Source organism: Cynocephalus volans, chromosome 14 (genome assembly GCF_027409185.1).
Source record: "Cynocephalus volans isolate mCynVol1 chromosome 14, mCynVol1.pri, whole genome shotgun sequence".
Classification (NCBI taxonomy): Eukaryota; Metazoa; Chordata; class Mammalia; order Dermoptera; family Cynocephalidae; genus Cynocephalus; species Cynocephalus volans.
The window spans coordinates 97,961,526-98,103,270 of NC_084473.1; the positions used below are offsets into that span (position 1 = coordinate 97,961,526).

Genomic DNA, 141,745 nt, shown 5'->3' on the forward strand with positions numbered 1-141,745 from the left:
CCTCAAGACCCAGTGTCATTGCATTTCTCGCTCTCTTTCCCTGGGATCCAGAACCTCCGCCCTCCTTTTAGGCGCACTGGCTGGGGAGAGGCTGTGGCGGGAGCGGGAGCAAGCGGGCAGCGGCTCCAGCCGGGCAGAGGCTGCAGCGGGATCGGGAGCGCGCAGGCAGCGGCTGGAGCAGGGCAGAGGCTGCAGCCAGATCGGGAGAGCGGGGGCAGCGGCTGAGCGGTGCAGAGGCTGCAGCGCGATCGGGAGTGCGCAGGCAGTGGCTGGAGCGGGACAGAGGCTGGAGCGGGAGCAGGAGGGCGCGGGCAACAGCTGGAGCTGGGCAAAGGCGGAGGCGGGAGCGGGAGCGTGAGCCTGGGGGCAGCGGCGGGAGAGGGACAGAGGCTCGAGAGGGGCAGAGGCTGCAGCGGGATCGGGAGCGCCAGGGCAGCGGCTCGAACAGGGCAGAGGCTGCAGCTAGATCTGGAGTGGGCGGGCAGCGGCTCTAGCGGGGCAGAGGCTGCAGCGGGAGCGGGAGGGCGTGGGCAACAGCTGGAGCTGGGCAAAGGCTGCGGTGGGGCGGGAGCAGGAGGGGGTGGGAAACATCTCGAGCTGGGCAAAGACTGCTGTGGGAGCTGGAGCGCTAACGTGCGGGCAGAAGCTGGAGCGGGGCAGAGGCTGAGGCGCGAACGGAACGCGCAGGCAGCGCCTCAAGCGGTGCAGAGCCTGCAGCGCGATCGGGAGCGCGCAGGCAGCGGCTCTAGCGGGGCAGAGGCTGCAGCGGGATCAGGAGCTGGTGGGCAGTGGCTCCAGCCGGGCAGAGCCTGCAGGGGGAGCGGGAACGCACGGGCAGCGGCTCCAGCCGGGCAGAGTCTGCAGCGGGATCGGGAGCGCGCAGGCAGCGGCTCGAGCACGGCAGAGGCTAAAGCGAGATCGGGAGCGCGCGGGCAGCGGATCCAGCCGGGCAGAGGCTGGAGCGAGATCGGGAGCGTGCAGGCAGCGGCTCGAGCAGGGCAGAGGCAGCTGCCAGATCGGGAGAGCGGGGGCAGCGGCTGAGCGGTGCAGAGGCTGCAGAGCGATCGGGAGTGCGCAGGCAGCTGCTCAAGCGGGACAGAGGCTGGAGCGGGAGCAGGAGGGCGCGCGCAACAGCTGGAGCTGGGCAAAGGCGGATGCGGGAGCGTGAGCGTGGGGGCAGAGGCAGGAGAGGGGCAGAGGCTCAAGAGGGGCAGAGGCTGCAGCGGGATCAGGAGCGGGTGGGCAGCGGCTCGAGCCGGGCAGAGTCTGCGGGGGGAGCGGGAGCGCGCAGCTAGCGGCTCGAGCGGGGCAGAGGCTGCAGCGGGATCAGGAGCGGGTGGGCAGCGGCTCCAGCCGGGCAGAGGCTGCAGCGGGATCGGGAGCGCGCAGGCAGCGGCTCCAGCCAGGCAGAGGCTGACCAGCGACGGGAGTGCACAGGCAGCTGCTCGAGCGGGACAGAGGCTGGAGCGGGAGCAGGAGGGCGCCGGCAACAGCTGGCGCTGGGCAAAGGCGGAGGCGGGAGAGGGAGCGTGAGCGTGGGGGCAGCGGCGGGAGAGGGGCAGAGGCTCAAGAGGGGCAGAGGCTGCAGCGGGATCGGGAACGCGCAGGCAGCACCTCCAGCGGTGCAGAGCCTGCAGCTCGATCCGGAGCGCGTAGGCAGCGGCTCGAGCCGGGCAGAGCCTTCAGGGGGAGCGGGAGCGCACCGGCAGCGGCTCCAGCCGGGCAGAGGCTGCAGCGGGATCGGGAGCGCGCAGGCAGCGGCTCGAGCAGGGCAGAGGCTGCTGCGAGATCGGGAGCGCGCGGGCAGCGGCTCGAACAGGGCAGAGGCTGCAGCGAGATCGGGAGCGTGCGGGCAGCTGCTCGAGCGGGGCAGAGGCTGCAGCGGGATCGGGACCGCGCGGGCAGTGGCTCCAGCTGGGCCGAGGCTGCTGCTTGTGCGGGAGCGCGCGGGCAGCCGCTCGAGAGAGGCAGAGCCTGCAGCGCGATCCGGAGCGCGTAGGCAGCGGCTCGAGCCGGGCAGAGCCTGCAGGGGGAGCGGGAGCGCACCGGCAGCGGCTCCAGCCGGGCAGAGGCTGCAGCGTGATCGGGAGCGCGCAGGCAGCGGCTCGAACAGGGCAGAGGCTGCTGCGAGATCGGGAGCGCGCGGGCAGCGGCTCGAACAGGGCAGAGGCTGCAGCGAGATCGGGAGCGTGCGGGCAGCGGCTCCAGCAGGGCAAAAGCTGCAGTGGGATCGGAAGCAAGCGGGCAGCAGCCCTAGCGGAGCAGAGACTGGAGCAGGAGCAGGAGGGCGCGGGCAATAGCTGGAGCTGGGCCAAGGCGGAGGCGGGAGCGGGAGAGTGAGCCCACGTGGGGGAAGCTGCTCGAGAGGGCCAGAGGCCCGAGAGGGGCACAGGCTGCAGCGGGATCGGAAGGGCGCGGGCAGCGGCTCAAACAGGGCAGAGGCTGCAGCGGGATCGGGAGTGCCAGGGCAGCGGCTCGAGCCAGGCAGAGGCTGCAGCGCGATCGGGAGCGCAGGGCAGCAGCTCGAACGGGGCAGCGGCTGCAGCGGGGCAGCGGCTGGAAAGGGGCAGAGGCTGGCAAGGGGCAGCGGCTGCATAGGGAGCGGGAGCTGGCGGCAGCAGCTCCAATGGGCCGACGCTGCAGTGGGATCGGGAGCACGCGGGCAGCGGCTCTAGCGGGGCAGTGGCTGCAGCAGAGCGGGAGCGCTGGAGCGCTGAGGAGGCCGCTGCAGCGCTGACGCTCCTCAGGAGCAGCTGGACTCTCCTACCTGCTGCTGCAGGAATCTGTGGCAACACGTTGCTTTGGTGGAAGAACGTGAAGCAAGTTGAGCTTCACAGGGACACTAACTGCAGAAGAAGTGCTTCAGCAGCCACTTCAGATGACTGTGGAGGGTCTTTGATGCTGCACCAAAACTCAACGACAAATACTAGGTTTTTAAAGGCCAAGAAGCTTTAGAGAAGAAAATTTCCAGAAAAATGGCTTTGGTTTGAGGAGAACATCCGTGAACAAAGAAAAACGGAAGCACTCCCCTCAGGACAACCTCGGGATACGTCACTTCACAGACTCGGCTGGAGGTTTTTACCCACATGGGCCCGGGCCTCTTCTTCTGTCTGTCTCTGAATCTGCCTGAGAAAAGATCTGCAGATGGTTATGGCCACTGCCTCATTTCCAGTTTCCAATATTGTGCAAGTTTCTTTATTGGCCAATTCTAATCTGGAAGAAGAGACGGAAGGGAACTGTGGAAAATGTAATTAATTCCCAGCTTAGCTGCACTGACAGAGTACAAAGCACCAGAGTGTAATGCCACATACTGTCTTTTTTCTAAGGCATAAATATGAGACTTACCAAATTATTTTCTAGATGAGAAATATCAAAGAATTTTCTAGAGAATTTCCCCTATTTTACAAAAAAAAATTTTTTTTTGCAAAAAATGAGAAGAAAATCTCATTTATTTTGTTAATGCATACCACCCATATAGGCGCTATACAGTTGAATGATTTTTTTTTTCCCCAAGGATTAAAGTTCTTAACGTTGCGGTCACATGGAAATCATCCTTAATTTTAACCTAAAGATTGACTGGTGCATATCCTTCAGATATTTCAAGCAAAAATTAGCAGTAATGTATTATTTTTATCATCAGAAAAACGTTAACTGTCAATTACACACACACATGCATAAATATATAATACACACATCTCCATGTACGGCGGCACTTCAAAAAGCTCAGGGAAGATTCATATTATCTTTCAATTCTATTTTTCCACAAACATTTTGAAGTTCTCAGATACCCATACATGCAGGATGTTATGTGGCTTTTTACCTGTATACAGTGCTCACTGTTTTCTATTCATAAAAAATTTAAATTAGAACCATAGAAGCATCATTATACCCTCCTTACAGGTTTCTTTCTAGATAGTCAAGGTCTATGAAACACATAAACACTGGTTAATAATATGCTTCATCTTCTTATCATATCTTCTCACCACAGACTTTTTCATTGCAGTATGGACAGAGGCTTAGAGTTCATGTTTTAAGAGCATAAAAATATCCATCGACAGCAAGGTTTTATAAATAGAGGGTCTTGAAGGGTCTTAGATCCACAATTTCTTCTGGTAATTTTAAAAGATTATTATTATTTTTAATGGACACCTAATAACTGTACATATTTATGGGGTACATTGTGATTTTTTTAATTAAAAACCTAGCTGATTTTATTATTATTATCAATACCAAACAAGTCTTGAAATCAATGAAAATTTAATTAAGCATAAAGTTACTTTCACATGTGTCTACCACCGTAGTAAATACAGTTCTTGGCATAAAGACACAGCCCTTGGAGTTTAAAACATCCCCAACTGCAAGATTACCTAAATAAATTTCCCATTATTGTTTATGTAATAGTGGGTTAGTTAATCAAATTAAAATAATTATACAATCTAGGATAAAATAAAATGGAAATAATTTACTCATGAAATTCATATTTAAATCATCTTTATTTACAAAATAGTATCCTGAGAATTATAATTCCATTAAGCTTCAATTTGAGCAAAAAATGTAGTTACTTAAACTGAAAATGAAAGATAAGTCAAAACGATTTATGAAGAGAGACCAAAAATATCATCAGGTTTCTTGCTGTGCTTCTGGATTTCAGGAGCAGGCTCATTTGAGCACGGAATCGACCCTGAAGGGAACTCACCCCTACTTTCAGAATGTGGGGGTGGAGGTGAAAATCCAGCTCCTAGAGGAACATAAGGAGGAAATCCCCTCAGTGAATAGACATTTCTCATTGCAAATGGAGGTGGTGGCTGCACAGAGAAATCCCTTGGTAGAAAATAATTTTGAGGAGCTCCATACATGCTTCCTGGAGGAGGTGGAGGAAAAGGAGGTTCTCTTCTCATGAATGGACCCCTCCTATCCACTGGAAACAATGGACCTCTGATTGCAGGAAAAGGTGGAGGAGCAAAGCCAGGGCCACTTGCTTCCCTTTCAGCAGGCACAGATGAATGAGGCACATTGACATTACCAAGGTCATCTTTGGTATCATTTCTACTGGATTCCGTTTGTGAGGGCTTTGGCCCATCCACTTTATCCAAAGAAGGCAGATTGAAACTTCTGAGTTCTGCTGGGCCAGACGGTCCACCAGGATCAGCATCAAATCCGTCTTGCCTTCGTGGAAGAAGAGCTGGATCAGAACATGGGTGGCCTGGTGGAGGAATCATCATCCTTCGGTGTTGTTCCCACGGAGGTGACAGGAACCCAGATGGAGGTGGTGGCTGCACAGGGAAATCCCTTGGTAGATAATAATTTTGAGGAGCTCCATACATGCTTCCTGGAGGAGGTGGAGGAAAAGGAGGTTCTCTTCTCATGAATGGACCCCTCCTATCCACTGGAAACAATGGACCTCTGATTGCAGGAAAAGGTGGAGGAGCAAAGCCAGGGCCACTTGCTTCCCTTTCAGCAGGCACAGATGAATGAGGCACATTGACATTACCAAGGTCGTCTTTGGTATCATTTCTGCTGGATTCCATTTGTGAAGGCTTTGGCCCATCCACTTTATCCAAAGAAGGCAGATTGAAACTTTTGAGTTCTGCTGGGCCAGACGGTCCACCAGGATCAGGATCAAATCCGTCTTGCCTTCGTGGAAGAAGAGCTGGATCAGAACATGGGTGGCCTGGTGGAGGGATCCTCATCCTCCGGTGCTGTTCCCACGGAGGTGACAGGAACCCAGAAGGTGCTCCATGAGAATCGGTTAACCTATCACAGCCCAATTCTCCTCTTTCATTGGTCATCTGGTGATCCAGAGTATTCTCTGGGCCTCTTGAGCCTCTTCCTCCTCCTCGCCCTGGAGTCAAAGGTGCGAGTCTGAGTGGAGAGAGAAAAGCTCTCGTTTCGGATGAAGGTCGACCCACTGGTGAGGCACCACATGGGGAATGCTCTCCGCCAAATGCTGTCTTTGGAACATCAACTACATAAGGATCTTTTTTGAAAAGTTCAAATTTAAACTCTTTTTCAGCTAATTTTTGTCTCTTGGAAACATTTACTTTCCTTAAATACCTGAGGTGTCTTTCAGCAGTCTCAGCTGCCACCCAGCTGCCACGCGCTTCTTTCTCATAGGAAGTCATCTGCCCTTGATAAGAACGAACGCTTCTCTCCAATTCTTCTTCCGCATCTCTGGCTCTCCTTCTGTAGGTCTCCAGTTCCTCAGCTGCATGGCTCACCTTCTCTTCTACTTTGGAAAGTTTCTCCTCCTTCTCTAACCGGTCCTTTTCCTCTGCTATTAACTTCCTGTGGAGATTCATTCCATTTTCTTGATACAGTTCAGTCATTACTTTAAGTTTCTGCTGAAGCTTCTGATTTTCACTTTCCAACTGTGTGTTTTCTGACTGTAAAGATGCTTGTTCAGTCTGGAGATTTGTAATATGCTCTATAAGCTCTTCCTTTGTTTTATCTACTTCAGACAACTCAGTGTAAATTTGGTTTCTTTCTCCTTCTAGGGTTTTGAAAGAAGCATTTAACTTAGCAGCGTGAATCAGTTTCTTCAAAGCTCCTTTTGGCAGATCATCTAAGCGAGCACCCTTTTGTGATTCACTCTTCATCTCCAATTCCAAGTCATCAGCCATCATGTCTTCTCCAAGCACAGCAGCCCAGTCTGTCATCTTGAGCAAGCGTTCAGCCAGAGACTGGATGTGATTTTCTTTATCACTCAGAACTCGTTCTGCCTGGACTTTGGAGTTTTCAAATAGTATTTTCTGTTTATTAAGTTCACTCACTTGTTCTTTCAATACTTCCGCTTCTTGTAAAAGCTGTTTCTGGCTTTCCTGAAGTTGGGAATTTTCATTCAAGGCGTCTTTTATTGCCACCTTCAGACGTTCTTCATTCATTTGAAATATTTTGCAGATTAGTTTGGCTTCAGCTACTTGTGACTGGATGGATTTCGATTCATCTTCTAGGGACTGTATCCTCTTTGAAATGTCCGCCATCAATTCATCTTGCTCACAATGTTTAGATTTCTGTTCCTTTAATTCTTTGGCTAGAAAGACTATTTCATCCTCAAGTTTAGATTTGGAGCTGCTCAGCTTTTCATAGGTTGCCTCCAAGCTTTGTGCTTCTGTTGACCCCTTCTCAAAGCTGGCATCCTTCACAGCTGACTCCAAGCCTTCATACTCCTCTTGAACAACGCAAAGTTTGTCAAGTAGTTTACATTTTTCTTCAATTAGTCCAGAAAGCTTTTCAGCAAGCTTTTTCTCTCTTCTTACATAAAGCCGGCTTCTCACCGATCGAACACTTCTCCACAAAAACAAGAGAATCAACAATCCAGTAAGAGCCGCACATGTCACCAGTTCCCACGGAAAAGCAGGGCCCGGTCTCAGGTCTTCAGGCAATGCTGCCACAGTCCTGCACAGCTTTCCCAGGACCAGCCCCAAGTACGGCTGAGGGGCAGCCCCGGGCACCTCCATGGCGCCGAGGCTGCTCCGGCTGTGGCCACAGTAGCCACGGCCTGGCCGGGCCACCACCAGCAGCTGAGACAGCTCTGCGTTCTGTCGGGAACGCGAACCGGCCCCGGCGACAGCAGCAGACACAGTGCAGCGCAGCCGGCCTTGAGGGGAGCCGGGGAGCACTGGCGCCCACCGGCCTCAGGCGTCCCCCGCGCACCATGGTAACCAGGCCCCTTTGTGACGTCACTTCCGCCACGCGGTTCCGGAGCCTGCCCCGCGCTAGCCTGTGACACACGCTGTCCTAGCCACCCCCACCTCGGCTTGGTTTTGGCCGGGCCACCGCTGGATTTGAATCCATGTTTATAATGATGAAATCTGGGTAATCAGCATACTCATCACTCAAATATTTGTCATTTCTTTGTGCTGGGAAAATTCAAAATCCTCTCTTTTAGCTATTTGAAATTATCTAATAAATGTGTGCTGACTCTAGCCACCTTACAAAGCTGTAGATCAGTACAAAGAGTTCCTCCTGTCCAGCTGCAACTTTGTATCTGTAACCTCTGCCTTTCCCCTCCTCGCCCTACCCTTCCCAGCCTCTAGTGACCACTAGTCTGCTACTTCTAGGAGATCAACTTTTCCTTTGGCAATTTTTTAAAGGAAATTTTGCGATTTTAATTTCTTTCAGAGGAGCATCCTTCCTTAGATATCTGCCAAGGAACAAAAGTGTTTTCTTTGGACTAACTTTGCCAAAATAGCCGTAGAATGTGGCAACGGGAAGAGGCCTGAGACACTCTGGGCTTCAGCTGGCCCAACGCTTTCTTTATAGGTAATGAAGCAAAGGTCTACAGTAAGTGCACTACTTGTCCAGGGCTGTTTAGCTATTTAGTGGCAGAAGTGTGCTGTATTTCGGGATCTGCTGGATGTCAGTGAAATGCTCTTTGTTTAAAAAACACTTTATTGAGGAATATTTTAGATACCTTGTAATCCACCCATTTCAGGTATGCAATTCAATGAGTTCTAGTAAGTTCATCAAGTTGTGCAGCCATCACCACAAATCAGTTTTAGAACATTTTCACCACACCAATAAGATCTCCTGTACCCATTTATTCTTTTTTCCCCCCAATTTTATTGGTTATGAATATTCACGGGATGCAAGGCTGATTGTCACCGTTCATGCCCAAGCTGTGATGGCCAGATTCATACTGGCCACATGACCGTTACATTTATTGTATCACCTTTATTGACTTTCATATGTTGAACCATCCTTGTATCCCTGGCATGAATCCCACTTCAGGTGCCTGAAACCTCTGCCAAGTTTCTCTTTTTGGTGCCCATAGGAGCCAGCCTGTGCCGCTGGTTCCCATGGAAACAGATCCCTGAGACACACCCTGCCTTGCAGCACGCACAAAGCACTTGCTCGCCCTTTGCCTTTTTTTTTTTTTTTTTTTAGCCAGCCAGTTAGTTCCAACTTTCAGGACCCCAGGGGAATAAAATTAGGACTGTTCCAGAGGGGAGGCAGCTGCCCAGGTGTCTGGCCCAAGCTCCCAGCCCACCCTGCCCCCTGGGGAACGGTGGGGCAAGCCTCAGGTCAGGGCACAGCTCCCCAGGAGCCCCTCGGCCTTTCAAGGCCAGGACAGCCCTGCTCCTTTGGCTCCCAGCACACTTCCAGGAGCAGGGACGCGCTGAGCGTTTTGAGTCTTCACGGTGGACTTGGGAGGAAGGTGTCTTTATCTCACTCTATGGATGATGACAGTGAGACCCAGAAAAGTAAAAGGGTTTGCCCAAGTCACAGGCTAGAAAGTGACAAAGCCGGGACATAAAGCCTGTTCCTTTCATCCCAAAGCGAGCATGGCGGTCAAGATGCACCCCAACCGATGACACACCCATGTTTCATACGTCAGCTTGGAGACTTGCTGATCACGCTGCCCAGGACAGGCCTGGCCTTCCTTACTGTGTGAACTGAAAAGGTAGGACCAGAGAAGTCCACCCCCAAACCAGTGCTGCCCTCTGGAGAGTCACCCTCCCACTGCTCAGAGGTGCTTTCTTCGAAGTTAACAAGCTGTGCAACCAAACAGGTCAGGACGACTGCCCTGCCCACTGGGCCCCCCAGGCCCCGGGGCCTTGGGAACCTCCCACTGCAGCAGCCAACCTGGGGGGTTCCCCTCATGCAACACAGATGTGAACGTTCCTGCCCCCTGCCATGACCACCCCCCTGCCACTGGGTCCTTTCCCAGGCAGGAGGGAATGGGGATCGAGGACGCCTGAGTAGGCTCCTTGCATGGGCCTCAGCGGTGGCCGTGCTGTGGGCACGTGGCCATTAGCAAACTCCCCGAGAGAGTCAGTTTTGCAAGAGTCTCTGGCAGCTATCAGACCCAGAAAAGGGGAGGAAGGTTGCAGGAGTGCCTGCCCTGTTAGCTACGAGCTTGAGCCTGATGGGTTGGAACTGTGCTTTTCATCCCACGGTGGCAGGAGCCCGAGGGCAGGGCAGTTTGGAAGTGGAAAGGGAAGGAATCGTTTCAAGTCTGGATGAAGGCTGCGTTTCCTTATGTTGCAATTACTGAGCACTTCACACTGGAGGCGGCGGTGATGAGACGCGTTAGCTGACCAGGGTCTTATACTCTCATCCCAGGCAGGGGAGGGGCTTGGCAAGCCCCACCCACAAGTCTTGGGGTCTCCTGGACCTTCCTCATGACCCCCTCCACTCCAGGCCCAAGTTCAATCCCTCCTCCCCAGGACCCCAAGCCGGCAGGTGGAGCTCTTCCGTACCTTTCCCTCAGGCCCTTTCTACCTTTGGGCCTGGCTGAGGGGCAGAGACAGAGAAATTCCCCCTCGGGGTTTGGGCCCTGCCCCACCAAGAGCCCCTGCCTGAGACCAAGGCCCCTCTGGGAGGGGGGTGCGTCTCACCATGCATGTGGTGCCCGCTCTTTAAAGAAGGTCAATAAACACCTGTTGCCCCCCCAAAGCCCTCCTCTGGATGCCACAGAACTCAGGGATGTCACCAGGACACTGAGCCAGCACAGCTGTGGAACTGGAAACCACTTAAAGCAGCTTTATTTGTGTCCACCTCTGGCCCTTGAAACCTCTTCTGCTGGCCAGTCCTCCCACGGCCAGATGGAAACCTGACAGGCCCAGGCTGCTTCTTGGTAGGGAAATACCCGTGGTCTCCACCACTTCACGTCACACAGCACCGCTCGGCTCACGTCCAGGCCCAACAATAAAAAGGGCCTGACGTCATCGTCAAGTCCCCTGCTTTGAAGTGGAGGCCGCTCCTGCTGCCCCGGCCTGGTGGGGTGGGAAGCCTCGGCCGGGCAGCAGGCGTGGTCAGCCCCCAGCTGAACTGTGCTCTGGGCTTGGCGGAGGTTGAAAGCTACACCTCTTTCTCTCATCGGCATCTCCAAGGGTCTTCAGAGCCCGGACATGGACCCCACTGTCCCCCTGACTAGAATATTTTGTGTGGGCCTCAGAGAACCAAGGAGCCCCTGACGGATAGCGGCAGCCCCACCTTCTCTTGGCCTGCGTCTGTTCACTGCCCAGGCTGCCTCCTGGGATTGGGCCTGTGAGATTCCACGCCGACTCTCTCACACGAGGCCCTCACCTGGGCCGTCGGCCCTCTCCTCAGCTCCGCCATCAAAGCAGCCAGCCTGTCTCTTGCCCTCTAGACTTTGGGGTGGGGGTGGGAGTGAGGCATCAGTCCACTGGATTTCTCCACCTGCAGAGGACACCTCAAAGCCTAAAGCTCTCTTTAAAGCCCTCTTCCTCTGGCTTGATGTGAACGAGGGCATCTCACCTCACCCTCTGGTCTCAGCTCACCTCCCTGATATCCCCACCTCTAACCTCAACACTTGACTCCTTGGTACCCTCGGTGTGGGTGAGGAGTCAGGCCATCTCTTCTCTAAATGCGGCATCAATGTGGGCAGAGGTCAGGGGCTGGGCGGGGTCATCTCACTGCACACACCGGCCTCCCTCCCCACATGGGGCTGTGATCATCAGTGTTTGTACGAGGGTTGGAAGCTAACTGCTCCATGCTTGTCCAGAAAGTGCAAGGAAGGATTTGGGACCATGGAGGAGGGGCCCATGGTGTGGACCAGGCTGGCTGCCAGCTTCCTGGTTTGGTCCCTGGCATTTAGGCTCAGAGAGACAGGGTGCTAGGAGGTAAGATGGGAGGCCCAGAGGGTGGGGAGGGACACTGGCCACCACCACCCAGAGCAGGGCCTCAGGCTGACTCCAGAGAACTCAGTTATGTCCTGAAATGCCACCATCATACATTGACTCCTTTGGGTAAGTGTTGCCTTTGCTCAGCAGCCCACATCCAGTCTCTGCATCCTAGTTTCTCAGCCCTCAGGTAGATAAGCAACAAGTCCTGTCTCTTGGTTGATCCTTGTAAAGCGTTTAACATGCTTCCCCCTTGATACTCATAGCTCGATAAATAAATGTTAACTCACACTGCTTGCCCCTTCGGGTAGCATGGGCAGGCTCTCGCCCACCAGGCGACCCTCTCTTAGCACAACTCGGACAACTGGAGCTGCCCTGGCCAGTCACCTGAGACCTTGGATGCCTTGGCCCATCTGGCATTTGTTTGGCAGAATCTTCCATGGGGCCTTTTGCTGGGTGGCAAGCCTGGAGCGTCTGGCACAACAATTCGAGTTTGCAAATACAAAAGCCACATCTTAAACATCACAAATTAGAACTGTGGTTTGGCAAAATATTTTTGTGCTCCTTTGAGGACCTGAAACTCCAAGAATAGTAGAAAACAGAATGTCTGGGATATTTATATACAGGTTAAGAGTCTCTAATCCAAAAATCCAAACTCCTAAACTTTTTGAGTTCTAACATGACACTCAAAGGAAATGCTCATTGGAGCATTCTGCAAATGTATTCTCCAAATATTCCCAAATCTGAAAACATCCTAAATCCAAAATACTTTCCAAGCATTTTGGATAAGGGGTACTCAACCTGTATTTTCATGGGGAGAAGAGAATGACAAAGTTGACTGTGGGACCGCAGGCCGCCAGAGTCATCAGACAGCCATGTTACACATGGTGTAGACAGCTGGAAGCCAGGAGTCATCTCATGCACGCACCTGTCTCCAGAGGCCTGACGCAATACCTCAGACAATCAAGAGACGAACACTAGAATTTTGATTAGACTCAACACATCCACAGTTCAACTCAATTTAAAATTGCCTCACATACACTTGGTAGCAATAAAACTACAGCCTTTGGAAGATAATCTGCTCCTATCTTTCAGTATTTTCCATGTGGATATTCTTTGTCCCATCAGTGTCACCTCTAGGCCCAAACCCAGAGAAATCTCTGAAGGACACCAGGATGCTCACTGCAGCATTGTGTAGGACAGCACAACCTGGACACAACCTGAGTGTCCACCCGTGGGGCACGGGGTAAATACATGATGGTAAAATCATAATTGATGCCGCTTTAAAAAAGAATGAGACAGTCCTCTCTACCCTGACATGGAAATAGAGGTCTGCAGGTTTCTGGATATCAGAGCAGATTTAAACACAGGTGTTCGGACAGCGTGACGGGACCTGAGCTGAGGGACAGGAAAGTGCAGCCTCAAGACCCAGTGTCATTGCATTTCTCGCTCTCTTTCCCTGGGATCCAGAACCTCCGCCCTCCTTTTAGGCGCACTGGCTGGGGAGAGGCTGTGGCGGGAGCGGGAGCAAGCGGGCAGCGGCTCCAGCCGGGCAGAGGCTGCAGCGGGATCGGGAGCGCGCAGGCAGCGGCTGGAGCAGGGCAGAGGCTGCAGCCAGATCGGGAGAGCGGGGGCAGCGGCTGAGCGGTGCAGAGGCTGCAGCGCGATCGGGAGTGCGCAGGCAGTGGCTGGAGCGGGACAGAGGCTGGAGCGGGAGCAGGAGGGCGCGGGCAACAGCTGGAGCTGGGCAAAGGCGGAGGCGGGAGCGGGAGCGTGAGCCTGGGGGCAGCGGCGGGAGAGGGACAGAGGCTCGAGAGGGGCAGAGGCTGCAGCGGGATCGGGAGCGCCAGGGCAGCGGCTCGAACAGGGCAGAGGCTGCAGCTAGATCTGGAGTGGGCGGGCAGCGGCTCTAGCGGGGCAGAGGCTGCAGCGGGAGCGGGAGGGCGTGGGCAACAGCTGGAGCTGGGCAAAGGCTGCGGTGGGGCGGGAGCAGGAGGGGGTGGGAAACATCTCGAGCTGGGCAAAGACTGCTGTGGGAGCTGGAGCGCTAACGTGCGGGCAGAAGCTGGAGCGGGGCAGAGGCTGAGGCGCGAACGGAACGCGCAGGCAGCGCCTCAAGCGGTGCAGAGCCTGCAGCGCGATCGGGAGCGCGCAGGCAGCGGCTCTAGCGGGGCAGAGGCTGCAGCGGGATCAGGAGCTGGTGGGCAGTGGCTCCAGCCGGGCAGAGCCTGCAGGGGGAGCGGGAACGCACGGGCAGCGGCTCCAGCCGGGCAGAGTCTGCAGCGTGATCGGGAGCGCGCAGGCAGCGGCTCGAGCACGGCAGAGGCTACAGCGAGATCGGGAGCGCGCGGGCAGCGGATCCAGCCGGGCAGAGGCTGGAGCGAGATCGGGAGCGTGCAGGCAGCGGCTCGAGCAGGGCAGAGGCAGCTGCCAGATCGGGAGAGCGGGGGCAGCGGCTGAGCGGTGCAGAGGCTGCAGAGCGATCGGGAGTGCGCAGGCAGCTGCTCAAGCGGGACAGAGGCTGGAGCGGGAGCAGGAGGGCGCGCGCAACAGCTGGAGCTGGGCAAAGGCGGATGCGGGAGCGTGAGCGTGGGGGCAGAGGCAGGAGAGGGGCAGAGGCTCAAGAGGGGCAGAGGCTGCAGCGGGATCAGGAGCGGGTGGGCAGCGGCTCGAGCCGGGCAGAGTCTGCGGGGGGAGCGGGAGCGCGCAGCTAGCGGCTCGAGCGGGGCAGAGGCTGCAGCGGGATCAGGAGCGGGTGGGCAGCGGCTCGAGCCAGGCAGAGCTTCCGGGGGGAGCGGGAGCGCGCAGCCAGCGGCTCGAGCGGGGCAGAGGCTGCAGCGGGATCAGGAGCGGGTGGGCAGCGGCTCCAGCCGGGCAGAGGCTGCAGCGGGATCGGGAGCGCGCAGGCAGCGGCTCCAGCCAGGCAGAGGCTGACCAGCGACGGGAGTGCACAGGCAGCTGCTCGAGCGGGACAGAGGCTGGAGCGGGAGCAGGAGGGCGCCGGCAACAGCTGGCGCTGGGCAAAGGCGGAGGCGGGAGAGGGAGCGTGAGCGTGGGGGCAGCGGCGGGAGAGGGGCAGAGGCTCAAGAGGGGCAGAGGCTGCAGCGGGATCGGGAACGCGCAGGCAGCACCTCCAGCGGTGCAGAGCCTGCAGCTCGATCCGGAGCGCGTAGGCAGCGGCTCGAGCCGGGCAGAGCCTTCAGGGGGAGCGGGAGCGCACCGGCAGCGGCTCCAGCCGGGTAGAGGCTGCAGCGGGATCGGGAGCGCGCAGGCAGCGGCTCGAGCAGGGCAGAGGCTGCTGCGAGATCGGGAGCGCGCGGGCAGCGGCTCGAACAGGGCAGAGGCTGCAGCGAGATCGGGAGCGTGCGGGCAGCTGCTCGAGCGGGGCAGAGGCTGCAGCGGGATCGGGACCGCGCGGGCAGTGGCTCCAGCTGGGCCGAGGCTGCTGCTTGTGCGGGAGCGCGCGGGCAGCCGCTCGAGAGAGGCAGAGCCTGCAGCGCGATCCGGAGCGCGTAGGCAGCGGCTCGAGCCGGGCAGAGCCTGCAGGGGGAGCGGGAGCGCACCGGCAGCGGCTCCAGCCGGGCAGAGGCTGCAGCGTGATCGGGAGCGCGCAGGCAGCGGCTCGAACAGGGCAGAAGCTGCTGCGAGATCGGGAGCGCGCGGGCAGCGGCTCGAACAGGGCAGAGGCTGCAGCGAGATCGGGAGCGTGCGGGCAGCAGCTCCAGCAGGGCAAAAGCTGCAGTGGGATCGGAAGCAAGCGGGCAGCAGCCCTAGCGGAGCAGAGACTGGAGCAGGAGCAGGAGGGCGCGGGCAATAGCTGGAGCTGGGCCAAGGCGGAGGCGGGAGCGGGAGAGTGAGCCCACGTGGGGGAAGCTGCTCGAGAGGGGCAGAGGCCCGAGAGGGGCACAGGCTGCAGCGGGATCGGAAGGGCGCGGGCAGCGGCTCAAACAGGGCAGAGGCTGCAGCGGGATCGGGAGCGCCAGGGCAGCGGCTCGAGCCAGGCAGAGGCTGCAGCGCGATCGGGAGCGCAGGGCAGCAGCTCGAACGGGGCAGCGGCTGCAGCGGGGCAGCGGCTGGAAAGGGGCAGAGGCTGGCAAGGGGCAGCGGCTGCCTAGGGAGCGGGAGCTGGCGGCAGCAGCTCCAATGGGCCGACGCTGCAGTGGGATCGGGAGCACGCGGGCAGCGGCTCTAGCGGGGCAGTGGCTGCAGCGGAGCGGGAGCGCTGGAGCGCTGAGGAGGCCGCTGCAGCGCTGACGCTCCTCAGGAGCAGCTGGACTCTCCTACCTGCTGCTGCAGGAATCTGTGGCAACACGTTGCTTTGGTGGAAGAACGTGAAGCAAGTTGAGCTTCACAGGGACACTAACTGCAGAAGAAGTGCTTCAGCAGCCACTTCAGATGACTGTGGAGGGTCTTTGATGCTGCACCAAAACTCAACGACAAATACTAGGTTTTTAAAGGCCAAGAAGCTTTAGAGAAGAAAATTTCCAGAAAAATGGCTTTGGTTTGAGGAGAACATCCGTGAACAAAGAAAAACGGAAGCACTCCCCTCAGGACAACCTCGGGATACGTCACTTCACAGACTCGGCTGGAGGTTTTTACCCACATGGGCCCGGGCCTCTTCTTCTGTCTGTCTCTGAATCTGCCTGAGAAAAGATCTGCAGATGGTTATGGCCACTGCCTCATTTCCAGTTTCCAATATTGTGCAAGTTTCTTTATTGGCCAATTCTAATCTGGAAGAAGAGACGGAAGGGAACTGTGGAAAATGTAATTAATTCCCAGCTTAGCTGCACTGACAGAGTACAAAGCACCAGAGTGTAATGCCACATACTGTCTTTTTTCTAAGGCATAAATATGAGACTTACCAAATTATTTTCTAGATGAGAAATATCAAAGAATTTTCTAGAGAATTTCCCCTATTTTACAAAAAAAAATTTTTTTTTGCAAAAAATGAGAAGAAAATCTCATTTATTTTGTTAATGCATACCACCCATATAGGCGCTATACAGTTGAATGATTTTTTTTTTCCCCAAGGATTAAAGTTCTTAACGTTGCGGTCACATGGAAATCATCCTTAATTTTAACCTAAAGATTGACTGGTGCATATCCTTCAGATATTTCAAGCAAAAATTAGCAGTAATGTATTATTTTTATCATCAGAAAAACGTTAACTGTCAATTACACACACACATGCATAAATATATAATACACACATCTCCATGTACGGCGGCACTTCAAAAAGCTCAGGGAAGATTCATATTATCTTTCAATTCTATTTTTCCACAAACATTTTGAAGTTCTCAGATACCCATACATGCAGGATGTTATGTGGCTTTTTACCTGTATACAGTGCTCACTGTTTTCTATTCATAAAAAATTTAAATTAGAACCATAGAAGCATCATTATACCCTCCTTACAGGTTTCTTTCTAGATAGTCAAGGTCTATGAAACACATAAACACTGGTTAATAATATGCTTCATCTTCTTATCATATCCTCTCACCACAGACTTTTTCATTGCAGTATGGACAGAGGCTTAGAGTTCATGTTTTAAGAGCATAAAAATATCCATCGACAGCAAGGTTTTATAAATAGAGGGTCTTGAAGGGTCTTAGATCCACAATTTCTTCTGGTAATTTTAAAAGATTATTATTATTTTTAATGGACACCTAATAACTGTACATATTTATGGGGTACATTGTGATTTTTTTAATTAAAAACCTAGCTGATTTTATTATTATTATCAATACCAAGCAAGTCTTTAAATCAATGAAAATTTAATTAAGCATAAAGTTACCTTCACATGTGTCTACCACCGTAGTAAATAGAGTTCTTGGCATAAAGACACAGCCCTTGGAGTTTAAAACATCCCCAACTGCAAGATTACCTAAATAAATTTCCCATTATTGTTTATGTAATAGTGGGTTAGTTAATCAAATTAAAATAATTATACAATCTAGGATAAAATAAAATGGAAATAATTTACTCATGAAATTCATATTTAAATCATCTTTATTTACAAAATAGTATCCTGAGAATTATAATTCCATTAAGCTTCAATTTGAGCAAAAAATGTAGTTACTTAAACTGAAAATGAAAGATAAGTCAAAACGATTTATGAAGAGAGACCAAAAATATCATCAGGTTTCTTGCTGTGCTTCTGGATTTCAGGAGCAGGCTCATTTGAGCACGGAATCGACCCTGAAGGGAACTTACCCCTACTTTCAGAATGTGGGGGTGGAGGTGAAAATCCAGCTCCTAGAGGAACATAAGGAGGAAATCCCCTCAGTGAATAGACATTTCTCATTGCAAATGGAGGTGGTGGCTGCACAGAGAAATCCCTTGGTAGAAAATAATTTTGAGGAGCTCCATACATGCTTCCTGGAGGAGGTGGAGGAAAAGGAGGTTCTCTTCTCATGAATGGACCCCTCCTATCCACTGGAAACAATGGACCTCTGATTGCAGGAAAAGGTGGAGGAGCAAAGCCAGGGCCACTTGCTTCCCTTTCAGCAGGCACAGATGAATGAGGCACATTGACATTACCAAGGTCGTCTTTGGTTTCATTTCTACTGGATTCCATTTGTGAGGGCTTTGGCCCATCCACTTTATCCAAAGAAGGCAGATTGAAACTTCTGAGTTCTGCTGGGCCAGACGGTCCACCAGGATCAGGATCAAATCCGTCTTGCCTTCGTGGAAGAAGAGCTGGATCAGAACATGGGTGGCCTGGTGGAGGAATCATCATCCTTCGGTGTTGTTCCCACGGAGGTGACAGGAACCCAGATGGAGGTGGTGGCTGCACAGGGAAATCCCTTGGTAGATAATAATTTTGAGGAGCTCCATACATGCTTCCTGGAGGAGGTGGAGGAAAAGGAGGTTCTCTTCTCATGAATGGACCCCTCCTATCCACTGGAAACAATGGACCTCTGATTGCAGGAAAAGGTGGAGGAGCAAAGCCAGGGCCACTTGCTTCCCTTTCAGCAGGCACAGATGAATGAGGCCCATTTACATTACCAAGGTCATCTTTGGTATCATTTCTGCTGGATTCCGTTTGTGAGGGCTTTGGCCCATCCACTTTATCCAAAGAAGGCAGATTGAAACTTCTGAGTTCTGCTGGGCCAGACGGTCCACCAGGATCAGCATCAAATCCGTCTTGCCTTCGTGGAAAAAGAGCTGGATCAGAACATGGGTGGCCTGGTGGAGGAATCATCATCCTTCGGTGTTGTTCCCACGGAGGTGACAGGAACCCAGATGGAGGTGGTGGCTGCACAGGGAAATCCCTTGGTAGATAATAATTTTGAGGAGCTCCATACATGCTTCCTGGAGGAGGTGGAGGAAAAGGAGGTTCTCTTCTCATGAATGGACCCCTCCTATCCACTGGAAACAATGGACCTCTGATTGCAGGAAAAGGTGGAAGAGAAAAGCCAGGGCCACTTGCTTCCCTTTCAGCAGGCACGGATGAATGAGGCCCATTTACATTACCAAGGTCATCTTTGGTATCATTTCTGCTGGATTCCGTTTGTGAGGGCTTTGGCCCATCCACTTTATCCAAAGAAGGCTGATTGAAACTTTTGAGTTCTGCTGGGCCAGACGGTCCACCAGGATCAGGATCAAATCCGTCTTGCCTTCGTGGAAGAAGAGCTGGATCAGAACATGGGTGGCCTGGTGGAGGGATCCTCATCCTCCGGTGCTGTTCCCACGGAGGTGACAGGAACCCAGAAGGTGCTCCATGAGAATCGGTTAACCTATCACAGCCCAATTCTCCTCTTTCATTGGTCATCTGGTGATCCAGAGTATTCTCTGGGCCTCTTGAGCCTCTTCCTCCTCCTCGCCCTGGAGTCAAAGGTGCGAGTCTGAGTGGAGAGAGAAAAGCTCTCGTTTCGGTTGAAGGTCGACCCACTGGTGAGGCACCACATGGGGAATGCTCTCCGCCAAATGCTGTCTTTGGAACATCAACTACATAAGGATCTTTTTTGAAAAGTTCAAATTTAAACTCTTTTTCAGCTAATTTTTGTCTCTTGGAAACATTTACTTTCCTTAAATACCTGAGGTGTCTTTCAGCAGTCTCAGCTGCCACCCAGCTGCCACGCGCTTCTTTCTCATAGGAAGTCATCTGCCCTTGATAAGAACGAACGCTTCTCTCCAATTCTTCTTCCGCATCTCTGGCTCTCCTTCTGTAGGTCTCCAGTTCCTCAGCTGCATGGCTCACCTTCTCTTCTACTTTGGAAAGTTTCTCCTCCTTCTCTAACCGGTCCTTTTCCTCTGCTATTAACTTCCTGTGGAGATTCATTCCATTTTCTTGATACAGTTCAGTCATTACTTTAAGTTTCTGCTGAAGCTTCTGATTTTCACTTTCCAACTGTGTGTTTTCTGACTGTAAAGATGCTTGTTCAGTCTGGAGATTTGTAATATGCTCTATAAGCTCTTCCTTTGTTTTATCTACTTCAGACAACTCAGTGTAAATTTGGTTTCTTTCTCCTTCTAGGGTTTTGAAAGAAGCATTTAACTTAGCAGCGTGAATCAGTTTCTTCAAAGCTCCTTTTGGCAGATCATCTAAGCGAGCACCCTTTTGTGATTCACTCTTCATCTCCAATTCCAAGTCATCAGCCATCATGTCTTCTCCAAGCACAGCAGCCCAGTCTGTCATCTTGAGCAAGCGTTCAGCCAGAGACTGGATGTGATTTTCTTTATCACTCAGAACTCGTTCTGCCTGGACTTTGGAGTTTTCAAATAGTATTTTCTGTTTATTAAGTTCACTCACTTGTTCTTTCAATACTTCCGCTTCTTGTAAAAGCTGTTTCTGGCTTTCCTGAAGTTGGGAATTTTCATTCAAGGCGTCTTTTATTGCCACCTTCAGACGTTCTTCATTCATTTGAAATATTTTGCAGATTAGTTTGGCTTCAGCTACTTGTGACTGGATGGATTTCGATTCATCTTCTAGGGACTGTATCCTCTTTGAAATGTCCGCCATCAATTCATCTTGCTCACAATGTTTAGATTTCTGTTCCTTTAATTCTTTGGCTAGAAAGACTATTTCATCCTCAAGTTTAGATTTGGAGCTGCTCAGCTTTTCATAGGTTGCCTCCAAGCTTTGTGCTTCTGTTGACCCCTTCTCAAAGCTGGCATCCTTCACAGCTGACTCCAAGCCTTCATACTCCTCTTGAACAACGCAAAGTTTGTCAAGTAGTTTACATTTTTCTTCAATTAGTCCAGAAAGCTTTTCAGCAAGCTTTTTCTCTCTTCTTACATAAAGCCGGCTTCTCACCGATCGAACACTTCTCCACAAAAACAAGAGAATCAACAATCCAGTAAGAGCCGCACATGTCACCAGTTCCCACGGAAAACCAGGGCCCGGTCTCAGGTCTTCAGGCAATGCTGCCACAGTCCTGCACAGCTTTCCCAGGACCAGCCCCAAGTACGGCTGAGGGGCAGCCCCGGGCACCTCCATGGCGCCGAGGCTGCTCCGGCTGTGGCCACAGTAGCCACGGCCTGGCCGGGCCACCACCAGCAGCTGAGACAGCTCTGCGTTCTGTCGGGAACGCGAACCGGCCCCGGCGACAGCAGCAGACACAGTGCAGCGCAGCCGGCCTTGAGGGGAGCCGGGGAGCACTGGCGCCCACCGGCCTCAGGCGTCCCCCGCGCACCATGGTAACCAGGCCCCTTTGTGACGTCACTTCCGCCACGCGGTTCCGGAGCCTGCCCCGCGCTAGCCTGTGACACACGCTGTCCTAGCCACCCCCACCTCGGCTTGGTTTTGGCCGGGCCACCGCTGGATTTGAATCCATGTTTATAGTGATGAAATCTGGGTAATCAGCATACTCATCACTCAAATATTTGTCATTTCTTTGTGCTGGGAAAATTCAAAATCCTCTCTTTTAGCTATTTGAAATTATCTAATAAATGTGTGCTGACTCTAGCCACCTTACAAAGCTGTAGATCAGTACAAATAGTTCCTCCTGTCCAGCTGGAACTTTGTATCTGTAACCTCTGCCTTTCCCCTCCTCGCCCTACCCTTCCCAGCCTCTAGTGACCACTAGTCTGCTACTTCTAGGAGATCAACTTTTCCTTTGGCAATTTTTTAAAGGAAATTTTGCGATTTTAATTTCTTTCAGAGGAGCATCCTTCCTTAGATATCTGCCAAGGAACAAAAGTGTTTTCTTTGGACTAACTTTGCCAAAATAGCCGTAGAATGTGGCAACGGGAAGAGGCCTGAGACACTCTGGGCTTCAGCTGGCCCAACGCTTTCTTTATAGGTAATGAAGCAAAGGTCTACAGTAAGTGCACTACTTGTCCAGGGCTGTTTAGCTATTTAGTGGCAGAAGTGTGCTGTATTTCGGGATCTGCTGGATGTCAGTGAAATGCTCTTTGTTTAAAAAACACTTTATTGAGGAATATTTTAGATACCTTGTAATCCACCCATTTCAGGTATGCAATTCAATGAGTTCTAGTAAGTTCATCAAGTTGTGCAGCCATCACCACAAATCAGTTTTAGAACATTTTCACCACACCAATAAGATCTCCTGTACCCATTTATTCTTTTTTTCCCCCAATTTTATTGGTTATGAATATTCACGGGATGCAAGGCTGATTGTCACCGTTCATGCCCAAGCTGTGATGGCCAGATTCATACTGGCCACATGACCGTTACATTTATTGTATCACCTTTATTGACTTTCATATGTTGAACCATCCTTGTATCCCTGGCATGAATCCCACTTCAGGTGCCTGAAACCTCTGCCAAGTTTCTCTTTTTGGTGCCCATAGGAGCCAGCCTGTGCCGCTGGTTCCCATGGAAACAGATCCCTGAGACACACCCTGCCTTGCAGCACGCACAAAGCACTTGCTCGCCCTTTGCCTTTTTTTTTTTTTTTTTTTAGCCAGCCAGTTAGTTCCAACTTTCAGGACCCCAGGGGAATAAAATGAGGACTGTTCCAGAGGGGAGGCAGCTGCCCAGGTGTCTGGCCCAAGCTCCCAGCCCACCCTGCCCCCTGGGGAACGGTGGGGCAAGCCTCAGGTCAGGGCACAGCTCCCCAGGAGCCCCTCGGCCTTTCAAGGCCAGGACAGCCCTGCTCCTTTGGCTCCCAGCACACTTCCAGGAGCAGGGACGCGCTGAGCGTTTTGAGTCTTCACGGTGGACTTGGGAGGAAGGTGTCTTTATCTCACTCTATGGATGATGACAGTGAGACCCAGAAAAGTAAAAGGGTTTGCCCAAGTCACAGGCTAGAAAGTGACAAAGCCGGGACATAAAGCCTGTTCCTTTCATCCCAAAGCGAGCATGGCGGTCAAGATGCACCCCAACCGATGACACACCCATGTTTCATACGTCAGCTTGGAGACTTGCTGATCACGCTGCCCAGGACAGGCCTGGCCTTCCTTACTGTGTGAACTGAAAAGGTAGGACCAGAGAAGCCCACCCCCAAACCAGTGCTGCCCTCTGGAGAGTCACCCTCCCACTGCTCAGAGGTGCTTTCTTCGAAGTTAACAAGCTGTGCAACCAAACAGGTCAGGACGACTGCCCTGCCCACTGGGCCCCCCAGGCCCCGGGGCCTTGGGAACCTCCCACTGCAGCAGCCAACCTGGGGGGTTCCCCTCATGCAACACAGATGTGAACGTTCCTGCCCCCTGCCATGACCCCCCCCCCGCCACTGGGTCCTTTCCCAGGCAGGAGGGAATGGGGATCGAGGACGCCTGAGTAGGCTCCTTGCATGGGCCTCAGCGGTGGCCGTGCTGTGGGCACGTGGCCATTAGCAAACTCCCCGAGAGAGTCAGTTTTGCAAGAGTCTCTGGCAGCTATCAGACCCAGAAAAGGGGAGGAAGTTTGCAGGAGTGCCTGCCCTGTTAGCTACGAGCTTGAGCCTGATGGGTTGGAACTGTGCTTTTCCTCCCACGGTGGCAGGAGCCCGAGGGCAGGGCAGTTTGGAAGTGGAAAGGGAAGGAATCGTTTCAAGTCTGGATGAAGGCTGCGTTTCCTTATGTTGCAATTACTGAGCACTTCACACTGGAGGCGGCGGTGATGAGACGCGTTAGCTGACCAGGGTCTTATACTCTCATCCCAGGCAGGGGAGGGGCTTGGCAAGCCCCACCCACAAGTCTTGGGGTCTCCTGGACCTTCCTCATGACCCCCTCCACTCCAGGCCCAAGTTCAATCCCTCCTCCCCAGGACCCCAAGCCGGCAGGTGGAGCTCTTCCGTACCTTTCCCTCAGGCCCTTTCTACCTTTGGGCCTGGCTGAGGGGCAGAGACAGAGAAATTCCCCCTCGGGGTTTGGGCCCTGCCCCACCAAGAGCCCCTGCCTGAGACCAAGGCCCCTCTGGGAGGGGGGTGCGTCTCACCATGCATGTGGTGCCCGCTCTTTAAAGAAGGTCAATAAACACCTGTTGCCCCCCCAAAGCCCTCCTCTGGATGCCACAGAACTCAGGGATGTCACCAGGACACTGAGCCAGCACAGCTGTGGAACTGGAAACCACTTAAAGCAGCTTTATTTGTGTCCACCTCTGGCCCTTGAAACCTCTTCTGCTGGCCAGTCCTCCCACGGCCAGATGGAAACCTGACAGGCCCAGGCTGCTTCTTGGTAGGGAAATACCCGTGGTCTCCACCACTTCACGTCACACAGCACCGCTCGGCTCACGTCCAGGCCCAACAATAAAAAGGGCCTGACGTCATCGTCAAGTCCCCTGCTTTGAAGTGGAGGCCGCTCCTGCTGCCCCGGCCTGGTGGGGTGCGAAGCCTCGGCCGGGCAGCAGGCGTGGTCAGCCTCCAGCTGAACTGTGCTCTGGGCTTGGCGGAGGTTGAAAGCTACACCTCTTTCTCTCATCGGCATCTCCAAGGGTCTTCAGAGCCCGGACATGGTCCCCACTGTCCCCCTGACTAGAATATTTTGTGTGGGCCTCAGAGAACCAAGGAGCCCCTGACGGATAGCGGCAGCCCCACCTTCTCTTGGCCTGCGTCTGTTCACTGCCCAGGCTGCCTCCTGGGACTGGGCCTGTGAGATTCCACGCCGACTCTCTCACACGAGGCCCTCACCTGGGCCGTCGGCCCTCTCCTCAGCTCCGCCATCAAAGCAGCCAGCCTGTCTCTTGCCCTCTAGACTTTGGGGTGGGGGTGGGAGTGAGGCATCAGTCCACTGGATTTCTCCACCTGCGGAGGACACCTCAAAGCCTAAAGCTCTCTTTAAAGCCCTCTTCCTCTGGCTTGATGTGAACGAGGGCATCTCACCTCACCCTCTGGCCTCAGCTCACCTCCCTGATATCCCCACCTCTAACCTCAACACTTGACTCCTTGGTACCCTCGGTGTGGGTGAGGGGTCAGGCCATCTCTTCTCTAAATGCGGCATCAATGTGGGCAGAGGTCAGGGGCTGGGCGGGGTCATCTCACTGCACACACCGGCCTCCCTCCCCACATGGGGCTGTGATCATCAGTGTTTGTACGAGGGTTGGAAGCTAACTGCTCCATGCTTGTCCAGAAAGTGCAAGGAAGGATTTGGGACCATGGAGGAGGGGCCCATGGTGTGGACCAGGCTGGCTGCCAGCCTCCTGGTTTGGTCCCTGGCATTTAGGCTCAGAGAGACAGGGTGCTAGGAGGTAAGATGGGAGGCCCAGAGGGTGGGGAGGGACACTGGCCACCACCACCCAGAGCAGGGCCTCAGGCTGACTCCAGAGAACTCAGTTATGTCCTGAAATGCCACCATCATACATTGACTCCTTTGGGTAAGTGTTGCCTTTGCTCAGCAGCCCACATCCAGTCTCTGCATCCTAGTTTCTCAGCCCTCAGGTAGATAAGCAACAAGTCCTGTCTCTTGGTTGATCCTTGTAAAGCGTTTAACATGCTTCCCCCTTGATACTCATAGCTCGATAAATAAATGTTAACTCACACTGCTTGCCCCTTCGGGTAGCATGGGCAGGCTCTCGCCCACCAGGCGACCCTCTCTTAGCACAACTCGGACAACTGGAGCTGCCCTGGCCAGTCACCTGAGACCTTGGATGCCTTGGCCCATCTGGCATTTGTTTGGCAGAATCTTCCATGGGGCCTTTTGCTGGGTGGCAAGCCTGGAGCGTCTGGCACAACAATTCGAGTTTGCAAATACAAAAGCCACATCTTAAACATCACAAATTAGAACTGTGGTTTGGCAAAATATTTTTGTGCTCCTTTGAGGACCTGAAACTCCAAGAATAGTAGAAAACAGAATGTCTGGGATATTTATATACAGGTTAAGAGTCTCTAATCCAAAAATCCAAACTCCTAAACTTTTTGAGTTCTAACATGACACTCAAAGGAAATGCTCATTGGAGCATTCTGCAAATGTATTCTCCAAATATTCCCAAATCTGAAAACATCCTAAATCCAAAATACTTTCCAAGCATTTTGGATAAGGGGTACTCAACCTGTATTTTCATGGGGAGAAGAGAATGACAAAGTTGACTGTGGGACCGCAGGCCGCCAGAGTCATCAGACAGCCATGTTACACATGGTGTAGACAGCTGGAAGCCAGGAGTCATCTCATGCACGCACCTGTCTCCAGAGGCCTGACGCAATACCTCAGACAATCAAGAGACGAACACTAGAATTTTGATTAGACTCAACACATCCACAGTTCAACTCAATTTAAAATTGCCTCACATACTCTTGGTAGCAATAAAACTACAGCCTTTGGAAGATAATCTGCTCCTATCTTTCAGTATTTTCCATGTGGATATTCTTTGTCCCATCAGTGTCACCTCTAGGCCCAAACCCAGAGAAATCTCTGAAGGACACCAGGATGCTCACTGCAGCATTGTGTAGGACAGCACAACCTGGACACAACCTGAGTGTCCACCCGTGGGGCACGGGGTAAATACATGATGGTAAAATCATAATTGATGCCGCTTTAAAAAAGAATGAGACGGTCCTCTCTACCCTGACATGGAAATAGAGGTCTGCAGGTTTCTGGATATCAGAGCAGATTTAAACACAGGTGTTCGGACAGCGTGACGGGACCTGAGCTGAGGGACAGGAAAGTGCAGCCTCAAGACCCAGTGTCATTGCATTTCTCGCTCTCTTTCCCTGGGATCCAGAACCTCCGCCCTCCTTTTAGGCGCACTGGCTGGGGAGAGGCTGTGGCGGGAGCGGGAGCAAGCGGGCAGCGGCTCCAGCCGGGCAGAGGCTGCAGCGGGATCGGGAGCGCGCAGGCAGCGGCTGGAGCAGGGCAGAGGCTGCAGCCAGATCGGGAGAGCGGGGGCAGCGGCTGAGCGGTGCAGAGGCTGCAGCGCGATCGGGAGTGCGCAGGCAGTGGCTGGAGCGGGACAGAGGCTGGAGCGGGAGCAGGAGGGCGCGGGCAACAGCTGGAGCTGGGCAAAGGCGGAGGCGGGAGCGGGAGCGTGAGCCTGGGGGCAGCGGCGGGAGAGGGACAGAGGCTCGAGAGGGGCAGAGGCTGCAGCGGGATCGGGAGCGCCAGGGCAGCGGCTCGAACAGGGCAGAGGCTGCAGCTAGATCTGGAGTGGGCGGGCAGCGGCTCTAGCGGGGCAGAGGCTGCAGCGGGAGCGGGAGGGCGTGGGCAACAGCTGGAGCTGGGCAAAGGCTGCGGTGGGGCGGGAGCAGGAGGGGGTGGGAAACATCTCGAGCTGGGCAAAGACTGCTGTGGGAGCTGGAGCGCTAACGTGCGGGCAGAAGCTGGAGCGGGGCAGAGGCTGAGGCGCGAACGGAACGCGCAGGCAGCGCCTCAAGCGGTGCAGAGCCTGCAGCGCGATCGGGAGCGCACAGGCAGCGGCTCTAGCGGGGCAGAGGCTGCAGCGGGATCAGGAGCTGGTGGGCAGTGGCTCCAGCCGGGCAGAGCCTGCAGCGGGAGCGGGAACGCACGGGCAGCGGCTCCAGCCGGGCAGAGTCTGCAGCGGGATCGGGAGCGCGCAGGCAGCGGCTCGAGCACGGCAGAGGCTACAGCGAGATCGGGAGCGCGCGGGCAGCGGATCCAGCCGGGCAGAGGCTGGAGCGAGATCGGGAGCGTGCAGGCAGCGGCTCGAGCAGGGCAGAGGCAGCTGCCAGATCGGGAGAGCGGGGGCAGCGGCTGAGCGGTGCAGAGGCTGCAGAGCGATCGGGAGTGCGCAGGCAGCTGCTCAAGCGGGACAGAGGCTGGAGCGGGAGCAGGAGGGCGCGCGCAACAGCTGGAGCTGGGCAAAGGCGGATGCGGGAGCGTGAGCTTGGGGGCAGCGGCGGGAGAGGGGCAGAGGCTCAAGAGGGGCAGAGGCTGCAGCGGGATCGGGAGAGCGAAGGCAGCGGCTCGAGCGGGGCAGAGGCTGCAGCGGGATCAGGAGCGGGTGGGCAGCGGCTCCAGCCGGGCAGAGGCTGCAGCGGGATCGGGAGCGCGCAGGCAGCGGCTCCAGCCAGGCAGAGGCTGACCAGCGACGGGAGTGCACAGGCAGCTGCTCGAGCGGGACAGAGGCAGCAGCGGGAGCAGGAGGGCGCCGGCAACAGCTGCCGCTAGGCAAAGGCGGAGGCGGGAGAGGGAGCGTGAGCGTGGGGGCAGCGGCGGGAGAGGGGCAGAGGCTCAAGAGGGGCAGAGGCTGCAGCGGGATCGGGAACGCGCAGGCAGCACCTCCAGCGGTGCAGAGCCTGCAGCGCGATCCGGAGCGTGTAGGCAGCAGCTCGAGCCGGGCAGAGCCTGCAGGGGGAGCGGAGCGCACCGGCAGCGGCTCCAGCAGGGCAGAGGCTGCTGCGAGATCGGGAGCGCGCGGGCAGCGGCTCGAACAGGGCAGAGGCTGCAGCGAGATCGGGAGAGTGCGGTCAGCTGCTCGAGCGGGGCAGAGGCTGCAGCGGGATCGGGACCGCGCGGGTAGTTGCTCCAGCTGGGCAGAGGCTGCTTCTGGTGCGGGAGCGCGCGGGCAGCCGCTCGAGAGAGGCAGAGGCTGCAGCGGGATCGTGAGCGCGGGCAGCGGCTCCAGCAGGGCAAAACCTGCAGCGGGATCGGAAGCAAGCGGGCAGCAGCTCTAGCGGAGCAGAGACTGGAGCAGGAGCAGGAGGGCGCAGGCAATAGCTGGAGCTGGGCCAAGGCGGAGGCGGGAGCGGGAGAGTGAGCCCACGTGGGGGAAGCTGCTCGAGAGGGCCAGAGGCTCGAGAGGGGCACAGGCTGCAGCGGGATCGGAAGGGCGCGGGCAGCGGCTCAAACAGGGCAGAGGCTGCAGCGGGATCGGGAGCGCCAGGGCAGCGACTCGAGCCAGGCAGAGGCTGCAGCGCGATCGGGAGCGCAGGGCAGCAGCTCGAACGGGGCAGCGGCTGCAGCGGGGCAGCGGCTGGAAAGGGGCAGAGGCTGGCAAGGGGCAGCGGCTGCATAGGGAGCGGGAGCTGGCGGCAGCAGCTCCAATGGGCCGACGCTGCAGTGGGATCGGGAGCACGCGGGCAGCGGCTCTAGCGGGGCAGTGGCTGCAGCGGAGCGGGAGCGCTGGAGCGCTGAGGAGGCCGCTGCAGCGCTGACGCTCCTCAGGAGCAGCTGGACTCTCCTACCTGCTGCTGCAGGAATCTGTGGCAACACGTTGCTTTGGAGGAAGAACGTGAAGCAACTTGAGCTTCACAGAGACACTAACTGCAGAAGAAGTGCTTCAGCAGCCACTTCAGATGACTGTGGAGGGTCTTTGATGCTGCACCAAAACTCAACGACAAATACTAGGTTTTTAAAGGCCAAGAAGCTTTAGAGAAGAAAATTTCCAGAAAAAAGGCTTGGGTTTGAGGAGAACATCCGTGAACAAAGAAAAACGGAAGCACTCCCCTCAGGACAACCTCGGGATACGTCACTTCACAGACTCGGCTGGAGGTTTTTACCCACATGGGCCCGGGCCTCTTCTTCTGTCTGTCTCTGAATCTGCCTGAGAAAAGATCTGCAGATGGTTATGGCCACTGCCTCATTTCCAGTTTCCAATATTGTGCAAGTTTCTTTATTGGCCAATTCTAATCTGGAAGAAGAGACGGAAGGGAACTGTGGAAAATGTAATTAATTCCCAGCTTAGCTGCACTGACAGAGTACAAAGCACCAGAGTGTAATGCCACATACTGTCTTTTTTCTAAGGCATAAATATGAGACTTACCAAATTATTTTCTAGATAAGAAATATCAAAGAATTTTCTAGAGAATTTCCCCTATTTTACAAAAAAAAATTTTTTTTTGCAAAAAATGAGAAGAAAATCTCATTTATTTTGTTAATGCATACCACCCATATAGGCGCTATACAGTTGAATGATTTTTTTTTTTCCCCAAGGATTAAAGTTCTTAACGTTGCGGTCACATGGAAATCATCCTTAATTTTAACCTAAAGATTGACTGGTGCATATCCTTCAGATATTTCAAGCAAAAATTAGCAGTAATGTATTATTTTTATCATCAGAAAAACGTTAACTGTCAATTACACACACACATGCATAAATATATAATACACACATCTCCATGTACGGCGGCACTTCAAAAAGCTCAGGGAAGATTCATATTATCTTTCAATTCTATTTTTCCACAAACATTTTGAAGTTCTCAGATACCCATACATGCAGGATGTTATGTGGCTTTTTACCTGTATACAGTGCTCACTGTTTTCTATTCATAAAAAATTTAAATTAGAACCATAGAAGCATCATTATACCCTCCTTACAGGTTTCTTTCTAGATAGTCAAGGTCTATGAAACACATAAACACTGGTTAATAATATGCTTCATCTTCTTATCATATCTTCTCACCACAGACTTTTTCATTGCAGTATGGACAGAGGCTTAGAGTTCATGTTTTAAGAGCATAAAAATATCCATCGACAGCAAGGTTTTATAAATAGAGGGTCTTGAAGGGTCTTAGATCCACAATTTCTTCTGGTAATTTTAAAAGATTATTATTATTTTTAACGGACACCTAATAACTGTACATATTTATGGGGTACATTGTGATTTTTTTAATTAAAAACCTAGCTGATTTTATTATTATTATCAATACCAAACAAGTCTTTAAATCAATGAAAATTTAATTAAGCATAAATTTACTTTCACATGTGTCTAGCACCGTAGTAAATACAGTTCTGGGCATAAAGACACAGCCCTTGGAGTTTAAAACATCCCCAACTGCAAGATTACCTAAATAAATTTCCCATTATTGTTTATGTAATAGTGGGTTAGTTAATCAAATTAAAATAATTATACAATCTAGGATAAAATAAAATGGAAATAATTTACTCATGAAATTCATATTTAAATCATCTTTATTTACAAAATAGTATCCTGAGAATTATAATTCCATTAAGCTTCAATTTGAGCAAAAAATGTAGTTACTTAAACTGAAAATGAAAGATAAGTCAAAACGATTTATGAAGAGAGACCAAAAATATCATCAGGTTTCTTGCTGTGCTTCTGGATTTCAGGAGCAGGCTCATTTGAGCACGGAATCGACCCTGAAGGGAACTCACCCCTACTTTCAGAATGTGGGGGTGGCGGTGAAAATCCAGCTCCTAGAGGAACATAAGGAGGAAATCCCCTCAGTGAATAGACATTTCTCATTGCAAATGGAGGTGGTGGCTGGACAGAGAAATCCCTTGGTAGAAAATAATTTTGAGGAGCTCCATACATGCTTCCTGGAGGAGGTGGAGGAAAAGGAGGTTCTCTTCTCATGAATGGACCCCTCCTATCCACTGGAAACAATGGACCTCTGATTGCAGGAAAAGGTGGAGGAGCAAAGCCAGGGCCACTTGCTTCCCTTTCAGCAGGCACAGATGAATGAGGCACATTGACATTACCAAGGTCATCTTTGGTATCATTTCTGCTGGATTCCGTTTGTGAGGGCTTTGGCCCATCCACTTTATCCAAAGAAGGCAGATTGAAACTTCTGAGTTCTGCTGGGCCAGACGGTCCACCAGGATCAGGATCAAATCCGTCTTGCCTTCGTGGAAGAAGAGCTGGATCAGAACATGGGTGGCCTGGTGGAGGAATCATCATCCTTCGGTGTTGTTCCCACGGAGGTGACAGGAACCCAGATGGAGGTGGTGGCTGCACAGGGAAATCCCTTGGTAGATAATAATTTTGAGGAGCTCCATACATGCTTCCTGGAGGAGGTGGAGGAAAAGGAGGTTCTCTTCTCATGAATGGACCCCTCCTATCCACTGGAAACAATGGACCTCTGATTGCAGGAAAAGGTGGAGGAGCAAAGCCAGGGCCACTTGCTTCCCTTTCAGCAGGCACAGATGAATGAGGCCCATTTACATTACCAAGGTCATCTTTGGTATCATTTCTGCTGGATTCCGTTTGTGAGGGCTTTGGCCCATCCACTTTATCCAAAGAAGGCAGATTGAAACTTTTGAGTTCTGCTGGGCCAGACGGTCCACCAGGATCAGGATCAAATCCGTCTTGCCTTCGTGGAAGAAGAGCTGGATCAGAACATGGGTGGCCTGGTGGAGGGATCCTCATCCTCCGGTGCTGTTCCCACGGAGGTGACAGGAACCCAGAAGGTGCTCCATGAGAATCGGTTAACCTATCACAGCCCGATTCTCCTCTTTCATTGGTCATCTGGTGATCCAGAGTATTCTCTGGGCCTCTTGAGCCTCTTCCTCCTCCTCGCCCTGGAGTCAAAGGTGCGAGTCTGAGTGGAGAGAGAAAAGCTCTCGTTTCGGTTGAAGGTCGACCCACTGGTGAGGCACCACATGGGGAATGCTCTCCGCCAAATGCTGTCTTTGGAACATCAACTACATAAGGATCTTTTTTGAAAAGTTCAAATTTACACTCTTTTTCAGCTAATTTTTGTCTCTTGGAAACATTTACTTTCCTTAAATACCTGAGGTGTCTTTCAGCAGTCTCAGCTGCCACCCAGCTGCCACGCGCTTCTTTCTCATAGGAAGTCATCTGCCCTTGATAAGAACGAACGCTTCTCTCCAATTCTTCTTCCGCATCTCTGGCTCTCCTTCTGTAGGTCTCCAGTTCCTCAGCTGCATGGCTCACCTTCTCTTCTACTTTGGAAAGTTTCTCCTCCTTCTCTAACCGGTCCTTTTCCTCTGCTATTAACTTCCTGTGGAGATTCATTCCATTTTCTTGATACAGTTCAGTCATTACTTTAAGTTTCTGCTGAAGCTTCTGATTTTCACTTTCCAACTGTGTGTTTTCTGACTGTAAAGATGCTTGTTCAGTCTGGAGATTTGTAATATGCTCTATAAGCTCTTCCTTTGTTTTATCTACTTCAGACAACTCAGTGTAAATTTGGTTTCTTTCTCCTTCTAGGGTTTTGAAAGAAGCATTTAACTTAGCAGCGTGAATCAGTTTCTTCAAAGCTCCTTTTGGCAGATCATCTAAGCGAGCACCCTTTTGTGATTCACTCTTCATCTCCAATTCCAAGTCATCAGCCATCATGTCTTCTCCAAGCACAGCAGCCCAGTCTGTCATCTTGAGCAAGCGTTCAGCCAGAGACTGGATGTGATTTTCTTTATCACTCAGAACTCGTTCTGCCTGGACTTTGGAGTTTTCAAATAGTATTTTCTGTTTATTAAGTTCACTCACTTGTTCTTTCAATACTTCCGCTTCTTGTAAAAGCTGTTTCTGGCTTTCCTGAAGTTGGGAATTTTCATTCAAGGCGTCTTTTATTGCCACCTTCAGACGTTCTTCATTCATTTGAAATATTTTGCAGATTAGTTTGGCTTCAGCTACTTGTGACTGGATGGATTTCGATTCATCTTCTAGGGACTGTATCCTCTTTGAAATGTCCGCCATCAATTCATCTTGCTCACAATGTTTAGATTTCTGTTCCTTTAATTCTTTGGCTAGAAAGACTATTTCATCCTCAAGTTTAGATTTGGAGCTGCTCAGCTTTTCATAGGTTGCCTCCAAGCTTTGAGCTTCTGTTGACCCCTTCTCAAAGCTGGCATCCTTCACAGCTGACTCCAAGCCTTCATACTCCTCTTGAACAACGCAAAGTTTGTCAAGTAGTTTACATTTTTCTTCAATTAGTCCAGAAAGCTTTTCAGCAAGCTTTTTCTCTCTTCTTACATAAAGCCGGCTTCTCACCGATCGAACACTTCTCCACAAAAACAAGAGAATCAACAATCCAGTAAGAGCCGCACATGTCACCAGTTCCCACGGAAAAGCAGGGCCCGGTCTCAGGTCTTCAGGCAATGCTGCCACAGTCCTGCACAGCTTTCCCAGGACCAGCCCCAAGTACGGCTGAGGGGCAGCCCCGGGCACCTCCATGGCGCCGAGGCTGCTCTGGCTGTGGCCACAGTAGCCACGGCCTGGCCGGGCCACAACCAGCAGCTGAGACAGCTCTGCGTTCTGTCGGGAACGCGAACCGGCCCCGGCGACAGCAGCAGACACAGAGCAGCGCTGCCGGCCTTGAGGGGAGCCGGGGAGCACTGGCGCCCACCGGCCTCAGGCGTCCCCCACGCGCACCATGGTAACCAGGCCCCTTTGTGACGTCACTTCCGCCACGCGGTTCCGGAGCCTGCCCCGCGCGAGCCTGTGACACACGCTGTCCTAGCCACCCCCACCTCGGCTTGGTTTTGGCCGGGCCACCGCTGGATTTGAATCCATGTTTATAATGATGAAATCTGGGTAATCAGCATACTCATCACTCAAATATTTGTCATTTCTTTGTGCTGGGAAAATTCAAAATCCTCGCTTTTAGCTATTTGAAATTATCTAATAAATGTGTGCTGACTCTAGCCACCTTACAAAGCTGTAGATCAGTACAAATAGTTCCTCCTGTCCAGCTGCAACTTTGTATCTGTAACCTCTGCCTTTCCCCTCCTCGCCCTACCCTTCCCAGCCTCTAGTGACCACTAGTCTGCTACTTCTAGGAGATCAACTTTTCCTTTGGCAATTTTTTAAAGGAAATTTTGCGATTTTAATTTCTTTCAGAGGAGCATCCTTCCTTAGATATCTGCCAAGGAACGAAAGTGTTTTCTTTGGACTAACTTTGCCAAAATAGCCGCAGAATGTGGCAACGGGAAGAGGCCTGAGACACTCTGGGCTTCAGCTGGCCCAACGCTTTCTTTATAGGTAATGAAGCAAAGGTCTACAGTAAGTGCACTACTTGTCCAGGGCTGTTTAGCTATTTAGTGGCAGAAGTGTGCTGTATTTCGGGATCTGCTGGATGTCAGTGAAATGCTCTTTGTTTAAAAAACACTTTATTGAGGAATATTTTAGATACCTTGTAATCCACCCATTTCAGGTATGCAATTCAATGAGTTCTAGTAAGTTCATCAAGTTGTGCAGCCATCACCACAAATCAGTTTTAGAACATTTTCACCACACCAATAAGATCTCCTGTACCCATTTATTCTTTTTTTCCCCCAATTTTATTGGTTATGAATATTCACGGGATGCAAGGCTGATTGTCACCGTTCATGCCCAAGCTGTGATGGCCAGATTCATACTGGCCACATGACCGTTACATTTATTGTATCACCTTTATTGACTTTCATATGTTGAACCATCCTTGTATCCCTGGCATGAATCCCACTTCAGGTGCCTGAAACCTCTGCCAAGTTTCTCTTTTTGGTGCCCATAGGAGCCAGCCTGTGCCGCTGGTTCCCATGGAAACAGATCCCTGAGACACACCCTGCCTTGCAGCACGCACAAAGCACTTGCTCGCCCTTTGCCTTTTTTTTTTTTTTTTTTAGCCAGCCAGTTAGTTCCAACTTTCAGGACCCCAGGGGAATAAAATGAGGACTGTTCCAGAGGGGAGGCAGCTGCCCAGGTGTCTGGCCCAAGCTCCCAGCCCACCCTGCCCCCTGGGGAAAGGGGGGGCAAGCCTCAGGTCAGGGCACAGCTCCCCAGGAGCCCCTCGGCCTTTCAAGGCCAGGACAGCCCTGCTCCTTTGGCTCCCAGCACACTTCCAGGAGCAGGGACGCGCTGAGCGTTTTGAGTCTTCACGGTGGACTTGGGAGGAAGGTGTCTTTATCTCACTCTATGGATGATGACAGTGAGACCCAGAAAAGTAAAAGGGTTTGCCCAAGTCACAGGCTAGAAAGTGACAAAGCCGGGACATAAAGCCTGTTCCTTTCATCCCAAAGCGAGCATGGCGGTCAAGATGCACCCCAACCGATGACACACCCATGTTTCATACGTCAGCTTGGAGACTTGCTGATCACGCTGCCCAGGACAGGCCTGGCCTTCCTTACTGTGTGAACTGAAAAGGTAGGACCAGAGAAGCCCACCCCCAAACCAGTGCTGCCCTCTGGAGAGTCACCCTCCCACTGCTCAGAGGTGCTTTCTTCGAAGTTAACAAGCTGTGCAACCAAACAGGTCAGGACGACTGCCCTGCCCACTGGGCCCCCCAGGCCCCGGGGCCTTGGGAACCTCCCACTGCAGCAGCCAACCTGGGGGGTTCCCCTCATGCAACACAGATGTGAACGTTCCTGCCCCCTGCCATGACCACCCCCCCCGCCACTGGGTCCTTTCCCAGGCAGGAGGGAATGGGGATCGAGGACGCCTGAGTAGGCTCCTTGCATGGGCCTCAGCGGTGGCCGTGCTGTGGGCACGTGGCCATTAGCAAACTCCCCGAGAGAGTCAGTTTTGCAAGAGTCTCTGGCAGCTATCAGACCCAGAAAAGGGGAGGAAGGTTGCAGGAGTGCCTGCCCTGTTAGCTACGAGCTTGAGCCTGATGGGTTGGAACTGTGCTTTTCCTCCCACGGTGGCAGGAGCCCGAGGGCAGGGCAGTTTGGAAGTGGAAAGGGAAGGAATCGTTTCAAGTCTGGATGAAGGCTGCGTTTCCTTATGTTGCAATTACTGAGCACTTCACACTGGAGGCGGCGGTGATGAGACGCGTTAGCTGACCAGGGTCTTATACTCTCATCCCAGGCAGGGGAGGGGCTTGGCAAGCCCCACCCACAAGTCTTGGGGTCTCCTGGACCTTCCTCATGACCCCCTCCACTCCAGGCCCAAGTTCAATCCCTCCTCCCCAGGACCCCAAGCCGGCAGGTGGAGCTCTTCCGTACCTTTCCCTCAGGCCCTTTCTACTGTTGGGCCTGGCTGAGGGGCAGAGACAGAGAAATTCCCCCTCGGGGTTTGGGCCCTGCCCCACCAAGAGCCCCTGCCTGAGACCAAGGCCCCTCTGGGAGGGGGGTGCGTCTCACCATGCATGTGGTGCCCGCTCTTTAAAGAAGGTCAATAAACACCTGTTGCCCCCCCAAAGCCCTCCTCTGGATGCCACAGAACTCAGGGATGTCACCAGGACACTGAGCCAGCACAGCTGTGGAACTGGAAACCACTTAAAGCAGCTTTATTTGTGTCCACCTCTGGCCCTTGAAACCTCTTCTGCTGGCCAGTCCTCCCACGGCCAGATGGAAACCTGACAGGCCCAGGCTGCTTCTTGGTAGGGAAATACCCGTGGTCTCCACCACTTCACGTCACACAGCACCGCTCGGCTCACGTCCAGGCCCAACAATAAAAAGGGCCTGACGTCATCGTCAAGTCCCCTGCTTTGAAGTGGAGGCCGCTCCTGCTGCCCCGGCCTGGTGGGGTGGGAAGCCTCGGCCGGGCAGCAGGCGTGGTCAGCCCCCAGCTGAACTGTGCTCTGGGCTTGGCGGAGGTTGAAAGCTACACCTCTTTCTCTCATCGGCATCTCCAAGGGTCTTCAGAGCCCGGACATGGTCCCCACTGTCCCCCTGACTAGAATATTTTGTGTGGGCCTCAGAGAACCAAGGAGCCCCTGACGGGTAGCGGCAGCCCCACCTTCTCTTGGCCTGCGTCTGTTCACTGCCCAGGCTGCCTCCTGGGACTGGGCCTGTGAGATTCCACGCCGACTCTCTCACACGAGGCCCTCACCTGGGCCGTCGGCCCTCTCCTCAGCTCCGCCATCAAAGCAGCCAGCCTGTCTCTTGCCCTCTAGACTTTGGGGTGGGGGTGGGGGTGAGGCATCAGTCCACTGGATTTCTCCACCTGCGGAGGACACCTCAAAGCCTAAAGCTCTCTTTAAAGCCCTCTTCCTCTGGCTTGATGTGAACGAGGGCATCTCACCTCACCCTCTGGCCTCAGCTCACCTCCCTGATATCCCCGTCTCTAACCTCAACACTTGACTCCTTGGTACCCTCGGTGTGGGTGAGGGGTCAGGCCATCTCTTCTCTAAATGCGGCATCAATGTGGGCAGAGGTCAGGGGCTGGGCGGGGTCATCTCACTGCACACACCGGCCTCCCTCCCCACATGGGGCTGTGATCATCAGTGTTTGTACGAGGGTTGGAAGCTAACTGCTCCATGCTTGTCCAGAAAGTGCAAGGAAGGATTTGGGACCATGGAGGAGGGGCCCATGGTGTGGACCAGGCTGGCTGCCAGCCTCCTGGTTTGGTCCCTGGCATTTAGGCTCAGAGAGACAGAGTGCTAGGAGGTAAGATGGGAGGCCCAGAGGGTGGGGAGGGACACTGGCCACCACCACCCAGAGCAGGGCCTCAGGCTGACTCCAGAGAACTCAGTTATGTCCTGAAATGCCACCATCATACATTGACTCCTTTGGGTAAGTGTTGCCTTTGCTCAGCAGCCCACATCCAGTCTCTGCATCCTAGTTTCTCAGCCCTCAGGTAGATAAGCAACAAGTCCTGTCTCTTGGTTGATCCTTGTAAAGCGTTTAACATGCTTCCCCCTTGATACTCATAGCTCGATAAATAAATGTTAACTCACACTGCTTGCCCCTTCGGGTAGCATGGGCAGGCTCTCGCCCACCAGGCGACCCTCTCTTAGCACAACTCGGACAACTGGAGCTGCCCTGGCCAGTCACCTGAGACCTTGGATGCCTTGGCCCATCTGGCATTTGTTTGGCAGAATCTTCCATGGGGCCTTTTGCTGGGTGGCAAGCCTGGAGCGTCTGGCACAACAATTCGAGTTTGCAAATACAAAAGCCACATCTTAAACATCACAAATTAGAACTGTGGTTTGGCAAAATATTTTTGTGCTCCTTTGAGGACCTGAAACTCCAAGAATAGTAGAAAACAGAATGTCTGGGATATTTATATACAGGTTAAGAGTCTCTAATCCAAAAATCCAAACTCCTAAACTTTTTGAGTTCTAACATGACACTCAAAGGAAATGCTCATTGGAGCATTCTGCAAATGTATTCTCCAAATATTCCCAAATCTGAAAACATCCTAAATCCAAAATACTTTCCAAGCATTTTGGATAAGGGGTACTCAACCTGTATTTTCATGGGGAGAAGAGAATGACAAAGTTGACTGTGGGACCGCAGGCCGCCAGAGTCATCAGACAGCCATGTTACACATGGTGTAGACAGCTGGAAGCCAGGAGTCATCTCATGCACGCACCTGTCTCCAGAGGCCTGACGCAATACCTCAGACAATCAAGAGACGAACACTAGAATTTTGATTAGACTCAACACATCCACAGTTCAACTCAATTTAAAATTGCCTCACATACTCTTGGTAGCAATAAAACTACAGCCTTTGGAAGATAATCTGCTCCTATCTTTCAGTATTTTCCATGTGGATATTCTTTGTCCCATCAGTGTCACCTCTAGGCCCAAACCCAGAGAAATCTCTGAAGGACACCAGGATGCTCACTGCAGCATTGTGTAGGACAGCACAACCTGGACACAACCTGAGTGTCCACCCGTGGGGCACGGGGTAAATACATGATGGTAAAATCATAATTGATGCCGCTTTAAAAAAGAATGAGACGGTCCTCTCTACCCTGACATGGAAATAGAGGTCTGCAGGTTTCTGGATATCAGAGCAGATTTAAACACAGGTGTTCGGACAGCGTGACGGGACCTGAGCTGAGGGACAGGAAAGTGCAGCCTCAAGACCCAGTGTCATTGCATTTCTCGCTCTCTTTCCCTGGGATCCAGAACCTCCGCCCTCCTTTTAGGCGCACTGGCTGGGGAGAGGCTGTGGCGGGAGCGGGAGCAAGCGGGCAGCGGCTCCAGCCGGGCAGAGGCTGCAGCGGGATCGGGAGCGCGCAGGCAGCGGCTGGAGCAGGGCAGAGGCTGCAGCCAGATCGGGAGAGCGGGGGCAGCGGCTGAGCGGTGCAGAGGCTGCAGCGCGATCGGGAGTGCGCAGGCAGTGGCTGGAGCGGGACAGAGGCTGGAGCGGGAGCAGGAGGGCGCGGGCAACAGCTGGAGCTGGGCAAAGGCGGAGGCGGGAGCGGGAGCGTGAGCCTGGTGGCAGCGGCGGGAGAGTGACAGAGGCTCGAGAGGGGCAGAGGCTGCAGCGGGATCGGGAGCGCCAGGGTAGCGGCTCGAACAGGGCAGAGGCTGCAGCTAGATCGGGAGTGGGCGGGCAGCGGCTCTAGCGGGGCAGAGGCTGCAGCGGGAGCGGGAGGGCGTGGGCAACAGCTGGAGCTGGGCAAAGGCTGCGGTGGGGCGGGAGCAGGAGGGGGTGGGAAACATCTCGAGCTGGGCAAAGACTGCTGTGGGAGCTGGAGCGCTAACGTGCGGGCAGAAGCTGGAGCGGGGCAGAGGCTGAGGCGCGAACGGAACGCGCAGGCAGCGCCTCAAGCGGTGCAGAGCCTGCAGCGCGATCGGGAGCGCGCAGGCAGCGGCTCTAGCGGGGCAGAGGCTGCAGCGGGATCAGGAGCTGGTGGGCAGTGGCTCCAGCCGGGCAGAGCCTGCAGGGGGAGCGGGAACGCACGGGCAGCGGCTCCAGCCGGGCAGAGTCTGCAGCGGGATCGGGAGCGCGCAGGCAGCGGCTCGAGCACGGCAGAGGCTACAGCGAGATCGGGAGCGCGCGGGCAGCGGATCCAGCCTGGCAGAGGCTGGAGCGAGATCGGGAGCGTGCAGGCAGCGGCTCGAGCAGGGCAGAGGCAGCTGCCAGATCGGGAGAGCAGGGGCAGCGGCTGAGCGGTGCAGAGGCTGCAGAGCGATCGGGAGTGCGCAGGCAGCTGCTCAAGCGGGACAGAGGCTGGAGCGGGAGCAGGAGGGCGCGCGCAACAGCTGGAGCTGGGCAAAGGCGGATGCGGGAGCGTGAGCGTGGGGGCAGAGGCTGGAGAGGGGCAGAGGCTCAAGAGGGGCAGAGGCTGCAGCGGGATCAGGAGCGGGTGGGCAGCGGCTCGAGCCGGGCAGAGTCTGCGGGGGGAGCGGGAGCGCGCAGCTAGCGGCTCGAGCGGGGCAGAGGCTGCAGCGGGATCAGGAGCGGGTGGGCAGCGGCTCGAGCCGGGCAGAGCCTGCGGGGGGAGCGGGAGCGCGCAGCCAGCGGCTCGAGCGGGGCAGAGGCTGCAGCGGGATCAGGAGCGGGTGGGCAGCGGCTCCAGCCGGGCAGAGGCTGCAGCGGGATCGGGAGCGCGCAGGCAGCGGCTCCAGCCAGGCAGAGGCTGACCAGCGACGGGAGTGCACAGGCAGCTGCTCGAGCGGGACAGAGGCTGCAGCGGGAGCAGGAGGGCGCCGGCAACAGCTGGCGCTGGGCAAAGGCGGAGGCGGGAGAGGGAGCGTGAGCGTGGGGGCAGCGGCGGGAGAGGGGCAGAGGCTCAAGAGGGGCAGAGGCTGCAGCGGGATCGGGAACGCGCAGGCAGCACCTCCAGCGGTGCAGAGCCTGCAGCTCGATCCGGAGCGCGTAGGCAGTGGCTCGAGCCGGGCAGAACCTTCAGGGGGAGCGGGAGCACACCGGCAGCGGCTCCAGCCGGGCAGAGGCTGCAGCGGGATCGGGAGCGCGCAGGCAGCGGCTCGAGCAGGGCAGAGGCTGCTGCGAGATCGGGAGCGCGCGGGCAGCGGCTCGAACAGGGCAGAGGCTGCAGCGAGATCGGGAGCGTGCGGGCAGCTGCTCGAGCGGGGCAGAGGCTGCAGCGGGATCGGGACCGCGCGGGCAGTGGCTCCAGCTGGGCCGAGGCTGCTGCTTGTGCGGGAGCGCGCGGGCAGCCGCTCGAGAGAGGCAGAGCCTGCAGCGCGATCCGGAGCGCGTAGGCAGCGGCTCGAGCCGGGCAGAGCCTGCAGGGGGAGCGGGAGCGCACCGGCAGCGGCTCCAGCCGGGCAGAGGCTGCAGCGAGATCGGGAGCGTGCGGGCAGCGGCTCCAGCAGGGCAAAAGCTGCAGCGGGATCGGAAGCAAGCGGGCAGCAGCCCTAGCGGAGCAGAGACTGGAGCAGGAGCAGGAGGGCGCGGGCAATAGCTGGAGCTGGGCCAAGGCGGAGGCGGGAGCGGGAGAGTGAGCCCACGTGGGGGAAGCTGCTCGAGAGGGCCAGAGGCCCGAGAGGGGCACAGGCTGCAGCGGGATCGGAAGGGCGCGGGCAGCGGCTCAAACAGGGCAGAGGCTGCAGCGGGATCGGGAGCGCAGGGCAGCAGCTTGAACGGGGCAGCGGCTGCAGCGGGGCAGCGGCTGGAAAGGGGCAGAGGCTGGCAAGGGGCAGCGGCTGCATAGGGAGCGGGAGCTGGCGGCAGCAGCTCCAATGGGCCGACGCTGCAGTGGGATCGGGAGCACGCGGGCAGCGGCTCTAGCGGGGCAGTGGCTGCAGCGGAGCGGGAGCGCTGGAGCGCTGAGGAGGCCGCTGCAGCGCTGACGCTCCTCAGGAGCAGCTGGACTCTCCTACCTGCTGCTGCAGGAATCTGTGGCAACACGTTGCTTTGGTGGAAGAACGTGAAGCAAGTTGAGCTTCACAGGGACACTAACTGCAGAAGAAGTGCTTCAGCAGCCACTTCAGATGACTGTGGAGGGTCTTTGATGCTGCACCAAAACTCAACGACAAATACTAGGTTTTTAAAGGCCAAGAAGCTTTAGAGAAGAAAATTTCCAGAAAAATGGCTTTGGTTTGAGGAGAACATCCGTGAACAAAGAAAAACGGAAGCACTCCCCTCAGGACAACCTCGGGATACGTCACTTCACAGACTCGGCTGGAGGTTTTTACCCACATGGGCCCGGGCCTCTTCTTCTGTCTGTCTCTGAATCTGCCTGAGAAAAGATCTGCAGATGGTTATGGCCACTGCCTCATTTCCAGTTTCCAATATTGTGCAAGTTTCTTTATTGGCCAATTCTAATCTGGAAGAAGAGACGGAAGGGAACTGTGGAAAATGTAATTAATTCCCAGCTTAGCTGCACTGACAGAGTACAAAGCACCAGAGTGTAATGCCACATACTGTCTTTTTTCTAAGGCATAAATATGAGACTTACCAAATTATTTTCTAGATGAGAAATATCAAAGAATTTTCTAGAGAATTTCCCCTATTTTACAAAAAAAAATTTTTTTTTGCAAAAAATGAGAAGAAAATCTCATTTATTTTGTTAATGCATACCACCCATATAGGCGCTATACAGTTGAATGATTTTTTTTTTCCCCAAGGATTAAAGTTCTTAACGTTGCGGTCACATGGAAATCATCCTTAATTTTAACCTAAAGATTGACTGGTGCATATCCTTCAGATATTTCAAGCAAAAATTAGCAGTAATGTATTATTTTTATCATCAGAAAAACGTTAACTGTCAATTACACACACACATGCATAAATATATAATACACACATCTCCATGTACGGCGGCACTTCAAAAAGCTCAGGGAAGATTCATATTATCTTTCAATTCTATTTTTCCACAAACATTTTGAAGTTCTCAGATACCCATACATGCAGGATGTTATGTGGCTTTTTACCTGTATACAGTGCTCACTGTTTTCTATTCATAAAAAATTTAAATTAGAACCATAGAAGCATCATTATACCCTCCTTACAGGTTTCTTTCTAGATAGTCAAGGTCTATGAAACACATAAACACTGGTTAATAATATGCTTCATCTTCTTATCATATCTTCTCACCACAGACTTTTTCATTGCAGTATGGACAGAGGCTTAGAGTTCATGTTTTAAGAGCATAAAAATATCCATCGACAGCAAGGTTTTATAAATAGAGGGTCTTGAAGGGTCTTAGATCCACAATTTCTTCTGGTAATTTTAAAAGATTATTATTATTTTTAACGGACACCTAATAACTGTACATATTTATGGGGTACATTGTGATTTTTTTAATTAAAAACCTAGCTGATTTTATTATTATTATCAATACCAAACAAGTCTTGAAATCAATGAAAATTTAATTAAGCATAAAGTTACTTTCACATGTGTCTACCACCGTAGTAAATACAGTTCTTGGCATAAAGACACAGCCCTTGGAGTTTAAAACATCCCCAACTGCAAGATTACCTAAATAAATTTCCCATTATTGTTTATGTAATAGTGGGTTAGTTAATCAAATTAAAATAATTATACAATCTAGGATAAAATAAAATGGAAATAATTTACTCATGAAATTCATATTTAAATCATCTTTATTTACAAAATAGTATCCTGAGAATTATAATTCCATTAAGCTTCAATTTGAGCAAAAAATGTAGTTACTTAAACTGAAAATGAAAGATAAGTCAAAACGATTTATGAAGAGAGACCAAAAATATCATCAGGTTTCTTGCTGTGCTTCTGGATTTCAGGAGCAGGCTCATTTGAGCACGGAATCGACCCTGAAGGGAACTCACCCCTACTTTCAGAATGTGGGGGTGGAGGTGAAAATCCAGCTCCTAGAGGAACATAAGGAGGAAATCCCCTCAGTGAATAGACATTTCTCATTGCAAATGGAGGTGGTGGCTGCACAGAGAAATCCCTTGGTAGAAAATAATTTTGAGGAGCTCCATACATGCTTCCTGGAGGAGGTGGAGGAAAAGGAGGTTCTCTTCTCATGAATGGACCCCTCCTATCCACTGGAAACAATGGACCTCTGATTGCAGGTAAAGGTGGAGGAGCAAAGCCAGGGCCACTTGCTTCCCTTTCAGCAGGCACAGATGAATGAGGCACATTGACATTACCAAGGTCGTCTTTGGTTTCATTTCTACTGGATTCCATTTGTGAGGGCTTTGGCCCATCCACTTTATCCAAAGAAGGCAGATTGAAACTTCTGAGTTCTGCTGGGCCAGACGGTCCACCAGGATCAGGATCAAATCCGTCTTGCCTTCGTGGAAGAAGAGCTGGATCAGAACATGGGTGGCCTGGTGGAGGAATCATCATCCTTCGGTGTTGTTCCCACGGAGGTGACAGGAACCCAGATGGAGGTGGTGGCTGCACAGGGAAATCCCTTGGTAGATAATAATTTTGAGGAGCTCCATACATGCTTCCTGGAGGAGGTGGAGGAAAAGGAGGTTCTCTTCTCATGAATGGACCCCTCCTATCCACTGGAAACAATGGACCTCTGATTGCAGGAAAAGGTGGAGGAGCAAAGCCAGGGCCACTTGCTTCCCTTTCAGCAGGCACAGATGAATGAGGCACATTTACATTACCAAGGTCGTCTTTGGTATCATTTCTGCTGGATTCCATTTGTGAGGGCTTTGGCCCATCCACTTTATCCAAAGAAGGCAGATTGAAACTTTTGAGTTCTGCTGGGCCAGACGGTCCACCAGGATCAGGATCAAATCCGTCTTGCCTTCGTGGAAGAAGAGCTGGATCAGAACATGGGTGGCCTGGTGGAGGGATCCTCATCCTCCGGTGCTGTTCCCACGGAGGTGACAGGAACCCAGAAGGTGCTCCATGAGAATCGGTTAACCTATCATAGCCCAATTCTCCTCTTTCATTGGTCATCTGGTGATCCAGAGTATTCTCTGGGCCTCTTGAGCCTCTTCCTCCTCCTCGCCCTGGAGTCAAAGGTGCGAGTCTGAGTGGAGAGAGAAAAGCTCTCGTTTCGGATGAAGGTCGACCCACTGGTGAGGCACCACATGGGGAATGCTCTCCGCCAAATGCTGTCTTTGGAACATCAACTACATAAGGATCTTTTTTGAAAAGTTCAAATTTAAACTCTTTTTCAGCTAATTTTTGTCTCTTGGAAACATTTACTTTCCTTAAATACCTGAGGTGTCTTTCAGCAGTCTCAGCTGCCACCCAGCTGCCACGCGCTTCTTTCTCATAGGAAGTCATCTGCCCTTGATAAGAACGAACGCTTCTCTCCAATTCTTCTTCCGCATCTCTGGCTCTCCTTCTGTAGGTCTCCAGTTCCTCAGCTGCATGGCTCACCTTCTCTTCTACTTTGGAAAGTTTCTCCTCCTTCTCTAACCGGTCCTTTTCCTCTGCTATTAACTTCCTGTGGAGATTCATTCCATTTTCTTGATACAGTTCAGTCATTACTTTAAGTTTCTGCTGAAGCTTCTGATTTTCACTTTCCAACTGTGTGTTTTCTGACTGTAAAGATGCTTGTTCAGTCTGGAGATTTGTAATATGCTCTATAAGCTCTTCCTTTGTTTTATCTACTTCAGACAACTCAGTGTAAATTTGGTTTCTTTCTCCTTCTAGGGTTTTGAAAGAAGCATTTAACTTAGCAGCGTGAATCAGTTTCTTCAAAGCTCCTTTTGGCAGATCATCTAAGCGAGCACCCTTTTGTGATTCACTCTTCATCTCCAATTCCAAGTCATCAGCCATCATGTCTTCTCCAAGCACAGCAGCCCAGTCTGTCATCTTGAGCAAGCGTTCAGCCAGAGACTGGATGTGATTTTCTTTATCACTCAGAACTCGTTCTGCCTGGACTTTGGAGTTTTCAAATAGTATTTTCTGTTTATTAAGTTCACTCACTTGTTCTTTCAATACTTCCGCTTCTTGTAAAAGCTGTTTCTGGCTTTCCTGAAGTTGGGAATTTTCATTCAAGGCGTCTTTTATTGCCACCTTCAGACGTTCTTCATTCATTTGAAATATTTTGCAGATTAGTTTGGCTTCAGCTACTTGTGACTGGATGGATTTCGATTCATCTTCTAGGGACTGTATCCTCTTTGAAATGTCCGCCATCAATTCATCTTGCTCACAATGTTTAGATTTCTGTTCCTTTAATTCTTTGGCTAGAAAGACTATTTCATCCTCAAGTTTAGATTTGGAGCTGCTCAGCTTTTCATAGGTTACCTCCAAGCTTTGTGCTTCTGTTGACCCCTTCTCAAAGCTGGCATCCTTCACAGCTGACTCCAAGCCTTCATACTCCTCTTGAACAACGCAAAGTTTGTCAAGTAGTTTACATTTTTCTTCAATTAGTCCAGAAAGCTTTTCAGCAAGCTTTTTCTCTCTTCTTACATAAAGCCGGCTTCTCACCGATCGAACACTTCTCCACAAAAACAAGAGAATCAACAATCCAGTAAGAGCCGCACATGTCACCAGTTCCCACGGAAAACCAGGGCCCGGTCTCAGGTCTTCAGGCAATGCTGCCACAGTCCTGCACAGCTTTCCCAGGACCAGCCCCAAGTACGGCTGAGGGGCAGCCCCGGGCACCTCCATGGCGCCGAGGCTGCTCCGGCTGTGGCCACAGTAGCCACGGCCTGGCCGGGCCACCACCAGCAGCTGAGACAGCTCTGGGTTCTGTCGGGAACGGGAACCGGCCCCGGCGACAGCAGCAGACACAGTGCAGCGCAGCCGGCCTTGAGGGGAGCCGGGGAGCACTGGCGCCCACCGGCCTCAGGCGTCCCCCGCGCACCATGGTAACCAGGCCCCTTTGTGACGTCACTTCCGCCACGCGGTTCCGGAGCCTGCCCCGCGCTAGCCTGTGACACACGCTGTCCTAGCCACCCCCACCTCGGCTTGGTTTTGGCCGGGCCACCGCTGGATTTGAATCCATGTTTATAATGATGAAATCTGGGTAATCAGCATACTCATCACTCAAATATTTGTCATTTCTTTGTGCTGGGAAAATTCAAAATCCTCTCTTTTAGCTATTTGAAATTATCTAATAAATGTGTGCTGACTCTAGCCACCTTACAAAGCTGTAGATCAGTACAAAGAGTTCCTCCTGTCCAGCTGCAACTTTGTATCTGTAACCTCTGCCTTTCCCCTCCTCGCCCTACCCTTCCCAGCCTCTAGTGACCACTAGTCTGCTACTTCTAGGAGATCAACTTTTCCTTTGGCAATTTTTTAAAGGAAATTTTGCGATTTTAATTTCTTTCAGAGGAGCATCCTTCCTTAGATATCTGCCAAGGAACAAAAGTGTTTTCTTTGGACTAACTTTGCCAAAATAGCCGTAGAATGTGGCAACGGGAAGAGGCCTGAGACACTCTGGGCTTCAGCTGGCCCAACGCTTTCTTTATAGGTAATGAAGCAAAGGTCTACAGTAAGTGCACTACTTGTCCAGGGCTGTTTAGCTATTTAGTGGCAGAAGTGTGCTGTATTTCGGGATCTGCTGGATGTCAGTGAAATGCTCTTTGTTTAAAAAACACTTTATTGAGGAATATTTTAGATACCTTGTAATCCACCCATTTCAGGTATGCAATTCAATGAGTTCTAGTAAGTTCATCAAGTTGTGCAGCCATCACCACAAATCAGTTTTAGAACATTTTCACCACACCAATAAGATCTCCTGTACCCATTTATTCTTTTTTTCCCCCAATTTTATTGGTTATGAATATTCACGGGATGCAAGGCTGATTGTCACCGTTCATGCCCAAGCTGTGATGGCCAGATTCATACTGGCCACATGACCGTTACATTTATTGTATCACCTTTATTGACTTTCATATGTTGAACCATCCTTGTATCCCTGGCATGAATCCCACTTCAGGTGCCTGAAACCTCTGCCAAGTTTCTCTTTTTGGTGCCCATAGGAGCCAGCCTGTGCCGCTGGTTCCCATGGAAACAGATCCCTGAGACACACCCTGCCTTGCAGCACGCACAAAGCACTTGCTCGCCCTTTGCCTTTTTTTTTTTTTTTTTTAGCCAGCCAGTTAGTTCCAACTTTCAGGACCCCAGGGGAATAAAATGAGGACTGTTCCAGAGGGGAGGCAGCTGCCCAGGTGTCTGGCCCAAGCTCCCAGCCCACCCTGCCCCCTGGGGAACGGTGGGGCAAGCCTCAGGTCAGGGCACAGCTCCCCAGGAGCCCCTCGGCCTTTCAAGGCCAGGACAGCCCTGCTCCTTTGGCTCCCAGCACACTTCCAGGAGCAGGGACGCGCTGAGCGTTTTGAGTCTTCACGGTGGACTTGGGAGGAAGGTGTCTTTATCTCACTCTATGGATGATGACAGTGAGACCCAGAAAAGTAAAAGGGTTTGCCCAAGTCACAGGCTAGAAAGTGACAAAGCCGGGACATAAAGCCTGTTCCTTTCATCCCAAAGCGAGCATGGTGGTCAAGATGCACCCCAACCGATGACACACCCATGTTTCATACGTCAGCTTGGAGACTTGCTGATCACGCTGCCCAGGACAGGCCTGGCCTTCCTTACTGTGTGAACTGAAAAGGTAGGACCAGAGAAGCCCACCCCCAAACCAGTGCTGCCCTCTGGAGAGTCACCCTCCCACTGCTCAGAGGTGCTTTCTTCGAAGTTAACAAGCTGTGCAACCAAACAGGTCAGGACGACTGCCCTGCCCACTGGGCCCCCCAGGCCCCGGGGCCTTGGGAACCTCCCACTGCAGCAGCCAACCTGGGGGGTTCCCCTCATGCAACACAGATGTGAACGTTCCTGCCCCCTGCCATGACCCCCCCCCGCCACTGGGTCCTTTCCCAGGCAGGAGGGAATGGGGATCGAGGACGCCTGAGTAGGCTCCTTGCATGGGCCTCAGCGGTGGCCGTGCTGTGGGCACGTGGCCATTAGCAAACTCCCCGAGAGAGTCAGTTTTGCAAGAGTCTCTGGCAGCTATCAGACCCAGAAAAGGGGAGGAAGGTTGCAGGAGTGCCTGCCCTGTTAGCTACGAGCTTGAGCCTGATGGGTTGGAACTGTGCTTTTCCTCCCACGGTGGCAGGAGCCCGAGGGCAGGGCAGTTTGGAAGTGGAAAGGGAAGGAATCGTTTCAAGTCTGGATGAAGGCTGCGTTTCCTTATGTTGCAATTACTGAGCACTTCACACTGGAGGCGGCGGTGATGAGACGCGTTAGCTGACCAGGGTCTTATACTCTCATCCCAGGCAGGGGAGGGGCTTGGCAAGCCCCACCCACAAGTCTTGGGGTCTCCTGGACCTTCCTCATGACCCCCTCCACTCCAGGCCCAAGTTCAATCCCTCCTCCCCAGGACCCCAAGCCGGCAGGTGGAGCTCTTCCGTACCTTTCCCTCAGGCCCTTTCTACTGTTGGGCCTGGCTGAGGGGCAGAGACAGAGAAATTCCCCCTCGGGGTTTGGGCCCTGCCCCACCAAGAGCCCCTGCCTGAGACCAAGGCCCCTCTGGGAGGGGGGTGCGTCTCACCATGCATGTGGTGCCCGCTCTTTAAAGAAGGTCAATAAACACCTGTTGCCCCCCCAAAGCCCTCCTCTGGATGCCACAGAACTCAGGGATGTCACCAGGACACTGAGCCAGCACAGCTGTGGAACTGGAAACCACTTAAAGCAGCTTTATTTGTGTCCACCTCTGGCCCTTGAAACCTCTTCTGCTGGCCAGTCCTCCCACGGCCAGATGGAAACCTGACAGGCCCAGGCTGCTTCTTGGTAGGGAAATACCCGTGGTCTCCACCACTTCACGTCACACAGCACCGCTCGGCTCACGTCCAGGCCCAACAATAAAAAGGGCCTGACGTCATCGTCAAGTCCCCTGCTTTGAAGTGGAGGCCGCTCCTGCTGCCCCGGCCTGGTGGGGTGGGAAGCCTCGGCCGGGCAGCAGGCGTGGTCAGCCCCCAGCTGAACTGTGCTCTGGGCTTGGCGGAGGTTGAAAGCTACACCTCTTTCTCTCATCGGCATCTCCAAGGGTCTTCAGAGCCCGGACATGGTCCCCACTGTCCCCCTGACTAGAATATTTTGTGTGGGCCTCAGAGAACCAAGGAGCCCCTGACGGGTAGCGGCAGCCCCACCTTCTCTTGGCCTGCGTCTGTTCACTGCCCAGGCTGCCTCCTGGGACTGGGCCTGTGAGATTCCACGCCGACTCTCTCACACGAGGCCCTCACCTGGGCCGTCGGCCCTCTCCTCAGCTCCGCCATCAAAGCAGCCAGCCTGTCTCTTGCCCTCTAGACTTTGGGGTGGGGGTGGGGGTGAGGCATCAGTCCACTGGATTTCTCCACCTGCGGAGGACACCTCAAAGCCTAAAGCTCTCTTTAAAGCCCTCTTCCTCTGGCTTGATGTGAACGAGGGCATCTCACCTCACCCTCTGGCCTCAGCTCACCTCCCTGATATCCCCGCCTCTAACCTCAACACTTGACTCCTTGGTACCCTTGGTGTGGGTGAGGGGTCAGGCCATCTCTTCTCTAAATGCGGCATCAATGTGGGCAGAGGTCAGGGGCTGGGCGGGGTCATCTCACTGCACACACCGGCCTCCCTCCCCACATGGGGCTGTGATCATCAGTGTTTGTACGAGGGTTGGAAGCTAACTGCTCCATGCTTGTCCAGAAAGTGCAAGGAAGGATTTGGGACCATGGAGGAGGGGCCCATGGTGTGGACCAGGCTGGCTGCCAGCCTCCTGGTTTGGTCCCTGGCATTTAGGCTCAGAGAGACAGGGTGCTAGGAGGTAAGATGGGAGGCCCAGAGGGTGGGGAGGGACACTGGCCACCACCACCCAGAGCAGGGCCTCAGGCTGACTCCAGAGAACTCAGTTATGTCCTGAAATGCCACCATCATACATTGACTCCTTTGGGTAAGTGTTGCCTTTGCTCAGCAGCCCACATCCAGTCTCTGCATCCTAGTTTCTCAGCCCTCAGGTAGATAAGCAACAAGTCCTGTCTCTTGGTTGATCCTTGTAAAGCGTTTAACATGCTTCCCCCTTGATACTCATAGCTCGATAAATAAATGTTAACTCACACTGCTTGCCCCTTCGGGTAGCATGGGCAGGCTCTCGCCCACCAGGCGACCCTCTCTTAGCACAACTCGGACAACTGGAGCTGCCCTGGCCAGTCACCTGAGACCTTGGATGCCTTGGCCCATCTGGCATTTGTTTGGCAGAATCTTCCATGGGGCCTTTTGCTGGGTGGCAAGCCTGGAGCGTCTGGCACAACAATTCGAGTTTGCAAATACAAAAGCCAAATCTTAAACATCACAAATTAGAACTGTGGTTTGGCAAAATATTTTTGTGCTCCTTTGAGGACCTGAAACTCCAAGAATAGTAGAAAACAGAATGTCTGGGATATTTATATACAGGTTAAGAGTCTCTAATCCAAAAATCCAAACTCCTAAACTTTTTGAGTTCTAACATGACACTCAAAGGAAATGCTCATTGGAGCATTCTGCAAATGTATTCTCCAAATATTCCCAAATCTGAAAACATCCTAAATCCAAAATACTTTCCAAGCATTTTGGATAAGGGGTACTCAACCTGTATTTTCATGGGGAGAAGAGAATGACAAAGTTGACTGTGGGACCGCAGGCCGCCAGAGTCATCAGACAGCCATGTTACACATGGTGTAGACAGCTGGAAGCCAGGAGTCATCTCATGCACGCACCTGTCTCCAGAGGCCTGACGCAATACCTCAGACAATCAAGAGACGAACACTAGAATTTTGATTAGACTCAACACATCCACAGTTCAACTCAATTTAAAATTGCCTCACATACTCTTGGTAGCAATAAAACTACAGCCTTTGGAAGATAATCTGCTCCTATCTTTCAGTATTTTCCATGTGGATATTCTTTGTCCCATCAGTGTCACCTCTAGGCCCAAACCCAGAGAAATCTCTGAAGGACACCAGGATGCTCACTGCAGCATTGTGTAGGACAGCACAACCTGGACACAACCTGAGTGTCCACCCGTGGGGCACGGGGTAAATACATGATGGTAAAATCATAATTGATGCCGCTTTAAAAAAGAATGAGACGGTCCTCTCTACTCTGACATGGAAATAGAGGTCTGTAGGTTTCTGGATATCAGAGCAGATTTAAACACAGGTGTTCGGACAGCGTGACGGGACCTGAGCTGAGGGACAGGAAAGTGCAGCCTCAAGACCCAGTGTCATTGCATTTCTCGCTCTCTTTCCCTGGGATCCAGAACCTCCGCCCTCCTTTTAGGCGCACTGGCTGGGGAGAGGCTGTGGCGGGAGCGGGAGCAAGCGGGCAGCGGCTCCAGCCGGGCAGAGGCTGCAGCGGGATCGGGAGCGCGCAGGCAGCGGCTGGAGCAGGGCAGAGGCTGCAGCCAGATCGGGAGAGCGGGGGCAGCGGCTGAGCGGTGCAGAGGCTGCAGCGCGATCCGGAGTGCCGCAGGCAGTGGCTCGAGCGGGACAGAGGCTAGAGCGGGAGCAGGAGGGCGCGGGCAACAGCTGGAGCTGGGCAAAGGCGGAGGCGGGAGCGGGAGCGTGAGCCTGGGGGCAGCGGCGGGAGAGGGACAGAGGCTCGAGAGGGGCAGAGGCTGCAGCGGGATCGGGAGCGCCAGGGCAGCGGCTCGAACAGGGCAGAGGCTGCAGCTAGATCGGGAGTGGGCGGGCAGCGGCTCTAGCGGGGCAGAGGCTGCAGCGGGAGCGGGAGGGCGTGGGCAACAGCTGGAGCTGGGCAAAGTCTGCGGTGGGGCGGGAGCAGGACGGGGTGGGAAACATCTCGAGCTGGGCAAAGACTGCTGTGGGAGCTGGAGCGCTAACGTGCGGGCAGAAGCTGGAGCGGGGCAGAGGCTGAGGCGGGATCGGGAACGCGCAAGCAGCGCCTCGAGCGGTGCAGAGCCTGCAGCGCGATCAGGAGCGCGCAGGCAGCGGCTCTAGCGGGGCAGAGGCTGCAGCGGGATCAGGAGCTGGTGGGCAGCGGCTCCAGCCGGGCAGAGCCTGCAGGGGGAGCGGGAGCGCACGGGCAGCGGCTCCAGCCGGGCAGAGTCTGCAGCGGGATCGGGAGCGTGCAGGCAGCGGCTCGAGCAGGGCAGAGGCAGCTGCCAGATCGGGAGAGCGGGGGCAGCGGCGGAGCGGTGCAGAGGCTGCAGAGCGATCGGGAGTGCGCAGGCAGCTGCTCAAGCGGGACAGAGGCTGGAGCAGGAGCAGGAGGGCGCGCGCAACAGCTGGAGCTGGGCAAAGGCGGATGCGGGAGCGTGAGCGTGGGGGCAGCGGCGGGAGAGGGGCAGAGGCTCAAGAGGGGCAGAAGCTGCAGCGGGATCGGGAGAGCGAAGGCAGCGGCTCGAGCGGGGCAGAGGCTGCAGCGGGATCAGGAGCGGGTGGGCAGCGCCTCGAGCCGGGCAGAGCCTGCGGGGGGAGCGGGAGCGCGCAGCCAGCGGCTCGAGCGGGGCAGAGGCTGCAGCGGGATCAGGAGCGGGTGGGCAGCGGCTCCAGCCGGGCAGAGGCTGCAGCGGGATCGGGAGCGCGCAGGCAGCGGCTCCAGCCAGGCAGAGGCTGACCAGCGACAGGAGTGCACAGGCAGCTGCTCGAGCGGGACAGAGGCTGCAGCGGGAGCAGGAGGGCGCCGGCAACAGCTGGCGCTGGGCAAAGGCGGAGGCGGGAGAGGGAGCGTGAGCGTGGGGGCAGCGGCGGGAGAGGGGCAGAGGCTCAAGAGGGGCAGAGGCTGCAGCGGGATCGGGAACGCGCAGGCAGCACCTCCAGCGGTGCAGAGCCTGCAGCGCGATCCGGAGCGCGTAGGCAGCGGCTCGAGCCGGGCAGAGCCTGCAGGGGGAGCGGGAGCGCACCGGCAGCGGCTCCAGCAGGGCAGAGGCTGCTGCGAGATCGGGAGCGCGCGGGCAGCGGCTCGAAAAGGGTAGAGGCTGCAGCGAGATCGGGAGCGTGCGGGCAGCTGCTCGAGCGGGGCAGAGGCTGCAGCGGGATCCGGACCGCGCGGGCAGTGGCTCCAGCTGGGCAGAGGCTGCTGCTTGTGCGGGAGCGCGCAGGCAGCGGCTCTAGCGGGGCAGAGGCTGAAGCGGGATCGGGAGCGCGCAGGCAGCGGCTCGAGCATGGCAGAGGCTGCAGCGAGATCGGGAGCGCGCGGGCAGCGGATCCAGCGGGGCAGAGGCTGCAGCGGGATCAGGAGCTGGTGGGCAGTGGCTCCAGCCGGGCAGAGCCTGCAGGGGGAGCGGGAGCGCACGGGCAGCGGCTCCAGCCGGGCAGAGTCTGCAGCGGGATCGGGAGCGTGCAGGCAGCGGCTCGAGCAGGGCAGAGGCAGCTGCCAGATCGGGAGAGCGGGGGCAGCGGCGGAGCGGTGCAGAGGCTGCAGAGCGATCGGGAGTGCGCAGGCAGCTGCTCAAGCGGGACAGAGGCTGGAGCGGGAGCAGGAGGGCACGCGCAACAGCTGGAGCTGGGCAAAGGCGGATGCGGGAGCGTGAGCGTGGGGGCAGCGGCGGGAGAGGGGCAGAGGCTCAAGAGGGGCAGAGGCTGCAGCGGGATCGGGAGAGCGAAGGCAGCGGCTCGAGCGGGGCAGAGGCTGCAGCGGGATCAGGAGCGGGTGGGCAGCGGCTCCAGCCAGGCAGAGGCTGACCAGCGACGGGAGTGCACAGGCAGCTGCTCGAGCGGGACAGAGGCTGCAGCGGGATCGGGAGCGGGCAGGCAGCGGCTCGAGCCAGGCAGAGGCTGACCAGCGACGGGAGTGCACAGGCAGCTGCTCGAGCGGGACAGAGGCTGGAGCGGGAGCAGGAGGGCGCCGGCAACAGCTGGCGCTGGGCCAAGGCGGAGGCGGGAGAGGGAGCGTGAGCGTGGGGGCAGCGGCGGGAGAGGGGCAGAGGCTCAAGAGGGGCAGAGGCTGCAGCGGGATCGGGAACGCGCAGGCAGCACCTCCAGCGGTGCAGAGCCTGCAGCTCGATCCGGAGCGCGTAGGCAGCGGCTCGATCCGTGCAGAGCCTGCAGGGGGAGCGGGAGCGCACCGGCAGCGGCTCCAGCCGGGCAGAGGCTGCAGCGGGATCGGGAGCGCGCAGGCAGCGGCTCGAGCAGGGCAGAGGCTGCTGCGAGATCGGGAGCGCGCGGGCAGCGGCTCGAACAGGGCAGAGGCTGCTGCGAGATCGGGAGCGTGCGGGCAGCTGCTCGAGCGGGGCAGAGGCTGCAGCGGGATCGGGACCGCTCGGGCAGTGGCTCCAGCTGGGCAGAGGATGCTGCTTGTGCGGGAGCGCGCGGGCAGCCGCTCGAGAGAGGCAGAGGCTGCAGCGGGATCGTGAGCGCGGGCAGCGGCTCCAGCAGGGCAAAAGCTGCAGCGGGATCGGAAGCAAGCGGGCAGCAGCTCTAGCGGAGCAGAGACTGGTGCAGGAGCAGGAGGGCGCGGGCAATAGCTGGAGCTGGGCCAAGGCGGAGGCGGGAGCGGGAGAGTGAGCGTGGGGGAAGCTGCTCGAGAGGGCCAGAGGCTCGAGAGGGGCACAGGCTGCAGCGGGATCGGAAGGGCGCGGGCAGCGGCTCAAACAGGGCAGAGGCTGCAGCGGGATCGGGAGCGCCAGGGCAGCGACTCGAGCCAGGCAGAGGCTGCAGCGCGATCGGGAGCGCAGGGCAGCAGCTCGAACGGGGCAGCGGCTGCAGCGGGGCAGCGGCTGGAAAGGGGCAGAGGCTGGCAAGGGGCAGCGGCTGCATAGGGAGCGGGAGCTGGCGGCAGCAGCTCCAATGGGCCGACGCTGCAGTGGGATCGGGAGCACGCGGGCAGCGGCTCTAGCGGGGCAGTGGCTGCAGCGGAACGGGAGCGCTGGAGCGCTGAGGAGGCCGCTGCAGCGCTGACGCTCCTCAGGAGCAGCTGGACTCTCCTACCTGCTGCTGCAGGAATCTGTGGCAACACGTTGCTTTGGTGGAAGAACGTGAAGCAAGTTGAGCTTCACAGGGACACTAACTGCAGAAGAAGTGCTTCAGCAGCCACTTCAGATGACTGTGGAGGGTCTTTGATGCTGCACCAAAACTCAACGACAAATACTAGGTTTTTAAAGGCCAAGAAGCTTTAGAGAAGAAAATTTCCAGAAAAATGGCTTTGGTTTGAGGAGAACATCCGTGAACAAAGAAAAACGGAAGCACTCCCCTCAGGACAACCTCGGGATACGTCACTTCACAGACTCGGCTGGAGGTTTTTACCCACATGGGCCCGGGCCTCTTCTTCTGTCTGTCTCTGAATCTGCCTGAGAAAAGATCTGCAGATGGTTATGGCCACTGCCTCATTTCCAGTTTCCAATATTGTGCAAGTTTCTTTATTGGCCAATTCTAATCTGGAAGAAGAGACGGAAGGGAACTGTGGAAAATGTAATTAATTCCCAGCTTAGCTGCACTGACAGAGTACAAAGCACCAGAGTGTAATGCCACATACTGTCTTTTTTCTAAGGCATAAATATGAGACTTACCAAATTATTTTCTAGATGAGAAATATCAAAGAATTTTCTAGAGAATTTCCCCTATTTTACAAAAAAAAATTTTTTTTTGCAAAAAATGAGAAGAAAATCTCATTTATTTTGTTAATGCATACCACCCATATAGGCGCTATACAGTTGAATGATTTTTTTTTTCCCCAAGGATTAAAGTTCTTAACGTTGCGGTCACATGGAAATCATCCTTAATTTTAACCTAAAGATTGACTGGTGCATATCCTTCAGATATTTCAAGCAAAAATTAGCAGTAATGTATTATTTTTATCATCAGAAAAACGTTAACTGTCAATTACACACACACATGCATAAATATATAATACACACATCTCCATGTACGGCGGCACTTCAAAAAGCTCAGGGAAGATTCATATTATCTTTCAATTCTATTTTTCCACAAACATTTTGAAGTTCTCAGATACCCATACATGCAGGATGTTATGTGGCTTTTTACCTGTATACAGTGCTCACTGTTTTCTATTCATAAAAAATTTAAATTAGAACCATAGAAGCATCATTATACCCTCCTTACAGGTTTCTTTCTAGATAGTCAAGGTCTATGAAACACATAAACACTGGTTAATAATATGCTTCATCTTCTTATCATATCTTCTCACCACAGACTTTTTCATTGCAGTATGGACAGAGGCTTAGAGTTCATGTTTTAAGAGCATAAAAATATCCATCGACAGCAAGGTTTTATAAATAGAGGGTCTTGAAGGGTCTTAGATCCACAATTTCTTCTGGTAATTTTAAAAGATTATTATTATTTTTAACGGACACCTAATAACTGTACATATTTATGGGGTACATTGTGATTTTTTTAATTAAAAACCTAGCTGATTTTATTATTATTATCAATACCAAGCAAGTCTTTAAATCAATGAAAATTTAATTAAGCATAAAGTTACCTTCACATGTGTCTAGCACCGTAGTAAATACAGTTCTTGGCATAAAGACACAGCCCTTGGAGTTTAAAACATCCCCAACTGCAAGATTACCTAAATAAATTTCCCATTATTGTTTATGTAATAGTGGGTTAGTTAATCAAATTAAAATAATTATACAATCTAGGATAAAATAAAATGGAAATAATTTACTCATGAAATTCATATTTAAATCATCTTTATTTACAAAATAGTATCCTGAGAATTATAATTCCATTAAGCTTCAATTTGAGCAAAAAATGTAGTTACTTAAACTGAAAATGAAAGATAAGTCAAAACGATTTATGAAGAGAGACCAAAAATATCATCAGGTTTCTTGCTGTGCTTCTGGATTTCAGGAGCAGGCTCATTTGAGCACGGAATCGACCCTGAAGGGAACTCACCCCTACTTTCAGAATGTGGGGGTGGAGGTGAAAATCCAGCTCCTAGAGGAACATAAGGAGGAAATCCCCTCAGTGAATAGACATTTCTCATTGCAAATGGAGGTGGTGGCTGCACAGAGAAATCCCTTGGTAGAAAATAATTTTGAGGAGCTCCATACATGCTTCCTGGAGGAGGTGGAGGAAAAGGAGGTTCTCTTCTCATGAATGGACCCCTCCTATCCACTGGAAACAATGGACCTCTGATTGCAGGAAAAGGTGGAGGAGCAAAGCCAGGGCCACTTGCTTCCCTTTCAGCAGGCACAGATGAATGAGGCACATTGACATTACCAAGGTCGTCTTTGGTTTCATTTCTACTGGATTCCATTTGTGAGGGCTTTGGCCCATCCACTTTATCCAAAGAAGGCAGATTGAAACTTCTGAGTTCTGCTGGGCCAGACGGTCCACCAGGATCAGGATCAAATCCGTCTTGCCTTCGTGGAAGAAGAGCTGGATCAGAACATGGGTGGCCTGGTGGAGGAATCATCATCCTTCGGTGTTGTTCCCACGGAGGTGACAGGAACCCAGATGGAGGTGGTGGCTGCACAGGGAAATCCCTTGGTAGATAATAATTTTGAGGAGCTCCATACATGCTTCCTGGAGGAGGTGGAGGAAAAGGAGGTTCTCTTCTCATGAATGGACCCCTCCTATCCACTGGAAACAATGGACCTCTGATTGCAGGAAAAGGTGGAAGAGAAAAGCCAGGGCCACTTGCTTCCCTTTCAGCAGGCACAGATGAATGAGGCCCATTTACATTACCAAGGTCATCTTTGGTATCATTTCTGCTGGATTCCGTTTGTGAGGGCTTTGGCCCATCCACTTTATCCAAAGAAGGCTGATTGAAACTTTTGAGTTCTGCTGGGCCAGACGGTCCACCAGGATCAGGATCAAATCCGTCTTGCCTTCGTGGAAGAAGAGCTGGATCAGAACATGGGTGGCCTGGTGGAGGGATCCTCATCCTCCGGTGCTGTTCCCACGGAGGTGACAGGAACCCAGAAGGTGCTCCATGAGAATCGGTTAACCTATCACAGCACAATTCTCCTCTTTCATTGGTCATCTGGTGATCCAGAGTATTCTCTGGGCCTCTTGAGCCTCTTCCTCCTCCTCGCCCTGGAGTCAAAGGTGCGAGTCTGAGTGGAGAGAGAAAAGCTCTCGTTTCGGTTGAAGGTCGACCCACTGGTGAGGCACCACATGGGGAATGCTCTCCGCCAAATGCTGTCTTTGGAACATCAACTACATAAGGATCTTTTTTGAAAAGTTCAAATTTAAACTCTTTTTCAGCTAATTTTTGTCTCTTGGAAACATTTACTTTCCTTAAATACCTGAGGTGTCTTTCAGCAGTCTCAGCTGCCACCCAGCTGCCACGCGCTTCTTTCTCATAGGAAGTCATCTGCCCTTGATAAGAACGAACGCTTCTCTCCAATTCTTCTTCCGCATCTCTGGCTCTCCTTCTGTAGGTCTCCAGTTCCTCAGCTGCATGGCTCACCTTCTCTTCTACTTTGGAAAGTTTCTCCTCCTTCTCTAACCGGTCCTTTTCCTCTGCTATTAACTTCCTGTGGAGATTCATTCCATTTTCTTGATACAGTTCAGTCATTACTTTAAGTTTCTGCTGAAGCTTCTGATTTTCACTTTCCAACTGTGTGTTTTCTGACTGTAAAGATGCTTGTTCAGTCTGGAGATTTGTAATATGCTCTATAAGCTCTTCCTTTGTTTTATCTACTTCAGACAACTCAGTGTAAATTTGGTTTCTTTCTCCTTCTAGGGTTTTGAAAGAAGCATTTAACTTAGCAGCGTGAATCAGTTTCTTCAAAGCTCCTTTTGGCAGATCATCTAAGCGAGCACCCTTTTGTGATTCACTCTTCATCTCCAATTCCAAGTCATCAGCCATCATGTCTTCTCCAAGCACAGCAGCCCAGTCTGTCATCTTGAGCAAGCGTTCAGCCAGAGACTGGATGTGATTTTCTTTATCACTCAGAACTCGTTCTGCCTGGACTTTGGAGTTTTCAAATAGTATTTTCTGTTTATTAAGTTCACTCACTTGTTCTTTCAATACTTCCGCTTCTTGTAAAAGCTGTTTCTGGCTTTCCTGAAGTTGGGAATTTTCATTCAAGGCGTCTTTTATTGCCACCTTCAGACGTTCTTCATTCATTTGAAATATTTTGCAGATTAGTTTGGCTTCAGCTACTTGTGACTGGATGGATTTCGATTCATCTTCTAGGGACTGTATCCTCTTTGAAATGTCCGCCATCAATTCATCTTGCTCACAATGTTTAGATTTCTGTTCCTTTAATTCTTTGGCTAGAAAGACTATTTCATCCTCAAGTTTAGATTTGGAGCTGCTCAGCTTTTCATAGGTTGCCTCCAAGCTTTGTGCTTCTGTTGACCCCTTCTCAAAGCTGGCATCCTTCACAGCTGACTCCAAGCCTTCATACTCCTCTTGAACAACGCAAAGTTTGTCAAGTAGTTTACATTTTTCTTCAATTAGTCCAGAAAGCTTTTCAGCAAGCTTTTTCTCTCTTCTTACATAAAGCCGGCTTCTCACCGATCGAACACTTCTCCACAAAAACAAGAGAATCAACAATCCAGTAAGAGCCGCACATGTCACCAGTTCCCACGGAAAACCAGGGCCCGGTCTCAGGTCTTCAGGCAATGCTGCCACAGTCCTGCACAGCTTTCCCAGGACCAGTCCCAAGTACAGCTGAGGGGCAGCCCCGGGCACCTCCATGGCGCCGAGGCTGCTCCGGCTGTGGCCACAGTAGCCACGGCCTGGCCGGGCCACCACCAGCAGCTGAGACAGCTCTGCGTTCTGTCGGGAACGGGAACCGGCCCCGGCGACAGCAGCAGACACAGTGCAGCGCAGCCGGCCTTGAGGGGAGCCGGGGAGCACTGGCGCCCACCGGCCTCAGGCGTCCCCCGCTGCACCATGGTAACCAGGCCCCTTTGTGACGTCACTTCCGCCACGCGGTTCCGGAGCCTGCCCCGCGCTAGCCTGTGACACACGCTGTCCTAGCCACCCCCACCTCGGCTTGGTTTTGGCCGGGCCACCGCTGGATTTGAATCCATGTTTATAATGATGAAATCTGGGTAATCAGCATACTCATCACTCAAATATTTGTCATTTCTTTGTGCTGGGAAAATTCAAAATCCTCTCTTTTAGCTATTTGAAATTATCTAATAAATGTGTGCTGACTCTAGCCACCTTACAAAGCTGTAGATCAGTACAAAGAGTTCCTCCTGTCCAGCTGCAACTTTGTATCTGTAACCTCTGCCTTTCCCCTCCTCGCCCTACCCTTCCCAGCCTCTAGTGACCACTAGTCTGCTACTTCTAGGAGATCAACTTTTCCTTTGGCAATTTTTTAAAGGAAATTTTGCGATTTTAATTTCTTTCAGAGGAGCATCCTTCCTTAGATATCTGCCAAGGAACAAAAGTGTTTTCTTTGGACTAACTTTGCCAAAATAGCCGTAGAATGTGGCAACGGGAAGAGGCCTGAGACACTCTGGGCTTCAGCTGGCCCAACGCTTTCTTTATAGGTAATGAAGCAAAGGTCTACAGTAAGTGCACTACTTGTCCAGGGCTGTTTAGCTATTTAGTGGCAGAAGTGTGCTGTATTTCGGGATCTGCTGGATGTCAGTGAAATGCTCTTTGTTTAAAAAACACTTTATTGAGGAATATTTTAGATACCTTGTAATCCACCCATTTCAGGTATGCAATTCAATGAGTTCTAGTAAGTTCATCAAGTTGTGCAGCCATCACCACAAATCAGTTTTAGAACATTTTCACCACACCAATAAGATCTCCTGTACCCATTTATTCTTTTTTTCCCCCAATTTTATTGGTTATGAATATTCACGGGATGCAAGGCTGATTGTCACCGTTCATGCCCAAGCTGTGATGGCCAGATTCATACTGGCCACATGACCGTTACATTTATTGTATCACCTTTATTGACTTTCATATGTTGAACCATCCTTGTATCCCTGGCATGAATCCCACTTCAGGTGCCTGAAACCTCTGCCAAGTTTCTCTTTTTGGTGCCCATAGGAGCCAGCCTGTGCCGCTGGTTCCCATGGAAACAGATCCCTGAGACACACCCTGCCTTGCAGCACGCACAAAGCACTTGCTCGCCCTTTGCCTTTTTTTTTTTTTTTTTTAGCCAGCCAGTTAGTTCCAACTTTCAGGACCCCAGGGGAATAAAATGAGGACTGTTCCAGAGGGGAGGCAGCTGCCCAGGTGTCTGGCCCAAGCTCCCAGCCCACCCTGCCCCCTGGGGAACGGTGGGGCAAGCCTCAGGTCAGGGCACAGCTCCCCAGGAGCCCCTCGGCCTTTCAAGGCCAGGACAGCCCTGCTCCTTTGGCTCCCAGCACACTTCCAGGAGCAGGGACGCGCTGAGCGTTTTGAGTCTTCACGGTGGACTTGGGAGGAAGGTGTCTTTATCTCACTCTATGGATGATGACAGTGAGACCCAGAAAAGTAAAAGGGTTTGCCCAAGTCACAGGCTAGAAAGTGACAAAGCCGGGACATAAAGCCTGTTCCTTTCATCCCAAAGCGAGCATGGCGGTCAAGATGCACCCCAACCGATGACACACCCATGTTTCATACGTCAGCTTGGAGACTTGCTGATCACGCTGCCCAGGACAGGCCTGGCCTTCCTTACTGTGTGAACTGAAAAGGTAGGACCAGAGAAGCCCACCCCCAAACCAGTGCTGCCCTCTGGAGAGTCACCCTCCCACTGCTCAGAGGTGCTTTCTTCGAAGTTAACAAGCTGTGCAACCAAACAGGTCAGGACGACTGCCCTGCCCACTGGGCCCCCCAGGCCCCGGGGCCTTGGGAACCTCCCACTGCAGCAGCCAACCTGGGGGGTTCCCCTCATGCAACACAGATGTGAACGTTCCTGCCCCCTGCCATGACCACCCCCCCGCCACTGGGTCCTTTCCCAGGCAGGAGGGAATGGGGATCGAGGACGCCTGAGTAGGCTCCTTGCATGGGCCTCAGCGGTGGCCGTGCTGTGGGCACGTGGCCATTAGCAAACTCCCCGAGAGAGTCAGTTTTGCAAGAGTCTCTGGCAGCTATCAGACCCAGAAAAGGGGAGGAAGGTTGCAGGAGTGCCTGCCCTGTTAGCTACGAGCTTGAGCCTGATGGGTTGGAACTGTGCTTTTCCTCCCACGGTGGCAGGAGCCCGAGGGCAGGGCAGTTTGGAAGTGGAAAGGGAAGGAATCGTTTCAAGTCTGGATGAAGGCTGCGTTTCCTTATGTTGCAATTACTGAGCACTTCACACTGGAGGCGGCGGTGATGAGACGCGTTAGCTGACCAGGGTCTTATACTCTCATCCCAGGCAGGGGAGGGGCTTGGCAAGCCCCACCCACAAGTCTTGGGGTCTCCTGGACCTTCCTCATGACCCCCTCCACTCCAGGCCCAAGTTCAATCCCTCCTCCCCAGGACCCCAAGCCGGCAGGTGGAGCTCTTCCGTACCTTTCCCTCAGGCCCTTTCTACCTTTGGGCCTGGCTGAGGGGCAGAGACAGAGAAATTCCCCCTCGGGGTTTGGGCCCTGCCCCACCAAGAGCCCCTGCCTGAGACCAAGGCCCCTCTGGGAGGGGGGTGCGTCTCACCATGCATGTGGTGCCCGCTCTTTAAAGAAGGTCAATAAACACCTGTTGCCCCCCCAAAGCCCTCCTCTGGATGCCACAGAACTCAGGGATGTCACCAGGACACTGAGCCAGCACAGCTGTGGAACTGGAAACCACTTAAAGCAGCTTTATTTGTGTCCACCTCTGGCCCTTGAAACCTCTTCTGCTGGCCAGTCCTCCCACGGCCAGATGGAAACCTGACAGGCCCAGGCTGCTTCTTGGTAGGGAAATACCCGTGGTCTCCACCACTTCACGTCACACAGCACCGCTCGGCTCACGTCCAGGCCCAACAATAAAAAGGGCCTGACGTCATCGTCAAGTCCCCTGCTTTGAAGTGGAGGCCGCTCCTGCTGCCCCGGCCTGGTGGGGTGGGAAGCCTCGGCCGGGCAGCAGGCGTGGTCAGCCTCCAGCTGAACTGTGCTCTGGGCTTGGCGGAGGTTGAAAGCTACACCTCTTTCTCTCATCGGCATCTCCAAGGGTCTTCAGAGCCCGGACATGGTCCCCACTGTCCCCCTGACTAGAATATTTTGTGTGGGCCTCAGAGAACCAAGGAGCCCCTGACGGGTAGCGGCAGCCCCACCTTCTCTTGGCCTGCGTCTGTTCACTGCCCAGGCTGCCTCCTGGGACTGGGCCTGTGAGATTCCACGCCGACTCTCTCACACGAGGCCCTCACCTGGGCCGTCGGCCCTCTCCTCAGCTCCGCCATCAAAGCAGCCAGCCTGTCTCTTGCCCTCTAGACTTTGGGGTGGGGGTGGGAGTGAGGCATCAGTCCACTGGATTTCTCCACCTGCGGAGGACACCTCAAAGCCTAAAGCTCTCTTTAAAGCCCTCTTCCTCTGGCTTGATGTGAACGAGGGCATCTCACCTCACCCTCTGGTCTCAGCTCACCTCCCTGATATCCCCACCTCTAACCTCAACACTTGACTCCTTGGTACCCTCGGTGTGGGTGAGGGGTCAGGCCATCTCTTCTCTAAATGCGGCATCAATGTGGGCAGAGGTCAGGGGCTGGGCGGGGTCATCTCACTGCACACACCGGCCTCCCTCCCCACATGGGGCTGTGATCATCAGTGTTTGTACGAGGGTTGGAAGCTAACTGCTCCATGCTTGTCCAGAAAGTGCAAGGAAGGATTTGGGACCATGGAGGAGGGGCCCATGGTGTGGACCAGGCTGGCTGCCAGCCTCCTGGTTTGGTCCCTGGCATTTAGGCTCAGAGAGACAGGGTGCTAGGAGGTAAGATGGGAGGCCCAGAGGGTGGGGAGGGACACTGGCCACCACCACCCAGAGCAGGGCCTCAGGCTGACTCCAGAGAACTCAGTTATGTCCTGAAATGCCACCATCATACATTGACTCCTTTGGGTAAGTGTTGCCTTTGCTCAGCAGCCCACATCCAGTTTCTGCATCCTAGTTTCTCAGCCCTCAGGTAGATAAGCAACAAGTCCTGTCTCTTGGTTGATCCTTGTAAAGCGTTTAACATGCTTCCCCCTTGATACTCATAGCTCGATAAATAAATGTTAACTCACACTGCTTGCCCCTTCGGGTAGCATGGGCAGGCTCTCGCCCACCAGGCGACCCTCTCTTAGCACAACTCGGACAACTGGAGCTGCCCTGGCCAGTCACCTGAGACCTTGGATGCCTTGGCCCATCTGGCATTTGTTTGGCAGAATCTTCCATGGGGCCTTTTGCTGGGTGGCAAGCCTGGAGCGTCTGGCACAACAATTCGAGTTTGCAAATACAAAAGCCAAATCTTAAACATCACAAATTAGAACTGTGGTTTGGCAAAATATTTTTGTGCTCCTTTGAGGACCTGAAACTCCAAGAATAGTAGAAAACAGAATGTCTGGGATATTTATATACAGGTTAAGAGTCTCTAATCCAAAAATCCAAACTCCTAAACTTTTTGAGTTCTAACATGACACTCAAAGGAAATGCTCATTGGAGCATTCTGCAAATGTATTCTCCAAATATTCCCAAATCTGAAAACATCCTAAATCCAAAATACTTTCCAAGCATTTTGGATAAGGGGTACTCAACCTGTATTTTCATGGGGAGAAGAGAATGACAAAGTTGACTGTGGGACCGCAGGCCGCCAGAGTCATCAGACAGCCATGTTACACATGGTGTAGACAGCTGGAAGCCAGGAGTCATCTCATGCACGCACCTGTCTCCAGAGGCCTGACGCAATACCTCAGACAATCAAGAGACGAACACTAGAATTTTGATTAGACTCAACACATCCACAGTTCAACTCAATTTAAAATTGCCTCACATACACTTGGTAGCAATAAAACTACAGCCTTTGGAAGATAATCTGCTCCTATCTTTCAGTATTTTCCATGTGGATATTCTTTGTCCCATCAGTGTCACCTCTAGGCCCAAACCCAGAGAAATCTCTGAAGGACACCAGGATGCTCACTGCAGCATTGTGTAGGACAGCACAACCTGGACACAACCTGAGTGTCCACCCGTGGGGCACGGGGTAAATACATGATGGTAAAATCATAATTGATGCTGCTTTAAAAAAGAATGAGACGGTCCTCTCTACCCTGACATGGAAATAGAGGTCTGCAGGTTTCTGGATATCAGAGCAGATTTAAACACAGGTGTTCGGACAGCGTGACGGGACCTGAGCTGAGGGACAGGAAAGTGCAGCCTCAAGACCCAGTGTCATTGCATTTCTCGCTCTCTTTCCCTGGGATCCAGAACCTCCGCCCTCCTTTTAGGCGCACTGGCTGGGGAGAGGCTGTGGCGGGAGCGGGAGCAAGCGGGCAGCGGCTCCAGCCGGGCAGAGGCTGCAGCGGGATCGGGAGCGCGCAGGCAGCGGCTGGAGCAGGGCAGAGGCTGCAGCCAGATCGGGAGAGCGGGGGCAGCGGCTGAGCGGTGCAGAGGCTGCAGCGCGATCAGGAGTGCGCAGGCAGTGGCTGGAGCGGGACAGAGGCTGGAGCGGGAGCAGGAGGGCGCGGGCAACAGCTGGAGCTGGGCAAAGGCGGAGGCGGGAGCGGGAGCGTGAGCCTGGGGGCAGCGGCGGGAGAGGGACAGAGGCTCGAGAGGGGCAGAGGCTGCAGCGGGATCGGGAGCGCCAGGGCAGCGGCTCGAACAGGGCAGAGGCTGCAGCTAGATCTGGAGTGGGCGGGCAGAGGCTCTAGCGGGGCAGAGGCTGCAGCGGGAGCGGGAGGGCATGGGCAACAGCTGGAGCTGGGCAAAGGCTGCGGTGGGGCGGGAGCAGGAGGGGGTGGGAAACATCTCGAGCTGGGCAAAGACTGCTGTGGGAGCTGGAGCGCTAACGTGCGGGCAGAAGCTGGAGCGGGGCAGAGGCTGAGGCGCGAACGGAACGCGCAGGCAGCGCCTCAAGCGGTGCAGAGCCTGCAGCGCGATCGGGAGCGCGCAGGCAGCGGCTCTAGCGGGGCAGAGGCTGCAGCGGGATCAGGAGCTGGTGGGCAGTGGCTGCAGCCGGGCAGAGCCTGCAGGGGGAGCGGGAACGCACGGGCAGCGGCTCCAGCCGGGCAGAGTCTGCAGCGGGATCGGGAGCGCGCAGGCAGCGGCTCGAGCACGGCAGAGGCTACAGCGAGATCGGGAGCGCGCGGGCAGCGGATCCAGCCGGGCAGAGGCTGGAGCGAGATCGGGAGCGTGCAGGCAGCGGCTCGAGCAGGGCAGAGGCAGCTGCCAGATCGGGAGAGCGGGGGCAGCGGCTGAGCGATGCAGAGGCTGCAGAGCGATCGGGAGTGCGCAGGCAGCTGCTCAAGCGGGACAGAGGCTGGAGCGGGAGCAGGAGGGCGCGCGCAACAGCTGGAGCTGGGCAAAGGCGGATGCGGGAGCGTGAGCGTGGGGGCAGCGGCGGGAGAGGGGCAGAGGCTCAAGAGGGGCAGAGGCTGCAGCGGGATCGGGAGAGCGAAGGCAGCGGCTCGAGCGGGGCAGAGGCTGCAGCGGGATCAGGAGCGGGTGGGCAGCGGCTCGAGCCGGGCAGAGCCTGCGGGGGGAGCGGGAGCGCGCAGCCAGCGGCTCGAGCGGGGCAGAGGCTGCAGCGGGATCAGGAGCGGGTGGGCAGCGGCTCCAGCCGGGCAGAGGCTGCAGCGGGATCGGGAGCGCGCAGGCAGCGGCTCCAGCCAGGCAGAGGCTGACCAGCGACGGGAGTGCACAGGCAGCTGCTCGAGCGGGACAGAGGCTGCAGCGGGAGCAGGAGGGCGCCGGCAACAGCTGGCGCTGGGCAAAGGCGGAGGCGGGAGAGGGAGCGTGAGCGTGGGGGCAGCGGCGGGAGAGGGGCAGAGGCTCAAGAGGGGCAGAGGCTGCAGCGGGATCGGGAACGCGCAGGCAGCACCTCCAGCGGTGCAGAGCCTGCAGCGCGATCCGGAGCGTGTAGGCAGCGGCTCGAGGCAGGCAGAGCCTGCAGGGGGAGCGGGAGCGCACCGGCAGCGGCTCCAGCAGGGCAGAGGCTGCTGCGAGATCGGGAGCGCGCGGGCAGCGGCTCGAACAGGGCAGAGGCTGCAGCGAGATCGGGAGAGTGCGGTCAGCTGCTCGAGCGGGGCAGAGGCTGCAGCGGGATCGGGACCGCGCGGGTAGTTGCTCCAGCTGGGCAGAGGCTGCTTCTGGTGCGGGAGCGCGCGGGCAGCCGCTCGAGAGAGGCAGAGGCTGCAGCGGGATCGTGAGCGCGGGCAGCGGCTCCAGCAGGGCAAAACCTGCAGCGGGATCGGAAGCAAGCGGGCAGCAGCTCTAGCGGAGCAGAGACTGGAGCAGGAGCAGGAGGGCGCAGGCAATAGCTGGAGCTGGGCCAAGGCGGAGGCGGGAGCGGGAGAGTGAGCCCACGTGGGGGAAGCTGCTCGAGAGGGCCAGAGGCTCGAGAGGGGCACAGGCTGCAGCGGGATCGGAAGGGCGCGGGCAGCGGCTCAAACAGGGCAGAGGCTGCAGCGGGATCGGGAGCGCCAGGGCAGCGACTCGAGCCAGGCAGAGGCTGCAGCGCGATCGGGAGCGCAGGGCAGCAGCTCGAACGGGGCAGCGGCTGCAGCGGGGCAGCGGCTGGAAAGGGGCAGAGGCTGGCAAGGGGCAGCGGCTGCATAGGGAGCGGGAGCTGGCGGCAGCAGCTCCAATGGGCCGACGCTGCAGTGGGATCGGGAGCACGCGGGCAGCGGCTCTAGCGGGGCAGTGGCTGCAGCGGAGCGGGAGCGCTGGAGCGCTGAGGAGGCCGCTGCAGCGCTGACGCTCCTCAGGAGCAGCTGGACTCTCCTACCTGCTGCTGCAGGAATCTGTGGCAACACGTTGCTTTGGAGGAAGAACGTGAAGCAACTTGAGCTTCACAGAGACACTAACTGCAGAAGAAGTGCTTCAGCAGCCACTTCAGATGACTGTGGAGGGTCTTTGATGCTGCACCAAAACTCAACGACAAATACTAGGTTTTTAAAGGCCAAGAAGCTTTAGAGAAGAAAATTTCCAGAAAAATGGCTTGGGTTTGAGGAGAACATCCGTGAACAAAGAAAAACGGAAGCACTCCCCTCAGGACAACCTCGGGATACGTCACTTCACAGACTCGGCTGGAGGTTTTTACCCACATGGGCCCGGGCCTCTTCTTCTGTCTGTCTCTGAATCTGCCTGAGAAAAGATCTGCAGATGGTTATGGCCACTGCCTCATTTCCAGTTTCCAATATTGTGCAAGTTTCTTTCTTGGCCAATTCTAATCTGGAAGAAGAGACGGAAGGGAACTGTGGAAAATGTAATTAATTCCCAGCTTAGCTGCACTGACAGAGTACAAAGCACCAGAGTGTAATGCCACATACTGTCTTTTTTCTAAGGCATAAATATGAGACTTACCAAATTATTTTCTAGATAAGAAATATCAAAGAATTTTCTAGAGAATTTCCCCTATTTTACAAAAAAAAAATTTTTTTTGCAAAAAATGAGAAGAAAATCTCATTTATTTTGTTAATGCATACCACCCATATAGGCGCTATACAGTTGAATGATTTTTTTTTTTCCCCAAGGATTAAAGTTCTTAACGTTGCGGTCACATGGAAATCATCCTTAATTTTAACCTAAAGATTGACTGGTGCATATCCTTCAGATATTTCAAGCAAAAATTAGCAGTAATGTATTATTTTTATCATCAGAAAAACGTTAACTGTCAATTACACACACACATGCATAAATATATAATACACACATCTCCATGTACGGCGGCACTTCAAAAAGCTCAGGGAAGATTCATATTATCTTTCAATTCTATTTTTCCACAAACATTTTGAAGTTCTCAGATACCCATACATGCAGGATGTTATGTGGCTTTTTACCTGTATACAGTGCTCACTGTTTTCTATTCATAAAAAATTTAAATTAGAACCATAGAAGCATCATTATACCCTCCTTACAGGTTTCTTTCTAGATAGTCAAGGTCTATGAAACACATAAACACTGGTTAATAATATGCTTCATCTTCTTATCATATCTTCTCACCACAGACTTTTTCATTGCAGTATGGACAGAGGCTTAGAGTTCATGTTTTAAGAGCATAAAAATATCCATCGACAGCAAGGTTTTATAAATAGAGGGTCTTGAAGGGTCTTAGATCCACAATTTCTTCTGGTAATTTTAAAAGATTATTATTATTTTTAACGGACACCTAATAACTGTACATATTTATGGGGTACATTGTGATTTTTTTAATTAAAAACCTAGCTGATTTTATTATTATTATCAATACCAAGCAAGTCTTTAAATCAATGAAAATTTAATTAAGCATAAAGTTACCTTCACATGTGTCTAGCACCGTAGTAAATAGAGTTCTTGGCATAAAGACACAGCCCTTGGAGTTTAAAACATCCCCAACTGCAAGATTACCTAAATAAATTTCCCATTATTGTTTATGTAATAGTGGGTTAGTTAATCAAATTAAAATAATTATACAATCTAGGATAAAATAAAATGGAAATAATTTACTCATGAAATTCATATTTAAATCATCTTTATTTACAAAATAGTATCCTGAGAATTATAATTCCATTAAGCTTCAATTTGAGCAAAAAATGTAGTTACTTAAACTGAAAATGAAAGATAAGTCAAAACGATTTATGAAGAGAGACCAAAAATATCATCAGGTTTCTTGCTGTGCTTCTGGATTTCAGGAGCAGGCTCATTTGAGCACGGAATCGACCCTGAAGGGAACTCACCCCTACTTTCAGAATGTGGGGGTGGCGGTGAAAATCCAGCTCCTAGAGGAACATAAGGAGGAAATCCCCTCAGTGAATAGACATTTCTCATTGCAAATGGAGGTGGTGGCTGGACAGAGAAATCCCTTGGTAGAAAATAATTTTGAGGAGCTCCATACATGCTTCCTGGAGGAGGTGGAGGAAAAGGAGGTTCTCTTCTCATGAATGGACCCCTCCTATCCACTGGAAACAATGGACCTCTGATTGCAGGAAAAGGTGGAGGAGCAAAGCCAGGGCCACTTGCTTCCCTTTCAGCAGGCACAGATGAATGAGGCACATTGACATTACCAAGGTCGTCTTTGGTTTCAATTCTGCTGGATTCCGTTTGTGAGGGTTTTGGCCCATCCACTTTATCCAAAGAAGGCAGATTGAAACTTCTGAGTTCTGCTGGGCCAGACGGTCCACCAGGATCAGGATCAAATCCGTCTTGCCTTCGTGGAAGAAGAGCTGGATCAGAACATGGGTGGCCTGGTGGAGGAATCATCATCCTTCGGTGTTGTTCCCACGGAGGTGACAGGAACCCAGATGGAGGTGGTGGCTGCACAGGGAAATCCCTTGGTAGATAATAATTTTGAGGAGCTCCATACATGCTTCCTGGAGGAGGTGGAGGAAAAGGAGGTTCTCTTCTCATGAATGGACCCCTCCTATCCACTGGAAACAATGGACCTCTGATTGCAGGAAAAGGTGGAGGAGCAAAGCCAGGGCCACTTGCTTCCCTTTCAGCAGGCACAGATGAATGAGGCCCATTTACATTACCAAGGTCATCTTTGGTATCATTTCTGCTGGATTCCGTTTGTGAGGGCTTTGGCCCATCCACTTTATCCAAAGAAGGCAGATTGAAACTTTTGAGTTCTGCTGGGCCAGACGGTCCACCAGGATCAGGATCAAATCCGTCTTGCCTTCGTGGAAGAAGAGCTGGATCAGAACATGGGTGGCCTGGTGGAGGGATCCTCATCCTCCGGTGCTGTTCCCACGGAGGTGACAGGAACCCAGAAGGTGCTCCATGAGAATCGGTTAACCTATCACAGCCCGATTCTCCTCTTTCATTGGTCATCTGGTGATCCAGAGTATTCTCTGGGCCTCTTGAGCCTCTTCCTCCTCCTCGCCCTGGAGTCAAAGGTGCGAGTCTGAGTGGAGAGAGAAAAGCTCTCGTTTCGGTTGAAGGTCGACCCACTGGTGAGGCACCACATGGGGAATGCTCTCCGCCAAATGCTGTCTTTGGAACATCAACTACATAAGGATCTTTTTTGAAAAGTTCAAATTTACACTCTTTTTCAGCTAATTTTTGTCTCTTGGAAACATTTACTTTCCTTAAATACCTGAGGTGTCTTTCAGCAGTCTCAGCTGCCACCCAGCTGCCACGCGCTTCTTTCTCATAGGAAGTCATCTGCCCTTGATAAGAACGAACGCTTCTCTCCAATTCTTCTTCCGCATCTCTGGCTCTCCTTCTGTAGGTCTCCAGTTCCTCAGCTGCATGGCTCACCTTCTCTTCTACTTTGGAAAGTTTCTCCTCCTTCTCTAACCGGTCCTTTTCCTCTGCTATTAACTTCCTGTGGAGATTCATTCCATTTTCTTGATACAGTTCAGTCATTACTTTAAGTTTCTGCTGAAGCTTCTGATTTTCACTTTCCAACTGTGTGTTTTCTGACTGTAAAGATGCTTGTTCAGTCTGGAGATTTGTAATATGCTCTATAAGCTCTTCCTTTGTTTTATCTACTTCAGACAACTCAGTGTAAATTTGGTTTCTTTCTCCTTCTAGGGTTTTGAAAGAAGCATTTAACTTAGCAGCGTGAATCAGTTTCTTCAAAGCTCCTTTTGGCAGATCATCTAAGCGAGCACCCTTTTGTGATTCACTCTTCATCTCCAATTCCAAGTCATCAGCCATCATGTCTTCTCCAAGCACAGCAGCCCAGTCTGTCATCTTGAGCAAGCGTTCAGCCAGAGACTGGATGTGATTTTCTTTATCACTCAGAACTCGTTCTGCCTGGACTTTGGAGTTTTCAAATAGTATTTTCTGTTTATTAAGTTCACTCACTTGTTCTTTCAATACTTCCGCTTCTTGTAAAAGCTGTTTCTGGCTTTCCTGAAGTTGGGAATTTTCATTCAAGGCGTCTTTTATTGCCACCTTCAGACGTTCTTCATTCATTTGAAATATTTTGCAGATTAGTTTGGCTTCAGCTACTTGTGACTGGATGGATTTCGATTCATCTTCTAGGGACTGTATCCTCTTTGAAATGTCCGCCATCAATTCATCTTGCTCACAATGTTTAGATTTCTGTTCCTTTAATTCTTTGGCTAGAAAGACTATTTCATCCTCAAGTTTAGATTTGGAGCTGCTCAGCTTTTCATAGGTTGCCTCCAAGCTTTGTGCTTCTGTTGACCCCTTCTCAAAGCTGGCATCCTTCACAGCTGACTCCAAGCCTTCATACTCCTCTTGAACAACACAAAGTTTGTCAAGTAGTTTACATTTTTCTTCAATTAGTCCAGAAAGCTTTTCAGCAAGCTTTTTCTCTCTTCTTACATAAAGCCGGCTTCTCACCGATCGAACACTTCTCCACAAAAACAAGAGAATCAACAATCCAGTAAGAGCCGCACATGTCACCAGTTCCCACGGAAAACCAGGGCCCGGTCTCAGGTCTTCAGGCAATGCTGCCACAGTCCTGCACAGCTTTCCCAGGACCAGCCCCAAGTACGGCTGAGGGGCAGCCCCGGGCACCTCCATGGCGCCGAGGCTGCTCCGGCTGTGGCCACAGTAGCCACGGCCTGGCCGGGCCACCACCAAGCAGCTGAGACAGCTCTGCGTTCTGTCGGGAACGCGAACCGGCCCCGGCGACAGCAGCAGACACAGTGCAGCGCAGCCGGCCTTGAGGGGAGCCGGGGAGCACTGGCGCCCACCGGCCTCAGGCGTCCCCCGCGCACCATGGTAACCAGGCCCCTTTGTGACGTCACTTCCGCCACGCGGTTCCGGAGCCTGCCCCGCGCTAGCCTGTGACACACGCTGTCCTAGCCACCCCCACCTCGGCTTGGTTTTGGCCGGGCCACCGCTGGATTTGAATCCATGTTTATAATGATGAAATCTGGGTAATCAGCATACTCATCACTCAAATATTTGTCATTTCTTTGTGCTGGGAAAATTCAAAATCCTCTCTTTTAGCTATTTGAAATTATCTAATAAATGTGTGCTGACTCTAGCCACCTTACAAAGCTGTAGATCAGTACAAAGAGTTCCTCCTGTCCAGCTGCAACTTTGTATCTGTAACCTCTGCCTTTCCCCTCCTCGCCCTACCCTTCCCAGCCTCTAGTGACCACTAGTCTGCTACTTCTAGGAGATCAACTTTTCCTTTGGCAATTTTTTAAAGGAAATTTTGCGATTTTAATTTCTTTCAGAGGAGCATCCTTCCTTAGATATCTGCCAAGGAACAAAAGTGTTTTCTTTGGACTAACTTTGCCAAAATAGCCGTAGAATGTGGCAACGGGAAGAGGCCTGAGACACTCTGGGCTTCAGCTGGCCCAACGCTTTCTTTATAGGTAATGAAGCAAAGGTCTACAGTAAGTGCACTACTTGTCCAGGGCTGTTTAGCTATTTAGTGGCAGAAGTGTGCTGTATTTCGGGATCTGCTGGATGTCAGTGAAATGCTCTTTGTTTAAAAAACACTTTATTGAGGAATATTTTAGATACCTTGTAATCCACCCATTTCAGGTATGCAATTCAATAAGTTCTAGTAAGTTCATCAAGTTGTGCAGCCATCACCACAAATCAGTTTTAGAACATTTTCACCACACCAATAAGATCTCCTGTACCCATTTATTCTTTTTTTCCCCCAATTTTATTGGTTATGAATATTCACGGGATGCAAGGCTGATTGTCACCGTTCATGCCCAAGCTGTGATGGCCAGATTCATACTGGCCACATGACCGTTACATTTATTGTATCACCTTTATTGACTTTCATATGTTGAACCATCCTTGTATCCCTGGCATGAATCCCACTTCAGGTGCCTGAAACCTCTGCCAAGTTTCTCTTTTTGGTGCCCATAGGAGCCAGCCTGTGCCGCTGGTTCCCATGGAAACAGATCCCTGAGACACACCCTGCCTTGCAGCACGCACAAAGCACTTGCTCGCCCTTTGCCTTTTTTTTTTTTTTTTTTTAGCCAGCCAGTTAGTTCCAACTTTCAGGACCCCAGGGGAATAAAATGAGGACTGTTCCAGAGGGGAGGCAGCTGCCCAGGTGTCTGGCCCAAGCTCCCAGCCCACCCTGCCCCCTGGGGAACGGTGGGGCAAGCCTCAGGTCAGGGCACAGCTCCCCAGGAGCCCCTCGGCCTTTCAAGGCCAGGACAGCCCTGCTCCTTTGGCTCCCAGCACACTTCCAGGAGCAGGGACGCGCTGAGCGTTTTGAGTCTTCACGGTGGACTTGGGAGGAAGGTGTCTTTATCTCACTCTATGGATGATGACAGTGAGACCCAGAAAAGTAAAAGGGTTTGCCCAAGTCACAGGCTAGAAAGTGACAAAGCCGGGACATAAAGCCTGTTCCTTTCATCCCAAAGCGAGCATGGCGGTCAAGATGCACCCCAACCGATGACACACCCATGTTTCATACGTCAGCTTGGAGACTTGCTGATCACGCTGCCCAGGACAGGCCTGGCCTTCCTTACTGTGTGAACTGAAAAGGTAGGACCAGAGAAGCCCACCCCCAAACCAGTGCTGCCCTCTGGAGAGTCACCCTCCCACTGCTCAGAGGTGCTTTCTTCGAAGTTAACAAGCTGTGCAACCAAACAGGTCAGGACGACTGCCCTGCCCACTGGGCCCCCCAGGCCCCGGGGCCTTGGGAACCTCCCACTGCAGCAGCCAACCTGGGGGGTTCCCCTCATGCAACACAGATGTGAACGTTCCTGCCCCCTGCCATGACCACCCCCCCGCCACTGGGTCCTTTCCCAGGCAGGAGGGAATGGGGATCGAGGACGCCTGAGTAGGCTCCTTGCATGGGCCTCAGCGGTGGCCGTGCTGTGGGCACGTGGCCATTAGCAAACTCCCCGAGAGAGTCAGTTTTGCAAGAGTCTCTGGCAGCTATCAGACCCAGAAAAGGGGAGGAAGGTTGCAGGAGTGCCTGCCCTGTTAGCTACGAGCTTGAGCCTGATGGGTTGGAACTGTGCTTTTCCTCCCACGGTGGCAGGAGCCCGAGGGCAGGGCAGTTTGGAAGTGGAAAGGGAAGGAATCGTTTCAAGTCTGGATGAAGGCTGCGTTTCCTTATGTTGCAATTACTGAGCACTTCACACTGGAGGCGGCGGTGATGAGACGCGTTAGCTGACCAGGGTCTTATACTCTCATCCCAGGCAGGGGAGGGGCTTGGCAAGCCCCACCCACAAGTCTTGGGGTCTCCTGGACCTTCCTCATGACCCCCTCCACTCCAGGCCCAAGTTCAATCCCTCCTCCCCAGGACCCCAAGCCGGCAGGTGGAGCTCTTCCGTACCTTTCCCTCAGGCCCTTTCTACTGTTGGGCCTGGCTGAGGGGCAGAGACAGAGAAATTCCCCCTCGGGGTTTGGGCCCTGCCCCACCAAGAGCCCCTGCCTGAGACCAAGGCCCCTCTGGGAGGGGGGTGCGTCTCACCATGCATGTGGTGCCCGCTCTTTAAAGAAGGTCAATAAACACCTGTTGCCCCCCCAAAGCCCTCCTCTGGATGCCACAGAACTCAGGGATGTCACCAGGACACTGAGCCAGCACAGCTGTGCAACTGGAAACCACTTAAAGCAGCTTTATTTGTGTCCACCTCTGGCCCTTGAAACCTCTTCTGCTGGCCAGTCCTCCCACGGCCAGATGGAAACCTGACAGGCCCAGGCTGCTTCTTGGTAGGGAAATACCCGTGGTCTCCACCACTTCACGTCACACAGCACCGCTCGGCTCACGTCCAGGCCCAACAATAAAAAGGGCCTGACGTCATCGTCAAGTCCCCTGCTTTGAAGTGGAGGCCGCTCCTGCTGCCCCGGCCTGGTGGGGTGGGAAGCCTCGGCCGGGCAGCAGGCGTGGTCAGCCCCCAGCTGAACTGTGCTCTGGGCTTGGCGGAGGTTGAAAGCTACACCTCTTTCTCTCATCGGCATCTCCAAGGGTCTTCAGAGCCCGGACATGGTCCCCACTGTCCCCCTGACTAGAATATTTTGTGTGGGCCTCAGAGAACCAAGGAGCCCCTGACGGGTAGCGGCAGCCCCACCTTCTCTTGGCCTGCGTCTGTTCACTGCCCAGGCTGCCTCCTGGGACTGGGCCTGTGAGATTCCACGCCGACTCTCTCACACGAGGCCCTCACCTGGGCCGTCGGCCCTCTCCTCAGCTCCGCCATCAAAGCAGCCAGCCTGTCTCTTGCCCTCTAGACTTTGGGGTGGGGGTGGGGGTGAGGCATCAGTCCACTGGATTTCTCCACCTGCGGAGGACACCTCAAAGCCTAAAGCTCTCTTTAAAGCCCTCTTCCTCTGGCTTGATGTGAACGAGGGCATCTCACCTCACCCTCTGGCCTCAGCTCACCTCCCTGATATCCCCGCCTCTAACCTCAACACTTGACTCCTTGGTACCCTTGGTGTGGGTGAGGGGTCAGGCCATCTCTTCTCTAAATGCGGCATCAATGTGGGCAGAGGTCAGGGGCTGGGCGGGGTCATCTCACTGCACACACCGGCCTCCCTCCCCACATGGGGCTGTGATCATCAGTGTTTGTACGAGGGTTGGAAGCTAACTGCTCCATGCTTGTCCAGAAAGTGCAAGGAAGGATTTGGGACCATGGAGGAGGGGCCCATGGTGTGGACCAGGCTGGCTGCCAGCCTCCTGGTTTGGTCCCTGGCATTTAGGCTCAGAGTGACAGGGTGCTAGGAGGTAAGATGGGAGGCCCAGAGGGTGGGGAGGGACACTGGCCACCACCACCCAGAGCAGGGCCTCAGGCTGACTCCAGAGAACTCAGTTATGTCCTGAAATGCCACCATCATACATTGACTCCTTTGGGTAAGTGTTGCCTTTGCTCAGCAGCCCACATCCAGTCTCTGCATCCTAGTTTCTCAGCCCTCAGGTAGATAAGCAACAAGTCCTGTCTCTTGGTTGATCCTTGTAAAGCGTTTAACATGCTTCCCCCTTGATACTCATAGCTCGATAAATAAATGTTAACTCACACTGCTTGCCCCTTCGGGTAGCATGGGCAGGCTCTCGCCCACCAGGCGACCCTCTCTTAGCACAACTCGGACAACTGGAGCTGCCCTGGCCAGTCACCTGAGACCTTGGATGCCTTGGCCCATCTGGCATTTGTTTGGCAGAATCTTCCATGGGGCCTTTTGCTGGGTGGCAAGCCTGGAGCGTCTGGCACAACAATTCGAGTTTGCAAATACAAAAGCCACATCTTAAACATCACAAATTAGAACTGTGGTTTGGCAAAATATTTTTGTGCTCCTTTGAGGACCTGAAACTCCAAGAATAGTAGAAAACAGAATGTCTGGGATATTTATATACAGGTTAAGAGTCTCTAATCCAAAAATCCAAACTCCTAAACTTTTTGAGTTCTAACATGACACTCAAAGGAAATGCTCATTGGAGCATTCTGCAAATGTATTCTCCAAATATTCCCAAATCTGAAAACATCCTAAATCCAAAATACTTTCCAAGCATTTTGGATAAGGGGTACTCAACCTGTATTTTCATGGGGAGAAGAGAATGACAAAGTTGACTGTGGGACCGCAGGCCGCCAGAGTCATCAGACAGCCATGTTACACATGGTGTAGACAGCTGGAAGCCAGGAGTCATCTCATGCACGCACCTGTCTCCAGAGGCCTGACGCAATACCTCAGACAATGAAGAGACGAACACTAGAATTTTGATTAGACTCAACACATCCACAGTTCAACTCAATTTAAAATTGCCTCACATACTCTTGGTAGCAATAAAACTACAGCCTTTGGAAGATAATCTGCTCCTATCTTTCAGTATTTTCCATGTGGATATTCTTTGTCCCATCAGTGTCACCTCTAGGCCCAAACCCAGAGAAATCTCTGAAGGACACCAGGATGCTCACTGCAGCATTGTGTAGGACAGCACAACCTGGACACAACCTGAGTGTCCACCCGTGGGGCACGGGGTAAATACATGATGGTAAAATCATAATTGATGCCGCTTTAAAAAAGAATGAGACGGTCCTCTCTACCCTGACATGGAAATAGAGGTCTGCAGGTTTCTGGATATCAGAGCAGATTTAAACACAGGTGTTCGGACAGCGTGACGGGACCTGAGCTGAGGGACAGGAAAGTGCAGCCTCAAGACCCAGTGTCATTGCATTTCTCGCTCTCTTTCCCTGGGATCCAGAACCTCCGCCCTCCTTTTAGGCGCACTGGCTGGGGAGAGGCAGTGGCGGGAGCGGGAGCAAGCGGGCAGCGGCTCCAGCCGGGCAGAGGCTGCAGCGGGATCGGGAGCGCGCAGGCAGCGGCTGGAGCAGGGCAGAGGCTGCAGCCAGATCGGGAGAGCGGGCGGGCAGCGGCTGGAGCCTGGCAGAGCCTGCAGCAGCATCGGGAGCGCGGGGGCAGTGGCTCCAGCCGGGCAGAGGCTGCAGCGAGATGGGGAGCGTGCGGGCAGCCGCTGGAGCGAGGCAGGGGCTGCAGCGGTATCATGAGCACGGGCAGCGGCTCCAGCAGGGCAAAAGCTGCAGCGGGATCGGGAGCAAGCGGGCAGCAGCTCTAGCAGAGCAGAGGCTGGAGCGGGATCAGGAGGGCGCGGGCAACAGCTGGAGCTGGGCAAAGGCGGAGGCGGGAGCGGGAGCGTGAGCATGAGCCTGGGGGCAGCGGAGGGAGAGGGGCAAAGGCAAGATAGGGCAGAGCCTGCAGAGGGATCGGGAGCGCCAGGGCAGTGGCTCCAGCAGGGCAGAGGCTGCAGCGAGATCGGGAGCGCGCGGGCAGCGTCTCGAATAGGGCAGAGGCTGCAGCGAGATCGGGAGCGGGCGGGCAGCGGTTCTAGCGGGGCAGAGGCTGCAGCGGGATCAGGAGCGGGTGGGCAGCGGCTTGAGCTGGGCAGAACCTGCAGGGGGAGCGGGAGCGCGCGGGCATTGGCTGCAGCCGGGCAGAGGCTGCAGCGGGATCAGGAGCGGGCGGGCAGAGGCTCGAGCGGGGCAGAAGCTGCGGCGGGATCCGGACCGCGCGGGCAGCGCCTCGAGCAAGGCAGAGGCTGCAGCCAGATCGGGAGCGCGCGGGCAGTGGCTCCCGTGGGGCAGAGGCTGCAGCCAGATCAGGAGAGCGGGGGCAGCGGCTGAGCGGTGCAGCGGTTGCAGCGTGATCGGGAGTGCGCGGGCAGCGGCTACAGCAGGGCCGAGGCTGCAGCGGGATCAGGAGCGGGCTTGCAGCATCTCCAGCCGGGCAGAGCCTGCAGCAGGATCGGGAGCGCGGGGGCAGTGGCTCCTGCGGGGTATAGGGTGCAGCAAGATCGGGAGCGTGCGGGCAGCCGCTGGAGCGAGGCAGGGGCTGCAGTGGGATCGTGAGCACGGGCAGCGGCTCCAGCAGGGCAAAAGCTGCAGCGGGATCGGGAGCAAGCGAGCAGCAGCTCTAGCGGAGCAGAGGCTGGAGCGGGAGCAGGAGGGCGCAGGGAGCAGGAGGGCGCAGGCAACAGCTGGAGCTGGGCAAAGGCAGAGGCAGGAGCGTGAGCGTGGGGGCAGCGGCGCGAGAGGGGCAGCGGCGGGAGAGAGGTAGAGGCTGCAGCGGGATCGGGAGCGTGCGGCAGCAGCTCGAACGGGGCAGAGGCTGCAGCGGGATCGGGAGGGCGCGGGCAGCGGCTCAAACGGGGCAGAGGCTGCAGCGGGATCGGGAGCGCCAGGGCAGCAGCTCGAGCCAGGCAGAGGCTGCAGCGCGATCGGGAGCGCGCGGGCAGCGGCTCCAGCGGGGCAGAGGCTGCAGCGCGATCGGGAGCGGGAGCGTGCATGTAGCGGCTGCAGCGGGGCAGCGGCTGCTTCGGGAGCGGGTGCGTGCGGGCAGCGGCTGGAAAGGGGCATAGGCTGGAAAGGGGCAGCGGCTGCATAGGGAATTGCATAGGTAATTATCTTGCTAAGTAAAACAAACAAAAAGACCTGTCTCTTATCAGAACTTTTAAGACAGATGTATTTTAGACGTTAATCCACTAGACAACTGCCTGAACATCCAATGTCCATCAGGCCATGTTACTTCTTAGGTTATTATGATACAGAAGTCAGCATCTGCACATAGTTACTGAGACAAGTCAGGAGCAAAAAATATAAACTAAATTTCAGTTTGTTTGACTTCACCTAATAATTTAACTGTCCAGGACTTTTATCTGCTAAATGAAGGGGGGAGGATGGGAGCCAGGGGTGATAATAACAACCATGATTCATTCAGACTAAACTGAAAAATATGGTACCAAAATTATACAGAATGAAGAAGATCTGAAGCACTCATTTTAATATCGACATATTGGATTAATGGTTCAGAAAAATGAAGCAGTGTATATGATATGTACTGACATATTTAAAACACATAACTTCGGTTAAAGAAAATTCAATAACTCACTCAGAGCCAAGTAGACCATGACTATGTAGACATGGAGATTCACAAAGGTGATTTCTTAGCAGTTTTTGTTTTTTTAAACCCTACATCCCATCTAGATTACTTTCTATATTCCTGTATGGACTGCATTCCTCAATCACCTAAGAACGAGTTGAATTGAATCTACTCTAACCAGTTCTATCAACTGGCCAAAACCTTCCAAAATGAACTTATTCTCAAGAAAGCATCATGCAACTAATTATTAACTTTTTTAAGTGTCAAAACAGTCTCTAGGATACACAGTGCCATTGCAAATAATAAGCCTAGAGTTTAATTCTGAACAGTGATATATGTTACATATCTGTGATTCGAAGACACACCATCAATTATGCATCAAAGATGCATCCCGATTCCAAAAACATTAAAAAGTTTTAAAATGTATGTTTAGAATCAAGAAAATACAGTAATCACCAAAGATTACTGTTTTTAGTCCGTTTTGTGTTGCTATAACAGAAATACCCGAGACTAGGTAATTTATAAGGAAAAGAGGTTTATTTGGCTTACGAGTCTGGGACACCTGCATCTGGCACGTGCCTCAGGCTGCTTCTACTCATGGCAGAAAGTGGCAGGCAGCTGGCGGGTACAAGCAGATCACATGGTGAGAGCAAGCAAGAGAGACAGAGAGGAGGTGCCAGGGTCTTATAAACAACAAGCTTTCGTGGGAACTAATGGAGCGAGAAATCACTCATTACTCCCCCCTCCACCAGGGAGAGCATGAATCCATTCATGAGGGATCCACCCCCATGACTCAATCAGTTTCCAACACTGCCACACTGGGGATCAAATTTCCACATAAGTTTTGGAGGGGACAACACATCCAAACTCCATTAATTATCTATAAACAGTACTACTTCATTCTCATGTGGAAACAAACTTAGATGAGCCTATACAATAAGAATTCACACTGGAACACACTAGAATCAACCTTTCAGCCTGACAAAAATTTAGAGTCTGCAATCAAATACTATTCCTAGAGCAATATCATACTGAGTATCCAATCAAATCACAATGTCTACTCTGAGCAAATTTAACTTGGAATAAATGTGATTCAAAATTCACATTTACAGATGTGTCAACACGTGAAAATGGCAGCAGAATCGATTCAATGAAGATCTCAAAATAGATGTCTTATTGAACTGACTAGTCAACTTAATCTAAATCATCTAAATTTGTCACCACAGATATGGTTTAACTATGTACTTGCAAATATAACAAGAGTGATACAGACATATAAAGAGAACAGGCCATAACAAGAAACAAACTCTCGCCAAAGAAAAGCAAAAATGAATCAAAGGTGTACTTACAATCTTCCCTCCTACCTCTAAAAAAGGTAGAAATTAATTTATACGACTGTTTAAATATTCACTTAAATATCTTCGACATCACACGTCACTATTCTGTAATACCTCAAAAATGAGAATTTTCAAGAAAATGTTTCTAGACCAAATTACTAATTCTATAATTAACAACTGTTCATTCTACAATTATAGCACGTGTCATATAACTGAGCACCTATGTGCAAAGTTTTCCTGAGTTACTAGAAAATGTATCTTATTACAGCATCTGAGTTTTCCTAATTTAACAATAGCCTTAATACTAGCACTAAGTCCTCTGAGGTTAACATATACCTCATTTTCCCAAAGTCTGTGCCAGAGGAACTTGAAATATATCATCATAGACTTTAACCGGCACAAAATCTATAATTGACAGCTTCAGTTTATGAGAAATAAGTGTTTTATTACATTTATTACATTTAGTCCCCACAACAGCCTGTGAAAAGGCTGTTTTATTATTATTTTATGTTTCATTATTATTATCATCATTTTACAAAGAGAAAACTAAGACTTAGAGACCTTAAATTACGTACCCAAGATCACAGAGCTACTAAGTACTAGAATGCAGATTCAAACCCAGATTCTGTCTCAAGAGTTCCAACCCTTCACTGCTACTATCTCATAAAATGGCACTATTTGGGAAAGACTTCTCATGTGAATAAAAATCTTCTTTCTATATTTTTACCTCATGAAATCTCTCACTAGGTTTGAATATATAACCTGTACTTTCTATATACACTGTAACAAAATGAAGTGACAGATGACCCACGTATTTGAAAAATTCACATTCACGCATTTAACTGTGCACCCTCTTTCATAAGCAGAATTTGGTCTTTTATATATCACCAAATTGGGCTGGACAATTAGATCAGCTGGTTAAAGAGCAACCTTATAACCCCAAGGTCAACGGTTTATATCCCCATACCGGCCAGCCACCCAAAAAAAAAAAAAAAAAAAAAAAAAAGCAATGATATATCATTCAAAAAACATGATTTTGAGGTATTTTGTAGTGGTGCTCCCAGCTAGGGAAAAAGGCAGGGCCTTACCAAGGTAGACAGAAGTCTTGTTAACTAGCAGTCACAGGACAGCAGAGCACGGGCAAAGCTGAACCCTACACCCCACAGACCTGGCCAGCCCCCCATTCCCTTTTTCTGACGATCTGGAGAGGTCCTGTAAAAATCCTCGCTATCTGAAGCTGAGGAATGAATTCAAGTTTCCTCATCTACATGGAGGTACAACCTGTACTTGAACATCTCCTACTCCTCACCCAAAACCTCCTTTCTTTCACCCAAATAGCATATTTTCTCCATTTCCCACTTTCTTATCCATCCTCACCTCACGCCCATCTCCCAGCAGCAGGTCATTTTGTGTTATGGCCAGGCAGTCAGCCAGCTGAGTCTCCCTGGTCTTGCAGTGTGATAGCAAAAACAAACTGAACCCTTTCCCCCACACTCTAGCACGTTGTAGTACAGACGCTCAGAGGTTTAAAGTTCAGGGCTATCTAACTTTCACACCACTCCTTCAACAGAGATCAAGCATTAGCAACACACCCCTGGGAAGAAAAAATCAAATACTCTAGTCCTGTGGGATGGGATGCTTACACTCACCATCACTCCAGCACCTCTCACTAAGGGGCCTGGAAGAAGGTTCTTCCCGATGCTATGAACTGACTAATTCAGACGGAAACAAAGTGTACTAGTCCATAATGGTTTCTGATATTTGGGAGAAGAGTGTCCCCTAACGTACATCATCCAATAATATATAAAGCTATCATTCAACATTCAGACATTCCGCTATGCCTAAAAGTTACAGACTGCTTTTACTTACATTCCTTATTTGATATTAAAAAGATATTAAAACAAAGCAAGAACATAAAATCACAGGATCAGGAAAGACTCAACTAAATTTACCTTTCAAATTATTTTCTAAGAGATACTCTATCATGTAACAATATCAAAGCAGATTCCAAGTCCAATGACCATTTAAAATGCCAATCATCATAAAAGATTGATGTAACAATAGAGAATCGTTCAAATATCTATATTCCAAATCTATCTATTCTCTACGGAAAGAGACATTCTGTATCAAGACTGTCCACTGTATAATGTCATGAAACCAAGATGCATTTGTTGCTAACCCCAGCATTTCTGACTTAACCAACATGGAGTAATAGAAAACAAACAATAACTCAATAACTATTTCCACAGGTTCCTCCTAATCTCTATTCTGTGTTACTGAACAGAAAAAAATACTTATGATCAAGTAACCATAAATCAAACCATCATACTTTCACATGCATGTCTTGCATATGCCTCTCCTCACAGTATATAAACATACACAAACACACTGCAGATATGTATTTTATGAATTTGTCATGCCATTTAACTGACTTTAAATACCAAAAGTTGCCTGCAATTAAAACCATGTCAAAGAGTGCTCGCTTCGGCAGCACATATACTAAAACCATGTCAAAGAGATCATTTTGAAGGGGAAAGAAAAGTCCATGAACTTCATGGCCCATCTCTCAGAAAAAAAGAATAAATGCAATAGAAAAACAGAATTTAAGCAATAAATTGACACCAAAAATGAAAAGGTTAAATGTAATAGCCGAGGTACCTTTTAGCACTAGTTGACAATTTAGCAGCTGTTTTGCCAGATATTTTTCCCTCTTTTTTCTTGGGCTGAACTTGCTCTCTTTCTGGTTCTTGCTGAACACTTTCACACAGGTCTCCATCAGAACTTCCTCCACGAGTGCTTGGACTGTCATCAACTCTTTGTGCCTAGGTGGACATTTTAGATCCTGCATTGAAGAATCAAAAATAATTTATTCAGCTGTGGACAGGACTACAATAAGGTACAGAAAGTGAGCCTCAAAGTAGAAAAAGTAAAATTCAATATAAAATGGGTAAGTTGGCCAAAACTTTCCTTTCACTCATTTAAATGTTTTAAGAAATGAAAACATCCAAAACATATACAGGAAACGCTATTGCCAAGCAACATTATTCATAATAGCCAAAAAGTGGAAACAACTCAAATGTCCACTAACATATGAATGAATAAACAAAACATGGTAGGTATATCTACACAATGGATCATTACTCAGCCATAAAAAGTAAAGAAGTACAGTCACTACATGCAACAACACGGATGAACCTTGAATCATGCTAAATGAAAGAAGCCGGTCACAAAGGATCACAAACTATATGATTCTACTTATAGCAAATGTCCAGAATAGGCAAATCCATAGAGACATAAAAGTTGAGAAGTGGTTGCCAGGGGCTAGGAGTGAGGCTAGAGTGGGGAATGACGTTTAATGGGTATGAAGCTTCCTTTTGGGGTGATGAAAATGTTAAGCCAGCTTGCTAAACGCCAGAGGTTAGTATGAATAGCAACAGGAACAAAGAAATGGGGCAACATTTCCACATCCATATCCAATTAACATATCCTCATGGCTAGGCTAAGGTTAAAAATCCTCTAAACTAGTAAAACGATTTAAGTCACCTTTGTAATAACAGAAGGACACAGAGGTCTGCATGATTCTAAATAAAAACTGAACCATATGATGGTATGCACATTGATCCAACTATACACCATGTTTCACAACAGATATTGACTGTATTAAGCCACTGAAGAATTTCTTTCATAGTCTGGGTGAAATATCCCTCAAGCCTTTCAAATTCCGTTCGCTCTGAGAGTTCATGGTCCCCAAGCAGCTCTGATTACAACTCAATTTTCTCAATACCTTGATACCTCAGAAGCTGTGAGAACCTCGATAACAGACACAAAAAATTCCAGTAAGTGAAAAGGGATATCCCCTCTCAACTGTCATTCTATCATAATCAATTTCTCAGTTTGATTATTACGAATACCGCCCTTATGACCCAATTAGCTTAGAGTGTTGTCACAAATCCAGAACTGAATGGACAAAATCGATGCCCAGACTTTGAAGGGCCTGTGCTCACCATGGTACTGTCACCTAATAATCACTTTGAGCACTATCAAGTTACCTTCTCAGACGCTCCTTCCTTAAAAAGCAAAACTACCTAGGTTTAAGAAGTACCATTAACAATACAAAATATACCTTTACAAATCATAGATAAATTGAACAAATTCCTTTTGAAAAGGATACTCTTGATTACTCTTAATCAAATTAGTACTTGAAACGAAATTGTTTTTGATACAACCAAGAATAAGAAATAATAGGTAAAATGAAGACCCCTCAATTAAAGCGCAGTTTTTCATAATTTAGTCCAAATGAATGGCTAGTTGACAGTGATAAAAATCATCATCACTAAACATTTAACTCACGGCTTGCTCTAAACCAAAGAAAGCTATTTTTGTAATACAGACCTTTAGTGGATTGAAATTTTTGCGGTAAGACAAATCAAAAAGCACTGCAAAGGAATGGAAGAATCAGGAAGCTCAGAGAGGTGAAGGGTCAACAGCAAATACTGAATGCCTTCACCGAGACACCACGCACACCAACACCCTCTAAACCCCTACGGCTCCCTTCCCCCATGCCAGACAAAAATAGGTCGGCCCCAAACAGCTCTGAAACACACTGATGGGAAATCTGAAGACGTTTCTACCTATGCTGCGAATGGACAGCATCAGTCTTCACAGCTGCGACATCTTTTATGAGCACGAAAGTCACTTCATAGAATACTGAAATTTAATATTGGTACGTTTCACATTTAGCTCTAAAAGTCCTAACATATTTTTTGCTTTTTTTTTTTTTTTCATTTCTATTTCACTTTAAATTCTCATTCCAGGATTCAACATTGGTTTTTCTCAGCTTACTCCTTTCAGTTAAAATTTACCAGAGGTTTAAAACCATGTAGGTATGTACCTCAAACTGTGTTAAAGCACATGTGCGTGAGAGTGAGAAAGAACAATTCTCAGGGAAAGGTGCTCATATACAGCAAAATGCTGCCAGCAATAGTTTAAGAAATGTGAAATGACTGAGGAATCATTGTGTACATCTTAAACCAGAAGCATTCCATTACATGACAAATATATAGGAGCTTAAATGAAATAAAGTTTTTTTATACTGAGGTTGAAGCTTCAGTTTAATACTCCATAATTTAATAAACTATGCGTAGAGTTTCAGCTTTGTGTCCCATTAGTTATAAAGTTACACATTCTTCTCATTATAAATGTGCATTTACATCCTCAAACAATCTAAAAACGCTGTGATGACACAATTACTTAACAGACTACCCAATGATGTAATGTGAACCATAATCTGAAACCCAATTTCATAAACTACTCCAGAGCACCAGAGGAAGAATAAAGTAAAAATTAGTCTCACTACAGAACTACTAAAAATACTATTAAAAATGCCCACATGGAAGCATAATTTCGATAGTTTCAAAATCAAGAAAAACGTATTACCACTCTTAACCTAAGATGACTTATCTCATCCAAATCTTCACCTACAAATGATAGATTCATCTGAGGCCGCTGATAACCCCTACAGAAGCTTTTAGAAATAAAGTTTTCATATGTATTTTTCAAATATCAAAAACAAAGGGAATTTGTGCTGGTTTTGTTTTTTGAATGCCCAATTACAGAAAAAGTGTGAAAAAAAATGATTGTACCACTCCAGAGCGACAGATTATTATGAAGAAAAAGTAGCCTATAAATAATTTTAATTAGTTATAAGTACAAACTGGGTGTTTTCCCGAAAATACAAATGAAGAAAAGTTCCTGAATTAAAACTCTTTAAACATTAGCTTCTAAATTAACATTTTAAAATTAATTTCTAAACAGTAATTATCTAATATAGAGGGAAGATAAACAAATCTCAGGATTATAAACACAGGGCCACTCTCCAATGATAGTTTGAAAGATACTGAGATATATAAATTAATGTTTTTACTTCATATTCAAAGTAAAACCTAGTTTCTAAACATAAAATAGTAAGGTATGAGTTCAAATACTGTTCCTTCAACACGAATTGTCTAAGCTGTATTAGCTATGTACTCTATGTTGTAATTACAGTCCCAGAAATGAGCCACACAGAATGAATGAAACTCACATGTTCCATAAAAATGAAATGCCCTGGCTATAAATATCACTGATGACATAAAAGCAAATATAGTCACTCCATAAATCCAGATTAGGATGCAGATAAGCCTTAGATCATATAAAACTGCAAAAGGAAGTGCTCGTTTGGGCTTTTATAACAGGAAAACGTTTGACTCTGTCATCTGTATCTTGCTGTCTTCCTCCTCACTTTTCTAATCTCTAAAACGTAAAGCAAAACAACTTATGTGCACAACATCCAGCAATATTCAGCTTTTAACTGTAAAGCTATTTATGCGGGAAATAACAGTGAAACACCAGATTTGGGAGGAAAGGGCGCTGTGTCCTGGGGGAGACAGCATGGGATACGCATTACATATGAAACCTTCATCTTCTGCATCCTCCCGCATACAAAGCTCCAGAGCCACGGAGTATCCAAACCGTCTGAGGAAAGACAAATATTTAGATTCCCAAGGTCCAGGCTGAATCATCACATACTCAGAAACATACGTTGTAAAGGGTCAGGGATTAAAACTTAAGAAGAGCTTAAAATCTTTCCGAACCGCGAGATCATGTGGGGGTAACTCCTAGCACTTCCTTTCGTATAAAAACATCTGAGTAAACTCTCCAGGAAACACAGCACAAAACGAAGAATCCTGAAAACACGCAACTAGGAACAACAGCCAGCGACCACGGGATGGTCTTTCTCAGGCGGGCTTAGCTTCATCGAGAGAAGATGAATCGGACATTTGTGGCTGGTCGTGGGGAGAACACGAACACCCACACCCACACCCACACGCGAAGCCGCGCTTTATCTTCGTTAGAAATAGTAACGGTCAAAGGGATCAAAACGTTAGGAGAGGAGGGGGGCGGGGGAGGCAGAGAACAGACAGAATCCAGTTTCAAACCAGGCCGGTGGGGGCTGCAGGGAAGAGACCAGAGAGAAACGGGCTTCGGTTCCCAACTGTCACAAGCGCCAGGCATCACAAAAGACCAACACAACGCCCCCGCCCCCCCACACACACCAGGACATATATAAATAGACCCCGCAAGGTCTTCCCCGGGCCGGCCACTGGGACGCGGCGCAGCCGGACCCGGCGCTCTCCAGGAGAGACTCCATGTGCAGCAACCACGCCGTCGGGAGAGCAGCGACAGAGCCAGCCGGGCACTTTCCACGGCGACATTTATCCCGCACTTTTGCAGAGACTGAGTTCCAGGATGCGGCTGGGAGAGGGAAGGGGCTGGAGGGAAGAGAAGGATGGGGAACTGAGAGCGGAAGGGGTAGGAGAGGGAAGGAGGCCGGGAGGGAGCAGGCAGCAGGGGACGGGAGGGGGAGGGGTAGAAAGGGCGAGAACCGGGGGCGGGAGGCTCGCGGGAGGCGGCGCGGGGAAGCCGGCGCCGAGGGGCCTGCAAGGGGAGAAGCCGGCGCCTGCGGTGTCGGCAGAGCCGGCGGCGAGGAGAGCAGGTCGGGGTGCGAGGGACGCCTGCGAGGAGGACGCCCGCGGCCGGGGCGCAGGAGCGGCCGAGTGCGCTCCTGAGGGAGGGACGGGTGTCCGCGCAGGTCGCGGGCTCCACACGTGGCCAGGGCAGAGACGGCGTCTGAAGCGCGAGGGGGACGGGGTCCTGGGGAGGCACCGAGACGGGACGTCCCCGCCGACCGTCTCGTCACCGAGCGCCCCGCCACGCCCGCCCGGACTCACCCTCAGAGCCGCCGCCGCCCCGCCCGGCCTTGTAGCTCCGACTCCCGAGACCGCTGCCCGCGGCTACCGCCCTGGCCGCTCCTGAGTCCTGGAAAGTGAAGCCACCACCTCCGGGAGCCGCCGCCGCCTCTGCCCATCCGTCCGCGCGCGCGCGACCCCACGTCGGCTGCGGCCCCGGGCGCCTCCCCCGTCCGCCCCCGCCCCGCCCCTCTCAACACGCGGGGTCAGGACCCGAGCGCGGGGTTCCAGGAGTCAGCTCAGCGCAGGGCGGGAGGAAGCGAGTTGTCACCTGCTGTCCCCATCCCAGGAACCTTCCATGCCCCAAAGCTCGATGGAATAGGAATTCCTGTGATGCACCCAGATTCTGCTTTTCAACCACATGTTAAAATAGGGTCAAAAGGGGCCGACCCCGTGGCTAAGCACTAAGAATTCAACATAAGCTGGGCCATTCCTGTTCTCAAAGAGCTCAGAGTGTGCCATAGAAGACAGAAGGGCAGGAGGGTCCCAGTGCATAGTGGCACATGGAAAAATGTTACACATCACCATTAAAGCTCAAGGGGCCAGGGCTGTTGTCGCTTCCCCGGGGAATGACATGGTGGTTTTCTGCAATGGAAAACCTTTGGCTTACCAACTACCTTTACTTGGTTCTCTCAGGATGAGCTGCAGGGTGGCAAGAAGGCAGAGTGAGAACCTAATTGCTCTGCACAAGGACATGCTAAGAAGCAGGTGTCTGTGCGCAGAGAAGATGTCCCAGGATGGGAGGGATGAAGGGTGGGGGAATGTAAGGTGGAAAAGGTTGGAAGGGAGAAGGCAGGAAACGAAGGGAGGAATAGGGCCAAATGAGCAGAGGATATGAACACAGACAATCTCCTAAGACAAAAATAAAAACTGTAAGCAAGTGCAAAAATGTTTCTTCCTAGGTAAAGGTGTGCGTGGCAGAGACTTCTGGTGGCTGCTCCTCCTCTGCCAGGATTCTGAGTTGCTCCACTGCCACCCCAGGGGCGGCTCCTGATGAACTCAGGCCATCACAGTGGTCCAACCTCCAGGACAGTGATTAGCTAAGAAATGAGACAGTGCTCAAAACAAGGAAGGTTATCTCTTGTGGGGTGCATTTAGGAGGTGCTGCAGCTGGAATGGCACACAAGAAGTTAGCTGAGAAAGCAGAAATGGGGGTGTAGCTCCAACAGTTAAATGTGTGGGCGGGTCGCCCAGTCCTGTGGCAATGGATGTAACCAGGCCTTGACTCCCCCTATGCCTGTGCTCTGCCCGTGGGATGGCTGAGTCTGCTGGCTTGTGGGACTCCTCGCTTCCCACTGTAGTATAAGTGTGACATGGTCAGTCACCCAAAGGATGTCCTTGGTGGAAGATTAGGGTGCACAAATTCTGCAGGGGTCTACGGTGCCAGATCGTCATCTTTTAGAAGAGAGCCATTTGACAGGTACTGTATGTAGAGGAAGCCCCCTCTGTGAGTCAGGCAGTGTGTCAGGAACCAGGGTCCCACAGTGGGTCCTGAGAGCCACTTGTCCACTTACTTCTCCATTTCCAAGTAAATGGGAAGATGGATATGGTGAGTTCCTCAGGGGCCAATTACAATCTGGACTATGGGGCCTGAGACCACTGGAGGGCCAAGAAAAGCTTGAGTCAAGTACCCTCCCACGGCTGCCAAGAGTGGGTGGGGAGAGAAACTGAGGGCCTGGGTCTCCCATGATGTCCGAACACTCACAGTAAGTCCACAGACAGTGTCAGAAGAAAGAGAGAGGTTTGCATGTGTTACACAAGGGCATGATTATGAAGCAAAGGGTGGCCATCAGAGTCTCCTGCACTATTTGTTTACGGCCACAGTCACAATCTTGTCAGGAACCTTTCTCAACTCGTGGCATCAGCTCCAAGGCAAAGAAAAAGCCTTAGTTACAGAGAGAGAATGGGGTGCAAATGTGGTCAGCCTTGATGTTGTAAGGTAGAGTATGCAGAGAAGTAACTTGTAAGAAGAGGTACTATCAAAACTCAGTGCAAAAAGGTAAATAAAAATTATGCGCACTAACAGGAGGTTGCAGGAGACTCTTGACCCCTGAGGAGAGAGAAGGGGGCAGAGGTGACTGCACGGCTCCAACTGCGAGGCCGGTGCCCAACAGTTGCTCAATTTTCTGAGACTAGCCTTAGTTAGAAAACAGGCCCAGATTTCTCAGACTTGCAGCCATCTCCAGAAGCAGTGAGGAATGGGCGTCAATGACCCCTAATCTCTTTACCCAGACATTGGTCCCTTACATAGGTAACATTTTCCTTTGGAATCAGGCAGCAAGTCTCTACGCAGAAATGCAAAGGTATTGCCAGTCTTCCGATCAAACTCACAGCAAGGGAAGGAACTCACCCAACTTCCCACTTAAGGCAGAAATGCCCGACCTGTGCTTCCTGGGTTCTCCTCCCCTTCAGTCACTGCACTGATCCAGAACATTAGGCAAAGCTTTTGTCTGCCCAGCATCTCTTGTCCCTTCTCTGAGCTACATCACCCCAGTTATTCTTCAGCAGTCACCCACTCCCTCACCCCAAACCACGTGGTTCTGGTTGGTGACCCTGTCCCAGAAGACACCAACTGGACTGGGCCAATCCTTGTCCCTGGCCCCAGTGACCACTTCAAGGAAGGGCAATGGCCAGCTGGGTCAGTGAGGGTGGCCTGGGCCAGGCTGGAAAGCAAAGAGGGTCACACTCCTCCTACATGGTTTCTGAGATGTTGGACATGCACCTGGAGCTCTGAAGGCCATGAGAGGGACAGGAGCTGTCTGAGCATGAGGAGAGCAGAGCTGGGGATTCCTGACAGCGTCACCCCAGCACCTGGATTCCAGCCTCTGCACCTGAAGCCAGTGTGAGCATTTTTGACTCTGCAACTGAAACAGGAGTGGCTACTTATGCTAACTGGGTGCTTTTGGTTGCAAGCAACAGAAAACCAAGTTCCATTTACCTGAATGGTAAAGGAGACGTACTACCTTAAGGAGTTGGGGAGGCCAGATTTGGGGCAGGCTTCAGGAAAGGTTTGACTCTGTGGCTCAAGGATGTCCTCAAAGCTTAGTGGCTCTCTGCTCTGCCTCTGTGGGTCAATTCATCCTCGGGCTGGCTTCCTTCATGGTGACACCAGGGCTAGCTTCACATTCAAACTCCACCCTGTCCAAAATGAGAGGTGTGCCCCTCCGACAGATCTCTCAAATAAGCACGAAAGCGTCTTTCCCAGGAGTACCCAAAAAACCCCTCACATCTCCTTGACTATTCCTGAACCAACTCCCATGGCCAGAGGGCTGCCATGCCTGGAGTGGCTTCCTCTAGGGGTTATGAGACAACCCCTATGGCGAGGTGACTGGCTGGCTTTCCCCAAATCACACAACCTGTGAGACAGGGGTGTGTGTCCAAGTGGAAAGCTAGGTAATGCTGGGAGGGGGGCACGATATGAGGCCAGGACCTCCTTCACTACAACTGCTCCTGATGAGGAAGTCAAGGCAAGTGTGACCACTCCACCATCTTCTCTAAGTGGACTTCTCACATTACGTTAGTAAACAGAATTCAGCATTATCAAATCCTGCAGATCCCACCTCTTAACCACCTGTCCTCTCTACAGTTTTCACCAGAATGATTCTTTTCTTAAACTTCACTGTTACCATCTTTAACTGTTAAATGAATTAAAAATCATGCCACCAATAACATTCCTGGGACCTAGAGTCCCATGACGGTGAACAAGGAACACAGGGTCTCTGCTTCTTACAAGCAAGTGTTTTACTCATTGCACTTGAGATCTGTGTGTGTGTGTCTCTCTCTCTCTCTGTGTGTGTTTCTGTCTGTCTCTATCTGTGTGTCTGTCTGTATTTGTGTGTGTGTGTCTGTCTGTCTGTCTCTCTCTCTCTGTGTCTGTCTGTCTTTGTGTGTGTGTGTGTGTGTCTGTCTGTCTGTCTCTGTCTGTGTGTGTGTGTGTACCCTGAGCAGGTACCAGTTGGTTCATGGGCTGCAGGCTGAGCAGGGGCAGGAAGCAGGATGGGGGTTGGAATGGGGGCACGTTCATGACAAGGTCAGCACCTGAGGGACCCCAGAGGCAGCACCCAACCATACCCAGGGGAAGGAGAGTCCCCTAAATCTACTGGGTGCTATTACCCACAAGAGGACACCATGGACTAAGCTAGGGGGTGCCCATCTGCTGCCCTACATGGGACTTCACTGATGCCAGCCAAGTAGGACAGCCACGTGGGAGGGAGAAGGGCACTGTCACAATGCATCAACATCGGAGGTCCCCACTTCCTTCTCCCCAAAGACCTGGCTTTTCGAAGGAACGTGGAAGAACGGGACTGTAAAGACCTCTTTTCTACCTGACGGCCATGCACTACCCAGCATTAACCGGAATCTCGCCCCTCTCTCTCAAACCCTTCCAGTGCTTCCGAAGGTTTAAGTGTTCTAGTTTCAATGTTTCTCCTTCACATTTGTTTGAAAGAGCATATACATCCCAAATAAAACGTCCTTCTATGAGGATACTTCAAAAATTTCATGGAAAGATTCATATTATCTTTTAATTCTATTTTCCCACAAACTTTCTGAAGTACCGTTTTATCTCCAAACTAAGAGAGCAATTATATATTTATTTTCTCTTTGAGCTAATGTTCCCCATAATCATTCTCGACTGCTAAATTATTAAGGGTCTTCACAAGGGGGAATCACACATGCTCATTTGTAGTTTGCTGCTACACAGACATAAAGAAAAAAATCCAAAGTCTGGGCATTACTTGTTCTCCCCGAATTGGACTTACCAAATCCTGGAAGTGATCAAGGTGCTGGAGCAGGTCCCTGAGTACCCACTGAGGATGCGTTCAGAGAGCGTGAGTCATCCTCAGAGTGACACAGCTGCTGCAGAAGCCACTAACTACATGGGAAAGCAGGTGGGTGAAATCCCAAGGGCTAGGAAAAATTCCTAAAGCCTTGGGAGGGGACACAGAAACTGTGGGTGATTTTAAAAGAAGGGGGCAAAGTGCTGTGAGTGGCGCATCTGTCCTGCAGCTACGCTTCCGTCCTGGTCAAATGGGGTTCTGTGACCCCCAGAGGCCCAGCAGCACCCGCTGACCACCGTCCAGCCTTCCTCACCAAGTCTCTGAACTTGGGGTTTTTTCCAACACTTGCATTCTTACTTCATAATGGAAGTTAGTGGAAAAGTAGCACAGTTTTGGACAATAAATCAGAGTGGTCATTGTGACTGACTGCTTAAGAAAAAGGAACATCTTCCAGAAGAAAAAGTAGGGTTCTGCAGCCAAAATGCCCAGGCCCACTGCCACCTCCCCACATGGCCAGGGAGAAAACAAACTAGATGGGACTGCATGAATTTAGCAGGACAACACCTATATTTACAAAATAGGAAATTATCTGCCTGATATATGCATACGTGTAATGTCATCCAACCACAAAAAGAAACAAAGTACTGATATTACGTGGTAGTTGTCGAATTGCTACAACTTGAATGAACCTCACAAACATTACCCCAAATGAAAGAAGCCAGACACAAAAGGTCACCTATTGTAACATTCTATATGAAGTGTCCAGAATAGGCAAAGCCATTGAGACTGAAAGCAGATCAGTGGTTGCCAGGGGATTAAGTGAAGGGGACTAGAGAGTGATTAGTTCATGGGTACAGGGTGTTTTTCTGGGGTGATGAAAAAAGTTTTGGACTAGATAGAAGTGATGGCTCCACAACATGGTGTATACACTAAATGTCACTGAATTGTACGAAGTGGCTAACTGTATGTTATGTGCGTTTCACCTCTTCTCTCAGAGAAGAGAGAAAAAGGAAAGAAATACGGAGAAAGAGAGGGAGGGAAAGAAGAGAGAGAGAAAAAGAAACTATCTGCGTGAACATGTATTGCAGGGATGTCATTATGGGAGCTCCCCCATACACAGGCCACCTGAGACAGGATAAGACATGACCGGTGTTTCTCAGCCAGGCCATTGGCATTTGGGGCAGGACAGTATTCACTGGGTGACCACCTCATGCCCATGAGAAGCAGCAAATGCCAGCAGCACACTCATTCACAATGAAAACCCAAACACACCCACACATTCCCTGCTGCTCTGGGAGGAAGCACTGACTTCATCAAAACATGGCCCCTCAAAGGACGGACAGCCAAGTGGTCAGATCACAAACTCTGGGTCCAGGACACCCCCTTTGAATCTCATCTCTCCCACCCCTCTTCTGGTGACTTTGGGCAAGTTACTTGACATCTGTATGCCCCCATTTCTTCATATGGAGAAGTGGGAAAATAATAGTGCCAAATAGTGGGGATATTATTAAGAACAAGATAGTTAATACACTAAAAAGAAGATCTGGCACAGAGTACATGCTCAATACATTTTTTAGCTAATAAAACAATTGCATATATTTATGGTATACAACACTATGTTTTGATATATGTGTATATTATGAAATGCTAAATCAAGCTACTTAACATATCATTTCCTCACATACTTACCTTTTTGTGTGTGTGGCGAGAACACTTAAAATGTACTTGCAATTTTCAAGAACACCATACATTGTTGTTAACTATAGTCACCATATTGTACAATAGAGTTCCTGATCTTATTTCTCCTAACTGAAATTTGGTTATCTGTTGTGCCACGGCTGTGGCCTGGAATCCTCACAGCATCCATTGTCTAGCTCTTAATCCTGTTCGTGATGCCAATTGTAAAGCTAGGCGACCACGCTAGTTGTCGTGCTCTTTTACCTGCCGGTAATCCTGCCGACTGGGCCGATTGTTGAGCTAGGGCTGGGTCTGGAGCTCACAGACCCCTCAAGCCCATTGTCCAGACTGGGTCACAAATCCTTCATATGCCGGGCTGGGTCACCAGACACCTTCACGCAGGTCTATGAGCTAGGTAACCAGCCAAAAGGTCCTTGGAGCCATAGGTTGGAAAGCATGGCTGTGCGGGGCAGATGCCCAAGGCCGATGCCCGCCCACCTGCTTCACAAAACTAACTCTCTCTGTCTCTCTCTCTCTCTCTGTCTCAAGAACACAGGAATAGCAACAAAACTAAAAAGATTCATTGGTGCACATGCGCACTAACTCCACACACACACACACACACACAATTTGCTTACAAAGGATGCTGAACCACACCCAGGTGGACCGGAGGCAAGGGCCCTGACCAAACTATTCTATTTTCCCAACAGTATCCTCTGACTAATATCTCGCTACTCTACCCCCAACCCCCAGCCTTCCAAGACCACTTTCTTCTCTCTGCTCCTACAAGGCCAACTTTTTCAGATTCCACATGTAAGTAAGATTGTGCAGTATTTGTCTTTTTGTGCCTGGCTTATTTCATTTAGCAAAATGTCCTCTATAGTTATCCATGCTGTCACCAACAACAGGATTTCCTTCTTTTTAAAGGCTGACTAGTAATCCTTTGTGTATATACCACATTTCCCTATATATTCATCTGTCAATGGACACTTAGGTTGCTTCCATATCTTGGCTACTGTGAATAATGCTGCAATGAACATGGAAGTACAAATATCTCTTCAATATACTGATTTCATTTTCTTTGGATATACAACCAAAAGTGAAATTACTGGATCATACGATAGTTCTATTTCAAGTTTTTGAGGAATCTCCACACTGCTGCTTATAGTGGCTGTGCTAGTTAGAGTCCCACCCACAATGCACAAGCATTCCCTTTCTTCCATATCCTCACCAACACTTGCTATCTCTTGTCTTTTTGATAATAGCCATTCCAACAAGTGTGAGGTGATATCTCATTGTGGTTTTAATTTGCATTTCCCAAATGATTAATGATGTTGAGCAGTTTTTCATATACCTGTTGGCCATATGTACGTCTTCTTTTAAGAAATGTCTGTTCAGGCCCTTTGTCTATTTTTTAATTGGGTTATTTATTTTCTTACTATTGAGTTGTTTGAGCTCCTTATATATTTTGAGTAGTAACCCCTTGTCAGATGTATGGTTCACAAGTATTTTCTCCTGTTCCACAGGTTGTCGCTTCACTCTGTTGATTATTTCCTTTGCTCTGCAGAAGCTTTTTCATTTGATGCAATCTCATTTGCCTATTTTTTTTGTTGTTGTTGCCTGTGTTTTGGGGTCATTTCCAAAAAAATCTTTGGTTAAACCAATGCCAAGAAGCTTTTCCCTATGTTTTCTTCTAGTAGACTTAAGTTTTCTGTCTTCTGTATAAGTCTTCAATTCACTGTGAGTTGATCTTCGTATGTGCTCAATAAATTTAGCGATGGTATTATTATTATTGAGAGTACAGGAAAGCCCTAAACCTCTTTGTGATACAAAAGTAACTGGGAGCATTCGCAAAACTCACCTACCTTTCATCTTTTACTTTTCACTGCCCATGTTCTAGAAGTGGTTGGAGCATGCAAGTGGGGTGAGGAAGGGCTCCCAGGAGCTCTGCCACCCAAGGGCATCAGGACTCAAGGCATCAAGAGGCATCAAAACTTTCTGCCCATCCCTCAAAGCAAATGGTCATAACACATCACCCCAGAACATCCCAAGGGAAGAGGGAAAGAAGGAAACTTTCTACATGCATAGTCAACAATCCTTTTTCCAATATACAATTTTTTTTTAAGGTTGAGGAAACTAATCTAAGAGGTTGACAGTGCCCCTTAATAATGTCACATGGTGGACATAGCACAAAGCAGTACTATAATTGTCTTAATGCCTAGACCTGGGAAGAGATGCTCTTGAAATATTTAAATGTTCTCAAAATAATTAAAGAGCCTTTACAGAATTGCCCATACCAAAAACATGCTTTGTTCTCATGTGATTTTTTTTTTAAAAAAATCAACATACTGTCATGATTTTAGCTGGTGGATACACATAAGAGAAGACAGGAACAGCTGTCGTGGAGGGCCCTGGGACTCTCTGCCCACCTTGCTGTGTTTCCTTCTAGGAGTGAAAGCCCTGCTAGATGGTTATTACACAGGCAGGGGCACGGAGTCTGACAAGGCCCTTGAAATATGCTATCCCTTGCAGGTTTGTGGGACTAATTAACAAGAGAATGTGCAAAAATCTTTCTGCCCTCTCCTTTCCCACTGCTGGTGACATACACAAGAAAAACCACAAGCCCACCGATCCCTTGCATTCCTTCGGTTTACACTTTCTCTGAGCACTTGAATGCAACAATGTGGAAGGAAGCCACATATAAGAAGGTGGTTAGACCAAATGCCTTAGGGGTCTCTTCCAGTCCCAAGGGTTTTGATTTCATGTCTCTTCATTTCTGCCCATGTATTCAGCACAAACTCTCTGAGATCTTACTGGATGACAACCCACCATGCTGGGCTTGGAGATCCAGCACTTCTCGAGAAATGACTTTCCAATTGAGGGCAGAGGTAGAGACTTCTATTTAAATTTAACACACATGCAAGTTCTTGTTCTTACTCTTACTCTGTAACATTCTCCACTTGGGGTGAATTGTGTCACCCCCATCCCTAGTACCTCAGAATGTGACTGGATTTGGAGATAAGGGCTTTACAAGGATAATTTAGTTAAAATGGGGGCCCTAATTCATTACAACTGGCCTCCTTATAAAAAGTGGGAATTTGGAGACAAACAGGTACAGAGTGAACAGTAGGTGAGGACACAGGACACCATCTACAAGCCAAGAAGGGAAGCCCAGAACAGATCCTTCCCTCACAGCCCTCAGAAGAAACTCATCCTACCAACACCATGATCTTGAACTTCTGGTCTCCAGAACTCTTAGACAATAAATTTACGTCATTTACTCCAAAGTCACACATTGGAAATGACTGCTCTGGGGATCTGAAGACCAGAGGTCTCATCTTAGCTTTACCACTCCAAGCCTGGTGAACCCAAGCAAGCCACTTTTCCCTGAGTCTTTGTTTCCTCCTTTACAAATGGGCAAGTTGACCCCAAGAGTCCCCTCCAACATGAACAACCGATGATTCCACGGCCCCCCTGGACTGGGCCAAGAACTAACTGCCACGTCAGCTACAATCTAACAATGTTCTGACTCTGAGAAATTCCCAAGTTCCAGCATCGAAACAAATGGACATCCCCAGTATTCCTCTGGCCCTAGCCACATTAGACTGTGACTTTCCAAAGAACAGGGCCAGTGGATCCCCCACTCTCAAGTCCTCAGTGCCGGCTGACAGAGGCCCTGACACAAGCTTCTTCTTGGAGCATTCTAAACGCTCTCAACTGCTTGTCCGGAGGTCTGGACCCTAGACCCAAGAAACATCATAAAACTTGGCATTAGAGTTTGCAAATACAAAAGCCTCATCTTAAACATCACAAATTAAAACTGTGGTTTGGCAAAATATTTTTGTGCTCCTTTGAGGACCTGAAACTCCAAGAATAGTAGAAAACAGAATGTCTGGGATATTTATATACAGGTTAAGAGTCTCTAATCCAAAAATCCAAACTCCTAAACTTTTTGAGTGCTAACATGACACTCAAAGGAAATGCTCATTGGAGCATTCTGCAAATGGATTCTCCAAATATTCCCAAATCTGAAAACATCCTAAATCCAAAATACTTTCCAAGCATTTTGGATAAGGGGTACTCAACCTGTATTTTAATGGGGAGAAGAGAATGACAAAGTTGACTGTGGGACCGCAGGCCGCCAGAGTCATCAGACAGCCATGTTACACATGGTGTAGACAGCTGGAAGCCAGGAGTCATCTCATGCACGCACCTGTCTCCAGAGGCCTGACGCAATACCTCAGACAATGAAGAGACGAACACTAGAATTTTGATTAGACTCAACACATCCACAATTCAACTCAATTTAAAATTGCCTCACATACTCTTGGTAGCAATAAATCTGCAGCCTTTGGAAGATAATCTGCTCCTATCTTTCAGTATTTTCCATGTGGATATTCTTTGTCCCATCAGTGTCACCTCTAGGCCCAAACCCAGAGAAATCTCTGAAGGACACCAGGATGCTCACTGCAGCATTGTGTAGGACAGCACAACCTGGACACAACCTGAGTGTCCACCCGTGGGGCACGGGGAAAATATATCATGGTAAAATCATAATTGATGCAGCTTTAAAAAAGAATGAGACGGTCCTCTCTACCCTGACATGGAAATAGAGGTCTGCAGGTTTCTGGATATCAGAGCAGATTTAAACACAGGTGTTCGGACAGCGTGACGGGACCTGAGCTGAGGGACAGGAAAGTGCAGCCTCAAGACCCAGTGTCATTCCATTTCTCGCTCTCTTTCCCTGGGATCCAGAACCTCCGCCCTCCTTTTAGGCGCACTGGCTGGGGAGAGGCTGTGGCGGGAGCGGGAGCACGCGGGCAGCGGCTCAAGCGGGGCAGAGGCTGCAGCGGGATCAGGAGCGGGCGGGCAGCGGCTCCAGCCGGGCAGAGGCTTCAGCGGGATCGGGAGCGCGCAGGCAGCGGCTCGAGCAGGGCAGAAGCTGCAGGGAGATCGGGAGCTAGCGGGCAGTGCCTCCAGTGGGGCAGAGGCTGCAGCGCGATCGGGAGGGCGCAGGCAGCGGCTCGAGCGGAACAGAGGCTGCAGCGGGATCGGGAGCGCGGGGGCAGTGGCTCCAGCAGGGCAGAGGCTGCAGCGGGTTCCGGAGCGTGTGGGCAGCGGCTCCAGCCGGGCAGAGGCTGCAGCGAGATCGGGAGCGTGCGGGCAGCCGCTGGAGCGAGGCAGGGGCTGCAGCTGGTTCCGGAGCGTGTGGGCAGCGGCTCCAGCAGGGCAAAAGCTGCAGCGGGATCGGGAGCAAGTGGGCAGCAGCTCTAGCGGAGCAGAGGCTGGAGCGGGAGCAGGAGGGTGCGGGCAACAGCTGGAGCTGGGCAAAGGCGGAGGCGGGAGCGGGAGCGCCAGGGCAGCGGCTCCAGCAGGGCAGAGGCTGCAGCGAGATCGGGAGCGCGCGGGCAGCGGCTCGAACAGGGCAGAGGCTGCAGCGAGATCGGGAGCGGGCGGGCAGCGGCTCTAGCGGGGCAGAGGCTGCAGCGGGATCAGGAGCGGGCGGGCAGCGGCCGGAGGCGGGCAGAGCCTGCAGGGGGAACGGGAGCGTGCGGGCAGCGGCTCCAGCCGGGCAGAGGCTGCAGCGGGATCGGGAGCGCGCAGGCAGTGGCTCCAGTGGGGCAGAGGCTGCAGCCAGATCGGGAGAGCGGGGGCAGCGGCTGAGCGGTGCAGAGGCTGCAGCGCGATCGGGAGTGCGCAGGCAGCGGCTCCAGCTGGACAGAGGTTGGAGCGGGAGCAGGAGGGCGCGCGCAACAGCTGGAGCTGGGCAAAGGCGGAGGCGGGAGCGGGAGCGTGAGCGTGGGGGAAGCTGCTGGAGAGGGGCAGAGTCTCGAGAGGGGCACGGGCTGCAGCGGGATCGGGAGGGCGCGGGCAGCGGCTCAAACAGGGCAGAGGCTGCAGCGAGATCGGGAGCGCTCGGGCAGCGGCTCGAACAGGGCAGAGGCTGCAGCGAGATCGGGAGCGGGCGGGCAGCGGCTCTAGCCTCTAGCGGGGCAGAGGCTGCAGCGGGAGCGTGGGCAACAGCTGGAGCTGGGCAAAGGCTGCGGTGGGGCGGAAGCAGGAGGGGGTGGGAAACATCTCGAGCTGGGCAAAGACAGCGGCGGGAGCTGGAGCGCTACCGTGCCGGCAGAAGCTCGAGCGGGGCAGAGGCTGCAGCGCGATCGGGAGCGCGCAGGCAGCGGCTGGAGCGGGGCAGAGGCTGCAGCGGGATCAGGAGCGGGTGGGCAGCGGCTCGAGCCGGGCAGAGCCTGCAGGGGGAGCGGGAGCGCACGGGCAGCGGCTCCAGCCGGGCTGAGGCTGCAGCCAGATCGGGAGAGCACGGGTAGTGGCTCCAGTGGGGCAGAGGCTGCAGCGGGAGCGGGAGGGCGTGGGCAACAGCTGGAGCTGGGCAAAGACTGCGGCGGGAGCTGGAGCGCTAGCGTGCGGGCAGAAGCTCTAGCGGGGCAGAGACTGCGGCGGGATCGGGACCGCGCAGGCAGCGCCTCGAACAGGGCAGAGGCTGCAGTGCGATCGGGAGCGCGCGGGCAGCGGGTCGAGCGGGGCAGAGGCTGCAGCCAGATTGGGAGCGTGCGGGCAGCTGGAACGGGGCAGAGGCTGCAGCGGATCGGGAACGCGCGGGCAGTGGCTCGAGAGAGGCAGACGCTGCAGCGGGATGGTGAGCGCGGGAAGCGGCTCCAGCAGGGCAAAAGCTGCAGCGGGATACGAAGCAAGCGGGCAGCAGCTCTGGCGGAGCAGAGGCTGGAGCGGGAGCAGGAGGGCGCGGGCAATAGCTGGAGCTGGGCAAAGGCGGAGGCGGGAGCGGGAGCGGGAGAGTGAGCGTGGGGGAAGCTGCTCGAGAGGGGCCGAGGCTCGAGAGGGGCACGGGCTGCAGCGCGATCGGGAGCGCAGGGCAGCAGCTCGAACGGGGCAGCGGCTGCAGCGGGGCAGCGGCTGGAAAGGGGCAGAGGCTGGCAAGGGGCAGCGGCTGCATAGGGAGCGGGAGCTGGCGGCAGCAGCTCCAATGGGCCGACGCTGCAGTGGGATCGTGAGCACGCGGGCAGCGGCTCTAGCGGGGCAGTGGCTGCAGCGGAGCGGGAGCGCTGGAGCGCTGAGGAGGCCGCTGCAGCGCTGACGCTCCTCAGGAGCAGCTGGACTCTCCTACCTGCTGCTGCAGGAATCTGTGGCAACACGTTGCTTTGGTGGAAGAACGTGAAGCAAGTTGAGCTTCACAGGGACACTAACTGCAGAAGAAGTGCTTCAGCAGCCACTTCAGATGACTGTGGAGGGTCTTTGATGCTGCACCAAAACCCAACGACAAATACTAGGTTTTTAAAGGCCAAGAAGCTTTAGAGAAGAAAATTTCCAGAAAAATGGCTTTGGTTTGAGGAGAACATCCGTGAACAAAGAAAAACGGAAGCACTCCCCTCAGGACAACCTCGGGATACGTCACTTCACAGACTCGGCTGGAGGTTTTTACCCACATGGGCCCGGGCCTCTTCTTCTGTCTGTCTCTGAATCTGCCTGAGAAAAGATCTGCAGATGGTTATGGCCACTGCCTCATTTCCAGTTTCCAATATTGTGCAAGTTTCTTTATTGGCCAATTCTAATCTGGAAGAAGAGACGGAAGGGAACTGTGGAAAATGTAATTAATTCCCAGCTTAGCTGCACTGACAGAGTACAAAGCACCAGAGTGTAATGCCACATACTGTCTTTTTTCTAAGGCATAAATATGAGACTTACCAAATTATTTTCTAGATAAGAAATATCAAAGAATTTTCTAGAGAATTTCCCCTATTTTACAAAAAAAAAATTTTTTTTGCAAAAAATGAGAAGAAAATCTCATTTATTTTGTTAATGCATACCACCCATATAGGCGCTATACAGTTGAATGATTTTTTTTTTCCCCAAGGATTAAAGTTCTTAACGTTGCGGTCACATGGAAATCATCCTTAATTTTAACCTAAAGATTGACTGGTGCATATTCTTCAGATATTTCAAGCAAAAATTAGCAGTAATGTATTATTTTTATCATCAGAAAAACGTTAACTGTCAATTACACACACACATGCATAAATATATAATACACACATCTCCATGTACGGCGGCACTTCAAAAAGCTCAGGGAAGATTCATATTATCTTTCAATTCTATTTTTCCACAAACATTTTGAAGTTCTCAGATACCCATACATGCAGGATGTTATGTGGCTTTTTACCTGTATACAGTGCTCACTGTTTTCTATTCATAAAAAATTTAAATTAGAACCATAGAAGCATCATTATACCCTCCTTACAGGTTTCTTTCTAGATAGTCAAGGTCTATGAAACACATAAACACTGGTTAATAATATGCTTCATCTTCTTATCATATCTTCTCACCACAGACTTTTTCATTGCAGTATGGACAGAGGCTTAGAGTTCATGTTTTAAGAGCATAAAAATATCCATCGACAGCAAGGTTTTATAAATAGAGGGTCTTGAAGGGTCTTAGATCCACAATTTCTTCTGGTAATTTTAAAAGATTATTATTATTTTTAACGGACACCTAATAACTGTACATATTTATGGGGTACATTGTGATTTTTTTAATTAAAAACCTAGCTGATTTTATTATTATTATCAATACCAAACAAGTCTTGAAATCAATGAAAATTTAATTAAGCATAAAGTTACTTTCACATGTGTCTACCACCGTAGTAAATACAGTTCTTGGCATAAAGACACAGCCCTTGGAGTTTAAAACATCCCCAACTGCAAGATTACCTAAATAAATTTCCCATTATTGTTTATGTAATAGTGGGTTAGTTAATCAAATTAAAATAATTATACAATCTAGGATAAAATAAAATGGAAATAATTTACTCATGAAATTCATATTTAAATCATCTTTATTTACAAAATAGTATCCTGAGAATTATAATTCCATTAAGCTTCAATTTGAGCAAAAAATGTAGTTACTTAAACTGAAAATGAAAGATAAGTCAAAACGATTTATGAAGAGAGACCAAAAATATCATCAGGTTTCTTGCTGTGCTTCTGGATTTCAGGAGCAGGCTCATTTGAGCACGGAATCGACCCTGAAGGGAACTCACCCCTACTTTCAGAATGTGGGGGTGGAGGTGAAAATCCAGCTCCTAGAGGAACATAAGGAGGAAATCCCCTCAGTGAATAGACATTTCTCATTGCAAATGGAGGTGGTGGCTGCACAGAGAAATCCCTTGGTAGAAAATAATTTTGAGGAGCTCCATACATGCTTCCTGGAGGAGGTGGAGGAAAAGGAGGTTCTCTTCTCATGAATGGACCCCTCCTATCCACTGGAAACAATGGACCTCTGATTGCAGGAAAAGGTGGAGGAGCAAAGCCAGGGCCACTTGCTTCCCTTTCAGCAGGCACAGATGAATGAGGCACATTGACATTACCAAGGTCGTCTTTGGTTTCATTTCTACTGGATTCCATTTGTGAGGGCTTTGGCCCATCCACTTTATCCAAAGAAGGCAGATTGAAACTTCTGAGTTCTGCTGGGCCAGACGGTCCACCAGGATCAGGATCAAATCCGTCTTGCCTTCGTGGAAGAAGAGCTGGATCAGAACATGGGTGGCCTGGTGGAGGAATCATCATCCTTCGGTGTTGTTCCCACGGAGGTGACAGGAACCCAGATGGAGGTGGTGGCTGCACAGGGAAATCCCTTGGTAGATAATAATTTTGAGGAGCTCCATACATGCTTCCTGGAGGAGGTGGAGGAAAAGGAGGTTCTCTTCTCATGAATGGACCCCTCCTATCCACTGGAAACAATGGACCTCTGATTGCAGGAAAAGGTGGAGGAGCAAAGCCAGGGCCACTTGCTTCCCTTTCAGCAGGCACAGATGAATGAGGCCCATTTACATTACCAAGGTCATCTTTGGTATCATTTCTGCTGGATTCCATTTGTGAGGGCTTTGGCCCATCCACTTTATCCAAAGAAGGCAGATTGAAACTTCTGAGTTCTGCTGGGTCAGACGGTCCACCAGGATCAGCATCAAATCCGTCTTGCCTTCGTGGAAGAAGAGCTGGATCAGAACATGGGTGGCCTGGTGGAGGAATCATCATCCTTCGGTGTTGTTCCCACGGAGGTGACAGGAACCCAGATGGAGGTGGTGGCTGCACAGGGAAATCCCTTGGTAGATAATAATTTTGAGGAGCTCCATACATGCTTCCTGGAGGAGGTGGAGGAAAAGGAGGTTCTCTTCTCATGAATGGACCCCTCCTATCCACTGGAAACAATGGACCTCTGATTGCAGGAAAAGGTGGAGGAGCAAAGCCAGGGCCACTTGCTTCCCTTTCAGCAGGCACAGATGAATGAGGCACATTGACATTACCAAGGTCGTCTTTGGTATCATTTCTGCTGGATTCCATTTGTGAAGGCTTTGGCCCATCCACTTTATCCAAAGAAGGCAGATTGAAACTTTTGAGTTCTGCTGGGCCAGACGGTCCACCAGGATCAGGATCAAATCCGTCTTGCCTTCGTGGAAGGAGAGCTGGATCAGAACATGGGTGGCCTGGTGGAGGGATCCTCATCCTCCGGTGCTGTTCCCACGGAGGTGACAGGAACCCAGAAGGTGCTCCATGAGAATCGGTTAACCTATCACAGCCCAATTCTCCTCTTTCATTGGTCATCTGGTGATCCAGAGTATTCTCTGGGCCTCTTGAGCCTCTTCCTCCTCCTCGCCCTGGAGTCAAAGGTGCGAGTCTGAGTGGAGAGAGAAAAGCTCTCGTTTCGGATGAAGGTCGACCCACTGGTGAGGCACCACATGGGGAATGCTCTCCGCCAAATGCTGTCTTTGGAACATCAACTACATAAGGATCTTTTTTGAAAAGTTCAAATTTAAACTCTTTTTCAGCTAATTTTTGTCTCTTGGAAACATTTACTTTCCTTAAATACCTGAGGTGTCTTTCAGCAGTCTCAGCTGCCACCCAGCTGCCACGCGCTTCTTTCTCATAGGAAGTCATCTGCCCTTGATAAGAACGAACGCTTCTCTCCAATTCTTCTTCCGCATCTCTGGCTCTCCTTCTGTAGGTCTCCAGTTCCTCAGCTGCATGGCTCACCTTCTCTTCTACTTTGGAAAGTTTCTCCTCCTTCTCTAACCGGTCCTTTTCCTCTGCTATTAACTTCCTGTGGAGATTCATTCCATTTTCTTGATACAGTTCAGTCATTACTTTAAGTTTCTGCTGAAGCTTCTGATTTTCACTTTCCAACTGTGTGTTTTCTGACTGTAAAGATGCTTGTTCAGTCTGGAGATTTGTAATATGCTCTATAAGCTCTTCCTTTGTTTTATCTACTTCAGACAACTCAGTGTAAATTTGGTTTCTTTCTCCTTCTAGGGTTTTGAAAGAAGCATTTAACTTAGCAGCGTGAATCAGTTTCTTCAAAGCTCCTTTTGGCAGATCATCTAAGCGAGCACCCTTTTGTGATTCACTCTTCATCTCCAATTCCAAGTCATCAGCCATCATGTCTTCTCCAAGCACAGCAGCCCAGTCTGTCATCTTGAGCAAGCGTTCAGCCAGAGACTGGATGTGATTTTCTTTATCACTCAGAACTCGTTCTGCCTGGACTTTGGAGTTTTCAAATAGTATTTTCTGTTTATTAAGTTCACTCACTTGTTCTTTCAATACTTCCGCTTCTTGTAAAAGCTGTTTCTGGCTTTCCTGAAGTTGGGAATTTTCATTCAAGGCGTCTTTTATTGCCACCTTCAGACGTTCTTCATTCATTTGAAATATTTTGCAGATTAGTTTGGCTTCAGCTACTTGTGACTGGATGGATTTCGATTCATCTTCTAGGGACTGTATCCTCTTTGAAATGTCTGCCATCAATTCATCTTGCTCACAATGTTTAGATTTCTGTTCCTTTAATTCTTTGGCTAGAAAGACTATTTCATCCTCAAGTTTAGATTTGGAGCTGCTCAGCTTTTCATAGGTTGCCTCCAAGCTTTGTGCTTCTGTTGACCCCTTCTCAAAGCTGGCATCCTTCACAGCTGACTCCAAGCCTTCATACTCCTCTTGAACAACGCAAAGTTTGTCAAGTAGTTTACATTTTTCTTCAATTAGTCCAGAAAGCTTTTCAGCAAGCTTTTTCTCTCTTCTTACATAAAGCCGGCTTCTCACCGATCGAACACTTCTCCACAAAAACAAGAGAATCAACAATCCAGTAAGAGCCGCACATGTCACCAGTTCCCACGGAAAACCAGGGCCCGGTCTCAGGTCTTCAGGCAGTGCTGCCACAGTCCTGCACAGCTTTCCCAGGACCAGCCCCAAGTACGGCTGAGGGGCAGCCCCGGGCACCTCCATGGCGCCGAGGCTGCTCCGGCTGTGGCCACAGTAGCCACGGCCTGGCCGGGCCACCACCAGCAGCTGAGACAGCTCTGCGTTCTGTCGGGAACGCGAACCGGCCCCGGCGACAGCAGCAGACACAGTGCAGCGCAGCCGGCCTTGAGGGGAGCCGGGGAGCACTGGCGCCCACCGTCTCAGGCGTCCCCCGTGCACCATGGTAACCAGGCCCCTTTGTGACGTCACTTCCGCCACGCGGTTCCGGAGCCTGCCCCGCGCTAGCCTGTGACACACGCTGTCCTAGCCACCCCCACCTCGGCTTGGTTTTGGCCGGGCCACCGCTGGATTTGAATCCATGTTTATAATGATGAAATCTGGGTAATCAGCATACTCATCACTCAAATATTTGTCATTTCTTTGTGCTGGGAAAATTCAAAATCCTCTCTTTTAGCTATTTGAAATTATCTAATAAATGTGTGCTGACTCTAGCCACCTTACAAAGCTGTAGATCAGTACAAAGAGTTCCTCCTGTCCAGCTGCAACTTTGTATCTGTAACCTCTGCCTTTCCCCTCCTCGCCCTACCCTTCCCAGCCTCTAGTGACCACTAGTCTGCTACTTCTAGGAGATCAACTTTTCCTTTGGCAATTTTTTAAAGGAAATTTTGCGATTTTAATTTCTTTCAGAGGAGCATCCTTCCTTAGATATCTGCCAAGGAACAAAAGTGTTTTCTTTGGACTAACTTTGCCAAAATAGCCGTAGAATGTGGCAACGGGAAGAGGCCTGAGACACTCTGGGCTTCAGCTGGCCCAACGCTTTCTTTATAGGTAATGAAGCAAAGGTCTACAGTAAGTGCACTACTTGTCCAGGGCTGTTTAGCTATTTAGTGGCAGAAGTGTGCTGTATTTCGGGATCTGCTGGATGTCAGTGAAATGCTCTTTGTTTAAAAAACACTTTATTGAGGAATATTTTAGATACCTTGTAATCCACCCATTTCAGGTATGCAATTCAATAAGTTCTAGTAAGTTCATCAAGTTGTGCAGCCATCACCACAAATCAGTTTTAGAACATTTTCACCACACCAATAAGATCTCCTGTACCCATTTATTCTTTTTTTCCCCCAATTTTATTGGTTATGAATATTCACGGGATGCAAGGCTGATTGTCACCGTTCATGCCCAAGCTGTGATGGCCAGATTCATACTGGCCACATGACCGTTACATTTATTGTATCACCTTTATTGACTTTCATATGTTGAACCATCCTTGTATCCCTGGCATGAATCCCACTTCAGGTGCCTGAAACCTCTGCCAAGTTTCTCTTTTTGGTGCCCATAGGAGCCAGCCTGTGCCGCTGGTTCCCATGGAAACAGATCCCTGAGACACACCCTGCCTTGCAGCACGCACAAAGCACTTGCTCGCCCTTTGCCTTTTTTTTTTTTTTTTTTTAGCCAGCCAGTTAGTTCCAACTTTCAGGACCCCAGGGGAATAAAATTAGGACTGTTCCAGAGGGGAGGCAGCTGCCCAGGTGTCTGGCCCAAGCTCCCAGCCCACCCTGCCCCCTGGGGAACGGTGGGGCAAGCCTCAGGTCAGGGCACAGCTCCCCAGGAGCCCCTCGGCCTTTCAAGGCCAGGACAGCCCTGCTCCTTTGGCTCCCAGCACACTTCCAGGAGCAGGGACGCGCTGAGCGTTTTGAGTCTTCACGGTGGACTTGGGAGGAAGGTGTCTTTATCTCACTCTATGGATGATGACAGTGAGACCCAGAAAAGTAAAAGGGTTTGCCCAAGTCACAGGCTAGAAAGTGACAAAGCCGGGACATAAAGCCTGTTCCTTTCATCCCAAAGCGAGCATGGCGGTCAAGATGCACCCCAACCGATGACACACCCATGTTTCATACGTCAGCTTGGAGACTTGCTGATCACGCTGCCCAGGACAGGCCTGGCCTTCCTTACTGTGTGAACTGAAAAGGTAGGACCAGAGAAGCCCACCCCCAAACCAGTGCTGCCCTCTGGAGAGTCACCCTCCCACTGCTCAGAGGTGCTTTCTTCGAAGTTAACAAGCTGTGCAACCAAACAGGTCAGGACGACTGCCCTGCCCACTGGGCCCCCCAGGCCCCGGGGCCTTGGGAACCTCCCACTGCAGCAGCCAACCTGGGGGGTTCCCCTCATGCAACACAGATGTGAACGTTCCTGCCCCCTGCCATGACCCCCCCCCCGCCACTGGGTCCTTTCCCAGGCAGGAGGGAATGGGGATCGAGGACGCCTGAGTAGGCTCCTTGCATGGGCCTCAGCGGTGGCCGTGCTGTGGGCACGTGGCCATTAGCAAACTCCCCGAGAGAGTCAGTTTTGCAAGAGTCTCTGGCAGCTATCAGACCCAGAAAAGGGGAGGAAGGTTGCAGGAGTGCCTGCCCTGTTAGCTACGAGCTTGAGCCTGATGGGTTGGAACTGTGCTTTTCCTCCCACGGTGGCAGGAGCCCGAGGGCAGGGCAGTTTGGAAGTGGAAAGGGAAGGAATCGTTTCAAGTCTGGATGAAGGCTGCGTTTCCTTATGTTGCAATTACTGAGCACTTCACACTGGAGGCGGCGGTGATGAGACGCGTTAGCTGACCAGGGTCTTATACTCTCATCCCAGGCAGGGGAGGGGCTTGGCAAGCCCCACCCACAAGTCTTGGGGTCTCCTGGACCTTCCTCATGACCCCCTCCACTCCAGGCCCAAGTTCAATCCCTCCTCCCCAGGACCCCAAGCCGGCAGGTGGAGCTCTTCCGTACCTTTCCCTCAGGCCCTTTCTACTGTTGGGCCTGGCTGAGGGGCAGAGACAGAGAAATTCCCCCTCGGGGTTTGGGCCCTGCCCCACCAAGAGCCCCTGCCTGAGACCAAGGCCCCTCTGGGAGGGGGGTGCGTCTCACCATGCATGTGGTGCCCGCTCTTTAAAGAAGGTCAATAAACACCTGTTGCCCCCCCAAAGCCCTCCTCTGGATGCCACAGAACTCAGGGATGTCACCAGGACACTGAGCCAGCACAGCTGTGGAACTGGAAACCACTTAAAGCAGCTTTATTTGTGTCCACCTCTGGCCCTTGAAACCTCTTCTGCTGGCCAGTCCTCCCACGGCCAGATGGAAACCTGACAGGCCCAGGCTGCTTCTTGGTAGGGAAATACCCGTGGTCTCCACCACTTCACGTCACACAGCACCGCTCGGCTCACGTCCAGGCCCAACAATAAAAAGGGCCTGACGTCATCGTCAAGTCCCCTGCTTTGAAGTGGAGGCCGCTCCTGCTGCCCCGGCCTGGTGGGGTGGGAAGCCTCGGCCGGGCAGCAGGCGTGGTCAGCCCCCAGCTGAACTGTGCTCTGGGCTTGGCGGAGGTTGAAAGCTACACCTCTTTCTCTCATCGGCATCTCCAAGGGTCTTCAGAGCCCGGACATGGTCCCCACTGTCCCCCTGACTAGAATATTTTGTGTGGGCCTCAGAGAACCAAGGAGCCCCTGACGGGTAGCGGCAGCCCCACCTTCTCTTGGCCTGCGTCTGTTCACTGCCCAGGCTGCCTCCTGGGACTGGGCCTGTGAGATTCCACGCCGACTCTCTCACACGAGGCCCTCACCTGGGCCGTCGGCCCTCTCCTCAGCTCCGCCATCAAAGCAGCCAGCCTGTCTCTTGCCCTCTAGACTTTGGGGTGGGGGTGGGGGTGAGGCATCAGTCCACTGGATTTCTCCACCAGCGGAGGACACCTCAAAGCCTAAAGCTCTCTTTAAAGCCCTCTTCCTCTGGCTTGATGTGAACGAGGGCATCTCACCTCACCCTCTGGCCTCAGCTCACCTCCCTGATATCCCCGCCTCTAACCTCAACACTTGACTCCTTGGTACCCTTGGTGTGGGTGAGGGGTCAGGCCATCTCTTCTCTAAATGCGGCATCAATGTGGGCAGAGGTCAGGGGCTGGGCGGGGTCATCTCACTGCACACACCGGCCTCCCTCCCCACATGGGGCTGTGATCATCAGTGTTTGTACGAGGGTTGGAAGCTAACTGCTCCATGCTTGTCCAGAAAGTGCAAGGAAGGATTTGGGACCATGGAGGAGGGGCCCATGGTGTGGACCAGGCTGGCTGCCAGCCTCCTGGTTTGGTCCCTGGCATTTAGGCTCAGAGTGACAGGGTGCTAGGAGGTAAGATGGGAGGCCCAGAGGGTGGGGAGGGACACTGGCCACCACCACCCAGAGCAGGGCCTCAGGCTGACTCCAGAGAACTCAGTTATGTCCTGAAATGCCACCATCATACATTGACTCCTTTGGGTAAGTGTTGCCTTTGCTCAGCAGCCCACATCCAGTCTCTGCATCCTAGTTTCTCAGCCCTCAGGTAGATAAGCAACAAGTCCTGTCTCTTGGTTGATCCTTGTAAAGCGTTTAACATGCTTCCCCCTTGATACTCATAGCTCGATAAATAAATGTTAACTCACACTGCTTGCCCCTTCGGGTAGCATGGGCAGGCTCTCGCCCACCAGGCGACCCTCTCTTAGCACAACTTGGACAACTGGAGCTGCCCTGGCCAGTCACCTGAGACCTTGGATGCCTTGGCCCATCTGGCATTTGTTTGGCAGAATCTTCCATGGGGCCTTTTGCTGGGTGGCAAGCCTGGAGCGTCTGGCACAACAATTCGAGTTTGCAAATACAAAAGCCACATCTTAAACATCACAAATTAGAACTGTGGTTTGGCAAAATATTTTTGTGCTCCTTTGAGGACCTGAAACTCCAAGAATAGTAGAAAACAGAATGTCTGGGATATTTATATACAGGTTAAGAGTCTCTAATCCAAAAATCCAAACTCCTAAACTTTTTGAGTTCTAACATGACACTCAAAGGAAATGCTCATTGGAGCATTCTGCAAATGTATTCTCCAAATATTCCCAAATCTGAAAACATCCTAAATCCAAAATACTTTCCAAGCATTTTGGATAAGGGGTACTCAACCTGTATTTTCATGGGGAGAAGAGAATGACAAAGTTGACTGTGGGACCGCAGGCCGCCAGAGTCATCAGACAGCCATGTTACACATGGTGTAGACAGCTGGAAGCCAGGAGTCATCTCATGCACGCACCTGTCTCCAGAGGCCTGACGCAATACCTCAGACAATGAAGAGACGAACACTAGAATTTTGATTAGACTCAACACATCCACAGTTCAACTCAATTTAAAATTGCCTCACATACTCTTGGTAGCAATAAAACTACAGCCTTTGGAAGATAATCTGCTCCTATCTTTCAGTATTTTCCATGTGGATATTCTTTGTCCCATCAGTGTCACCTCTAGGCCCAAACCCAGAGAAATCTCTGAAGGACACCAGGATGCTCACTGCAGCATTGTGTAGGACAGCACAACCTGGACACAACCTGAGTGTCCACCCGTGGGGCACGGGGTAAATACATGATGGTAAAATCATAATTGATGCCGCTTTAAAAAAGAATGAGACGGTCCTCTCTACCCTGACATGGAAATAGAGGTCTGCAGGTTTCTGGATATCAGAGCAGATTTAAACACAGGTGTTCGGACAGCGTGACGGGACCTGAGCTGAGGGACAGGAAAGTGCAGCCTCAAGACCCAGTGTCATTGCATTTCTCGCTCTCTTTCCCTGGGATCCAGAACCTCCGCCCTCCTTTTAGGCGCACTGGCTGGGGAGAGGCTGTGGCGGGAGCGGGAGCAAGCGGGCAGCGGCTGGAGCAGGGCAGAGGCTGCAGCCAGATCGGGAGAGCGGGGGCAGCGGCTGAGCGGTGCAGAGGCTGCAGCGCGATCGGGAGTGCGCAGGCAGTGGCTCGAGCGGGACAGAGGCTGGAGCGGGAGCAGGAGGGCGCGGGCAACAGCTGGAGCTGGGCAAAGGCGGAGGCGGGAGCGGGAGCGTGAGCCTGGGGGCAGCGGCGGGAGAGGGACAGAGGCTCGAGAGGGGCAGAGGCTGCAGCGGGATCGGGAGCGCCAGGGCAGCGGCTCGAACAGGGCAGAGGCTGCAGCTAGATCGGGAGTGGGCGGGCAGCGGCTCTAGCGGGGCAGAGGCTGCAGCGGGAGCGGGAGGGCGTGGGCAACAGCTGGAGCTGGGCAAAGGCTGCGGTGGGGCGGGAGCAGGAGGGGGTGGGAAACATCTCGAGCTGGGCAAAGACTGCTGTGGGAGCTGGAGCGCTAGCGTGCGGGCAGAAGCTGGAGCGGGGCAGAGGCTGAGGCGCGAACGGAACGCGCAGGCAGCGCCTCAAGCGGTGCAGAGCCTGCAGCGCGATCGGGAGCGCGCAGGCAGCGGCTCTAGCGGGGCAGAGGCTGCAGCGGGATCAGGAGCTGGTGGGCAGTGGCTCCAGCCGGGCAGAGCCTGCAGGGGGAGCGGGAGCGCACGGGCAGCGGCTCCAGCCGGGCAGAGTCTGCAGCGGGATCGGGAGCGCGCAGGCAGCGGCTCGAGCACGGCAGAGGCTACAGCGAGATCGGGAGCGCGCGGGCAGCGGATCCAGCCGGGCAGAGGCTGGAGCGAGATCGGGAGCGTGCAGGCAGCGGCTCGAGCAGGGCAGAGGCAGCTGCCAGATCGGGAGAGCGGGGGCAGCGGCTGAGCGGTGCAGAGGCTGCAGAGCGATCGGGAGTGCGCAGGCAGCTGCTCAAGCGGGACAGAGGCTGGAGCGGGAGCAGGAGGGCGCGCGCAACAGCTGGAGCTGGGCAAAGGCGGATGCGGGAGCGTGAGCGTGGGGGCAGCGGCGGGAGAGGGGCAGAGGCTCAAGAGGGGCAGAGGCTGCAGCGGGATCAGGAGCGGGTGGGCAGCGGCTCGAGCCGGGCAGAGTCTGCGGGGGGAGCGGGAGCGCGCAGCTAGCGGCTCGAGCAGGGCAGAGGCTGCAGCGGGATCAGGAGCGGGTGGGCAGCGGCTCGAGCCGGGCAGAGCCTGCGGGGGGAGCGGGAGCGCGCAGCCAGCGGCTCGAGCGGGGCAGAGGCTGCAGCGGGATCAGGAGCGGGTGGGCAGCGGCTCCAGCCGGGCAGAGGCTGCAGCGGGATCGGGAGCGCGCAGGCAGCGGCTCGAGCAGGGCAGTGGCTGCTGCGAGATCGGGAGCGCGCGGGCAGCGGCTCGAACAGGGCAGAGGCTGCAGCGAGATCGGGAGCGTGCGGGCAGCTGCTCGAGCGGGGCAGAGGCTGCAGCGGGATCGGGACCGCGCGGGCAGTGGCTCCAGCTGGGCAGAGGCTTCTGCTTGTGCGGGAGCGCGCGGGCAGCCGCTCGAGAGAGGCAGAGGCTGCAGCGGGATCGTGAGCGCGGGCAGCGGCTCCAGCAGGGCAAAAGCTGCAGCGGATCGGAAGCAAGCGGGCAGCAGCTCTAGCGGAGCAGAGACTGGAGCAGGAGCAGGAGGGCGCGGGCAATAGCTGGAGCTGGGCCAAGGCGGAGGCGGGAGCGGGAGAGTGAGCCCACGTGGGGGAAGCTGCTCGAGAGGGCCAGAGGCTCGAGAGGGGCACAGGCTGCAGCGGGATCGGAAGGGCGCGGGCAGCGGCTCAAACAGGGCAGAGGCTGCAGCGGGATCGGGAGCGCCAGGGCAGCGACTCGAGCCAGGCAGAGGCTGCAGCGCGATTGGGAGCGCAGGGCAGCAGCTCGAACGGGGCAGCGGCTGCAGCGGGGCAGCGGCTGGAAAGGGGCAGAGGCTGGCAAGGGGCAGCGGCTGCATAGGGAGCGGGAGCTGGCGGCAGCAGCTCCAATGGGCCGACGCTGCAGTGGGATCGGGAGCACGCGGGCAGCGGCTCTAGCGGGGCAGTGGCTGCAGCGGAGCGGGAGCGCTGGAGCGCTGAGGAGGCCGCTGCAGCGCTGACGCTCCTCAGGAGCAGCTGGACTCTCCTACCTGCTGCTGCAGGAATCTGTGGCAACACGTTGCTTTGGTGGAAGAACGTGAAGCAAGTTGAGCTTCACAGGGACACTAACTGCAGAAGAAGTGCTTCAGCAGCCACTTCACATGACTGTGGAGGGTCTTTGATGCTGCACCAAAACTCAACGACAAATACTAGGTTTTTAAAGGCCAAGAAGCTTTAGAGAAGAAAATTTCCAGAAAAATGGCTTTGGTTTGAGGAGAACATCCGTGAACAAAGAAAAACGGAAGCACTCCCCTCAGGACAACCTCGGGATACGTCACTTCACAGACTCGGCTGGAGGTTTTTACCCACATGGGCCCGGGCCTCTTCTTCTGTCTGTCTCTGAATCTGCCTGAGAAAAGATCTGCAGATGGTTATGGCCACTGCCTCATTTCCAGTTTCCAATATTGTGCAAGTTTCTTTATTGGCCAATTCTAATCTGGAAGAAGAGACGGAAGGGAACTGTGGAAAATGTAATTAATTCCCAGCTTAGCTGCACTGACAGAGTACAAAGCACCAGAGTGTAATGCCACATACTGTCTTTTTTCTAAGGCATAAATATGAGACTTACCAAATTATTTTCTAGATGAGAAATATCAAAGAATTTTCTAGAGAATTTCCCCTATTTTACGAAAAAAAAATTTTTTTTTGCAAAAAATGAGAAGAAAATCTCATTTATTTTGTTAATGCATACCACCCATATAGGCGCTATACAGTTGAATGATTTTTTTTTTCCCCAAGGATTAAAGTTCTTAACGTTGCGGTCACATGGAAATCATCCTTAATTTTAACCTAAAGATTGACTGGTGCATATTCTTCAGATATTTCAAGCAAAAATTAGCAGTAATGTATTATTTTTATCATCAGAAAAACGTTAACTGTCAATTACACACACACATGCATAAATATATAATACACACATCTCCATGTACGGCGGCACTTCAAAAAGCTCAGGAAAGATTCATATTATCTTTCAATTCTATTTTTCCACAAACATTTTGAAGTTCTCAGATACCCATACATGCAGGATGTTATGTGGCTTTTTACCTGTATACAGTGCTCACTGTTTTCTATTCATAAAAAATTTAAATTAGAACCATAGAAGCATCATTATACCCTCCTTACAGGTTTCTTTCTAGATAGTCAAGGTCTATGAAACACATAAACACTGGTTAATAATATGCTTCATCTTCTTATCATATCTTCTCACCACAGACTTTTTCATTGCAGTATGGACAGAGGCTTAGAGTTCATGTTTTAAGAGCATAAAAATATCCATCGACAGCAAGGTTTTATAAATAGAGGGTCTTGAAGGGTCTTAGATCCACAATTTCTTCTGGTAATTTTAAAAGATTATTATTATTTTTAACGGACACCTAATAACTGTACATATTTATGGGGTACATTGTGATTTTTAAAATTAAAAACCTAGCTGATTTTATTATTATTATCAATACCAAACAAGTCTTGAAATCAATGAAAATTTAATTAAGCATAAAGTTACTTTCACATGTGTCTACCACCGTAGTAAATACAGTTCTTGGCATAAAGACACAGCCCTTGGAGTTTAAAACATCCCCAACTGCAAGATTACCTAAATAAATTTCCCATTATTGTTTATGTAATAGTGGGTTAGTTAATCAAATTAAAATAATTATACAATCTAGGATAAAATAAAATGGAAATAATTTACTCATGAAATTCATATTTAAATCATCTTTATTTACAAAATAGTATCCTGAGAATTATAATTCCATTAAGCTTCAATTTGAGCAAAAAATGTAGTTACTTAAACTGAAAATGAAAGATAAGTCAAAACGATTTATGAAGAGAGACCAAAAATATCATCAGGTTTCTTGCTGTGCTTCTGGATTTCAGGAGCAGGCTCATTTGAGCACGGAATCGACCCTGAAGGGAACTCACCCCTACTTTCAGAATGTGGGGGTGGAGGTGAAAATCCAGCTCCTAGAGGAACATAAGGAGGAAATCCCCTCAGTGAATAGACATTTCTCATTGCAAATGGAGGTGGTGGCTGCACAGAGAAATCCCTTGGTAGAAAATAATTTTGAGGAGCTCCATACATGCTTCCTGGAGGAGGTGGAGGAAAAGGAGGTTCTCTTCTCATGAATGGACCCCTCCTATCCACTGGAAACAATGGACCTCTGATTGCAGGAAAAGGTGGAGGAGCAAAGCCAGGGCCACTTGCTTCCCTTTCAGCAGGCACAGATGAATGAGGCACATTGACATTACCAAGGTCGTCTTTGGTTTCATTTCTACTGGATTCCATTTGTGAGGGCTTTGGCCCATCCACTTTATCCAAAGAAGGCAGATTGAAACTTCTGAGTTCTGCTGGGCCAGACGGTCCACCAGGATCAGGATCAAATCCGTCTTGCCTTCGTGGAAGAAGAGCTGGATCAGAACATGGGTGGCCTGGTGGAGGAATCATCATCCTTCGGTGTTGTTCCCACGGAGGTGACAGGAACCCAGATGGAGGTGGTGGCTGCACAGGGAAATCCCTTGGTAGATAATAATTTTGAGGAGCTCCATACATGCTTCCTGGAGGAGGTGGAGGAAAAGGAGGTTCTCTTCTCATGAATGGACCCCTCCTATCCACTGGAAACAATGGACCTCTGATTGCAGGAAAAGGTGGAGGAGCAAAGCCAGGGCCACTTGCTTCCCTTTCAGCAGGCACAGATGAATGAGGCCCATTTACATTACCAAGGTCATCTTTGGTATCATTTCTGCTGGATTCCGTTTGTGAGGGCTTTGGCCCATCCACTTTATCCAAAGAAGGCAGATTGAAACTTCTGAGTTCTGCTGGGTCAGACGGTCCACCAGGATCAGCATCAAATCCGTCTTGCCTTCGTGGAAGAAGAGCTGGATCAGAACATGGGTGGCCTGGTGGAGGAATCATCATCCTTCGGTGTTGTTCCCACGGAGGTGACAGGAACCCAGATGGAGGTGGTGGCTGCACAGGGAAATCCCTTGGTAGATAATAATTTTGAGGAGCTCCATACATGCTTCCTGGAGGAGGTGGAGGAAAAGGAGGTTCTCTTCTCATGAATGGACCCCTCCTATCCACTGAAAACAATGGACCTCTGATTGCAGGAAAAGGTGGAGGAGCAAAGCCAGGGCCACTTGCTTCCCTTTCAGCAGGCACAGGTGAATGAGGCACATTGACATTACCAAGGTCGTCTTTGGTATCATTTCTGCTGGATTCCATTTGTGAAGGCTTTGGCCCATCCACTTTATCCAAAGAAGGCAGATTGAAACTTTTGAGTTCTGCTGGGCCAGACGGTCCACCAGGATCAGGATCAAATCCGTCTTGCCTTCGTGGAAGAAGAGCTGGATCAGAACATGGGTGGCCTGGTGGAGGGATCCTCATCCTCCGGTGCTGTTCCCACGGAGGTGACAGGAACCCAGAAGGTGCTCCATGAGAATCGGTTAACCTATCACAGCCCAATTCTCCTCTTTCATTGGTCATCTGGTGATCCAGAGTATTCTCTGGGCCTCTTGAGCCTCTTCCTCCTCCTCGCCCTGGAGTCAAAGGTGCGAGTCTGAGTGGAGAGAGAAAAGCTCTCGTTTCGGATGAAGGTCGACCCACTGGTGAGGCACCACATGGGGAATGCTCTCCGCCAAATGCTGTCTTTGGAACATCAACTACATAAGGATCTTTTTTGAAAAGTTCAAATTTAAACTCTTTTTCAGCTAATTTTTGTCTCTTGGAAACATTTACTTTCCTTAAATACCTGAGGTGTCTTTCAGCAGTCTCAGCTGCCACCCAGCTGCCACGCGCTTCTTTCTCATAGGAAGTCATCTGCCCTTGATAAGAACGAACGCTTCTCTCCAATTCTTCTTCCGCATCTCTGGCTCTCCTTCTGTAGGTCTCCAGTTCCTCAGCTGCATGGCTCACCTTCTCTTCTACTTTGGAAAGTTTCTCCTCCTTCTCTAACCGGTCCTTTTCCTCTGCTATTAACTTCCTGTGGAGATTCATTCCATTTTCTTGATACAGTTCAGTCATTACTTTAAGTTTCTGCTGAAGCTTCTGATTTTCACTTTCCAACTGTGTGTTTTCTGACTGTAAAGATGCTTGTTCAGTCTGGAGATTTGTAATATGCTCTATAAGCTCTTCCTTTGTTTTATCTACTTCAGACAACTCAGTGTAAATTTGGTTTCTTTCTCCTTCTAGGGTTTTGAAAGAAGCATTTAACTTAGCAGCGTGAATCAGTTTCTTCAAAGCTCCTTTTGGCAGATCATCTAAGCGAGCACCCTTTTGTGATTCACTCTTCATCTCCAATTCCAAGTCATCAGCCATCATGTCTTCTCCAAGCACAGCAGCCCAGTCTGTCATCTTGAGCAAGCGTTCAGCCAGAGACTGGATGTGATTTTCTTTATCACTCAGAACTCGTTCTGCCTGGACTTTGGAGTTTTCAAATAGTATTTTCTGTTTATTAAGTTCACTCACTTGTTCTTTCAATACTTCCGCTTCTTGTAAAAGCTGTTTCTGGCTTTCCTGAAGTTGGGAATTTTCATTCAAGGCGTCTTTTATTGCCACCTTCAGACGTTCTTCATTCATTTGAAATATTTTGCAGATTAGTTTGGCTTCAGCTACTTGTGACTGGATGGATTTCGATTCATCTTCTAGGGACTGTATCCTCTTTGAAATGTCTGCCATCAATTCATCTTGCTCACAATGTTTAGATTTCTGTTCCTTTAATTCTTTGGCTAGAAAGACTATTTCATCCTCAAGTTTAGATTTGGAGCTGCTCAGCTTTTCATAGGTTGCCTCCAAGCTTTGTGCTTCTGTTGACCCCTTCTCAAAGCTGGCATCCTTCACAGCTGACTCCAAGCCTTCATACTCCTCTTGAACAACGCAAAGTTTGTCAAGTAGTTTACATTTTTCTTCAATTAGTCCAGAAAGCTTTTCAGCAAGCTTTTTCTCTCTTCTTACATAAAGCCGGCTTCTCACCGATCGAACACTTCTCCACAAAAACAAGAGAATCAACAATCCAGTAAGAGCCGCACATGTCACCAGTTCCCACGGAAAACCAGGGCCCGGTCTCAGGTCTTCAGGCAATGCTGCCACAGTCCTGCACAGCTTTCCCAGGACCAGCCCCAAGTACGGCTGAGGGGCAGCCCCGGGCACCTCCATGGCGCCGAGGCTGCTCGGCTGTGGCCACAGTAGCCACGGCCTGGCCGGGCCACCACCAGCAGCTGAGACAGCTCTGCGTTCTGTCGGGAACGCGAACCGGCCCCGGCGACAGCAGCAGACACAGTGCAGTGCAGTCGGCCTTGAGGGGAGCCGGGGAGCACTGGCGCCCACCGGCCTCAGGCGTCCCCCGCGCACCATGGTAACCAGGCCCCTTTGTGACGTCACTTCCGCCACGCGGTTCCGGAGCCTGCCCCGCGCTAGCCTGTGACACACGCTGTCCTAGCCACCCCCACCTCGGCTTGGTTTTGGCCTGGCCACCGCTGGATTTGAATCCATGTTTATAATGATGAAATCTGGGTAATCAGCATACTCATCACTCAAATATTTGTCATTTCTTTGTGCTGGGAAAATTCAAAATCCTCTCTTTTAGCTATTTGAAATTATCTAATAAATGTGTGCTGACTCTAGCCACCTTACAAAGCTGTAGATCAGTACAAAGAGTTCCTCCTGTCCAGCTGCAACTTTGTATCTGTAACCTCTGCCTTTCCCCTCCTCGCCCTACCCTTCCCAGCCTCTAGTGACCACTAGTCTGCTACTTCTAGGAGATCAACTTTTCCTTTGGCAATTTTTTAAAGGAAATTTTGCGATTTTAATTTCTTTCAGAGGAGCATCCTTCCTTAGATATCTGCCAAGGAACAAAAGTGTTTTCTTTGGACTAACTTTGCCAAAATAGCCGTAGAATGTGGCAACGGGAAGAGGCCTGAGACACTCTGGGCTTCAGCTGGCCCAACGCTTTCTTTATAGGTAATGAAGCAAAGGTCTACAGTAAGTGCACTACTTGTCCAGGGCTGTTTAGCTATTTAGTGGCAGAAGTGTGCTGTATTTCGGGATCTGCTGGATGTCAGTGAAATGCTCTTTGTTTAAAAAAACACTTTATTGAGGAATATTTTAGATACCTTGTAATCCACCCATTTCAGGTATGCAATTCAATAAGTTCTAGTAAGTTCATCAAGTTGTGCAGCCATCACCACAAATCAGTTTTAGAACATTTTCACCACACCAATAAGATCTCCTGTACCCATTTATTCTTTTTTTCCCCCAATTTTATTGGTTATGAATATTCACGGGATGCAAGGCTGATTGTCACCGTTCATGCCCAAGCTGTGATGGCCAGATTCATACTGGCCACATGACCGTTACATTTATTGTATCACCTTTATTGACTTTCATATGTTGAACCATCCTTGTATCCCTGGCATGAATCCCACTTCAGGTGCCTGAAACCTCTGCCAAGTTTCTCTTTTTGGTGCCCATAGGAGCCAGCCTGTGCCGCTGGTTCCCATGGAAACAGATCCCTGAGACACACCCTGCCTTGCAGCACGCACAAAGCACTTGCTCGCCCTTTGCCTTTTTTTTTTTTTTTTTTTAGCCAGCCAGTTAGTTCCAACTTTCAGGACCCCAGGGGAATAAAATGAGGACTGTTCCAGAGGGGAGGCAGCTGCCCAGGTGTCTGGCCCAAGCTCCCAGCCCACCCTGCCCCCTGGGGAACGGTGGGGCAAGCCTCAGGTCAGGGCACAGCTCCCCAGGAGCCCCTCGGCCTTTCAAGGCCAGGACAGCCCTGCTCCTTTGGCTCCCAGCACACTTCCAGGAGCAGGGACGCGCTGAGCGTTTTGAGTCTTCACGGTGGACTTGGGAGGAAGGTGTCTTTATCTCACTCTATGGATGATGACAGTGAGACCCAGAAAAGTAAAAGGGTTTGCCCAAGTCACAGGCTAGAAAGTGACAAAGCCGGGACATAAAGCCTGTTCCTTTCATCCCAAAGCGAGCATGGCGGTCAAGATGCACCCCAACCGATGACACACCCATGTTTCATACGTCAGCTTGGAGACTTGCTGATCACGCTGCCCAGGACAGGCCTGGCCTTCCTTACTGTGTGAACTGAAAAGGTAGGACCAGAGAAGCCCACCCCCAAACCAGTGCTGCCCTCTGGAGAGTCACCCTCCCACTGCTCAGAGGTGCTTTCTTCGAAGTTAACAAGCTGTGCAACCAAACAGGTCAGGACGACTGCCCTGCCCACTGGGCCCCCCAGGCCCCGGGGCCTTGGGAACCTCCCACTGCAGCAGCCAACCTGGGGGGTTCCCCTCATGCAACACAGATGTGAACGTTCCTGCCCCCTGCCATGACCACCCCCCCGCCACTGGGTCCTTTCCCAGGCAGGAGGGAATGGGGATCGAGGACGCCTGAGTAGGCTCCTTGCATGGGCCTCAGCGGTGGCCGTGCTGTGGGCACGTGGCCATTAGCAAACTCCCCGAGAGAGTCAGTTTTGCAAGAGTCTCTGGCAGCTATCAGACCCAGAAAAGGGGAGGAAGGTTGCAGGAGTGCCTGCCCTGTTAGCTACGAGCTTGAGCCTGATGGGTTGGAACTGTGCTTTTCCTCCCACGGTGGCAGGAGCCCGAGGGCAGGGCAGTTTGGAAGTGGAAAGGGAAGGAATCGTTTCAAGTCTGGATGAAGGCTGCGTTTCCTTATGTTGCAATTACTGAGCACTTCACACTGGAGGCGGCGGTGATGAGACGCGTTAGCTGACCAGGGTCTTATACTCTCATCCCAGGCAGGGGAGGGGCTTGGCAAGCCCCACCCACAAGTCTTGGGGTCTCCTGGACCTTCCTCATGACCCCCTCCACTCCAGGCCCAAGTTCAATCCCTCCTCCCCAGGACCCCAAGCCGGCAGGTGGAGCTCTTCCGTACCTTTCCCTCAGGCCCTTTCTACTGTTGGGCCTGGCTGAGGGGCAGAGACAGAGAAATTCCCCCTCGGGGTTTGGGCCCTGCCCCACCAAGAGCCCCTGCCTGAGACCAAGGCCCCTCTGGGAGGGGGGTGCGTCTCACCATGCATGTGGTGCCCGCTCTTTAAAGAAGGTCAATAAACACCTGTTGCCCCCCCAAAGCCCTCCTCTGGATGCCACAGAACTCAGGGATGTCACCAGGACACTGAGCCAGCACAGCTGTGGAACTGGAAACCACTTAAAGCAGCTTTATTTGTGTCCACCTCTGGCCCTTGAAACCTCTTCTGCTGGCCAGTCCTCCCACGGCCAGATGGAAACCTGACAGGCCCAGGCTGCTTCTTGGTAGGGAAATACCCGTGGTCTCCACCACTTCACGTCACACAGCACCGCTCGGCTCACGTCCAGGCCCAACAATAAAAAGGGCCTGACGTCATCGTCAAGTCCCCTGCTTTGAAGTGGAGGCCGCTCCTGCTGCCCCGGCCTGGTGGGGTGGGAAGCCTCGGCCGGGCAGCAGGCGTGGTCAGCCCCCAGCTGAACTGTGCTCTGGGCTTGGCGGAGGTTGAAAGCTACACCTCTTTCTCTCATCGGCATCTCCAAGGGTCTTCAGAGCCCGGACATGGTCCCCACTGTCCCCCTGACTAGAATATTTTGTGTGGGCCTCAGAGAACCAAGGAGCCCCTGACGGGTAGCGGCAGCCCCACCTTCTCTTGGCCTGCGTCTGTTCACTGCCCAGGCTGCCTCCTGGGACTGGGCCTGTGAGATTCCACGCCGACTCTCTCACACGAGGCCCTCACCTGGGCCGTCGGCCCTCTCCTCAGCTCCGCCATCAAAGCAGCCAGCCTGTCTCTTGCCCTCTAGACTTTGGGGTGGGGGTGGGGGTGAGGCATCAGTCCACTGGATTTCTCCACCTGCGGAGGACACCTCAAAGCCTAAAGCTCTCTTTAAAGCCCTCTTCCTCTGGCTTGATGTGAACGAGGGCATCTCACCTCACCCTCTGGCCTCAGCTCACCTCCCTGATATCCCCGCCTCTAACCTCAACACTTGACTCCTTGGTACCCTTGGTGTGGGTGAGGGGTCAGGCCATCTCTTCTCTAAATGCGGCATCAATGTGGGCAGAGGTCAGGGGCTGGGCGGGGTCATCTCACTGCACACACCGGCCTCCCTCCCCACATGGGGCTGTGATCATCAGTGTTTGTACGAGGGTTGGAAGCTAACTGCTCCATGCTTGTCCAGAAAGTGCAAGGAAGGATTTGGGACCATGGAGGAGGGGCCCATGGTGTGGACCAGGCTGGCTGCCAGCCTCCTGGTTTGGTCCCTGGCATTTAGGCTCAGAGTGACAGGGTGCTAGGAGGTAAGATGGGAGGCCCAGAGGGTGGGGAGGGACACTGGCCACCACCACCCAGAGCAGGGCCTCAGGCTGACTCCAGAGAACTCAGTTATGTCCTGAAATGCCACCATCATACATTGACTCCTTTGGGTAAGTGTTGCCTTTGCTCAGCAGCCCACATCCAGTCTCTGCATCCTAGTTTCTCAGCCCTCAGGTAGATAAGCAACAAGTCCTGTCTCTTGGTTGATCCTTGTAAAGCGTTTAACATGCTTCCCCCTTGATACTCATAGCTCGATAAATAAATGTTAACTCACACTGCTTGCCCCTTCGGGTAGCATGGGCAGGCTCTCGCCCACCAGGCGACCCTCTCTTAGCACAACTCGGACAACTGGAGCTGCCCTGGCCAGTCACCTGAGACCTTGGATGCCTTGGCCCATCTGGCATTTGTTTGGCAGAATCTTCCATGGGGCCTTTTGCTGGGTGGCAAGCCTGGAGCGTCTGGCACAACAATTCGAGTTTGCAAATACAAAAGCCACATCTTAAACATCACAAATTAGAACTGTGGTTTGGCAAAATATTTTTGTGCTCCTTTGAGGACCTGAAACTCCAAGAATAGTAGAAAACAGAATGTCTGGGATATTTATATACAGGTTAAGAGTCTCTAATCCAAAAATCCAAACTCCTAAACTTTTTGAGTTCTAACATGACACTCAAAGGAAATGCTCATTGGAGCATTCTGCAAATGTATTCTCCAAATATTCCCAAATCTGAAAACATCCTAAATCCAAAATACTTTCCAAGCATTTTGGATAAGGGGTACTCAACCTGTATTTTCATGGGGAGAAGAGAATGACAAAGTTGACTGTGGGACCGCAGGCCGCCAGAGTCATCAGACAGCCATGTTACACATGGTGTAGACAGCTGGAAGCCAGGAGTCATCTCATGCACGCACCTGTCTCCAGAGGCCTGACGCAATACCTCAGACAATGAAGAGACGAACACTAGAATTTTGATTAGACTCAACACATCCACAGTTCAACTCAATTTAAAATTGCCTCACATACTCTTGGTAGCAATAAAACTACAGCCTTTGGAAGATAATCTGCTCCTATCTTTCAGTATTTTCCATGTGGATATTCTTTGTCCCATCAGTGTCACCTCTAGGCCCAAACCCAGAGAAATCTCTGAAGGACACCAGGATGCTCACTGCAGCATTGTGTAGGACAGCACAACCTGGACACAACCTGAGTGTCCACCCGTGGGGCACGGGGTAAATACATGATGGTAAAATCATAATTGATGCCGCTTTAAAAAAGAATGAGACGGTCCTCTCTACCCTGACATGGAAATAGAGGTCTGCAGGTTTCTGGATATCAGAGCAGATTTAAACACAGGTGTTCGGACAGCGTGACGGGACCTGAGCTGAGGGACAGGAAAGTGCAGCCTCAAGACCCAGTGTCATTGCATTTCTCGCTCTCTTTCCCTGGGATCCAGAACCTCCGCCCTCCTTTTAGGCGCACTGGCTGGGGAGAGGCTGTGGCGGGAGCGGGAGCAAGCGGGCAGCGGCTCCAGCCGGGCAGAGGCTGCAGCGGGATCGGGAGCGCGCAGGCAGCGGCTGGAGCAGGGCAGAGGCTGCAGCCAGATCGGGAGAGCGGGGGCAGCGGCTGAGCGGTGCAGAGGCTGCAGCGCGATCGGGAGTGCGCAGGCAGTGGCTCGAGCGGGACAGAGGCTGGAGCGGGAGCAGGAGGGCGCGGGCAACAGCTGGAGCTGGGCAAAGGCGGAGGCGGGAGCGGGAGCGTGAGCCTGGGGGCAGCGGCAGGAGAGGGACAGAGGCTCGAGAGGGGCAGAGGCTGCAGCGGGATCGGGAGCGCCAGGGCAGCGGCTCGAACAGGGCAGAGGCTGCAGCTAGATCGGGAGTGGGCGGGCAGCGGCTCTAGCGGGGCAGAGGCTGCAGCGGGAGCGGGAGGGCGTGGGCAACAGCTGGAGCTGGGCAAAGGCTGCGGTGGGGCGGGAGCAGGAGGGGGTGGGAAACATCTCGAGCTGGGCAAAGACTGCTGTGGGAGCTGGAGCGCTAGCGTGCGGGCAGAAGCTGGAGCGGGGCAGAGGCTGAGGCGCGAACGGAACGCGCAGGCAGCGCCTCAAGTGGTGCAGAGACTGCAGCGCGATCGGGAGCGCGCAGGCAGCGGCTCTAGCGGGGCAGAGGCTGCAGCGGGATCAGGAGCTGGTGGGCAGTGGCTCCAGCCGGGCAGAGCCTGCAGGGGGAGCGGGAGCGCACGGGCAGCGGCTCCAGCCGGGCAGAGTCTGCAGCGGGATCGGGAGCGCGCAGGCAGCGGCTCGAGCACGGCAGAGGCTACAGCAAGATCGGGAGCGCGCGGGCAGCGGATCCAGCCGGGCAGAGGCTGGAGCGAGATCGGGAGCGTGCAGGCAGCGGCTCGAGCAGGGCAGAGGCAGCTGCCAGATCGGGAGAGCGGGGGCAGCGGCGGAGCGGTGCAGAGGCTGCAGAGCGATCGGGAGTGCGCAGGCAGCTGCTCAAGCGGGACAGAGGCTGGAGCGGGAGCAGGAGGGCGCGCGCAACAGCTGGAGCTGGGCAAAGGCGGATGCGGGAGCGTGAGCGTGGGGGCAGCGGCGGGAGAGGGGCAGAGGCTCAAGAGGGGCAGAGGCTGCAGCGGGATCAGGAGCGGGTGGGCAGCGGCTCGAGCCGGGCAGAGTCTGCGGGGGGAGCGGGAGCGCGCAGCCAGCGGCTCGAGCGGGGCAGAGGCTGCAGCGGGATCAGGAGCGGGTGGGCAGCGGCTCGAGCCGGGCAGAGCCTGCGGGGGGAGCGGGAGCGCGCAGCCAGCGGCTCGAGCGGGGCAGAGGCTGCAGCGGGATCAGGAGCGGGTGGGCAGCGGCTCCAGCCGGGCAGAGGCTGCAGCGGGATCGGGAGCGCGCAGGCAGCGGCTCGAGCAGGGCAGAGGCTGCTGCGAGATCGGGAGCGCGCGGGCAGCGGCTCGAGCGGGGCAGAGGCTGCAGCGGGATCGGGACCGCGCGGGCAGTGGCTCCAGCTGGGCAGAGGCTGCTGCTTGTGCGGGAGCGCGCGGGCAGCCGCTCGAGAGAGGCAGAGGCTGCAGCGGGATCGTGAGCGCGGGCAGCGGCTCCAGCAGGGCAAAAGCTGCAGCGGGATCGGAAGCAAGCGGGCAGCAGCTCTAGCGGAGCAGAGACTGGAGCAGGAGCAGGAGGGCGCGGGCAATAGCTGGAGCTGGGCCAAGGCGGAGGCGGGAGCGGGAGAGTGAGCCCACGTGGGGGAAGCTGCTCGAGAGGGCCAGAGGCTCGAGAGGGGCACAGGCTGCAGCGGGATCGGAAGGGCGCGGGCAGCGGCTCAAACAGGGCAGAGGCTGCAGCGGGATCGGGAGCGCCAGGGCAGCGACTCGAGCCAGGCAGAGGCTGCAGCGCGATTGGGAGCGCAGGGCAGCAGCTCGAACGGGGCAGCGGCTGCAGCGGGGCAGCGGCTGGAAAGGGGCAGAGGCTGGCAAGGGGCAGCGGCTGCATAGGGAGCGGGAGCTGGCGGCAGCAGCTCCAATGGGCCGACGCTGCAGTGGGATCGGGAGCACGCGGGCAGCGGCTCTAGCGGGGCAGTGGCTGCAGCGGAGCGGGAGCGCTGGAGCGCTGAGGAGGCCGCTGCAGCGCTGACGCTCCTCAGGAGCAGCTGGACTCTCCTACCTGCTGCTGCAGGAATCTGTGGCAACACGTTGCTTTGGTGGAAGAACGTGAAGCAAGTTGAGCTTCACAGGGACACTAACTGCAGAAGAAGTGCTTCAGCAGCCACTTCACATGACTGTGGAGGGTCTTTGATGCTGCACCAAAACTCAACGACAAATACTAGGTTTTTAAAGGCCAAGAAGCTTTAGAGAAGAAAATTTCCAGAAAAATGGCTTTGGTTTGAGGAGAACATCCGTGAACAAAGAAAAACGGAAGCACTCCCCTCAGGACAACCTCGGGATACGTCACTTCACAGACTCGGCTGGAGGTTTTTACCCACATGGGCCCGGGCCTCTTCTTCTGTCTGTCTCTGAATCTGCCTGAGAAAAGATCTGCAGATGGTTATGGCCACTGCCTCATTTCCAGTTTCCAATATTGTGCAAGTTTCTTTATTGGCCAATTCTAATCTGGAAGAAGAGACGGAAGGGAACTGTGGAAAATGTAATTAATTCCCAGCTTAGCTGCACTGACAGAGTACAAAGCACCAGAGTGTAATGCCACATACTGTCTTTTTTCTAAGGCATAAAAATGAGACTTACCAAATTATTTTCTAGCTGAGAAATATCAAAGAATTTTCTAGAGAATTTCCCCTATTTTACAAAAAAAAATTTTTTTTGCAAAAAATGAGAAGAAAATCTCATTTATTTTGTTAATGCATACCACCCATATAGGCGCTATACAGTTGAATGATTTTTTTTTTCCCCAAGGATTAAAGTTCTTAACGTTGCGGTCACATGGAAATCATCCTTAATTTTAACCTAAAGATTGACTGGTGCATATTCTTCAGATATTTCAAGCAAAAATTAGCAGTAATGTATTATTTTTATCATCAGAAAAACGTTAACTGTCAATTACACACACACATGCATAAATATATAATACACACATCTCCATGTACGGCGGCACTTCAAAAAGCTCAGGAAAGATTCATATTATCTTTCAATTCTATTTTTCCACAAACATTTTGAAGTTCTCAGATACCCATACATGCAGGATGTTATGTGGCTTTTTACCTGTATACAGTGCTCACTGTTTTCTATTCATAAAAAATTTAAATTAGAACCATAGAAGCATCATTATACCCTCCTTACAGGTTTCTTTCTAGATAGTCAAGGTCTATGAAACACATAAACACTGGTTAATAATATGCTTCATCTTCTTATCATATCTTCTCACCACAGACTTTTTCATTGCAGTATGGACAGAGGCTTAGAGTTCATGTTTTAAGAGCATAAAAATATCCATCGACAGCAAGGTTTTATAAATAGAGGGTCTTGAAGGGTCTTAGATCCACAATTTCTTCTGGTAATTTTAAAAGATTATTATTATTTTTAACGGACACCTAATAACTGTACATATTTATGGGGTACATTGTGATTTTTAAAATTAAAAACCTAGCTGATTTTATTATTATTATCAATACCAAACAAGTCTTGAAATCAATGAAAATTTAATTAAGCATAAAGTTACTTTCACATGTGTCTACCACCGTAGTAAATACAGTTCTTGGCATAAAGACACAGCCCTTGGAGTTTAAAACATCCCCAACTGCAAGATTACCTAAATAAATTTCCCATTATTGTTTATGTAATAGTGGGTTAGTTAATCAAATTAAAATAATTATACAATCTAGGATAAAATAAAATGGAAATAATTTACTCATGAAATTCATATTTAAATCATCTTTATTTACAAAATAGTATCCTGAGAATTATAATTCCATTAAGCTTCAATTTGAGCAAAAAATGTAGTTACTTAAACTGAAAATGAAAGATAAGTCAAAACGATTTATGAAGAGAGACCAAAAATATCATCAGGTTTCTTGCTGTGCTTCTGGATTTCGGGAGCAGGCTCATTTGAGCACGGAATCGACCCTGAAGGGAACTCACCCCTACTTTCAGAATGTGGGGGTGGAGGTGAAAATCCAGCTCCTAGAGGAACATAAGGAGGAAATCCCCTCAGTGAATAGACATTTCTCATTGCAAATGGAGGTGGTGGCTGCACAGAGAAATCCCTTGGTAGAAAATAATTTTGAGGAGCTCCATACATGCTTCCTGGAGGAGGTGGAGGAAAAGGAGGTTCTCTTCTCATGAATGGACCCCTCCTATCCACTGGAAACAATGGACCTCTGATTGCAGGAAAAGGTGGAGGAGCAAAGCCAGGGCCACTTGCTTCCCTTTCAGCAGGCACAGATGAATGAGGCCCATTTACATTACCAAGGTCATCTTTGGTATCATTTCTGCTGGATTCCATTTGTGAGGGCTTTGGCCCATCCACTTTATCCAAAGAAGGCAGATTGAAACTTCTGAGTTCTGCTGGGTCAGACGGTCCACCAGGATCAGCATCAAATCCGTCTTGCCTTCGTGGAAGAAGAGCTGGATCAGAACATGGGTGGCCTGGTGGAGGAATCATCATCCTTCGGTGTTGTTCCCACGGAGGTGACAGGAACCCAGATGGAGGTGGTGGCTGCACAGGGAAATCCCTTGGTAGATAATAATTTTGAGGAGCTCCATACATGCTTCCTGGAGGAGGTGGAGGAAAAGGAGGTTCTCTTCTCATGAATGGACCCCTCCTATCCACTGGAAACAATGGACCTCTGATTGCAGGAAAAGGTGGAGGAGCAAAGCCAGGGCCACTTGCTTCCCTTTCAGCAGGCACAGATGAATGAGGCACATTGACATTACCAAGGTCGTCTTTGGTATCATTTCTGCTGGATTCCATTTGTGAAGGCTTTGGCCCATCCACTTTATCCAAAGAAGGCAGATTGAAACTTTTGAGTTCTGCTGGGCCAGACGGTCCACCAGGATCAGGATCAAATCCGTCTTGCCTTCGTGGAAGGAGAGCTGGATCAGAACATGGGTGGCCTGGTGGAGGGATCCTCATCCTCCGGTGCTGTTCCCACGGAGGTGACAGGAACCCAGAAGGTGCTCCATGAGAATCGGTTAACCTATCACAGCCCAATTCTCCTCTTTCATTGGTCATCTGGTGATCCAGAGTATTCTCTGGGCCTCTTGAGCCTCTTCCTCCTCCTCGCCCTGGAGTCAAAGGTGCGAGTCTGAGTGGAGAGAGAAAAGCTCTCGTTTCGGATGAAGGTCGACCCACTGGTGAGGCACCACATGGGGAATGCTCTCCGCCAAATGCTGTCTTTGGAACATCAACTACATAAGGATCTTTTTTGAAAAGTTCAAATTTAAACTCTTTTTCAGCTAATTTTTGTCTCTTGGAAACATTTACTTTCCTTAAATACCTGAGGTGTCTTTCAGCAGTCTCAGCTGCCACCCAGCTGCCACGCGCTTCTTTCTCATAGGAAGTCATCTGCCCTTGATAAGAACGAACGCTTCTCTCCAATTCTTCTTCCGCATCTCTGGCTCTCCTTCTGTAGGTCTCCAGTTCCTCAGCTGCATGGCTCACCTTCTCTTCTACTTTGGAAAGTTTCTCCTCCTTCTCTAACCGGTCCTTTTCCTCTGCTATTAACTTCCTGTGGAGATTCATTCCATTTTCTTGATACAGTTCAGTCATTACTTTAAGTTTCTGCTGAAGCTTCTGATTTTCACTTTCCAACTGTGTGTTTTCTGACTGTAAAGATGCTTGTTCAGTCTGGAGATTTGTAATATGCTCTATAAGCTCTTCCTTTGTTTTATCTACTTCAGACAACTCAGTGTAAATTTGGTTTCTTTCTCCTTCTAGGGTTTTGAAAGAAGCATTTAACTTAGCAGCGTGAATCAGTTTCTTCAAAGCTCCTTTTGGCAGATCATCTAAGCGAGCACCCTTTTGTGATTCACTCTTCATCTCCAATTCCAAGTCATCAGCCATCATGTCTTCTCCAAGCACAGCAGCCCAGTCTGTCATCTTGAGCAAGCGTTCAGCCAGAGACTGGATGTGATTTTCTTTATCACTCAGAACTCGTTCTGCCTGGACTTTGGAGTTTTCAAATAGTATTTTCTGTTTATTAAGTTCACTCACTTGTTCTTTCAATACTTCCGCTTCTTGTAAAAGCTGTTTCTGGCTTTCCTGAAGTTGGGAATTTTCATTCAAGGCGTCTTTTATTGCCACCTTCAGACGTTCTTCATTCATTTGAAATATTTTGCAGATTAGTTTGGCTTCAGCTACTTGTGACTGGATGGATTTCGATTCATCTTCTAGGGACTGTATCCTCTTTGAAATGTCTGCCATCAATTCATCTTGCTCACAATGTTTAGATTTCTGTTCCTTTAATTCTTTGGCTAGAAAGACTATTTCATCCTCAAGTTTAGATTTGGAGCTGCTCAGCTTTTCATAGGTTGCCTCCAAGCTTTGTGCTTCTGTTGACCCCTTCTCAAAGCTGGCATCCTTCACAGCTGACTCCAAGCCTTCATACTCCTCTTGAACAACGCAAAGTTTGTCAAGTAGTTTACATTTTTCTTCAATTAGTCCAGAAAGCTTTTCAGCAAGCTTTTTCTCTCTTCTTACATAAAGCCGGCTTCTCACCGATCGAACACTTCTCCACAAAAACAAGAGAATCAACAATCCAGTAAGAGCCGCACATGTCACCAGTTCCCACGGAAAACCAGGGCCCGGTCTCAGGTCTTCAGGCAATGCTGCCACAGTCCTGCACAGCTTTCCCAGGACCAGCCCCAAGTACGGCTGAGGGGCAGCCCCGGGCACCTCCATGGCGCCGAGGCTGCTCGGCTGTGGCCACAGTAGCCACGGCCTGGCCGGGCCACCACCAGCAGCTGAGACAGCTCTGCGTTCTGTCGGGAACGCGAACCGGCCCCGGCGACAGCAGCAGACACAGTGCAGTGCAGTCGGCCTTGAGGGGAGCCGGGGAGCACTGGCGCCCACCGGCCTCAGGCGTCCCCCGCGCACCATGGTAACCAGGCCCCTTTGTGACGTCACTTCCGCCACGCGGTTCCGGAGCCTGCCCCGCGCTAGCCTGTGACACACGCTGTCCTAGCCACCCCCACCTCGGCTTGGTTTTGGCCTGGCCACCGCTGGATTTGAATCCATGTTTATAATGATGAAATCTGGGTAATCAGCATACTCATCACTCAAATATTTGTCATTTCTTTGTGCTGGGAAAATTCAAAATCCTCTCTTTTAGCTATTTGAAATTATCTAATAAATGTGTGCTGACTCTAGCCACCTTACAAAGCTGTAGATCAGTACAAAGAGTTCCTCCTGTCCAGCTGCAACTTTGTATCTGTAACCTCTGCCTTTCCCCTCCTCGCCCTACCCTTCCCAGCCTCTAGTGACCACTAGTCTGCTACTTCTAGGAGATCAACTTTTCCTTTGGCAATTTTTTAAAGGAAATTTTGCGATTTTAATTTCTTTCAGAGGAGCATCCTTCCTTAGATATCTGCCAAGGAACAAAAGTGTTTTCTTTGGACTAACTTTGCCAAAATAGCCGTAGAATGTGGCAACGGGAAGAGGCCTGAGACACTCTGGGCTTCAGCTGGCCCAACGCTTTCTTTATAGGTAATGAAGCAAAGGTCTACAGTAAGTGCACTACTTGTCCAGGGCTGTTTAGCTATTTAGTGGCAGAAGTGTGCTGTATTTCGGGATCTGCTGGATGTCAGTGAAATGCTCTTTGTTTAAAAAAACACTTTATTGAGGAATATTTTAGATACCTTGTAATCCACCCATTTCAGGTATGCAATTCAATAAGTTCTAGTAAGTTCATCAAGTTGTGCAGCCATCACCACAAATCAGTTTTAGAACATTTTCACCACACCAATAAGATCTCCTGTACCCATTTATTCTTTTTTTCCCCCAATTTTATTGGTTATGAATATTCACGGGATGCAAGGCTGATTGTCACCGTTCATGCCCAAGCTGTGATGGCCAGATTCATACTGGCCACATGACCGTTACATTTATTGTATCACCTTTATTGACTTTCATATGTTGAACCATCCTTGTATCCCTGGCATGAATCCCACTTCAGGTGCCTGAAACCTCTGCCAAGTTTCTCTTTTTGGTGCCCATAGGAGCCAGCCTGTGCCGCTGGTTCCCATGGAAACAGATCCCTGAGACACACCCTGCCTTGCAGCACGCACAAAGCACTTGCTCGCCCTTTGCCTTTTTTTTTTTTTTTTTTTAGCCAGCCAGTTAGTTCCAACTTTCAGGACCCCAGGGGAATAAAATGAGGACTGTTCCAGAGGGGAGGCAGCTGCCCAGGTGTCTGGCCCAAGCTCCCAGCCCACCCTGCCCCCTGGGGAACGGTGGGGCAAGCCTCAGGTCAGGGCACAGCTCCCCAGGAGCCCCTCGGCCTTTCAAGGCCAGGACAGCCCTGCTCCTTTGGCTCCCAGCACACTTCCAGGAGCAGGGACGCGCTGAGCGTTTTGAGTCTTCACGGTGGACTTGGGAGGAAGGTGTCTTTATCTCACTCTATGGATGATGACAGTGAGACCCAGAAAAGTAAAAGGGTTTGCCCAAGTCACAGGCTAGAAAGTGACAAAGCCGGGACATAAAGCCTGTTCCTTTCATCCCAAAGCGAGCATGGCGGTCAAGATGCACCCCAACCGATGACACACCCATGTTTCATACGTCAGCTTGGAGACTTGCTGATCACGCTGCCCAGGACAGGCCTGGCCTTCCTTACTGTGTGAACTGAAAAGGTAGGACCAGAGAAGCCCACCCCCAAACCAGTGCTGCCCTCTGGAGAGTCACCCTCCCACTGCTCAGAGGTGCTTTCTTCGAAGTTAACAAGCTGTGCAACCAAACAGGTCAGGACGACTGCCCTGCCCACTGGGCCCCCCAGGCCCCGGGGCCTTGGGAACCTCCCACTGCAGCAGCCAACCTGGGGGGTTCCCCTCATGCAACACAGATGTGAACGTTCCTGCCCCCTGCCATGACCACCCCCCCGCCACTGGGTCCTTTCCCAGGCAGGAGGGAATGGGGATCGAGGACGCCTGAGTAGGCTCCTTGCATGGGCCTCAGCGGTGGCCGTGCTGTGGGCACGTGGCCATTAGCAAACTCCCCGAGAGAGTCAGTTTTGCAAGAGTCTCTGGCAGCTATCAGACCCAGAAAAGGGGAGGAAGGTTGCAGGAGTGCCTGCCCTGTTAGCTACGAGCTTGAGCCTGATGGGTTGGAACTGTGCTTTTCCTCCCACGGTGGCAGGAGCCCGAGGGCAGGGCAGTTTGGAAGTGGAAAGGGAAGGAATCGTTTCAAGTCTGGATGAAGGCTGCGTTTCCTTATGTTGCAATTACTGAGCACTTCACACTGGAGGCGGCGGTGATGAGACGCGTTAGCTGACCAGGGTCTTATACTCTCATCCCAGGCAGGGGAGGGGCTTGGCAAGCCCCACCCACAAGTCTTGGGGTCTCCTGGACCTTCCTCATGACCCCCTCCACTCCAGGCCCAAGTTCAATCCCTCCTCCCCAGGACCCCAAGCCGGCAGGTGGAGCTCTTCCGTACCTTTCCCTCAGGCCCTTTCTACTGTTGGGCCTGGCTGAGGGGCAGAGACAGAGAAATTCCCCCTCGGGGTTTGGGCCCTGCCCCACCAAGAGCCCCTGCCTGAGACCAAGGCCCCTCTGGGAGGGGGGTGCGTCTCACCATGCATGTGGTGCCCGCTCTTTAAAGAAGGTCAATAAACACCTGTTGCCCCCCCAAAGCCCTCCTCTGGATGCCACAGAACTCAGGGATGTCACCAGGACACTGAGCCAGCACAGCTGTGGAACTGGAAACCACTTAAAGCAGCTTTATTTGTGTCCACCTCTGGCCCTTGAAACCTCTTCTGCTGGCCAGTCCTCCCACGGCCAGATGGAAACCTGACAGGCCCAGGCTGCTTCTTGGTAGGGAAATACCCGTGGTCTCCACCACTTCACGTCACACAGCACCGCTCGGCTCACGTCCAGGCCCAACAATAAAAAGGGCCTGACGTCATCGTCAAGTCCCCTGCTTTGAAGTGGAGGCCGCTCCTGCTGCCCCGGCCTGGTGGGGTGGGAAGCCTCGGCCGGGCAGCAGGCGTGGTCAGCCCCCAGCTGAACTGTGCTCTGGGCTTGGCGGAGGTTGAAAGCTACACCTCTTTCTCTCATCGGCATCTCCAAGGGTCTTCAGAGCCCGGACATGGTCCCCACTGTCCCCCTGACTAGAATATTTTGTGTGGGCCTCAGAGAACCAAGGAGCCCCTGACGGGTAGCGGCAGCCCCACCTTCTCTTGGCCTGCGTCTGTTCACTGCCCAGGCTGCCTCCTGGGACTGGGCCTGTGAGATTCCACGCCGACTCTCTCACACGAGGCCCTCACCTGGGCCGTCGGCCCTCTCCTCAGCTCCGCCATCAAAGCAGCCAGCCTGTCTCTTGCCCTCTAGACTTTGGGGTGGGGGTGGGGGTGAGGCATCAGTCCACTGGATTTCTCCACCTGCGGAGGACACCTCAAAGCCTAAAGCTCTCTTTAAAGCCCTCTTCCTCTGGCTTGATGTGAACGAGGGCATCTCACCTCACCCTCTGGCCTCAGCTCACCTCCCTGATATCCCCGCCTCTAACCTCAACACTTGACTCCTTGGTACCCTTGGTGTGGGTGAGGGGTCAGGCCATCTCTTCTCTAAATGCGGCATCAATGTGGGCAGAGGTCAGGGGCTGGGCGGGGTCATCTCACTGCACACACCGGCCTCCCTCCCCACATGGGGCTGTGATCATCAGTGTTTGTACGAGGGTTGGAAGCTAACTGCTCCATGCTTGTCCAGAAAGTGCAAGGAAGGATTTGGGACCATGGAGGAGGGGCCCATGGTGTGGACCAGGCTGGCTGCCAGCCTCCTGGTTTGGTCCCTGGCATTTAGGCTCAGAGTGACAGGGTGCTAGGAGGTAAGATGGGAGGCCCAGAGGGTGGGGAGGGACACTGGCCACCACCACCCAGAGCAGGGCCTCAGGCTGACTCCAGAGAACTCAGTTATGTCCTGAAATGCCACCATCATACATTGACTCCTTTGGGTAAGTGTTGCCTTTGCTCAGCAGCCCACATCCAGTCTCTGCATCCTAGTTTCTCAGCCCTCAGGTAGATAAGCAACAAGTCCTGTCTCTTGGTTGATCCTTGTAAAGCGTTTAACATGCTTCCCCCTTGATACTCATAGCTCGATAAATAAATGTTAACTCACACTGCTTGCCCCTTCGGGTAGCATGGGCAGGCTCTCGCCCACCAGGCGACCCTCTCTTAGCACAACTCGGACAACTGGAGCTGCCCTGGCCAGTCACCTGAGACCTTGGATGCCTTGGCCCATCTGGCATTTGTTTGGCAGAATCTTCCATGGGGCCTTTTGCTGGGTGGCAAGCCTGGAGCGTCTGGCACAACAATTCGAGTTTGCAAATACAAAAGCCACATCTTAAACATCACAAATTAGAACTGTGGTTTGGCAAAATATTTTTGTGCTCCTTTGAGGACCTGAAACTCCAAGAATAGTAGAAAACAGAATGTCTGGGATATTTATATACAGGTTAAGAGTCTCTAATCCAAAAATCCAAACTCCTAAACTTTTTGAGTTCTAACATGACACTCAAAGGAAATGCTCATTGGAGCATTCTGCAAATGTATTCTCCAAATATTCCCAAATCTGAAAACATCCTAAATCCAAAATACTTTCCAAGCATTTTGGATAAGGGGTACTCAACCTGTATTTTCATGGGGAGAAGAGAATGACAAAGTTGACTGTGGGACCGCAGGCCGCCAGAGTCATCAGACAGCCATGTTACACATGGTGTAGACAGCTGGAAGCCAGGAGTCATCTCATGCACGCACCTGTCTCCAGAGGCCTGACGCAATACCTCAGACAATGAAGAGACGAACACTAGAATTTTGATTAGACTCAACACATCCACAGTTCAACTCAATTTAAAATTGCCTCACATACTCTTGGTAGCAATAAAACTACAGCCTTTGGAAGATAATCTGCTCCTATCTTTCAGTATTTTCCATGTGGATATTCTTTGTCCCATCAGTGTCACCTCTAGGCCCAAACCCAGAGAAATCTCTGAAGGACACCAGGATGCTCACTGCAGCATTGTGTAGGACAGCACAACCTGGACACAACCTGAGTGTCCACCCGTGGGGCACGGGGTAAATACATGATGGTAAAATCATAATTGATGCCGCTTTAAAAAAGAATGAGACGGTCCTCTCTACCCTGACATGGAAATAGAGGTCTGCAGGTTTCTGGATATCAGAGCAGATTTAAACACAGGTGTTCGGACAGCGTGACGGGACCTGAGCTGAGGGACAGGAAAGTGCAGCCTCAAGACCCAGTGTCATTGCATTTCTCGCTCTCTTTCCCTGGGATCCAGAACCTCCGCCCTCCTTTTAGGCGCACTGGCTGGGGAGAGGCTGTGGCGGGAGCGGGAGCAAGCGGGCAGCGGCTCCAGCCGGGCAGAGGCTGCAGCGGGATCGGGAGCGCGCAGGCAGCGGCTGGAGCAGGGCAGAGGCTGCAGCCAGATCGGGAGAGCGGGGGCAGCGGCTGAGCGGTGCAGAGGCTGCAGCGCGATCGGGAGTGCGCAGGCAGTGGCTCGAGCGGGACAGAGGCTGGAGCGGGAGCAGGAGGGCGCGGGCAACAGCTGGAGCTGGGCAAAGGCGGAGGCGGGAGCGGGAGCGTGAGCCTGGGGGCAGCGGCAGGAGAGGGACAGAGGCTCGAGAGGGGCAGAGGCTGCAGCGGGATCGGGAGCGCCAGGGCAGCGGCTCGAACAGGGCAGAGGCTGCAGCTAGATCGGGAGTGGGCGGGCAGCGGCTCTAGCGGGGCAGAGGCTGCAGCGGGAGCGGGAGGGCGTGGGCAACAGCTGGAGCTGGGCAAAGGCTGCGGTGGGGCGGGAGCAGGAGGGGGTGGGAAACATCTCGAGCTGGGCAAAGACTGCTGTGGGAGCTGGAGCGCTAGCGTGCGGGCAGAAGCTGGAGCGGGGCAGAGGCTGAGGCGCGAACGGAACGCGCAGGCAGCGCCTCAAGTGGTGCAGAGACTGCAGCGCGATCGGGAGCGCGCAGGCAGCGGCTCTAGCGGGGCAGAGGCTGCAGCGGGATCAGGAGCTGGTGGGCAGTGGCTCCAGCCGGGCAGAGCCTGCAGGGGGAGCGGGAGCGCACGGGCAGCGGCTCCAGCCGGGCAGAGTCTGCAGCGGGATCGGGAGCGCGCAGGCAGCGGCTCGAGCACGGCAGAGGCTACAGCAAGATCGGGAGCGCGCGGGCAGCGGATCCAGCCGGGCAGAGGCTGGAGCGAGATCGGGAGCGTGCAGGCAGCGGCTCGAGCAGGGCAGAGGCAGCTGCCAGATCGGGAGAGCGGGGGCAGCGGCGGAGCGGTGCAGAGGCTGCAGAGCGATCGGGAGTGCGCAGGCAGCTGCTCAAGCGGGACAGAGGCTGGAGCGGGAGCAGGAGGGCGCGCGCAACAGCTGGAGCTGGGCAAAGGCGGATGCGGGAGCGTGAGCGTGGGGGCAGCGGCGGGAGAGGGGCAGAGGCTCAAGAGGGGCAGAGGCTGCAGCGGGATCAGGAGCGGGTGGGCAGCGGCTCGAGCCGGGCAGAGTCTGCGGGGGGAGCGGGAGCGCGCAGCCAGCGGCTCGAGCGGGGCAGAGGCTGCAGCGGGATCAGGAGCGGGTGGGCAGCGGCTCGAGCCGGGCAGAGCCTGCGGGGGGAGCTGGAGCGCGCAGCCAGCGGCTCGAGCGGGGCAGAGGCTGCAGCGGGATCAGGAGCGGGTGGGCAGCGGCTCCAGCCGGGCAGAGGCTGCAGCGGGATCGGGAGCGCGCAGGCAGCGGCTCGAGCAGGGCAGAGGCTGCTGCGAGATCGGGAGCGCGCGGGCAGCGGCTCGAGCGGGGCAGAGGCTGCAGCGGGATCGGGACCGCGCGGGCAGTGGCTCCAGCTGGGCAGAGGCTGCTGCTTGTGCGGGAGCGCGCGGGCAGCC

The 141,745-nt window shown here is 51.9% G+C and overlaps 4 protein-coding genes across 4 annotated transcripts; all 4 read right to left on the minus strand.

Annotated features, from left to right (window-relative positions):
• Positions 1-27,275: 27,275 nt before the first annotated feature.
• On the minus strand, positions 27,276-94,590 carry LOC134362665 (melanoma inhibitory activity protein 2-like). Its single transcript, XM_063077836.1, has 17 exons — positions 94,515-94,590; positions 94,302-94,387; positions 90,332-90,419; positions 89,987-90,230; positions 89,726-89,872; positions 67,835-67,900; positions 67,639-67,719; positions 54,981-55,046; positions 52,933-52,996; positions 44,646-46,056; positions 43,948-44,177; positions 41,640-41,686; positions 41,006-41,071; positions 40,810-40,890; positions 28,146-28,211; positions 27,950-28,030; positions 27,276-27,291 (listed from the first exon to the last, which is right to left on the minus strand). The coding sequence occupies exons 1-17, from the start codon at positions 94,588-94,590 to the stop codon at positions 27,276-27,278; spliced, it is 2,916 nt and encodes a 971-aa protein (XP_062933906.1).
• An 11,208-nt stretch (positions 94,591-105,798) lies between these two features.
• LOC134363452 (melanoma inhibitory activity protein 2-like) lies at positions 105,799-109,103 on the minus strand. Its single transcript, XM_063079062.1, is given in 4 exon segments — positions 105,799-105,824; positions 105,827-106,451; positions 107,382-107,476; positions 107,588-109,103. Coding segments are annotated over 4 exon segments (2,262 nt in total).
• Positions 109,104-118,841: 9,738 nt separating this feature from the next.
• On the minus strand, positions 118,842-121,418 carry LOC134362798 (melanoma inhibitory activity protein 2-like; the record flags this gene model as incomplete). Its single annotated transcript, XM_063078075.1, has 2 exons — positions 118,842-119,071; positions 120,008-121,418. Coding segments are annotated over 2 exons (1,641 nt in total), but the record flags the coding sequence as incomplete, so codon positions are not given.
• Positions 121,419-131,718: 10,300 nt separating this feature from the next.
• Positions 131,719-134,555, minus strand: LOC134362386 (melanoma inhibitory activity protein 2-like). Its single transcript, XM_063077584.1, is given in 4 exon segments — positions 131,719-131,744; positions 131,747-132,031; positions 132,500-132,928; positions 133,040-134,555. Coding segments are annotated over 4 exon segments (2,256 nt in total).
• Positions 134,556-141,745: the final 7,190 nt, after the last annotated feature.

Excerpts from the sequence above, each read along its gene's own strand:
- LOC134362665 (XM_063077836.1), bottom strand. The coding sequence starts at position 94,590 with ATGTTGATGCATTGTGACAGTGCCCTTCTCCCTCCCACGTGGCTGTCC. Across the intron at positions 90,231-90,331 it reads GGGCGGCGGCGGCTCTGAGG|ACGCCGTCTCTGCCCTGGCC; the intron begins GTGAGTCCGGGC and ends CTCGCGCTTCAG. Across the intron at positions 41,072-41,639 it reads TCTCGAGCAGCTTCCCCCAC|GTTCTGCCCGGCTCGAGCCA; the intron begins GTGGGCTCACTC and ends CTCCCCCTGAAG.